Source organism: Schistocerca cancellata, chromosome 9, assembly GCF_023864275.1.
Source record: "Schistocerca cancellata isolate TAMUIC-IGC-003103 chromosome 9, iqSchCanc2.1, whole genome shotgun sequence".
Classification (NCBI taxonomy): domain Eukaryota; kingdom Metazoa; phylum Arthropoda; class Insecta; order Orthoptera; family Acrididae; genus Schistocerca; species Schistocerca cancellata.
This window is the reverse complement of record NC_064634.1, coordinates 396,662,381-396,806,559: the sequence shown is the minus strand read 5'-3', so window position 1 is coordinate 396,806,559 and position 144,179 is coordinate 396,662,381. Positions and strand designations below refer to the sequence as shown.

Here is a 144,179-nt window from a genome sequence, read left to right as displayed (position 1 = left end):
GAATGAATGCTGAATGCCACTTCCACTGTGATACGGACGTAGCACATCACAGTTATCAGCAAGATAGATCAGGACACTCAGCAGACGTGCAAGTATCGGAAACGAGTGACAACACCAGTGCGAGGATCGGACAGAATTTTGATCACAATCACTTCCTGTCGATACTAAAACTCCAGAAATTCAAAGATAATGGCGGGTCGATGCACCCGAAGAGCTGGGTGATGCAATTTACAAATTCATTACCGTCGTCATGGCCAACCCAGGCCAAATTAGAATACATGTGTGGACACATCGAAGGCCAAGCCGCGGAAAAGATGCGGGGCGTGGAAGCGACGTGTCGGACTTATCAGGAATTTGTTGGTGCATTCCTGCGGACCTACTGGTCAAAGGAAACGCATGACAGGATTAAAGAGGAAATAATATTTTGTCCTGAACTGGAAGTGTCCGGGCATTGGAGCGCAACCAAATTTTTTGATGATTTACTCAAGAAGAATCAGTTTTTAGATAGTCCATATAGCAACGGAGAAATCATTAAATTTTGCTTTTCCAAATTGCCTGTTAGGTATCAACAGACACTTGTCGGGAAGTGTGGATCTGACATAGATGCATTCAAGAGTCTACTGCGCGAACTCGAAGTAGTCTTCGATAAACAAGACGCAAAGGACAGGAAGAAGGCGCAAAATAACAAATACCACGGGCCAGCAAGGGAAGACGACAACAGGTCGCATAATCGCACTCGTCAGTTAGGAAACCAGGGTTACGGAAATCAAGGTTACGCTTGTCAAGGTTATAGAAACCAGAAACACGGAAACCAGAACGTCAGGGAACAGGGTCAATCTAGACAAGGAATCTGGGACAGGAGGAATGACGAACGGCAAAGCGACCGTAATTGGAGAGAGCGAAATGAAGGACAACAGGAGAACCAGGAGATTGAAATTAGACCTGCAAATCCTAATGCACGTCAGAGGAGGGGGAGTCTAAGAAGGGATTGACGCTAGTCCATAGGACGCCACCACTTCTCTCACACAAAGAAGTTCGTGGAATAATAGTAGTTTAAGTGGTGTACATAGTAGAATAGGCAAATACATGAACCTTTTTTCGGGGAACAATAATCGTTGCATTAATAGATTAAGATTGTTAAAGTATTAACACGCTGCGTTTTCTCGCATAAGAATTTACTGCTGTTAACTTTTTTTTGTCTATGTTCGCGATCTCCTCTGTCGTTGCGATAAGAGGCACTACCTTTCCATGAGCAATGTTTTGTCCTTTCCTATCTGGTGTCCATGTTAAGGGATAAAGATGAGTGACGAGATGTCGCACAAACGGGCGCATACAAGAACGTGCTCTTAGAAGCGTTCTGAGAAGTCGTGATACGCTCCATAGCGGCCACAACCAGTTCGTGAGACGTTCATACCAATGCTTGCAGGCACGCGTCAGTGCACTGCAAGATTTTGGTATATTGCGTGATTTAGAGGATGAATATGGGCAGTATAGTTTTTGCAGAGCTGCGCCAGCATCGTTGTCTTGCAAGTCGGGGTGAACCTGTGAGCGTTTGACTCCAATGGTGCCCTAGACGATAGAAATGGGGGCATAAAGCCTACCATGCCAATGTGCTGGTTGGGGATTTAGCGTGCTGCTCGTGACTGTCACAGATGAATAACCAGGGACTTATACTTAGATATTCGTGACATACTGTTTAGCTGGCGTGTGTTGGGCGACTGAATCCGCAACAGGAACCAGTCCTGGCGTGGTCATATTACATTGCTTCTGGAAAGGTGTGCTGTGATCGCGAAAACCGCATCACATAGAGAAGGAAGTTGCAATTATAAATTTATTGTCGTGTATAGCCATGGCTAACCCAGTCTCTGGAGTTTCAGTGAGGCGTAGTGAGAACTCGGAGGCCATGTCGTACGGCGCGCACATCACTGTCGTCAATAGCGGCGTGCAGCGAGACATCTAAGCGGAACAGGAATTATGTAAGAGTGTTGTATAAGGTAAAAAGAAAAAAATAATAATAATAAGAGAGAGTACCATATACTAGGATAAATTAAACTTTAGGATTTTACAATAACTAGATCCTTAATAGTGTGGCGGTTTTCTACCACAAGTCTTCAGCAGAGCGCGCCTGTTGAGATGCTATTTTTCAGGTCACCAAACCACAGACCCGAGATGGAGGGAAGACTGGTGAGCGAAAGTAGCATAGTTGCATGTTCTTTATAGCACAGTAAAACTTAGACCTGCGTAACAACATAATTTAATTAAAAGACATTGAATGTAGATCGTTGGCAAATGGTAGTTAATTCTTGAGCATTTCTACTGTCGATCTATATAATTAATATTAATATTAGTGCGGGCCCGCACATTTAGTTGTTCATCCATTACATAGCATCAGTTATCACACACCATGTACAATACTGAGATCGGTCTCTACACAAATATCAAAATAAATTAATTCCATGTCTAGATTAGATACACCAAGATAGCTACAGATAAATAACTATAAAATTAAAATTAGAGTGTCTGAAATGACAGACCATCAATGTATCGTTATGTAAATTTATTATAACATAGAAGGTCATGGGGATAAGTGAGGCATAAGATTTTTGTAAGAATTGTGCAGATGACGGGGATCGTGGCAATGCAGAGGCCAGCCGGAGCAAAAACAGGAGGTCTTCGGCCACCTGACGCGTAGGGCGCGAGAGCATCCGGTTCTACAAGCTGACAGTCACCGGGCCGTATACCTGAGGGATTAGGCGGCAGATAGCCCTCGCCGGGCCGCAAGCGAAAGTGAGGCTGGCCATTGACACTGACACGCGACCCACACGCGACAGCCAGCGAGCTCTCCGGACGCGGCAGCCGTTTGGAGGGATTCCCTGCGGCAGACCACGTTGTCGCGAGTACACGAAGAAGATCACATATGGTGTCATAATCGGCGTCTCATGTGCCTCAGGACAGAAAGGGACGCTATATTCTCACCTGTTTGGGTTTTTTTGCAACTCACTAGCATTGGCCGATCTGCATACACAAAGCAGTATTGTGCCACACTAACAAATGTATGGTCTCATTTCTAACTTCTCCTCTCTATTAGAGAGCAGTTTTAGCAATCGTCGCTCCTAGTTCGATCCTGTATGGATGACCTCACACACTTGTGGAGTCACTCCACGTGCCATCATCCCTCGTCGAACTGCAATATTGGGAAACGTAAAGTATTGTCCAGCAAGAGAAGAGACCTAGACTAGTGATGTATCCCAACAAGTAGACCTCAGGGACAATTAATCGACGTGAGGAGAGCCTATCACTGTGTCTTCCTACAGTACTGCCGTGATCATATGCGTGGGTCTGACTACAATCTCAACAGCGTACTGCAGACGCTCCAGCACTCCCTATTGCTGTTGCAACAACGTAGCAACAACACCCGACGTTTAGCCCTACGTGATGTCAGTACTGTGGCCCCATCCCAAAAGCCCCCCTCCAATGCTCAAGGCATGGAACCACGTGCATCAATGCATATGACTCAACATACCAACCCCCTCAGAGAAACTAATGAATTTGTGAAGAGCTTCAAACATTTCTAACAATGTGATTTAGTGCCTCATTCTCAGCACAGTCGTGAACAGTGTGCAATGTGCACGCACAACTTAATGTCCCATGAACCTTGTTTTTTTTAAATTTCTTTCTCTAGTGTTGTTTTTGTAATGTATGTGATACCTTGTATGTGTTTGTTTTACACTGTAATTCTTATTACAAATTACTGTATTGTTCTCCACACCATGTTATTTTTGTATCTTGTATTTATTGTTGTGTGTATGCAAACAGTGTGCCTGAAGTCCCCATAAACTGAAGCAGATACCACCACTGTCATTGTGAATGGACCATCAGTTCAGGGAACATTTTGTAAAGGTTATTCTTGCTGCAGGGAGACAGAATGAATCGGAGGTTATAATTAGATTCTGAAAGCTCACAAAGAGATTGTTAACTTAAATAGTATCATGTGTGAGTGAGTTCAGGTTAGTTTAATGATTAAAATTGTTGTAACATCTTGGGCATTTAATTGCGGAGCACTCCAACTCTGATTCTAAAGAATAAATTGCTCCATATTTGGCTCACATGTCCGGGCCATATTTAGAGAGTGAATGTCTGTGTGAATCGGTGTTTGGAAGGGGCTCCCTGGGTATGGATGTGTGATGTGAGTGTTAGTGTTCCATATTAAGAAGGTGAAGTTGGCTACATCATAAATAATCCTCCCTCTATGAGCTGCATTTTTCAGTTGCAGTGATTTTCTATATAGAGTGCGGCATGTGCAGCCAGTTTGCGAGATTGTTCTTGGGCGATTGACACACTACCTTGCTCCTAAGTGAGCCAACCACTCACCAATTACAATCTAAAATGGCGTAGGGGCTATGAGAGGTGGCATGTGCCCCCTCTCATATTTCTATCTTACGATTCTCCTCTCTAATTGCATGCGGTGGAAAGTTGCTATTCCTTCACACGCGGACTTTCCACGCAGCGTCTCTCGTCAACCGGGTGGTCCAGTGACAGGCGGGCTCTGTTTGACTGTGAAAGGGTAAGCCGACAGGTGTGAGGGAGTCGAGTGAATGCTTTCCAGGCGCCGACATTGTCAAGAGGCACGCCCGCAGGGCCTGAAGTAGCGGCTGGGCTAGAGGTTCCGTTACTTCGCAGAAACTTAGCGAAAACACTTTCTGGCGGGCTACCAGCGAGGCGTGGGAATGACTTGTGTACCCAGGCAGCTATGGCGGGAAAATTCCCGCGCTTTCTGCAAAATACACTCCTGGAAATGGAAAAAAGAACACATTGACACCGGTGTGTCAGACCCACCATACTTGCTCCGGACACTGCGAGAGGGCTGTACAAGCAATGATCACACGCACGGCACAGCGGACACACCAGGAACCGCGGTGTTGGCCGTCGAATGGCGCTAGCTGCGCAGCATTTGTGCACCGCTGCCGTCAGTGTCAGCCAGTTTGCCGTGGCATACGGAGCTCCATCGCAGTCTTTAACACTGGTAGCATGCCGCGACAGCGTGGACGTGAACCGTATGTGCAGTCGACGGACTTTGAGCGAGGGCGTATAGTGGGCATGCGGGAGGCCGGGTGGACGTACCGCCGAATTGCTCAACACGTGGGGCGTGAGGTCTCCACAGTACATCGATGTTGTCGCCAGTGGTCGGCGGAAGGTGCACGTGCCCGTCGACCTGGGACCGGACCGCAGCGACGCACGGATGCACGCCAAGACCGTAGGATCCTATGCAGTGCCGTAGGGGACCGCACCGCCACTTCCCAGCAAATTAGGGACACTGTTGCTCCTGGGGTATCGGCGAGGACCATTCGCAACCGTCTCCATGAAGCTGGGCTACGGTCCCGCACACCGTTAGGCCGTCTTCCGCTCACGCCCCAACATCATGCAGCCCGCCTCCAGTGGTGTCGCGACAGGCGTGAATGGAGGGACGAATGGAGACGTGTCGTCTTCAGCGATGAGAGTCGCTTCTGCCTTGGTGCCAATGATGGTCGTATGCGTGTTTGGCGCCGTGCAGGTGAGCGCCACAATCAGGACTGCATACGACCGAGGCACACAGGGCCAACACCCGGCATCATGGTGTGGGGAGCGATCTCCTACACTGGCCGTACACCACTGGTGATCGTCGAGGGGACACTGAATAGTGCACGGTACATCCAAACCGTCATCGAACCCATCGTTCTACCATTCCTAGACCGGCAAGGGAACTTGCTGTTCCAACAGGACAATGCACGTCCACATGTATCCCGTGCCACCCAACGTGCTCTAGAAGGTGTAAGTCAACTACCCTGGCCAGCAAGATCTCCGGATCTGTCCCCCATTGAGCATGTTTGGGACTGGATGAAGCGTCGTCTCACGCCGTCTGCACGTCCAGCACGAACGCTGGTCCAACTGAGGCGCCAGGTGGAAATGGCATGGCAAGCCGTTCCACAGGACTACATCCAGCATCTCTACGATCGTCTCCATGGGAGAATAGCAGCCTGCATTGCTGCGAAAGGTGGATATACACTGTACTAGTGCCGACATTGTGCATGCTCTGTTGCCTGTGTCTATGTGCCTGTGGTTCTGTCAGTGTGATCATGTGATGTATCTGACCCCAGGAATGTGTCAATAAAGTTTCCCCTTCCTGGGACAATGAATTCACGGTGTTCTTATTTCAATTTCCAGGAGTGTAGTAACTGTGATTGGCTTGCTCAGGGCATAGCTCCGTGACATAGCAAGATCGGCGCAGAAATTGGCGCCAAGAATCTCCATTGGTGGAATGGTAGCGTTCCGGCAATGGAGTGGAATTTTCCGCCGGTTTTCGAGTTGCTGATTGGAACATTTAACCACGGCCACTGTCGTGGGGGCGGGAATGTTCTGTGTTCAGTTTTGTACGGGTGCTCTTGTAGGTAGTCGGCTCTCGCCTTTCGGTCGAGGACGTCGAAGCAACCAGCCAACGGCTCCGGTACGCCAGATCGTGTCCTGGCAGTCAAGAAGACAGTTTGGTAATGTATGTCCGCAGCACCGGCAGATAGGGATTTTCCTAGGTGATAATCAGAGATCAGCAGAGCGCGCCTGTTCGTCTTTTTTCTAACTTTGTTCTGTCTTGGGTAGCAGCAATTAATGTTGGGTTGGCTATGTGTTTTCTCTAGGATTTGAGTTGCAAGGAATTGGCTGCACATACCACTTCATCATAATCCTCACAATCTAGTTTAGGGACAACTTCACATTCACAGCGTTTGTTTGAGTATCCAATTTGAGCCAATTTGATGTATTGTAAATATTTCATGTGTTTTTGTTTATTATTTTATGTTTAGTCTTAATAAATCATTTTGTTATTTTGGACAGAACTTTCATTCTGATAATCGGTAGAGCAACCCTATCATTCCTCACTATGTTAATGAAACCTTCGTTTATTTAACTTATTTATCAAATTAAATTATTGCAGGTGCCAAACTCTCTTCTACTCCACTGGCAGGGTTGATTAGAGTCAGTTCGCGTATTTTTTTTTATCCTTGTGCAACAGGAAAAGTTGGAGTTAGAATAGGGGGGGGGGCTTAGAGCATCATGTACACATGTAGATTCTAGAAGAATTGAGTGTTAAATACACTGCTAGCCCCGGCACCTCGCAACATTTCCCACTATCGTTTATATGTGCATATAGCTTCCAAAGGAATTGTGGTTTATCTACACTCATATTAGTGTGGTATCGCTTCGCACTGCCAAGAAGAAAAACCGTCCAGCCACATCGCCATTATCGTATATTTGTCGAGGCATAAAGAGTGTGATAACAACTGAAAAGCCCTCACATCTTTTATTTATGTCACGTATGTTCTTGCACGATAGCTGGTGTTTGCTACAACGGGAAGAACTGATACTTCCAGACAAGTCACAAACCCCTGCTAATTCCCTCGAAATCCCATCACATCCCAACAGCTAGGTTCCATAGTTAGAAGCCTGTCTAGCCCTCCGTTCGCCACTGACTAGGTAGAGAGCTATCACAACAAGAAAAATAACACGCCAGCTTACAGAAGGAACTTCTTAACCATGTAGAGTATACATGGACTGCACAAAGAAATTCAGGAACATAACACCTAAAATCCATTGATACTGAATGACAGTCAACAAATATCCTTTTGTGCATATCCTAATCTCCTTTATCGTACTCCTATGATTACAGCGCTAGAAATACGACAATGTAATGGTGTCAGAGTCTCCACTGACAGTACAGTGTTGCCCTCTCTCTTCGTTATTTCTGAAAATCCAACGGAGTAAAACTACGAATTATAAAAGCTTCAGTAATGTCACATGGTAGAGAACTCAATAAGATTTTTCCGCATCTCTCTCTTCCGATATATCGGAAACAAATATCATCTCCGTGTTGATATCGACCATATGTGCGAATCACATTAATTATACACATATATGCTCCCTGGAGCACGTAACAGTGATCGAAGTTGCTTCCACAGATCTTTGTAAAGTTTTATCGCCTGTTCTGGATCCTACAGTCACAATAGAGGGATCTTGTGTTGTTGTGCGTAAGCAGTTTGATACATAGTAGCTTACTGTAACACACCAAAGCACTGTAGGACTACAGCTGTGTGCACATCCATACATTTTGTTTTTCTACCGTTATTTTGAGATCTGTGTCTGGTAGTAAACCACTATTAACACGTTTCGATCCATCGACTCTCACAGAAAGCTGAACATCACATGGTGTAACCTAACTTGCTCTCACAACACACAGAATGGCTGAAATAAAAGACAGAGGCGGTGTTTCTTATTGACATAACTATGGAAGACATCGCAATATATAGAAACTGGCAGATTTTGTGGCGTTGTGGAGCGTGTCAAACAGCTATCCGAAGATAATGACCTCTACATTTAATCTCATCTTTTACAGTGACAGGGTAGTAGATGTCCCAGAATTCTGTTTTCGGTGAAAGTCAGAGCATTGATTCCTTATATTGGTGATGCATATGGCTTCCAGATATGTGGTCACTGTGTTGGTGTCCTAGGTGGACGTCACCCTGACACACAAATCTTTGAATACTGCATCTTTGATTTTTATGACCCATAATACATAACCACATGTGGAGCAAGGGGGCATTCTGCAGGACTTAAACCCACAGAGCGCAGATAATGGGCATCATCAATTTTCAATCCCACCAGTGGAGAAATGGAATGATTTTCATACTCCCAGCCAAGCATGTAAGTACACTCACCCCTTCATATTTTTGTTGTATTTTCATCAGTTTAACGTATTTTCCATGAAATTTCGTGCTTTCACCAGGTTTTCCATAATTTGAACACATTTTACTCAATTACTCGAGGCCAAAACCACCACTCTCAATGACTTGTCACGTCTCATCGCGTCAATCTCGTGATGCTATCAGCCAGTGACATGGCCATTCTATACAGGTCTTACTCACGTCACCCATCCAATTGTACATGACCTCTTTATGCTGAGGAGTTTGATAGTCCTTGTTGATGTATAGTAGATACGAACCTGATACATTTGGGAGTACTGTGGTGACATAACAGCCGCTTAAGAAGAAGAAGTAGAGGGAGAAGAAGAAGAAGAGATTTATGATTTATACATAATGGAGCTCCAGAAGCAAGGAGTTTGAAACATGTCCCATAAATTTCTTGTGCTATCCATCCTGTAGAATTGTTGTACTGTTTATATATCATATCAGGAAGGTACTGTGAAGAGAGAAATGATCATAGAACATAAACACACATTCCTAAGGCTACACAGTTCTGCACTTAATCATGCTATAATGTTGAAGCAGTGTGCTTTCTGATATATTAGTTGCATCGAATGAAATACTCTTAATACTCCAGTGCAGGAAACATGTGTCCAACACATGACATATATTCACTATGGAAGTTTTCTATCCCACTCACTATGTTGAGACATGTTAAGATGATAAAACTACTACCTTCTATACCAAAGAAAAAGAATCATATTCTTTGTGATTCACGCACTATATAGCTTTCTGGAGGTATATAGCATCCCCTGTTCACATCTGATTATGGTTTGGAAATTGTGTGATGCTCGCATCACTCCTATAAAATGGTCGTCAGCAACGGAAAATGCATGACATAAACGAGGAAATAAACAAATGCATGGCAGTGATGTTTGACATGTGAAATTACTGCTGATCTAACTCTGTGAACAGAACACAGTCTCTTCTATGCACGCCATCTGTCAAGCAAATGTATACAAAGGGATTGCAGTCCGTCACAAACCACTGTCACTAACTTAGAATCTTTGCAGTTATGAAAATGAAGACTAGATTTATGTCCAAGACGTGGAAGGGGAATGGAGAACTTTGCATACGTGCTCATTCGTCTAGAGAAAGTTGCTGCAATAGGTTTTCCATCAGTTTGGTTGACATGATTCATCACATATACGTCGGAAGCCCCTGATTACCACTACTGTAGTGGTCGAAACCGGTCACCGGAATAAATAAAATGTGATCAAGACTGTTTTTGATAGTAAATATTTGTAACAACATTGATCACTGTTCACTCCCACAATGTATTCAAAAGTAATTAATTTATTACCTCATCCCCCTCCCTTAGCAGTATGTCATTCTGGGTTTGTTTGCCTCTCCCCATTCCCTTATTTATAACATACCAGACTGCTTTTATTCTCTGCTTTATATATTATTTTGTCATTAAATGACATTTTTGCAGCAGTCAGCACCTTCCTGTACATCTATTTGTATCTATGATAGAAATTTGAGACTTCTGGATCATTGCGAATCTTTTCATGGAACTGAGGTGTTTAAGTGTTTGGGGGAACTTCTTAATACCTGCTGTTATCCATCTGTTTTTGTGAGATGTTAATACAGACATGCATACTTTTGAAAATGCCTTTCCAAAGTTCAATTTAAACAATGTGGAGAATTTAGAGAATTTCAAATTCACATTGATTTCATTATACACTTCATCCCTGCTTTGTTTTTCAAGTTATTTTGAAAAATCTTTTATTTTGATTTCTAGTAGATGTCGTATGTAGGCTTGTAGCTTAGGGAATGATTTGATGCCTGATTTTACTGTTGTTATTCGATAGAGATGGTCTGATAGTCCGAGATACTTCATAGCTACATCACGTTTTTCCCTGTCCATATTTGTGGCCACATGGTCAATTGCTGGTGTGTCACTGTAGGGACATGCCAAAATTTTGAAGGATGTTTATGAAGGTGCTGCTGGACTCATTTATGATATTACTGTTGATGTTAATGTCCCCACACAGAATTATGTTGACCTTTGTACTTGAGACTTTATCAATAACTTCTGTTAATTTATTGAAAAAAGTGTCCACACTACCACTGGGATATACATACACCCAAAAAATGATTAATTTCTTAGTGATATCAAGCCCTGTTCATTCAATAGCTGATATTTCAAAGTGTATGTCTTCACTTACTGTACCTTGGTCATGTCTTGATTTGAACTGTGTTCTATAAAGACAAATCAGTCAATCGATCCCATCAGAAATCTCGATACATCTAACATGGTTAAAATTTGACTTCACGTTTATTGAAAGAGGAACAAACGTCCTTTGCAGCAGTTAACGTCAACAAAACACTTAGGTTCCATTTGAAGAATAACAATGTATTTAATACAATCCGCAGAAAATATGTTGAATGTTATTACAGTTACAAAATGGGACAGTTCAAATCTGAGGGAAGAAAATGTATAGCAAGGCTCAACATGAAGGGTAATACTTATGAGCACTATGCTTTGAGAGTAGAGCAAGCGAATGGTTTTTGCTCCAGGTTCGGTTAGCTGTTAGTGCTCTGTCAGAACATCTGACATCATGGAATGATTGGTTCAACACTTTTATTACAACTCAATCTGATGACTCCTTTGTTCAAACTGGATACAATTGGATTTTTAAAGCAGAATGGATTAAATCCACTGAAGTACTGACGTTAGTTGAGGGAAACAGGCATGTTCACATTTTTGGAAAACTCATTGTATATTCCTAAGCTAAATAAAAATTTGTTAACAGTGGGAGTAGTCACAAAAAGTGGAATAAATGCTATTTTTGAGGACAAGACAATGGTAGTTTGCAGTTTGGGCCTAGTTACAGCAGGAATTGAGAATGCCAATCAGCATCATCAAGTGTTGTTTAAATGTCAGCTGTACTTCAGGCTACACCACTTCCTTGAATTCCACAATGATCTTTCTTGCGAATCATATCAGTGCGGCAGGATCAAGAGAAAATCGTTTAATTCAAATTTAATCAGGAGTGAAAGTTTCTTGTGAATTTATTCATGCAGATTTGAGAGAATGGGTGAGAAAAACATCTCTTAAAGTTGCACATTTGTGTATAATTTTAAAGGATGACTGCATTTTATATAGATTTGTGTATTTCCTTAAAAGCAAACATGATGATTTCCCCATGATATTGGAATTTCAGAGACTGATTAAAAGACAAACTGGAGACGGAGTAGAACCAAATTTATAAATAAGCAATTGGGAGATTATTTCAAGCAAAATAGAATAATACATGAGAAAACAATTGCCTATACCCCACTGCAGAATGACTGAACTAAGTGAGAAAACAGTTCCATTGTTGATTGTTGACCATTATTTCGCTGACTACAACCTTGTGTCACGAATTCTGGGCATAAGCAATAACATGTGCTGCATACATCTTACAGTGATGATCACATGAAACAAACAATAATGTTATGCCATATGAAAAATGGTTGGGAAAACCTGTTTCTTCAGGACACATGAGGAAGTTGGATCAGCTGCATATGTACACATTCCTAATCTGTTTGGATCAAAATGGAATAGTAAATTGAAGAAACTGTTCTTGGTTGGCTCTTATGAATGTAGTATCAATTATCGCCTCTACAATGTTGAATCATAGAAAATTACAATTTCCTGCATGTCTCTTTCAGTGTGGGAAAAACTAGTGGCTTAAACCTGGAACAAAGGTGTGCTAAATTTTATCTATGGATCATGCTGCAGAAGCAGTTCAAGAGGAATCTGCAGAGAACGATACTAGTGAAAAAGTCAAAGAAAATGAAAGAATGAATCTGAGAGATTTATGGAATTTATGAGTTCCTGATCCTTTTTAGAACCAAGATATAGCTTGTTCAGCCATTACCTTTCAACTTCAAGCTTTTGAAGAAGCAACTGAATCACAGGTAACTTGCACACTTTACAGAAACTTCACCATGCAAGACCTTCTTTTAATTTTGACAGAAAAACAGTCTCAACCATGAGTGTGACAAAATCTTTAGGTATACATATTCAAGGGAATGAATAATATAAATGAAAAGTTAAATACACTAACATATGCTGTAAGAATCCTCTCCAAAATGTGACTCATGCATCAGTGGTCACTATGTACCATGGCAGAATCCATTCACTATTGATGTGTGAGATTATCTTTTGGGGAACTTCATGAGTAGCAGAAAAACATTTAGGCTACAAAAAATGTTGTAGGTATAAAATCACATGCAAAATACAGAGACTCCTGTAAACCAATATTTAAAAGTCTCAATACACTTTCCTTTCCTTATTTGTATATCTACAAAATGCTAATATTCATAAAATTAAGCATCTTATAAGAAGATAATATCATCAAGAATAATAGTGATTTACACTCTCATGGTACTAGGCAGTGCATTACCTGCATGCCAATACAGTAGTTGCAAACATTTGTAGGGGAGGAGTGTTTAGTACTTGCATTATGCCTACTGAAAACAGACACAAAAGCTCCAAAAGTTTAAGGTGAAACTGAATGAATACTTGCTTGACCACTGCTTCTGTTCTGTTTCTGAGTTTTTGGAACATATAGTGTAATAAAGAACATGTAGTGTAATTGATTACATTTCTTAACCATACTATTTTTTCAGTCATCTTATTGTTTTATAATTGTTTCGATATTCAGTATCAAAATCACAGCATGTATAAACTTGTATGTACTATATCGAACTGGACTTTTCCTACAACATTTGTACAAACTATATACTAAATAACAATTTACAGGATGAATAAAGAAGAACAAATAAAAATACTAGAGTCATCAAAGTGGAAACAAGCAATGGAAGAGAAAATTGCATCTTTGAAAAAGAACAAAACTTAGAATCTGGTGCCATTGCCACACAGTTGCAAAGCAGTTGAATGAAAGTGGTCTATTGTGTGAAGCAGAATTCTGAGGGAAACACTGACCAATATAAAGATAGATTATGTGCAGAACGCTGCTCACAACGAGAAGGCATCAGTTATGAATAGGCTTTTTCTCCTGCAGTCTCATACAATTCAATCAGAGTTTTATTAGCCATAGCACTTTCATAAGATATGGAAAACAGGCCATTTGATGTTAAGACTGAATTCCTCAATGTGGATTTGAAAGAAGAAATTTACATGATGCAACTAAAATGTTTTGTTTTAGAAGAATCAAAAATAGTTTACAAACTGAAGTACAGTCTATATGGACTCAGATAATCACCATTCCACTGGAATAAAAATAAATTTTACAGTTGCTGACAAAGTTTGGAACTGAGCAACTGAATGCAGACAAATGTGTTTTCCATCCTTTAACAGATGACACTGATGTCTGCCTGGCATGGTAGCTTGCTTATCAGTAATCTTCAAAAAAAATTGCAAACATTTTCACAACAATGGTACCAACATTTGAAATGGATTGAAAATTCAACACACTCACTCTGCAAAAGAAATCTACATAGGGCAGCAAGGTACATCAATCATTTACTTCGGCAATTCCACTTACTATTCGAAACTGAACTTCATTGCTTTTGATGCAGGAACTGTGCTGCACAATTGACAATCTGCTGCAAACCAGGATATGGCAATGGAGATGGACAGCAACCTATTGGCAAGGACTCTGCAAGTTAATGTTTGCAACAACTGTCTCACAGCCAGACGTTATATTCAGCATGAGCATTGTGAGTAAGTTTTACATAATCCAAGTGTTGATTATGAACATGCTGTTAAAAGGATTATGAAATGTCTACAGCACAAAAGGACCTGACGTTAAGGTACAAAACCGGCTTTACTGGGCTGGTGGTGTGCTCTGTCGCCGATTTTGACGCCAACTGTCACACTCGTCAGTCAACAGTGGGCTCTGTGAGCGTGTTAGCACCTGGGCCTGTGACATGGTGTTCATGTCCGTATAAATATGTAACAAGATCATTAATGGAGGTTGAAAACATTTACAGCAGAGACAGATGCTCCTACTGAAGCTGTTTGATTGTGCGGTGTTCTCACTGAACTTGATTTTTAGTTAGAAAAACCAACCAAGCACTACATCAACAAGCAAGGTGCTATTCACTTCATTAAAAACAAAGAACATCACAAACGTACGAGACACATAGATATTGAATACCATTGCATATGTTGACCCATTGCAAGTAATGAGGTTGAAATTTGTTATGTTTGTTCTAAAAAACTGTTGGAAGATTTATTTATGAAACCTTTAATTTGGGACAACTGTATATTGCAGAGAAAAACTCTGTCAGTGATCTCAAAAACGAATGTAATGAACAAGAGTGAAAATGTTGACAAGAGTGAACTCGTTATAGTGAGTGTTCTTGATGGCCTTTCTTTTGAAATTCGTAATGTGAGAGCATCACAAATGAATGTTCATTCTGTGCATGCTATGTTTCGTGACATTATAACAAATATATCTTTGATTTTCTTTGTTGTGGTGCCTATAGTACCGCTTTTTGTTATAATAAAAATAGCAAACCGCAATTTCACTTTACTGCACTCCATGATTTTCAGGAAATTCTCCTGAGGAAAATCAAATTAAAGACATAGAAACCTTAATTAATAAGGCAGAAATGAAAATGTTTTAGTGCTTCAAATAGATCACTGAACTTAGTTTGCTGTTCCAAGGGCCCATAGGACATAGTTTCTACTTAAGGTGAGTAGAATAGTCAGAGGCTAAAGCAACACATAAAACATTTATGATAAATTTAGAGCACTAAGAGCTTTCTTCAGGCAACAGATTTTCTGCTTGCTCGTAATAATAATAATTTACTTGATGAACTTCAAATAATATTTATTGACTTCTGAATAATCGCATGGAACTGTAGCACTTAGCAACCTATCAACAACAAAACAAAAAAATTGCAATTGTCAGCAGGCCTATTCAATTTAAATATCTTTCAGCCTACTGTGATAATGCATAAAATGCATATTTGATCAATCTACTGTTATTATTTTAAACAGATGCTATCCAAAGATAAAAATAATTGTATATAAGATACAGGAAATGTTAACTGTTACTTACAAAGAAGCACAAAGTAAGATGAATACTTACAAAGTTAAAATGTTTTAAGCCACGATATTACATTAGTCATTACTTCAAAAGTGTAGTGCAAATATAAATATATGACACTGGTCTTTAAAAGATGACTTACTAATACTAAATGTATACAGAGCTGCACTGAAGAGAAGGTCAGGACTGTAAGTGTTACTTTATACAAAATATTGAGAAATTGGTCAAAGAACTTGAGAGGTGGCATGAGCCGCCTCTCATATTTCTATCTTACGATTGTCCTCTCTAATTGCATGCGGTGGAAAGTTGCTATTCCTTCACACGCGGACTTCCCACCAGCGTCTCTCGTCACCCGGGTGGTCCAGTGACAGGCGGGCTCTGTTTGACTTTGAAAGGGTAAGCCAACAGGTGTGAGGGAGTCGAGTGAATGCTTTCCAGACGCCGACATTGTCAAGAGGCACGCCCGCAGGGCCTGAAGTAGCGGCTGGGCTAGAGGTTCCGTTACTTCGCAGAAACTTAGCGAAAACACTTTCTGGCGGGCTACCAGCGAGGCGTGGGAGTGACTTGTGTACCCAGGCAGCTGTGGCGGGAAAATTCCCGCGCTTTCTGCAAAATAGTAACTGTGATTGGCTTGCTCAGGGCATAGCTCCGTGACGTAGCAAGATCGGCGCAGAAATTGGCGCCAAGAATCTCCATTGGTGGAATGGTAGTGTTCCGGCAATGGAGTGGAATTTTCCGCCGGTTTTCGAGTTGCTGATTGGAACGTTTAACCACGGCCACTGTCGTGGGGGCGGGAATGTTCTGTGTTCGGTTTTGTACGGGTGCTGTTGTAGGTAGTCGGCTCTCGCCTTTCGGTCGAGGACGTCGAAGCAACCAGCCAACGGCTCCGGTACGCCAGATCGTGTCCTGGCAGTCAAGAAGACAGTTTGGTAACGTATGTCCGCAGCACCGGCAGATAGGGATTTTCCTAGCTGATAATCAGAGATCAGCAGAGCGCGCCTGTTCGTCTTTTTTCTAACTTTGTTCTGTCTTGGGTAGCAGCAATTAATGTTGGGTTGGCTATGTGTTTTCTCTAGGATTTGAGTTGCAAGGAATTGGCTGCACATACCACTTCGTCATAATCCTCACAATCTAGTTTAGGGACAACTTCACATTCACAGCGTTTGTTTGAGTATCCAATTTGATGTATTGTAAATATTTCATGTGTTTTTGTTTATTATTTTATGTTTAGTCTTAATAAATCATATTGTTATTTTGGACAGAACTTTCATTCTGTTAATCGGTAGAGCAACCCTATCATTCCTCAATGTGTTAATGAGACCTTCGTTTATTTAACTTATTTATCAAATTAAATTATTGCAGGTGCCAAACTCTCTTCTACTCCACTGGCAGGGTTGATTATAGTCAGTTCGCGTATTTTTTTAATCCTTGTGCAACAGCAAAAGTCGGAGTTAGAATAGGGGGGGCTTAGCGCATCATGTACATATGTAGCTTCTAGAAGAATTTAGTGTTAAATACACTGCTTGCCCCGGCACCTCGCATAAAATGGCGACCCTTAGCCTCGGATCTTTCCTGAGAATCACTGATTAACAAACAGTATTCTTAGTACGAACATTCAAATTTTTTTTCTCCATTTTTTTTTATGATTAATACCCTAGTTCTTTTTCTTGTAGTTCCGTGATTAGTTTTAAGTAGCGACGCATGATTACTGTTTTTGTTTTCAACGTATATATTTGTTTGTTTGTTCATTGTTTTATGTGTTTCTTTGATGTGGTGTACGCACCACATCACATTTTGTCGTGTTTGTGTGCAGTTTCTGTACCACAACAAATCGTGCATGTAATTACAGCGTTGTTGAAATTTTATGTCTATGTGGAAAATTATATGGAGTAGATTATTTTTATTGTGCATCGTAGATAAATTAGTTTTTCATGAATGATCACGAGAAGTAAGGCACGACTATTATGCAGCGAAGCTAAAACAAAAGAGGATACATAATGGATAAGGGGCAATTTACTGACGGGGATAGGTTCGGAGATGAGATGGGTACATTTTTAGCAGGACAGGACGGCAGGTTCATTGATGAGGAAGGTGATTTGGACGCGATCTTAGAGCAACGTCGCGGCCGTGAAACAGAGACAAGCACTCAGATCGAGACGGTAGCAGAAGTTTATAGTCAAACGAACGAGAGCAGACAGAGGCCAACTTGGTCACGTCAGAGCTCTAGCGCCCAGGTGTCCAGAGTTACATCGCCCATGTGTGACGAGGATCAAAAAGATGACATTAACCCAATACTGAGCTTCCTACGATCAATGAAAGAAGAGGCTGACGAACAACGTAAGAAGGAGAAGGAAGAAGCGGACGAACAGCGTAAGAAGGACACTCAGACTATAACTTCGCATATAGGAGCAATTATATAGGAGCAATTCGTGGGGAATTACTAACAATAAAGAAAGAATGTAGAGAAGCAAAACAAATGTCAATGGTAGCACAAAAAGTAGCAGGCCTAGCCAAAACGGCAGCAACAGGGGCAATGAAAATCGCAAAAGTAACTTCTCAACCCGCACGACGCTTGCGACGTGCAACACAAGCTCACTCAAAATCCCTAGCGTTCTTAAAAACCCAAGGTAATATCGCGGTTACGAACATCGCAAAACGAATGAAAGAAGTAGAGAGTCGGATAGCAAAACTAGAGCGAAATAGGCACACGAGCACTGCGCGTTCGGATACCAATGATGGAGTACACAGGATTATGTCTCCGAGGAAACGCCCGCCGTGCTCTAGCCCAGTGACAGCGTGCGGAACGAAGAATGCACACGCAGAAACAGCGAGTAATAGCTCCAATAATTGCAGCCCACTTAGAAGAATGAATGCTGAATGCCACTTCCACTGTGATACGGACGTAGCACATCACAGTTATCAGCAAGATAGATCAGGACACTCAGCAGACGTGCAAGTATCGGAAACGAGTGACAACACCAGTGCGAGGATCAGACAGGATTTTGATCACAATCACTTCCTGTCGATACTAAAATTCCAGAAGATCATAGATAATGGAGGGTCGATGCATCCGAAGAGCTGGGTGATGCAATTTACAAATTCATTACCGTCGTCATGGCCAACCCAGGCCAAATTAGAATTCATGTGTGGACACATCGAAGGCCAAGCTGCGGAAAAGATGCAGGGCGTGGAAGCGACGTGTCGGACTTATCAGGAATTTGTTGGTGCATTCCTGCGGACCTACTGGTCAAAGGAAACGCATGACAGGATTAAAGAGGAAATAATATTTTGTCCTGAACTGGAAGTGTCCGGGCAGAGAAGCGCAACCAAATTTTTTGATGATTTACTCAAGAAGAATCAGTTTTTAGATAGTCCATATAGCAACGGAGAAATCATTAAATTTTGCTTTTCCAAATTGCCTGTTAGGTATCAACAGACACTTGTCGGGAAGTGTGGATCTGACATAGAAGCATTCAAGAGTCTATTGCGCGAACTCGAAGTAGTCTTCGATAAACAAGACGCAAAGGACAGGAAGAAGGCGCAAAATAACAAATACCACGGGCCAGCAAGGGAAGACGACAACAGATCGCATAATTGCACTCGTCAGTTAGGAAACCAGGGTTACGGAAATCAAGGTTACGCTTGTCAAGGTTATAGAAACCAGAGACACGGAAACCAGAACGTCAGGGAACAGGGTCAATCTAGACAAGGAATCTGGGACAGGAGGAATGACGAACGGCAAAGCGACCGTAATTGGAGAGAACGAAATCAAGGACAACAGGAGAACCAGGAGATTGAAATTAGACCTGCAAATCCTAATGCACGTCAGAGGAGGGGGAGTCTAACAAGGGATTGGCGCTAGTCCATAGGATTCCACCACATCTCTCACACAAAGAAGTTCATGGAATAATAGTAGTTTAAGTGGTGTACACAGTAGAATAGGCAAATATTGAACCTTTCTTCAGGGAACGATAATTGTTGCATTAATAGATTAAGATTGTTAAAGTATTAACACGCTGCGTTTTCTCGCATAAGAATTTACTGATGTTAACTTCTTTTTGTCTATGTTCGGGATCTCCTCTGTTGTTGCGATAAGAGGCACTACCTTTCCATGAGCAATGTTTTTGTCCTTTCCTATCTGGTGTCCATGTTAAGGGATAAAGGTGAGTGACGAGATGTCGCACAAACGGGCGCATACAAGAACGTGCTCTTAGAAGCGTTCTGAGAAGTCGTGATACGCGCCATAGCGGCCACAACCAGTTCGTGAGACGTTCATACCAATGCTTGCAGGCACGCGTCAGTGCACTGCAAGATTGTGGTATATTGCGTGATTTCGAGGATGAATATGGGCAGTATAGTTTTTTTTTGCAGAGCTGCGCCAGCATCGTTGTCTTGCAAGTCGGGGTGAATCTGTGAGCGTTTGACTCCAATGGTGCCCTAGACGAGAGATGCGGGCATAAAGCCTACCATGCCAATGTGCTGGTTGGGGATTTAGCGTGCTGCTCATGGCTGTCACAGATGAATAACCAGGGACTTATACCTGGATATTCGTGACAAACTGTGTAGCTGGCGCGTGTGTTGGGTGACTGAATCCTCAACAGGAACCAGTCCTGGCTTGGTCATATTACATTGCTTCTGGAAAGGTGTGCTTTGATCGCGAAAACCGCATCACATAGAGAAGGAAGTTGCAACTATAAATTTATTGTCGTGTATAGCCATGCCTAACCCAGTCTCTGGAGTTTCAGTGAGGTGTAGTGAGAACTCGGAGGCCATGTCGTACGGTGCGCACATCACTGTCGTCAATAGCGGCGTGCAGTGAGACATCTCAGCGGAACAGGAATTATGTAAGAGTGTTGTATAAGGTAAAAAGAAAAAAAATAATAATAATAGAGAGAGTACCATATACTAGGATAAATTAAACTTTAGGATTTTACAATAACTAGATCCTTAATAGTGTGGCGGTTTTCTACCACAAGTCTTCAGCAGAGCGCGCCTGTTGAGATGCTATTTTTCAGGTCACCAAACCACAGACCCGAGATGGAGGGAAGATTGGCGAGCGAAAGTAGCATAGTTGCATGTTCTTTATAGCACAGTAAAACTTAGACCTGCGTAACAACATAATTTAATTAAAAGACATTGAATGTAGATCGTTGGCAAATGGTAGTTAATTCTTGAGCATGTCTACTGTCGATCTATATAATTAATAGTAATATTAGTGCGGGCCCGCACGTTTAGCTGTTCATCCAGTGTAGCGTCACACACCATGTACAGTAGTGAGACCGGTCTCTATTTTGTTATAATGATAGCCATAGATTAATAGCTATAAAAGTAAAATAAGAGTGTCTGAAATGACAGACCATCAATGTGTCATTATGTAAATTTATTATAACATAGAAGGTCATGAAAAAAAAGTTAGGCATAAGATTTTTGTCAGAACTGTGCAGATGACGGGTACCGTGGCAATGCAGAGGCCAGCCAGCGCAAAAACAAGAGGTCTTCGGCCACCTGACGCGAAGGGCGCGAGAGCATCCGGTTGTATAAGTTGACAGTCACCGGGCCGTATACCTGAGGGATTAGGCGGCAGATAGCCCTCGCCGGGCCACAAGCGAAAGTGAGGCTGGCCGTTGACACTGACACGCGACCCACACGCGGCAGCCAGCGAGCTCTCCGGACGCGGCAGCCGTTTGGAGGGATTCCCTGCGGCAGACTACGTTGTCGTGAGTACACGAAGAAGATCACATATCGTGTCAGAACCTGCGCCTCATGTGCCTCAGGACAGAAAGGGACGCTATATTCTCACCTGTTTGGGTTTTTTTGCAACTCACTAGCATTGGCCGATCTGCATACACAAAGCAGTATCGTGCCACACTAACAAATATATGGTCTCATTTCTAACTTCTCCTCTCTATTAGAGAGCAGTTTTAGCAATCGTCGCTCCTAGTTCGATCCTGTATGGATGACCTCACACACTTGTGGAGTCACTCCACGTGCCATCATCCCTCGTCGAACTGCAATATTTGGAAACGTAAAGTACTGTCCAGCGAGAGAAGAGACCTAGACTAGTGATGTATCCCAACACGTAGACCTCAGAGACAATTAATCGACGTGAGGAGAGCCTATCACTGTGTCTTCCTACCGTACTGCCGTGATCATGTGCGTAGGTCTTGGTGCAATCTCAACAGAGTACTGCAGATGCTCCAGCACACCCTATTGCCGTTGCAGCAACGTAGCAACAACACCCGACGTTTAGCCCTATGTGATGTCAGTACTGTGGAATTTGTGAAGTGCTTCGAATATTTCTAACAATGTGATCTAGTGCCTCATTCTCAGCACAGTCGTGAACAGTGTGCAATGTGCACGCACAACTTAATGTCCCATGAACCTTGTTTTTTTTTTAATTTCTTTCTCTAGTGTTGTTTTTGTAATGTATGTGATACCTTGTATGTGTTTGTTTTACACTGTAATTCTTATTACAAATTACTGTATTGTTCTCCACACCATGTTATTTTTGTATCTTGTATTTATTGTTGTGTGTATGCAAACAGTGTGCCTGAAGTCCCCATAAACTGAAGCAGATACCACCACTGTCATTGTGAATGGACCATCAGTTCAGGGAACATTTTGTAAAGGTTATTCTTGCTGCAGGGAGACAGAATGAATCGGAGGTTATAATTAGATTCTGAAAGCTCACAAAGAGATTGTTAACTTAAATAGTATCATGTGTGAGTGAGTTCAGGTTAGTTTAATGATTAAAATTGTTGTAACATCTTGGGCATTTAATTGCGGAACACTCCAACTCTGATTGTAAAGAATAAATTGCTCCATATTTGGCTCACATGTCCGGGCCATATTTAGAGAGTGAATGTCTGTGTGAATCGGTGTTTGGAAGGGGCTCCCTGGGTATGGATGTGTGACGTGAGTGTTAGTGTTCCATATTAAGAAGGTGAAGTTGGCTACATCATAAATAATCCTCCCTCTATGAGCTGCATTTTTCAGTTGCAGTGATTTTCTTTATAGAGTGCGGCATGTGCAGCCAGTTTGCGAGATTGTTCTTGGGCGATTGACTCACTACCTTGCTCCTAAGTGAGCCAACCGCTCACCAATTACAATCTAAAATGGCGTAGGGGCTATGAGAGGTGGCATGAGCCCCCTCTCATATTTCTATCTTACGATTCTCCTCTCTAATTGCATGCGGTGGAAAGTTGCTATTCCTTCACACGCGGACTTTCCACACAGCGTCTCTCGTCACCCGGGTGGTCCAGTGACATGCGGGCAAATGATCAGAAAGTGAGTATTATAATCAAATGTTTTATGTTTGTATGATATACTTTCTGACATGTGCCACACCCACGAGAAACATCTCATTTTTGAGTCTATGGACGAAACTGCATCCAATCTATTCTAATCTTATCTGTTCTACTATTATAGACCAGTACACAGACAGCACCACATTAGTCTACATACAAATAATTTGAATTTGAAATAGAGCTGGCAATTGATAGACGCTATCAGTGTTTGGGAAAGGCTACTGGCATCACAAAGTTATAATTTTTGGTGGCAAAGCAGAAAGTGGCGCAACTCAATCTAGTAGTTTTCACATGTTATCGAACAGCATCACTTTAGTACATGTATTCCAGCTTGATCGTTCCCAAGCTATTAATATATGGGAAACTTTGACAGCGTGCACAAGCCAATGTACTCTGAAAACGAAGCAGGGAGCTCAATACTAAATCAGTACTGAGGTCACTGAAACCAAACTGTACTGTGTTTGGGTCTCTGTGTTGAGCAGAACAATGAGCAAACTGGAGCAGAACCACTGGGGAGTCTCTTCTCAATATATCTGCATAGCGACTCTTGGGATAATAACACAGTCTAACATAACAGTCGCGACTGTAAAAGTTGTTACCATTTGACAGATGGAGCGACACTGAAGAACTTCAGATGTGTCGTAAGCATAATGTTAGATGTGTCGTAAGCATAATGTTTGTTTTCATACGTGGTTTACGAAATACTTGAATTATTTTGTTGCCTCCAATACTTTGTGTAATATCAGAAGACATAGATGTTTCTAAAAATGATTCTAAAACAAGCGCAAGTATGAATAAAAATCATGAAAACAGTGGCAAGTTACAATACATTTGTGAAGAAACACTTGTGATGTTGGATAGAACTGCAGCTTAGCAAGTTGATATCAACGGAATATAAACATAGATTCACACATAAAAAGCACAGACATGTACCTCTACAGGGGAAAAGGGATCGACGCCGCATTTGTCGTTCTGTAGATATACTGTGTTTTAGTAAGTGTCGCCTGTTGCCACAAGTACGATGTTCATCTTTATATTATTCTAAGTGGGACAAGCAACTGCCAAAATAGTGGGAGAAACATACTGTTAGTGTAAATCTCAAGTATTCAAACCAATAACATTGTCAGAAGTGCTGTCATATGTTAAATTTGCCATTAGAGACTCTTCATCCAATGACATATGCACTAGTTTACCAATATCGGAGAAATGTTGTACCTTCTGCGTTGAAAGGTGGAACATATTGTCACTTATACTCTATTTTATTTGTGTACCTTCCACATACCTATGTAACGTATGCACTGATGGAAACATAAAACATTTTGGCAAAACCTGTATGTCTGAGTAATGTAATATAACAAAATTAGAGCAAACAGCTTATTTTTGTCTTTCCATCTTGCAGATGGCATGCTTATCTGGCTTAACAACAAGTCAAGGGCATATATTTTTTTAAATATAGGGATCCTATAGTCTTCAAAATTTGTCTATCCTTCTTCACTTGATACTTCTGATTTTTCCTTTGCTGTCTGTACATAAAATGATAGCACTTTCCTCGTCCTGTAACAGTTTAGCATAAAGTCTAGCGATTTGCACATTCTGGCATTCCACGCGCTTTTTCTAGACACGAATAATTGCACTTAATTTTACCACTTGATCGTCGAAGCAGGTCTGTGTTGACGATTCAGATGAATCTGGCACTGATATATGGAGAATTGAACTGGCTGCTTCAGTGCCATAGAAGTGTTTTACAGCTTTAGGCGGATTGTCGAACCTTTGTGGCATTTTTCTCTTCAGCGTCAGTTGAGGTGGCTTATCTGGAATGTCAAAAAAATGTGGTTAGCTGCATTCCACACGAATATATTATCGTCTGCATTCATGAAATGGTTTTGTTCTACGTGCATTGGACAAAGCTTAACATTATTATAAAGGTAAATAGGGTCTTTTTCATAATATGCTTTCATCTGCTATTCACTACCCATTTTCTGCTCAAAGAAGGAAACATTAATTATCAATATACATGTAGTTTGCAAGCGAATCCTGATGACACAATTTAGTAACATGCTGTTATATTCCTCTCAAGATGTGGTATCTTCTTCTTGTTGTTGCTGCAATTTATTTCGCTACGCTACGTTTCAATTTCTAAATACACAGTACAAACCAAAATAAACAACTACTATTCGCTTTCGCTTTCACTATCGCGCTGCACTCAACAGTTTAACTTACTGGCCGCTTGGTGCGCTGCTGGCGCAGAAGGCAACAACATTGAGGCGAAGTGTCGCGACTGTTATGTTATACCACAGTCTAACATAACAGTCGCGACACTCACTGCTGTAAAAGTTGTTACCATTTGACTGATGGAGCGACACTAGCGCTACAAGGTGAACATCACACGCGCCGTAAGCATAATGTTTGTTTTGCATCCATTTCCTACGTAATTTACTAAATATTTGAGTTATTTTCTTGCCTCTAAGGGTTTGTGTAGTATCAGAAGGCATATATGTTTCTAAAAATGATTCTAAAATAAGCGCAAGTATGGACAAAAACCATGAATCGAGTGGCAAGCTACAACACATTCGTGAAGAAACACTTGTGACGTTGGTTAGAATTGCAGCTTACCTCGGCGATATCAAAAGAATATAAAAACACAGATTCACACGTAAGAAGCACAGACATGGACCTCTACATGCAAAAGCGATCGACAGCTCATTTATCGTTCTGCAGGCCTACTGTGTTTGTCATTGGCGCCTGTGGCGCATTCTGTCATCGTCGCCGACACAGACGCAGCTGGGGGCCGCAGTTGACCCACCACCACGCACCTCAAGATACGGACGACATGTCAGTTTTCCAATACGCTATTTGGAATGACGCTCCGCTTCTACCATGGGGGCTGATGTGGCGTATTCTGTCATCGTCCAGCGCCGTGACATAATCGGGTGTTTGAAATTACAGTGCTGCGATACTTTCCCGCTTGACGCCAGAGACGCTATACACAAGCAACGTTTGTTCTGTGTTTTATTTCTGTGTTGATTTCTGTTCCATGTTCTACTCCCTGTCGAAAACGTGAATCCGAGTGTGTTAGATACAGATTAATTTACCGTACTGAACTTTTCTCACGCCTTCGCACGAGTTATCGGTTGCAGTGTATTATTGTGTGTTCCGACCGCAGGGTTTCGTTAATAAATTATTCCATCAAGTGAGACAAGCCTACTTCTCTTACTCAGCCTGCAAGCACACGCAGATGTTAAACCGTCGATCGCGGTTAATTCAAACCGGTACCGACATTGCGTGTTGCCACAAGTACGACCATCATCTTATATTATTCTAAGTGGAACAAGCGACTGCCAAATAGGGGGGTGAAAAATGTTGAAAATATTATAATGAATTGATTACATTACATTTCACGCAAAACCAAATATTTGAATAATTTTCAATCAATCTGTCAGTGAACAAGGTGCTAACAAAATAATGTAATCACACGAAGGAAGCAAGGAAAATTAAGTGACTAACGACAGAAGTGAATAAAATACATACCAAACATTACGCTTTTGTAAGACACGAATAACTGCACTTAATCTAACCACTTTTTCGTCAAAGCAGGTCCGTGTTGACGATTCACACGAATCTGGCAGATACATGGAGAGCTGAAGTGGCTGCTTCTGTGTCATAGGACCGTTTTACAGCTTTAGATGGTCGAATCTTTGTGGCAGTTTCCTCTTCATCGTCAGTTTAGGTGACTTATTTGGGATGCCAAACAGTGTGGGTACTACATTACACACGAGTTTATTATTGTCTGCGTTCATGAACTGCTTTTGTTCGAAATGTAGCGAAAAAAGCTAATATTATTATACAGGTAAAATGGGTCTTTTTTCATAAGGTCTTCTCGTATGCTATTAACTGCTATTTTCTGCTCCTAAAACGAAACATTAACACACAAGTAGTTTGCAAGTGAATCCTGACGATACAGTTTAGTAACATGATGGTATATCCCTCTCAGGATCCTTAGGAAACCTAAAAAAAGACAGCTGTGGTGTCTTCTTCCTATGTTGCTGCAATTTATTGCGCCACAATCGCTCCGCTTGTAAAACATATTGTAGAAATCAAAATAAACAACCACTATTCGCTTTCACGATCGCGCCGAACTCACAGCTTAAGTTACCGGCCGCTTGGGGCGCTGCTGGCGAAGTAGGCAACAAAATCGAGGCGAAGTGTCGCGACTGTTATGTTAGACTATGGTGATTGGTGATACTTCGTTGTGTTTGTACATCTTTGGAGTGTATAACAAGAATGGCGTTAGAAGCATGGAGGCAGAGGCCGATGCCCACGTGATCGTGTTGTTGTTGTTGTTTGTGAGTAGTGTCCGTGTTGACAGTAAGTAATGACACAGTAGTAACTAACGTGTGCTCCCTATATTTAGCTAGAAGACTTTTCTCGCTGTAATTCGAAATGGATACAGAACAATCGGCGTTGGATAAAAAAAAAGTACACCGAGAACGACATGCAGGTGAGAAACAAAATTCAGTTGCATACAATAACATAAAATTGTATTATCATGAGATATCTCTTGGGGGTGGTTATTGGTCACACACGCGTGAGTAACTATAGTAATGGGAGCACAATTGCGCTTAATGGAAGAACTACAGCAAAACTGGCCAAATGAGATCCAAGAGTAATGATGTGGGGTAATTGGTGTTTGTAATTATTCTAAAGACGTGTATTTTTGTATAGAGTAAAATAACACATGGCAAATTTTTTCGAATACTTAATTGCATCTCTAACAGGCATTGGATTGGAAAAATGATGACATCATTTAAAAAACCTGCAAATCCAAATAACACACCTGACGAAAGTGGTTTGATATCCTTCAGGCGTCTGTGTTTTTGCAATAAGATAGTAGGGGAAAAAAATCAAGATTTTAGAGGGGACCTAATCGTTAGTTTAACCAAAGCGAGTTCATCTACAGCAACTACCTGAGGAGATGAAAGAGAATGGGCATAACGCATACTAGGAACTGAATATCTGATTGATGCTTCTGCGTCTGCTGGTATAGGGACTATCTTCCCAGCTGTCAGAAAAGAGTCAGTGACACTATGATGATAATACTCAGTCACTTACCCCCTGATGTAAAATGTCGGCCAGGTGGCGAAGTTTACCATATTCTACAATAACACCCGTTGATAAAGCCATATATTTCCTAGATACATTTTCATTTATACTACATCTCATTTGTAGTGTACAAGATTAGCATATTTACTTTACTACTGGGTTCAGCTGAGCGAAGCTGCACAGTGGTTAGTACAATGGAGTCACACTTGGGAGGATGACAACATTTCAAATCCCTGTCCAGTCACCAGATTTAAGTTTTCCGTGATTGCCCTGATGTGCCCCAGGCAAATTCCAGGATGTTTCCTGTGAAAAGGGTACATTTATTTTCTTCCCCACCCTTTCATAATCCAAGCATGTTCACTGTCTCTAATGACCTCGTTTTTGATGATATGTTAAACTCTAATCTTCGTTTCTTATCGGCTGATTCCATATCAACTAGTCCATGAGTCCTCACCATTTCAGATTTTGTCGAAATTTAGTGTGAGTCTACAAGTTCGCTAAACAATCTAAGGAAGATTTACAAACTTGTTGTCAAATTTTAATACTCAATAAGTAGGAGCATCCTAAGTCAAGAGTGCTAAAATGTGGTGTTTTGCTGTGGCAAAATTTCTATGAAGCTGAAATTGCTTGTTCTCTTGTTGTAGGCCTAGTGGATTTAATACCTTGTTGCCTAATAGCCTGTGTAACTGTCAAATTTTATTGCTGTTGGGTTCATTGTTTTTTAGATAGATGGGAGTAATGCGAAGATACAGAGCTTTTAAACCCTTGTTTGTTAAAAGAAATCTCTCTCTCTCTCTCTAAGTTTGTGTGTAGTATATCAGTATGTCCGTGAGAAGCACCAAAATACTCTGAATTTACCTTGTAGTTAAGTTTTTATAGCAAGAAGTGCGTTGAATATGGCATGAATGTATACAATCAGGCAGCACTGCAGATAAATGTGTTACCATACCTTTTATTTCACATTCACATTTGTTGGATTCACCAAATTACTACCAGGTTATGAAATACCTTCTGACCTATGCTAGACTTTGGACAATGCTACATATCAGTTTTTCGTCACAACCAAGAATGCAAGGTAGGACCACTGTTAAACTCTAGCTCATAATTGCATTAACTGCCATTAGAAAGAACATTTGTTTCTTACTCTACAGAATATCAGTTTTCCATGCTTCCTTTCTTTTTTATCAAGAACTACAATTCTGTGTGTTAAAGAGAAATATATAAACCTATCGAAACTAGGTGTCTGCTTTGACCCATGATGACGTAAAATTGGTTTTGAACCACTCACCAAAGTTAAATGATAAATTAAGTTTATGTGCCATAGGAAGAGTTATAGTTGTTGTCAACACATCACTCCAAACTTTTTAATGGCCGAACATATCATTATGTTATAGGCTATTTACAACCAATGTAAATATTGTAGGTCAGTCATGAGTGGGTGGGTCGGGCGGTATGCACACGTGTACACATTCTTGCATGTGATTAGACATGTCATTTAATTTGCAACATATCAAATATCAAAGTGGATTGTGTCTGAAGGTGACTAGTCTCTCGTGCGCAAGCCTCTTCATCTCTGCATAACTATTGAAATCTTCATCCATGTGAGCCTCCTCACTGCATTCGAACCATGTCTCCCACAACAGTTTTAATGCCTCACAGTTTTCTCCATTACCAAATTGATGATTCCTGTATGCATAAAGATGTGTCCTATTGGTTGATCCCTTCTGTTAAGTCAAGCTGTGCCAGAAATTTTTTTCCCCCTGATTCGATTCAGCATCCCATCTTACCTATAGCATTCTTCTGTAGCACTGTATTTCAGAATTTACTATATATTCTCATCTTGTCTAAGCTGGTTATTGTCCACATCTCACTTCTGTGCACTCCTAACAAATACCTCCAGAAAGGACTTCCTGACACTCAATTTAATGTTTGGTGTTAACAATTTTCTCATTTGCAGAGCATCTTTTCTTTATATTGCTGGTCTGTATTTTTATGTCTTCTCTACTTCTGCCCTCATCACTTATTTTTCTTCCCAAGTAGCAAAACTCATTGCCTACTTTTAATGTCTCATTTCTTAATCTAATCCTCTCAACATTGCCTAATTTAATCCAAGTACATTTCATTATGCTGGTTTACTTTTGCAGCATATGTTCATTTTGTAACCTCTTTTGAAGACACTATCCATTCCATTTAGCTGCTCTTCCAGTTTCAGTGTCTACAATGAATGTCAATGCGTTTTTCTCCTCCCCCTTGAGCTTGAATCCTCTTACCAACTTTCCCCTTGGTTCCTATGCTTCTTGCTTAGTTGCAGTATTGAATAACATGAGGGATAGGTTACATCCATGCCTCACTTCATTTACAGCTATTGCTTCCCTTTCATGTCCTTTACATTAGATTCAATTTTTGTTCTATAGACCCAAAAATGAGATGATTTTCGTTAGTGTGGAACAAGTCAGAAAGTGTAACATAAAAAACGGAACATTTGAATATAAAACTCACTTCCTGATCATGGGTCGACAGATGCGTCCAATCCCACGCGTCGGCTTTGACCTGTGACGTAAGGGTGTTGTCGTATGTGACGTCATGACGGCGCGGAGTTTGGTTTGAGTGTGGCTGTGTCCAGTTCTGTTTTATCTTATTTTATTTACTTTTCTGATCTGTTTGTTCTATCTCGTGAGATTTTTTTTTAAATTTAAAAACGCTTATTACTTATTTTAATTATCTGTTTACTCCAATTTCTGTTTTAGTTTATTATATTTATCTTTCTGATCTGTTCGTTCTATCCCGTGAGATTATTATTATTTTTTTTTTTTAAGACAAAAAAATACTAATCATTTACTGAAGCATCTTTATCTTCTATGGGTTGCAGGGGTTACGACCCCTGGGGAGGTGGGTGGGTATTCATGCATGGCTGTCTTCACTTACACGTTGTAGCTACGCAAGGCGTCTAAATTTGTTTATATTTAGTTTGCCCCCCACCCAAAACACCCCATTTCCCGCACTTGTCCCGTTAGTGTCATTAGGCTTCTTGTGGAAAGTGTGTGTGTTTGTTTTTGTTTCCGCCATATTTGTGACGTCATGGGTCAAAGCAGACGGGCGGGATCGGACGCTTCCGTGTTTCCCTGATCATTTGTCGGGAGATTGTCAAAATATGTGAATACATTACAGTAAACTGGAGCTGCTGATATTTACAGGATTAATACGGTATCAGAATGAAACATAGTTATGCACTTTTAATAAATTTATCATACACATAAAGACCCATCTTGAGTGTTGTGACCAAATACTGTCAGAACTGAAATCTAATGAAAATTTTTACTTACGCTGATCTAACAGTCCCTGTTAAGATGTTTATCCTTAGAGTAGGAGGAGCTGGCTATCAAAAAGTTTTTCTGACTTTGTTTAAACTGTGCTCCATATGAAACGAAGTTTTTAAAGGTTGCTGGCAATTTATTGAAGATGTTTGACTCTTACAACTGCAGTCTGGTTTATGTATAAGTTGTGAATAACATTTCACTCAATGTACTTTATTCATACTATCTTCAGAACATCAAAGAGTGTAGTCTAGTCAACATTGTCAAAAGATTTCTCCAAATCTGCAAATGCTGTAAATGTCGGTTTGGCTTTTTTCGATGTGTCTTCTAAGGTAAGTCAAATGGTTGGTATTGCCTTGTTTGTTCCTACAAAATTCAAATTAATCTTCCCTGAGATAGGCTTCTTTCAGTTAATCCATTCTCCTATAAATAGTTCATGTTTGTATACTGCAGGCATGACATATAAATATTGCTGCACAGTGTGCTGTAACGGTTACCGGTAGTCACTGCCTGGCATGCTGCAGGTTGCCAGTTCAAACTCGGCCATTAGCTGTTTTTTGTTGTTTAGTATTTATCATTTCTAGAAGGCTCTCGAAATTTTTTGTTAGTATATTCTGGGTTATTTGATGTTAGTATAAAAAGCTGCAGTCTGCATCCAGGACACTTTTGTTTTGGCTGTATGTTGATGTTCATAGTAAATGTCTGTGTTGTAGGTTGTTTACAACACTGCTTGTGGCTATTGTGTTACATTGTTTTGTGGTGACACTAGCTACTTCAAAACATGTTTATAAACATGGCTCTAATAGACAATGTAAAAGCAGTCTCCTACACAGACAGGAATCAGAATACAAGCTGTACATTGTTCCCATGGTCTGTATATTCAGGAGACCAATTGATTCCAAAGCAGCAGTAAGTCAGCTGCACATCAGGCATTTATCAGAGTTTTCCTGAGGTGCTGGGCATGGCCCGATCTAATGGCTAAAAGGACTCAACCAAGCCATCAAATATAATAGGGGGGATGACATCAAGTATTTGGTGAATGTGTGTATTTACTTGGATGCCACAGCTCAGCAGTGATATGAGAACACCAGAGAAAAGCTCAACAACTGGGATATATTTCTAGGTGAACTGAAAAACTGTTTGCCGACAACCAGCAGCAAATCCACTGAGCAGGAGACCAAATGAATAACAGGACTCAGCCCCACAGTCTGACATTCAGAATGTTTTAGCTTTATTTGACATTGTGAATCATAAAATGACAGAAACTGACAAAATCTTGCACTTTGTGAAAGGAGTCGCAAAAGAAATGAACCGAGCTCTTCCTTTACAGCTGTGTCTAATCCTCAGCCTCCAGGCCACATGTGGCCCACAGCTACTATCAGTGCAGCCTAAATTTGAGCATCTATCACATAATTGTTAAAAAAAAGAAAGGAATACAAAATTCCATGTATGTAAAGTTAAGATAAATTGAATATTTTTGATTTGAAACTCCTCCCACATGATGCTACTCTCTCATTGCTCCATACCTTTTTTTCTTTTTTTTCTCAATGCTTATTATTATGTGTTACGCAGTATGGTCCAGGTAAGGTAAAATGTTGGACATCACTGTAGTAAAGGTTGTTACAGTTACAGATGAATTCATCACGTGGTGCCAGTGCATCAACGAAATACAACAGAAAACACAGATGAAAAGGGTATGATGGGCCCCTGAATAAGGGTCCCTATGGCAATTATGGAAGGCCACCATGATCTTCCTTTCTTATGTGCCAGGTTGTGGAAGAAGAGGTACAGCATTTTATACAACCACAACTGTCATATCAAGAAAGAAAGAGTCAGCAGCCATGAATGTTGACCTGATATGTCCGGTAGTAAAAAATAAATGTTGAAGAGGTGTATCAATCATCAGCACCTATCTCCAACACAAGACAAAGTGCCAGGAATAATGGATTTGGCTATGTCAGACTTCATGCCGCAACACAGCACCTGACAAATGCACCTACAGCTAACTCCATCACCAAGTATAATGCCCTTCAGATGAACAGACATTTGAAGGACAGCATGTCATTATGTTGTCACTGTGCATGCCCTGGACATGTGCCTTACTGTGTAGAAAGGAGACGAGTTTATGATGATTACCATTTGGCCAGTTGTCAAATACGACAACAGTTCCTTTTGCATCAGCCAATTGCAGCTGATTGTAGTCGACATGTTGGACAACACACATCACCATTTCCTGTTGCCACATAGAGATACAGGTGACTCAACTAGCTGCCAAATTCAGGAAAACTAAGTGAGGCTGCCACAGATGAAAATCCCCCAAAGATTACTGTCACATGGCTGTCAAGAAATCTCACTGGCTACATCATCAGTGACAAGTCTATCCAGGTGCTAGTTGACTTGGCAACTTCCTTTATTATATTGTCGAATGCTTATTATTGTTAGCTAGAGAAAACTATGTTCTGGGATACGAAAGCAGTGGTGTTGAAAGTCTTAAATGGAAAATATGTCCAATCGACAGGAACATGTTTGTGAGAATACTGACTGTCAATGATAGAACACAGCTCTTTGAATTTGGTGTTTTATCAGGATGTAGTTGTAATTTTATTCCTCACATAGGACCACTACCAGGTATCATATACACACATAGACTGTGGACGACCACCACTCCAGATTGAAGGAGCTGTTTCAACAAACGCGCTACAAACAAAGACTGCTCTGGGCACGTGTTTGCTGTTGAAGACGATGTTATTCCACAATCATCAGAAAGACAAATTCCAGTCACCAATCTAGATATTCAGATAACTTTTGAAGCTTTTATTGATTTCAGGAAGTTATTCAGGCTCATGAAAGAATTCTACATTCCAATAATGATGTTTCGTGTAATAGGTTTTCAAGGAGAACTTTGGATGATTAATTGTCGCAAGCAGCCACAATTCATCCATTGAGGTATGTGCATAGGGATAGCCAAACCAGTCCAGGAAGGGTTGCTTTAATGCCGTTGGTAAAGAATCGTGCTCTGTCACCACTACAGACAATGCTAGGAAGCAATCCACTATGCCCCTCCCCCTCCCCCACTGCTCAGGGGGCTCACAGTTATTTTGTGAGTTCGTGCATGGTGCTCATGGGGCCACGAGCTATTGCAGCCATTTCTTCCTTCCTTGGCTCCTTCAACTTACTCCCTTACTATTCTCGAACCCCACCCCACCCTCCCCGCCCAGACGTCCCTCATGCCAGAAACCACCACCACTCGACCACAAGATGCACCATCTGTGCACCTCAAGATTGTCTGCTCTCTTTCGTTTCCAGATCTTGCAGACTCCTGTACTCCCTCTGTACCCTGCCCTCATCCACCTCTGAAAGAGAAGAAGAAGAAATGTAAGTCCCAAGACAACCCCCTCCCCCCATCCCTGGTGCTATGAGAGGTGCCATCTCCCCCCTGGCAACCTGAGTCTGACATCTTATTTATGTATGCCGTCCCATCCTTGTTGGTGACGACCACTGATTGAGTGACACGACCTCCTCCTTGGCTTCTTAATGTCTAATCTGGACTCTCACCACATGACCATCCAGTGGACTGCAGCGGATACTATCATCACTTAACAGACATACAATCTCTTGTCTCTTCATATACTGTGTTCTCTCTTGTTTTTCAAGAAATGCACTTCCTTGATGTCCTCTCTCTCCAGCATTTCTTGGTTATCGGATGTTCTGTCGGAACCGTGCCGGCCCCGGTGTAGCATCTGGTGGGGTCAGCATTTGGTTCACTCCGATGTCATTATTGACTGGATCCCCCTACGTACCAACCTGGAAGCAGTAGTGGTTAGAGTGCAAATGACTCAGGCAATGTCTATCTCCCTCCAAGTAGGCCACTTCCTTACATTGAACTGTCTACCTTAATCCAGCAACTCCCACCTGTTTCTCCTGCGTGGGGACTTCAGTGCACACTATCCACAGTATGGGAGTGCTACTTCAACAGGTGGGGTCTCCCAATTGACCAACTTATTACGGACCTTGTTTTATGTCTTCTCAACTATGGTTTCCCTACCTACCTCAGTGCCGCTGATCGCACCTTTACTGCTATCAATCTCACAATCTCCTCCCTTGCTCTCGTGGCTTCCCCATGTTGGTCATCCCATGATGACCTTTGTGGCAGTGACCACTTTCTGATGATCCTATTGTTCCCCTGCTGCTGTTAGGCAGGCAGGCCTCCATGTTGGGCATTCTGCAGGGCCAATTAGCCTTTATATATGTCTGCTGTGCACTTCAACACCTGCCCCTCAAATTCCGTTGAGTGTGGTTGTGCAAGGTGTCTCTGCCACCATTTTTCTTGCTGTTGGCACTGCTGTCCCCCTATCGACAGGCCCCCCTCATCGTTGACTGGTATCACGGTGTAACAAGGATGTAGCAGTCGCTGTCCAGGACTGCCAACGGACACTGCAACAATTTAAACAACATCCTCCACAGACTAACCTTCTCGCTTTTAAGCATCTCCATGCTAAGGCTCATTACTTTACCAAGCAGAGTAAAAAGAAATGCTGGGAGCGCTGTTTCCTTCCTGGGGATCTATGCCTCTTCATCACAGGTTTGGTACAAGCTCCATAGCCTTCTGGTCTGCCAGTGACAGTCAACTGTCCAGGCTATTAACCTTCGAGGTACTCTGTGCACTGAGCCATTGGTCCTTGCAGAACACCTCGTGACGCACTGTGCAACTGTGTCGGCGTCCTCTTCCTATCCTGCTACCTGTCTCCGGAAGAAATACCGTGTTGAACAGTCTCCTCTCTGTTTCAACCCCCACCAAGCTGAACCCTATAATGAACTCTTCACTAAATGGGAATGCTTCTTCATGAGACATGGCCCCATGCCCAGATTCCATCCACAACCAGATGGTCTAACACTTTGACGTTGCCCACAGTCAACATCTACTCGTGGTCTTCAACTGCATTTGGCTCATGGGTGCTTTTCCGTCACAAAGGAGACAGTATAGTTATCCCTGCCCTTAAGTCCGGAAAGAATCCAACATCTCTCAACAGCTACCATCCGATTAGCCTGATGAATGAATTTTGTAAACTACTTGAGGGGATGGTCAGCTTCAGATTATTTTGGGTACTTGAATCTCTGGGCCTTTTGTCCCTGTATCAATGTGGCTTCCGGGCAGGACAATCTCCAACTGACCATTTACTGACATTGGAAGCCACCATCCAACAGACTTTAACTAGCCATCGGCACCTTGTCGTGGTCTTTTTTGACCTACATAATGCATTTGACATGGCACGGCGTCGTCACATTTTAGTTACCCTCAATGACTGGAGCTTCCGTGGCACCATTCCAATTTTTATCCACGTGTTTTTATCTCACTGACTCTTCCGAGTTCAAGTTGGCACTTCAATCAGCACCCTTCAGATTCAGGAGAACGGTATCCCACACGGTTCTGTGGTAAGTGTCACACACTTCCTCATTGCCGTCAATGGGCTTGGGCCTGTAGTTACCCCAGCATTGTATGTCAATGGGTTTTGCATCTGCTGCAGCTCCCACTCAGTAGCATCTGCTGAGCACTGGCTCCAAGGTGCCATCCGATGGCCCTCTGTGTGAGCTACCTTCCATGGCTTCCAGTTTTCTCCCTCCAAAATGCAGTTTGTGTATTTTTGTCATCGACCCACAGTACACCTCGATCCAGAGCTTTATTTAGTTGACCAGCTCCCTGGTGTTTGATGTTTGGTTTGTAGGGTGCTCCACTGTGCTGCCATCAGCGCCCATACAGAGTCCCAATTTTTACACAGTCCAATTTTTTTACCCAATTCAATCTAGCCACTGTCACAGCTCCATGCTGCTATAACACAATCACATTTCTTGGACCTTATTTTCAATAAAAAGCTGATATGGCTGCCCCATATTCACCACCTAAAGACTAGATGCATGCGGAAGCTTAATGCTTTCTACCTCCTAGCCCACACATCTTTGGGTGCAGACTTACACTCTTTCCATCTTTACCATGTTCTGGTCTTGTCCAGAATAGATTATGGTAATCAGGTTTATGGCTCAGTGGCTTATTCCACTTTGCTACTACTTGATCCTGCTCATCATTGTGGGTAGTGTTTGTCTATTGGTGCTTTTTGCACTAGACCCATTGACAATCTCCTCACAGAAGCAGGGATTCCCCCTCTACAAATACGACAGAGGCAACTCCTGGTTTCTTATGCAATCGCCAGTCGCCAAATCCCTGACAGTCCTATGTACTCTGTCGTCTTTGCAAATTAGGGTTGTCTTCCTCCTGACAACTGCCCATGGGTGGGATTGCCGGTTGGCATGTGTCTCACTTCTCCCTGTCGGGATCTCCATCTCCACTCACTGGAGTGTACCCCATGTATTTCCTCCCATGCCTCCCCCCTCCCCCCCTGAACCCTCCCTCCCTAGGATGGTGCTTAAACAAAGGATGTGGACTGACCTATTCCAGGGTACTAAGGTCTCTGTCGCCCGTATGGCTTTCTGGCGTCTTGTATGTGCCATCGTTGCAGAGTTCCAGGATGCCACCATGTTCTAACTGATGCTTCCATGTCTCCTACTGGCTTGGAATACCATTTATTGCTGGGGCTATTGACCGATGCTACTCTCATCACTCTTTGGTCACTGCTATCCCTGACCTCTCTGACCTTGGCTGTGTTGCTTGCTCAGTTGTCTTTCTCTGGGTCCCAAGTCATGTGGGCATCCCAGGGAATGAACTGGCTGACAGTTTGGCTAGAGGAGCGTATACTTACCTCCCCATTCCCTTTCGCGATTCCAGCTGCGTGTATGCGGATCTACGTCAAATCTCTCTTTACTCAAAAGTGGAATGACATCTGGTACGCTACTGCTGATAGTAATAAACTCTGCACAATCAAGGAGCCTACTGCAATTTGGCACTCTTGCTTCAGCTCTTCTTGGAAGAAGTCCACCATTTTATGCCGTCTGCGCATTGGTCATACCAGGCTCACCCATTGTTTCCTCCTGTGGCAACTCACTCCCACAATGTGGTTGTGGAGCCAAACTGATGGTATCCCACGTATTGGTGTAATGTCTCTGTCTTTTGGCCCTCCGCGCGAAGTATAGTCTTCCCGATTCCTTAATTTTAATATTAGCAGACGATTCACAGATGGTTGAACTAGTCCTCAGTTTCCTCTGTGAAAGTGGTTTTTATTTCCAGGTATAAGGTTTTGCTTTACTCCTGGAGCAGGGGAGGGGTGGTTGTGGTTGAGAGCTCTCTTCATGTCATCTATGTCAGGGACCCCATGACTACTCCCCATGGAAAGACTCACCCTTTTTTTCCAGTTTTTAGATTTGGTTCCATGTTTTATGCCTTTTGCTGTGTGTGTTTTAACTTCATTACTTTATGATTTGAGTCCCCTGACTCGATCCATTCACTTTTAGTGGACCCTTTTTCCTCTGCGAGTAACTTCGGAATCGTAAGACTGATGACCTCACTGTTTGGTCCCATAAAGGCTCTCAATTAATCAAACAAGTCTTACTATCAAACTGTGAATAAGATCTACCCCAACTGAAGAACCACATGAGTTAGCCATTCTATGCCAGTTTTTGGATGCTTTTAAATCTCAAATGGAGAAAAGACAGACAAAGTAGCTCTTAGTGAAACATCATATTAACACTTGGGATCATCCACCAGTTAGCTGGCGCTCATACAGGGGGTCGACAGCTGAACGATAGTCAATCCAGAAAGAAGTGAAGAAGAGTCTGCAAGATAACATCATTGAATCTTCAGAGAGTCTTTGGTCATTTCCTTTGATTCTTCTGAAGAATACGGTGACGCATTTTAAACTTGAGCCAGAGTTCCTCTACTTGCTCCTACCCTGTGCTGAAAGTTTCAAGTTCCTCATGGAGATATGACAGTACTGATTTTTTTATCTAGTTTACTGAACATGATGTATCTTTTTGCTTGTTTTAGTTGTCCTTTGTACTGTTGTAGTCATTGTTGCCACAATTGCATCATGTTCACTGATACCAGTTTCGATCTGGCTATCCTCAAAGAGGTCAGGTCTATTTGTTGCCATTAGATGCAAATATTTCCCTCATGATAAGTTTCCTAACTATCTGTTCTAGGTAATTTTCAGAGAAGACATTTAGTAAAGTTGCACAGGATGTCTTATCACGCCCACTGCCAACATAACTGTAATTTTCCCAATTAATTGTTCAATGATTAAGGTCTCTACTGATGATTACAGTATGATTGGAGATGTTATGTATGTGTGAACTGAGGTTTTCTCTTAAGTTTTCGGTTACATCAGCAGCAGATGAGTCTGGTGGGTGATAGAAGGATCCAATTATCATTTTATGCCCACCCCTCATAATGAGTCTTGCCCAAACAATCTCACATGCAGCTTCAATTTCTATCCTGGTGAATTTGAGTTTCTTGTACATTGTGACAAATACATCTCCTCCATTTTCCATTTGTCTACCCTTTTGATATACACTTTAATTTTACCCAAAAATATCACTGCTATCAATTTGAGATTCCAATTACCTTTCTGTACCTAGCATTATGTGAGCTTCACTGCATTTCATGAGTGCTTCAAACTTGGGCACTTCATTGCAAATACTTCATCAGTTTACCATTGTTGTTGTTGTTGTTGTGGTCTTCAGTCCTGAGACTGGTTTGATGCAGCTCTCCATGCTACTCTATCCTGTGCAAGCTTCTTCATCTCCCAGTACCTACTGCAACCTACATCCTTCTGAATCTGCTTAGTGTATTCATCTCTTGGTCTCCCCCTAAGATTTTTACCCTCCACGCTGCCCTCCAATACTAAATTCGTGATCCCTTGATGCCTCAGAACATGTCCTACCAACCGATCCCTTCTTCTGGTCAAGTTGTGCCACAAACCTCTCTTCTCCCCAATCCTATTCAATACTTCCTCATTAGTTATGTGATCTACCCATCTAATATTCAGCATTCTTCTGTAGCATTATTTCTGCTGATAACGACCATTATGATTTTAATACTCTCAAGAGTGGGATGCATCTCTTTTTATCTTACACTCACACTTCTGGGCTTCCTACAGCTGTCATTATTTGGATTGGTACGTGTGTCACCTAATCTAAGAAGCCTTGTATGCAGCTCATACACAGTCAGCATTTAAAGTGGAGCAACATTTTGGCTGGTGCAATGTACTACAAGGCAGTGAACAAATAACTTTAAATGAAGCCCACTGATTAAAAGATAACCTGTTGAGCTAAAAAGTTGCTTAGTTCCTATAACAGTTGAAGCAGATACACAAAATGAGATTTCTGTTAAGGTAACACAAAAACCTGTGGTAAAAGTTACTAATTTCCTGAAACATTTTGATGTTAATTCGAAGTTGATGTTAAGTTGAAAATAGAGTTAATTTACAATGAATCCAGATAATATATATCCTAGTCCTCTTTAAAGGAAAACTAGATGTAACACAATATGTTAAGTTAGAAAATCTGCTACAGTAACTAAATTACAAATGCTGATTTGCTACAAATTGCTCATACATTATGCAAAGGTCAATGGTAGCTTGTGAAAATTCTCAGAAATTCATGATGCAAAGGTCAATGGTAGCTTGTGAAAATTCTCAGAAATGCATGTTTATTTGTGTTGATATGCAATGAAATTCAGGGGTAATGTAGTCTTTGGCTGAACTGTGAAACACAAATACTGATTTTTGCATCTACATCTATGCTCTGCAAACTACTATGAGGTGCATGGTAGATGGTATGACCCATTGTACCAGTTATTATGATTTTTTCCTGTTCCATTCACGCATGGAACATGGGAAGAATGATTGTTTGAATGCCTCTGTGTGTGCAGTAATTAATCCAATCTTTTCCTCACGATCCCTATGTGAGCAATACTTAGCGGATTACTGTATAGGGCGATTATAATTTAACTTTCAAACCACAGTAGAAATAACACTACTGGTCAGAATGACATCAAATTGCAACAAAATATTATCGGAGGAGGAGGAAAACTTATGGCAGAAGAAAAATAAATAGTTACAAAACGTAGCAATAGATGGCACTGTACGCATCATAATTTAATGGTGGTCGACTTCAAATGACAAATGATTCATACAGCAATGCCTAAGTTGTACAGGTATGATTCTGTTAGTTATGTAAGCTTGTCCACCACGGCAAGGTCATATCACATTGGATGGAAAAAATCGGTTTTTAATTGTCCTGAGGCCAAAAACCACATAAAAGCATCAATCAAAATCAAATCAGATTATTAATTTCTGTGTGACTGTCGCAAAACATGTTCAGTGTGCTGTCCACCATTTTCAGCAATAAGTTGAAATCGAGAAACACAGTGTTCCGCAACTGATCGAATTGTTTTCAGGGTAACATTTAGAATGTATGGCGCAATGCGTGCCTTCAGTGCAGATAAGTTTGCAATCGGAACACTGAACACAACATCTGTCATATAACACCACAGCCAGAAGTCACAAGGATTAAGATCAGTTGATCGGGATGGCCTGGCTGTGGGGAAATTGCGGCTGATAATTCTAGCATTTCCAAAATAGCGCTTCAGCAGCTGCTTAACTGTATTTGCAATGTGTGGAGGTGCGCCATCTTGCATAAAAATGATTCCATCCACACATTCATGCTGTTGGAGAGCTGGACTGATGTGGTTACGCAAAAGACATGTGTAGCGCTTACCAGTGACAGTACAGGTAACAGGACTGGAAGCACCTGTCACTTCTAAAAAATGTGGCCCTATGATGAATGATGCCGTAACCCTGCACTGCACAATGACCTTTTCAGGATGAAGTGGTACTGGTTGATTTGCGCATGGATTTTCCGTTGCCCATATTCGACAGTTCTGTGTATTGACATTTCTTATCAGAGGGAAGTGGGCTTCGTCTGTCCACAAAATTTTCCACAGCCAATCACTGTCCACTTCCATGCAAGCAAGAAATTCTAAAGCAAAGGTCTCTCTTGCTGGCAGGTCAACAGGAAGCAACTCGTGCACATGGGTAGTTTTGAATGGATACAAAGAAGGGTGTTTACTAGGATTTTACACACCATGCTCACGGGTATGTCCAGTGTGTACTACGTGTTTGCACACCACCATTCGTCTCCTCCTACATTGCTGTGGCCACTACTTCCACTGACGTCAGATCAAATTGTTTCCTCCTTCTACCAGGTTACACACCAAAAGAACCCATCTTTTTGAATTTCTGAATCGTTTTTTCATCGGACCAACGCCTTTTTTTCAAACCCTTCAGTGTCCGGAACTTCTGCAGAGTGATGTGTGTACAGTCATCATTCTTGTAATACAGCTTTACAGGCAGACTGGGATCCTGCATTGAGGCAGTCATGGTGAACATTGCAGACGCGAAAGGAGGAAAAGCCATGTATCCAGAATGTTTATATCAACTTCATTGGGTCGTGTGTATGACGGGTGTTTTCATTTATATATTTTCTTCTGCCAAACGTTTTTCCCCTTCTCTGATATTCCAATGCAATTTGACATTATTCTGACCAGTGGTGTTATTTGTACAGCATCTTGAAAGTTTAACTTTAATTGTAACCACCCTGTATATCCATAGAGTGATGATTTAAAGGTGGTTCTCGAAACTTTGTTAATAGATTTTCTTGGGATAGTTAACGTCTGTCTTCAAGAGCCTGCCAGTTCAGATCCTTCAATATCTCTGTGACACTCTCCCATGGTTTAAACAAACCTGTGACCATTCATGCTGCCCTTCTGTGTATATACTGAATATCTCTGTCAGTCCTATGTCTTGTAGATCTGACATACTTGAGCAATATTCGAGAACTGGTCACATGGGTGATTTGTAAGCAATCTCTTTTGTAGACTGATAGCACTTCCCCAGTATTCTGAAGCAAACCAAGTTTATCATTTGCTTGACCCATTACTGAAATCTATGTGATCATTTCATTTCATATTTCTACAAAGTGTTACAACTAGATATTTGTATAAGTTGACTGATTCCAGCAGTGACTCATTGATATTATTGTCTTAGAATACTACATTTTTTTTTGTTTGTTTTTTTGTTTTGTAAAGTGCAAAATTTTACATTTTGGAACATTTATAGTGAGTTGCCAATCTCTGCACCATGTTGAAATCTCATCATGATATGTCTGAATATTTATGCAGCTTCACTCAGATAGTACCTCATTATAGGTAACTGCATCACCTGCAGAAAGCCTGATTTTACTGTTAATGTTGTCTGCAAGGTCATTAATATACAGCATGGCCAGCAAGGGTCCCATAACACTCCCCTGGGGTACTCCTGAAGTTACTTCTACATCTGATGATGACTCTCCATCTAAGATAACGTGCTGTGTCCTCCTTACCAGAAGGTCCTCAATCCAGTCACAAACTTCACTCAATATCCCATATGATCGTACTTTTGACAATAAGCATAGGTGCGGTATTGAGTCAAATGTGTTTCGGAAATTAAGGAACACTGCATTTACCTGGTTGCCTTGATCCACAACTTTCAGAATGTCATGTGAGAAAAATGTGATTATATATGAAGAACAGATACCATTGATGACGGCGCAGCTTCTCTAGAATGAAATGATAATTTAATCGACACCCTAACTGCAAACAGGCCTGTTTGCACTTAGGGTGTTGCTTTAATTATCATTTCAGAAAAGTGTGAGTTGAGTTTCACATGGTCGATATTTTCAAAATCTGTGCTGGTTGGCACTGAGGAGGCCATTCTGTTCAAGATACTTCATTATGTTTGAACTAATACGTTCTAAGATTCTATGACAGATCGATATCAAGGATATTGGACAATAGTTTTGTGGATCACTTCTGCTACCCTTCTTGTAGATAGATGATTTGCTATGAAATAAATTATACATCCAAAACACTCATACCGCTAGCTTATGAAAATATTGTTTTGTAAGTGTTCAAAAATTCTCAAACTAACCTGTTTCTCATGCAATTGTACAATGAAATTAGAGAATAGTGGTTTTGAAAGTTCTCAAAAATTTAAAAGAGCACAATTTAGTTTAAGCCTACAGTTGATGTTAACAGTACAAGTTCATCGCAGCACTCGCAAAGACTTGAAATTTCACAATATATCACAATACAAATGGGTATTGATACAATCAGTGAAAGATTATGCAGGGATGATGTGAACACTAAAATATGTGAATCTAGAACTTTGAATCGGTACACAATCTTAAACTCAAGTTCTCACTCAAGGGGAAATTCCTAAGCTGGCTTTTATACATAAAGCACAGATTTTAGACTTAGCAGAGGGGAGATCCAGCATAAAACCATAGAAGACCCGATTCCAATCAATAAACAGAGCATTGTATAAGAAGAACTGTAGTCTGATGGTGTGAAAATGGTTGTTCATCATTTCAGCTCATCTATGACCATATATCCTGAAGGTTTTCTTTGACACTACAGTATCTGATCGCCTGAGATTTGTGAAGGTTCCGGACAGCCACAGGCAGAGGTGTCACTAACCAAGTTTCTACACTGATCGATTAGGCACTAAATGAACCACTCGAAGAAATGCCAGAGACGGAAGTATGTGGAGTTGTACCAGTGGGGCATGTGGAACCAATCCCACCCATATTTTGTAGAAGTCCTTGATGGGAGCTAAAAAGTGGAAGAAATGAAGGTAACACCTCAGTGATTAACTGAGGCATTGAGATGTTGACAGGCACAGAGACAATGCTGAAAATGTTGCTAAGCTTTCAGACAGATCATCCATCAGAACAAACAGAATACACACAATCACGGTTGTAAAAATAATGTATTTTCTAGTGTCATTAATAGAATTCTTTCAAAGTTCGATAAAATATTGTCCAGGTCCTGTAAACTGTCACTGAGCATAGTGGTAGAGAAACTAAGACACTTGGTTCATATTCGGACTGGTCACAGTAGATTCCTTCCCCTGTACTTACCCACTGTGAGGCAGTGCTCTTGTTGAATGCTTTTGTGGGTGGTGACCTGCACAACTGACAGTCATTTGTCTGTCATGTTGACTGCTGTCAGCTTTCAGCATCACTGTGTGTTGAATGCTTCTGACAGTGCTAACTACAGTGTGTAAACTTTTAGATGGCAGACCTCTCCCTAGTCCTGAATCGTTAGAAGTCGGTAAACGTCGGGAGGCTTCGGTAGGCACGCAGTTTCAACTGCTGCCAACATTACGTAGCTGACTGTGTTGTACAAGGTAGCCATTGTCGTCTGCTTCATTATTTTTTTGCACTGTACTGTTCTGCGTGTTTTTATTGTGCAGTTATGCTAAACATTATCAAAATGAGTGAAGAGGCAGTTGCTGGCCCATCTCGGGAGTCGCCAACAACCCCTACCGGTAGGCCTACGGTTAGAAGGAAACCAGTATTACGTAGTGATGCTCGCAAAATTATATTTCGTGTGACTGAATGCTGCGAAAGGGAAAGGGAGCAGAAAAAATTGCTTCACACCATTTAAAAATCTTCAGTGAGAGCTGCTGCATACACAGGACAGAGCATGCGTAGCATTGGAAGATTCAAACAGTTTTCCAAGAATCATCCTGGCCTATCACCACAAATGCCTGGCAAGAAAAGGTGAGTTTCCATTTCAGATATTTTGGGAACGCACAGAGGGCAGACATACATACATTCATTTTTGTGTATAGGGATTGACAGTTATGTTATACTATATGACCTGTTTAAGTATATTTAAATTTTATAATTAATAGTTTAACATTGCGGGGAATGAAATAAAATGAAAAAAAAAATATTGCAAGCAGTGGGAATCGAACCCGGGTCCGCTGCATAACAAGCCTTTACCTAATCAATTTCGCTGCGCATGCTACAGTGATGTAACTGTTGAAACATTGTCCATTACTCTTTTTGGGCGTTCGGAGAACAACTCACCAAAGTTTCATTGCAATTGGATGAATGGTTTGTGAGCGCGTAGTAGACAAACATTCATTTTTATGTATATAGATTTTAATGTACATGACGATTTCAGTTTCGTTTACAAACAACATTTAAAGCGAGTTTTACTTCCAAGCCTTTCGTCTGCTTTCGTGTAAGCATGACGCGCAATTTGTAGTGCCAGCACTGCAACTGGTAGGCGTGCCTTGTCCCCCCCCTCCCCCCCCAACGGCTCCTCTCCCCTCGCCAGCCATTGCTTGCTTCCTCCCCTCCCCGCACTCCCCTCACAACTCTGCCGTCTTACAGTTAACACACTGTACAATGCTGGCCATTAAAATTGCAAGGTGAAATTCAACAAATGCCAAACTGACAGGAAGTGTACTACATGCCTGGATATGGAAATGATTAGCATTTCTGCACAACTACATAAAGTAGAATGGGGTAATGCCATTTTCATTCCATATGTAAGGGAAGATTATGCATCAATTTCTCATTTGGGAACTCTTTCAGTGATGTTTGTTTGTGATAAGATAATGTTACGTCTTGTGAAATAATGAGAACCATCTACTGGCAGGAGTTGGAATTCAAAAGCAACAGGATTGTAGCATGTTGAGACTATCATTTATCATTCAGTGTCACTGACAATCCCATAGCTGTACCCAAATATGGAATTAATGGGTGCAGAAGGGCCATACTCGCTGCCTCCATCTGTGGAGGCTCAGAGGAGAATGAACATTGCCAGATTGCATTTGTCGTCATTAAATGGATCCAGCACTTGTCGTGATAGTATGCGGTTCCACAGGATACAAAAAATGATCTTCTCTGGTTTGCATAGCCAGTAATTTGAACAGCAGTCATTTCAAGTATCTGACACATGATAAGATCAACTATGCCCTATCATTGAGGTCTAGTGACGTTCTCTTTCAGGAAGATAACACTGCAGGTTGCCTGTGCTGTTCCGACATGTCTCGATTCAGAGGTTGTGTGAATGTTGCCTGGCCAGCATATTCTCCAGATAACGTCTAGTCGGGGGTTGCCAAGAGACTGACATGCCACCACTTGCAAGTCACTATATTTAAAGCAGGATGGAATGATGTTCGCCAGGGCTGGCCATGGAATGCCAAACTGCACATGAGCCCCATGTGCAGGCTGAGGCTTGTCCTGCCTTGGCTTCGATCAGACCTTCTCAGAACTAACTGGCATGGCATGACATTTCTTTTAATATTGTGGTGCAGGGTTTTTCATTCGCATGCCTCTCTTCAGTTCATGGTGTGAAGATGTTCGTAGGTCCAGTGGCTGTTTGTGCAACAAAAGGCATTCTAGCTATCAACCGTCATGAACCTTTAAAAATGAGCGACAGAAGACAGCAGTGAGAATTGTCAAATATCTATTAAGCAGTAGTGTAATCAGTGGGTACTGCCAATTCTCTGTGGAACAGTGTTACACCACCACGTAGAAAGAATTTTAAGATATAGTTGACAATGAAAGAGAAAAAATTACAGGGATAATAGACAGAATTCATTGTTCTATACATCACGAAGCTCTTTGAGCTAAACTTGCAGGCATGGAGCACAGAAGGAATTGGTGATATGAATAGCAAAATTTCTGAAGTCACATGCACTATTCCACTGTCAGTCGCAACAGTTTTCAGTGGAATTGAACAAAGAGTACAGAGTGTGGAGGCTTTATATATTACTGCAGAGTTTGTTGGTTAACTAAAGGGGCATGTCTGGAATGAATTTTCGATTTAAAACCTGCTATTGTTGAATTTATGAAGAAAAAAGGAGTGCAGTAATGAAAATTAGAACATCTAGCATAAATTACAGACCTCTCATTTTAAATCTCATTGATAATAAAGAAAAAAAACAAGATTTGAGTTCTGGGCTGAACTGTCATTTGTGTTTACTTATGTTTGTTGTGTTTAACTTTGGACACTTTATTAAAATTGCAAAAAAGGAGAATGGCTGCCTAGTGTTGATCTCCAGGAGATAGTTTGGAAGTACTGTCGATAGAAGAAAAGTAAGTAATAGTAATCTTAAGTTTTCCCACCCACCTCAGTCCCACCTTTGGCCTTAATGACCTGCACTTTCCTTTCTTGGTGAAGGACCATGTATTTCTGAAGGTAGGATTACTTAAAGTAGATGACATCTCCTCCGCTTTTAGCTGTAGCTGTTTCCTTACTGAAAATGAACATATCATTTAAAAAAAATATAAGATCGTTGGAGTGGTATTACAAAAAGTTAATAAAATGTTTCTATTGGTAGTAATTGAAATTCCACTTCCTTAAGATAAATACTTGTCATGATGAACATCATTTCTTGGTCCTTGTAATTTCATGTTCAAGAAAATGTATGGAATCCAACCATTGTGATCTTGAAAGAGTATTGCCATCAATTTATCGTTTCATGTGGCAGGTTGCTTCTTTTGATGTGGTGATCCTGATTGCCCCAGTAGTGTTGACTGCGTTTTCCTCAGGATGAAAATGAAGCTGCCAGATTCTAGTACACTTGATGACTTCATTAAAGTGTTTCCGCATACCCACAAAAGCTCTGTATAAGATTACCAAATTAGCTTTTCTTCTGATTTTCATTACCTTCTTGTCAAGAGTGAGAAACCATTAAGCACTCTGTTTTCTGTGTCCTAATTATTCAGTTATCATTAATACAGATCTTTTTACCACACCTGAGTACTCTGTGATCTGACCCATTTGAGTTGCCTCTGTCATTATGGATTACTTCACAAATGATTGATACATTTTCATCAGTTGTAACTGTTGATTTATTTGAATGTGCATGTTACTGGATACTGTAATCTCTATGCTGAAACCTGTGAAGCTGAAAAAAGGGAGGAAAAAAATCTTTTTAAGGCTAGTAATAGAAATTACCCCCCTCCCCAATGAACCATAGACCTTGCCGTTGGTGGGGAGGCTTGCGTGCCTCAGCGATACAGATAGGCGTACCGTAGATGCAACCACAATGGATGGGTATCTGCTGAGAGCCCAGACAAACGTGTGGTTCCTGAAGAGGGGTAGCAGCCTTTTCAGTAGTTGCAGCGGCAACAGTCTGGATAATTGACCGATCTGGCATTGTAACACTAACCAAAACGGCCTTGCTGTGCTGGTACTGCGAACGGCTGAAAGCAAGGGGAAACCACATCTGTAATTTTTCTCAAGGGCATGCAGCTTTACTGTATGGTTACGTGATGATGACGTTCTCTTGGGTAAAATATTCCGGAAGCAAAATAGTCCCCCATTCAGATGTCAGGGCGGGGACTACTCAGGAGGATGTCATTATCATGAGAAAGAAAACTGGCATTCTGTGGATCAGAGCATAGAATGTCAGATCCATTAATCGGGCAGGTAGGTTAGAAAATTTAAAAAGGGAAATGGATAGGTTAAAGTTAGATATAGTGGGAATTAGCGAAGTTCGGTGACGGGACGAACAACACTTTTGGTCAGGTGAATACAGGGTTATAAATACAAAATCAAATAGGAGTAATGCAGGAGTAGGTTTAATAATGAATAAAAATATAGGAGTGCGGGTAAGCTACTACGAACAGCATAGTGAATGGCTTATTGTGGCCAAGACAGACACGAAGCCCACGCCTACTACAATAGTACAAGTTTGTATGCCAACTAGCTCAGCAGATGACGAAGAAATTGAAGAAATGTATGATGAGATAAAAGAAATTATTCAGATAGTGAAGGGAGATGAAAATTTTAATAGTCATGGGTGACTGGAATTCGATAGTAGAAAAAGGAAGAGAAGGAAACGTAGTAGGTGAATATGGATTGGGGGTAAGAAATGACAGAGGAAGCCACCTGGTAGAATTTTGCCCAGAGCATACATAACTTTCATAGCTAACATTTGGTTCAAGAAGCATAAAGGAAAGTTGTATACATTGAAGAAGCCTGGAGATACAGACAGGTTTCAGATAGATTATATAATGGTAAGACAGAGATTTAGGAACCAGGTATTAAATTGTAAGACATTTCCAGGGGCAGATGTGGACTCTGACCACAATCTATTGGTTATGAACTGTAGATTAAAACTGAAGAAACTGCTAAAAGGTGGGAATTTAAGGAGATGGGACCTGGATAAACTGACTAAACCGGAGGTTGTATAGAGTTTCAGGGAGAGCATAAGGGAACAATTGACAAGAATGGGGGAAAGAAATACAGTAGAAGAAGAATGGGTAGCTACGAGGGGTGAAGTAGTGAAGGCAGCAGAGGATCAAGTAGGCAGAAAGACGAGGGCTAGCAGAAATCCTTGGGTAACAGAAGAAATATTGAATTTAATTGATGAAAGGAGAAAATATAAAAATGCAGTAAATGAAGCAGGCAAAAAGGAATACAAACGTCTCAAAAATGAGATCGACAGGCAGTGAAAAATGGCTAAGCAGGGATGGCTAGAGGGCAAATGTAAGGATGTAGAGGCTTATCTCACTAGTGGTAAGGTGGATACTGCCTACAGGAAAATTAGAGAGACCTTTGGAGAAAAGAGAACCACTTGTATGAATATCAAGTGCTCAGATGGAAACCCAGTTCTAAGCAAAGAAGGGAAAGCAGAAAGGTGGGAGGAGTATATAGAGGGTCTATACTAGGAAGCTGTACTTGAGGACAATATTATGGAAATGGAAGCGGATGTAGATGAGGATGGAATGGAGATGATACTGCATGAAGAGTTTGACAGAGCACTGAAAGACCTGAGTCGAAACAAGGCCCCGGGAGTAGACAACATTCCATTGGAACTACTGACGGCCTTGGGAGAGCCAGTCCTTACAAAACTGGTGAGCAAAATGTATGAGACAGGTGAAATACCGTCAGACTTCAGGAAGAATATAATAATTCCAATCCCAAAGAAAGCAGGTGTTGAGAGATGTGAAAATCACTGAACTATCAGTTTAATAAGTAACAGCTGTAAAATACTAACGCAAATTCTTTTCAGACGAATGGAAAATCTGGTAGAAGCTAACATTTTGGGGATGATCAGTTTGGATTCCTTAGAAATGTTGGAACACAAGAGGCAATACTGACCCTACGACTTATCTTAGAAAATCTACGTCTCTAGCATTTGTAGACTTAGAGAAAGCTTTTGAAAATGTTGACTGAAATATTATCTTTCAAATTCTGAAGGTGGCAGGGGTAAAATATAGGGAGCGAAAGGCTGTTTACAATTTGTACAGAAACCAGGTGGCAGTTATAAGAGTTGAGGGGCATGAAAGGGAAGCAGTGGTTGGTAAGGGAGTGAGACAGGGTTGTAGCCTTTCCCTGATGTTATTCAATCTATATATTGAGCAAACAGTAAAGGAAACAAAAGAAAAATTTGGAGTAGGTATTAAAATCCATGGAGAAGAAATAAAAACTTTGAGGTTCGCCAATGACATTGTAATTCTGTCAGAGACATCAAAGCACTTGGAAGAGCAGTTGAACGGAATGGACAGTGTCTTGAAAGGAGGATATAAGATGAACATCAACAAAAGCAAAATGAGGATAATGGAATGTAGTTGAGTTAACTTGGGTGATGCTGAGGGAATTAGATTGAGACACTTAAAGTAGTAAGGGTGTTTTGCTATTTGGGAAGCAAAGTAACTGATGATGGTCGAAGTAGAGAGGATATAAAATGTAGACAGGCAATGGCAAGGAAAGTGTTTCTGAAGAAGAAAAATTTGGTAACATTGAGTATAGATTTAAGTGTCAGGAAGTCGTTTCTGAAAGTACTTGTATGGAGTGTAGCCATGTATGGAAGTGAAACATGGACGATAAATAGTTTGGACAAGAAGAGAATAGAAGCTTTCAAAATGTGGTGCTACAGAAGAATGCTGAAGATTAGATGGGTAGATCACATAAGTAATGAGGAGGTATTGAATAGAATTGGGGAGAAGAGGAGTTTGTGGCACAACTTGACTAGAAGAAGGGATCGGTTGGTAGGACATGTTCTGAGGCATCAAGGGATCACCAGTTTAGTATTGGAGGGCAGCATGGAGGGTAAAAATTGTAGAGGGAGACCAAGAGATGAATACACTAAGCAGATTCAGAAGGATGTGTGCTGCAGTACGTACTGGGAGATGAAGCAGCTTGCACAGGATAGAGTAGCATGGAGAGCTGCATCAAACCAGTCTCAGGACTGAAGACCACAACAACAATAACAACAACAACAACAACAATAGAAATTAATGCTTCTACCAATAAAATTTCCTTTTCCTTATGCTTATTACTGTACTAAAGTGAACCGTGCATTACACTTCGACTAGCCTTCACATTTTGAATCTTTCCGCATTTGTCTTTCTTTACTTTAGTAAAGATGCTGATAATGGCATCAACATCCAAAAACAAATCCATTATCTTATTAACATGTATTTATCATCATTCAGAACTGTTGCTTAATGAATAAATTATTCAGAGATTTAAACGTTTACTCTTAGAGAGAAATGATTTGTCTGCTACTTAATGACACTGTTCCTATTTTAGGTCGAAAGGCAGAGAAGAAGAAAGCAAAAAATAAACATGTTCAGGAACTTACTGACAAACAGAAGAATCCTAAGGCATTCACCTTCAACTCTGCTGTGCGTGCAGAAAGAAGGTTCAGAAGGTAAGTTGTTGCTTTTATTAAATAATAATTATTGATAATGAATTGTCAGATTGTTAGATACGGTCCAGTTTGTAGGAATACTGCGCCCCCCCCCCCCCTCCCTCAAATCATGAAATCATTCTGGTAGCGGCTTGCCCAGAAGTTTTGTATGCTCCTGTGTGTGTGTGTGTGTGTGTGTGTGTGTGTGTGTGTGTGTGTGTAAAAAAAGAAGTCAGTAGACTTAGTTGCTGAAAATGTCAAATATTTAATTACTCAAACTGCGGGGAAGGCAGATTTCAGACTGAAGTTCATGAAAGGGTCCTAAGGAAATCTGTTTCACCTATGAAGCAAGTTGCTTATAAAATTTTCATCCACTCAGTTATTGTTTGTAGGCTTGGCCAATACCATTTTAAATAGAAGAGATTCAGAATACTTGAAGGAGAGTTTCATGATCCAGCAGAGGCTTGTTGAGTCACAAAAATATTCAACTAACTCCAGTAGGGGGGAGCTCAAAATGTAAGTGGTGTATAACATAAGGGCTTACTTTGAATAATGTGTCAATTCATAAATAAAATGTGTGTAGGTTCCATGCTGAGTCAAGTAACGTATTTCTTCTTTGTACATCCACAGGGTTAGATATATCACTTACTCTTAATTGCTTTAGCAAAATCGAAGAAAACGTAATGAGTAATCTGGGTGGCTGGGTGAGGACATGAATTGTCATCTTCCCAAATATAAGTCTGATGTTTTACCACACCACTGCCTCAAGTGAACAAAGCCTCAGGAGATACTAGACAAGCTACCAATGAATTAAAAAAAAAGGGGGGGGGGGACAGTATATCCAAGAGAATAAGAGTTACTCTACCGCACTGATGAGTATGATATGCCAATATCAGATGTGTCAGTTCCCAGATTTCTAACCTCATTAATACACTGTCACTTTTCAATCCTCCCTTATTTATTAAATTTTGTCATATAACTCTTGAATTTCGCCTTTTCAACTATTGTGTACAACACTCTGCCTACTGTCTGATACGTATCAGTTTGTAGTAAAAACATTTCTAAAGCTTTACTCCATTATCTGTGTGTAAAAATTAGTAGAACTATTGGTTGAGGTGTTACAGGTCATGCATATTACTTGGTTGACTTGCCCACTTCAGGGATGAAAGTTGCAATTCTCTGCCACTAGAGTGCTCCAAATTGTAGTGTGTAACATAACCCTATGTAACATAACTATACATAATGTAACTACGTTTGGGGAACTGAAAGCACGAATTTGAAAAGTTTGTCCAAGATAGAGCACCTTCTCCTTCAGCATGACAATGTCAGACCACACAGTGCTGCAGCACCTGCACCAACCCAATGCCTTGATTTCGTTGTCATTGATCATTGTCCATACAGTCCCAACTTGGCTCCATCCAATTTTCATATGTTTCCAAAACTTAAAGAACACCTTCAAGGACTTCCTTGAAGTGATGTGAGAAGTGGTGTGAGAAGAATTGAGGTTGTAGCTCTGTCAACGAGTCAAACTTTTTACAGTGATAGTATCAACAAACTGACCTCTAATTGGGAGAAATGTGTTCGTCATCAGAATGACTGTGTCTAGATGTAAATTTCTAGTCACAAAGAATAAAGATGTAGAAAGTTAATAAAGTTTGTATTGTTTAAAAAGCTGTCTGAGTTTTCACATAAAAATTTGGAGGCATTACTTTTCAGCACGCCCTCATATTACATCAGAACATATTATACTGGCTCTGCAAAAGGTGCTCCAAGAACATCTGGATTGGTTGAGATAAGGAAGCTATGCAAGTTTATGAATTCAACTTCAATTATTTTGAGATTTCACTTTCTTATATTTTCAGTTGAGCACTTGTAATGTATTCACACATTTCTAAGTTAATGTTAGTGTCTAACACCTGAACGTCTTCACAGTTTTTCAGAATTACACCTGTGTTACCACTATTTCTCCAAACCAGAGCAAATATTTTTTTTGTCATTTATTGCTTGTTTTATATGAGTATGAAATGAATTCTTACAGAAAACAAGATATCCAGACAAAGAAACAACATATACCTCTGGTAGATCGAGCACCATTGGAACCTCCACCAGTAGTTGTTGCAATAGTGGGACCACGTAAAGTCGGGAAGACCACACTTATGCATTGTCTTATCAAGCATTTTACCAAGCAGCCAATGACTGTTATCAAGGGACCAGTGACAATAGTTTCAGGTTTGTAGCTCTCTTCCTTTTATTTTTATCAGAACTGTACCTTTTACACATTTGCTATAAACGTATCGTGACTATAATTGCATTTATAATGGGCATTCAAATGAAACTCGGTAACTATTTAAAGTAATGGTGACAATTTTATTAACTCAAAAATAGTTGCCAAAACTGTTGACACATTTATCCCATTGCAACACTAGCCAGTTGATACCATCCTTGAAGAAGCTAGTAGGCTGCTGCCGGATCCAGACCTGGACCCAGTCACACACTTCGTCATCCATTGCGAATCGATGTCTGCGAATAGCTTGTTTTAAAGGTCCAAACACATGAAAGTTACACAGTGAAAGGTCGGAACTGTACGGTGGATATTCCAGCATTTCCCACCGAAACTACTGCAATGTCATCTTCACGGCATTGGCCGTGTATGGGTGGGCATTATCATGCAGGGGGATAACGCAATTGGACAACATGCCTTGGCATTTCAACTTGATGGCTCCTCTAAGGTTCTGTGAAGTGGCGTGATAACGCTGGGCATTGACGGTGGTTCGCCGTTCCAGGAACTCTACAAGCAGTGGGTCCTTGTGGCCAAAAAAAAGGGTGTCGTGACCTTAACAGAACTGGTGTGCGTGGCCTTTGATTTCTTTGGAGGTGGTGAAGTTGCACGTTTCCACTGCTTGCTGTGACACTTGCTTTCCGGTTCAAAATGTTGACTCCATGTTTCGTCACCTGTGACAACACCCGATAGAAAGCCATATTCCTCCTCATGATAACATTGCAGATGTCTCAAAGACAACGCCATTAGAGTATTGCACTGTTTGGCGGTCAGTTGGTGGGGAACCCACTGCGCACATATTTTGGTGCATTATCATGTGGACAGTGCCCACGCTAATACCTGTAACAGATGGATCTCATCCATGATATTCTGCGGTTGTCCAAGACTAAAGCATTCACTTCCACAACCATTTCCAGTGTGATGACACGATGACCCTGCCCAGGACGAGCATTGTCGTCCAGTGACTTGCACCCCTCAAGGATTCATTTGCGCCATTCCACAGCACTTTAATAACTGCACTGTACTCACCATACACAGCTTTCATCCGTCGATACATTTTACGGCCGCCAATTCCCACCGCCACCAAAAATTGAACCACTCCTCGTTATTCCTGCTTACTTGCCTGCCCATTTGGTAGTGGACGATAACTTGTGTGACCACCTTCTCTTCAGCGTGCTACATCAAACGCTGCACATGCGTCAGTCTCTCTACCAATAGATGGCGCCACCATACAAGCTGTTATGTGGTGCCACCTTACGTGTAAGGCAAAGATAGGCGCACTGACCAGGTTTCATTTGAATGAACCTCGTAATAAACTAGGTTGTCCACATTGTGTGCGATTCATTAAATTTTATTGTTACCTAGTGATTATATGCCAAGTCAAAGTATAATACATTTTAAAATCAAACCTTGAGTTTGCTAACGAGATAAGCGACAGAAAAAGTTGAGAGACAGTTAGAAGGAATATTAAGGAAAAATGAAAAGCAGCAAAGCAACAGGTGTGTGTGAAATAATAAGCGGGACAAAAACAAGGTGGTGAGTGGGTAATTTATGGGATGTTAGTGCACTAAATTTTTGAACATGTACACACATTTTTATTGTGATAGTTGAAGAAATTAATGAATATGGACTCCACCAGTCCTGCTTACTATATTGATTAACTTTATTGTTTTTTCTCGTTATTTCTCTCCATCTTCATTATATGTGCACTTGATCACACTCTCTGTTGTTTCTATTTCAATTGTTATCTTCTTATTTCTTATTTCTGGCTCATCGACTGCTTTTCCTGCCATTTTGTTGCTTACTCAGAAATTGTATCATCCTCATTCATTATGTCTCTCTTGACCTTATGTTTTGTGCAGTATCGTGTCAACTTCTACATTCCTCTCTTCACCCTTTTCCCATGCTTCCCATGCAGTTCATAGAAAAGTGACTAACTTACACCAAAATATTGACTGTTTATAAAGTATATGTTTCTCTTGTACTACTAGTATGTTATCATGGTACCATTGTAGTAATACTGACTAGCCTACGCTTATAGGTGATGTATTGGTGTTTTATCTGATCCATCTTTATTTAGTTACATGACACTGATAAATGTAAATAATAACTTATAGTCGTTACATTTATGCATCTGGATTCATATACATAATTTTGAACTGGGAACACTCATATCGTTACATTTGTGTTTATAACTGAGTAATTGACTTTTCATTGTGTTCTGGTGGTACTGTGCTTGTAAAAATTCCCATGCACTAAAAAGTAATAGCATATAAATGTGTCTGGTAAGGTTGTGTCTGATTAATTTGAGAGACTAATAAATTTACACTTTCAATAGGTAAAAGAAGAAGACTGACTTTGATTGAGTGTAATAATGACATAAACAGTATGATAGATGTAGCCAAAGTTGCTGACTTAGTCCTTCTGTTAGTTGATGCATCCTTTGGATTTGAAATGGAAATATTTGAGTTCTTGAACATTTGCCAGGTGAGTGAAAGGATATTTTTTGTTAAAGTGTAGAGAAAAAAAGTTACATTTTGGTGAAACAGTATAATAGATGTAGCCAAAGTTGTCGATTTAGTCCTTCTGTTAGTTGACGCATCCTTTGGCTTTGAAATGGAAACATTTGAGTTCTTGAACATTTGCCAGGTGAGTGAAAGGATTTATTTTTTGCTGAATTGTAGAGGAAAAAATAGTTGTGTTTTGCTGTAGGCAGAAATATATTCTCTCCCTGATAAGCTGTAGATATAAGAACTGATGCATAGGTTGGAATTAAGACTACACTTTACTGTTGTGGATATGTGACAGGGGTAGAGTAACAGCTGACTTGATGATGGGTCTGAAATTAGAACATACATAATCATTTCAAGGCACATAATAACGACCAGTTACCAAGAACAAAACAATCATAAACACCAAACTTAATTTCCTCAAAGAACATCATATTCACTGTAGATTGTAGAAATAATTTGTTTCACGGTTGCAATTTCAGCCTGTTGGCCAGTTTCAAGTGATACTGCAAAAGATTTTTCCTCAGCACATGTATACATGTCACAGTATTTTAAAGTCTGACATGCACCGAAGCAAACTATTGTGAACCCCGACTATGAGACGTTAACCAAAATTAGTGTGCTGTGAAGGGCACATTCTTGAAAGAAGGCACATACAGGGGATAGGCAAAATAATGTATTTACTTGGGAATGGTTTATGAATAAGGGGTTGGACCTCTATTTGCCCTTAATACAGCTGTGATTCTTCTTGGAATGCTGGTATATAATGATTGTATAGTCTCCAGTGGAATGTTATGCCACTCTTCGATCAGAACCTGTTCTAACTCCTGTAGTGATGAGGGAGGCGGAAATTTGCTCGTGTCTGCGCTCCAATAACACCCAAAAGAGTTCGATAATGTTAAAAGTCCGGGGACTGTGCTGGCCAGGAAAGATGCTGCAGTTTAGTTGCATGCTCCTCATACCATGATTGTACTGTCCTTGCTGTGTGAACAGATGCATAATCATCCTGAACTATGCCATCATTGTTGAGGAACAACATTTTAATCACGGGGTGCACCTAATCATCTAAAATGTTCACATAATTGTTGGCTGTAACAAGGCCTTTGAGGGTAGTGATGGGACCAGCAGAATACCATGATATGGCTGCCCACATCATCACACTTCCACCTCCAGGCTTAACCGTTGGAATTAAGCAATCAGGATTTTAGGCTTCTTTTGGCATTCTCCAGATGTAAACCTGGCCCGATGTTGGAAATAACGAAAACATTGACTCGTCTGACCGTATGACGTGTTTCCACTGGTCAGCCGTCCAGGATTTATGCTACTGACACTGTCTTACGTTTCTTCGCATTGGTTGTCTTCACTAATGGATTCGGGATAGCAGCTCATCCACGAATATTTGCTTTATGGAGTTCTCGGCAAACAGTGTCGGTAGGTATGGGGTCTTGAAGATGGCTGTTGATCTCTGCAGTCACTTTAGCTGCCATAGTTTTGTGTTGTTTTTACACAATTTGTGTTAGTGTTCAATGACCTCTGTCATTTAGTTGTGATTTGCGCCCACTATTACGTTTACACAATGCTGTCTTTCCATGTTTTGTGTAGGTTTCATGACTGTTGAAACAGTTGCTCTTGAAAAATTCGAAAAATTGGCTGTCTTGGTTACTGATGCCCCAGCTAATCAGGCCCCCACAATCTGCTCTCTTTGGACCTCTGTTAGATCTTTCATTGCATGTCAGCCTTGGCCTCCGAATGCAAATACGAAGTGTGCAGTACTCGTAAACAACCTGGACTGATGCCTAATTCATACTGAATGTGCACAGTCCAGCACGACACATGCCACACCTATGTTGTTGAGCATCAAACACAACCATCCCATTACTACCACTGTTTACTTTATTTTGCCTATCCCGTGTATAACTAACTGGAGATAATGCTGTCTGTTGTCTGTCTTGATGTGTCATTTATATTAAGGATATATCTTTCATTTTGGAAGAAGACAGTGCCAGAAGTGCAGGAAGGAGATTGCAGTTACACTGGAAACTCAAACTTTGAAGAATTACAGGCAGAACCATACCTGCTACCTGAAGTTCACAAAGTCTGGAAGTATCCTCTTCTGCAATGACAGATGCCAATGATCATTCCATTTTGTACGTATGTTGTTCTGTAGCACCCCAAGCTCTTTACACTTTTCACCTCATTCATCTGTTCCTCTTTAATTCCTGTGCATGTTGTATCTAAAGGACTTCTTTAACAGGGATAATTGGAATCTCATCCATTAGGACTTTCTGACTGTACTTTAAACCAAATGTTGCATCCAGCGACTGGTCTAGTCGCTCAGTGACATTGGCTGCTGGAGTAGGTCCGTCCAGTCAGCTAACATGGAGATGGCTAACTGAAAGTTTGAAAGAGTTTTGGAACTCGATCGACTATACATGGTCACCGTCAGTGCAGTGTCGCACTTTGCAGCTCTCCACATGATACCTTGTGAGTCTATGTAACATTTCCAGACAATGCCCAAACCAACGCCTTTCCCTTGGCATCTCCTTTGTACTTTCTAGAAAACTTATTCATTCTGGCTTCTGTCCTGTTGGCTTTCAGACATTGCGTTTTTTAAATATGTGGCACAAATGTAAAACTTTGAAAATGCAGGAATGTGTAATGCACCTTTCTTGCTGTGGAACAATGATGTACTGAAATATTTAGTCTTACATGAAACAAACATAATGTGCCTGTGTGAAACAGTTATATGCACCATTACATGGAACCAAACCTAAGCCAGACAAAGGCACATATAATTATAGCAGTTTCAAAAGGTTTCTGATAAGTCATTTGTGAAAGGATGAATAAACAGTTCTTTTAATGAAACTGAACACCCAAAGACTACCAATGGTACCCTGAAATCTTTAGATCAGTTATGTGACTTTTCTACTAACATTACAATTAGATCTGCATTCATCGTCTCCTCTGTGGAATTAAGGGGGAGAATTAAAACAGTAGGGTCTGAATTATTTGTGCATGAAATAACAACAATATTTTATTGAAATATACCTGTTGTTATGAAGTGAACGAATCAGCAAGATGCTTAGCTGTTCTTCCATTTACCACAGGATGATGCAGTGTTGAACAGAGTTTGTGACAATGCTAAACTTCCAATATGCATTATATGTAAAGAACAGTGAGCCTATATTACTAATGCCCAGTTAATTAAACATTAAGTGTAAAACTAAACATATGAACCCAAAACTGTATGCTCATGATTTTCACTTCCATATCAGTGTGTCTTTCCTTGTACTTTTAATGTGGTGCTGAAATATGGGCTGAAATTGTATTCTCTTTGTTGTAGGTCCATGGAATGCCTCGTGTGATGGGTGTGTTAACTCACCTGGACATGCTTAAGAATGCAAAGCAGCTGAAAAGAACTAAAAAAACACTGAAACATCGCTTCTGGACTGAAGTTTATGCTGGTGCAAAATTATTTTATCTTTCTGGCTTGCTACATGGAGAATATCTTAGGAATGAAATACGTAATCTGGGCCGTTTCATTTCTGTCATGAAGTTTCGTCCACTGACCTGGCGTACTTCTCACCCTTACGTTCTCGGTAAGGAAACATTTTGATGCTGCAGTGATTTGTGATTTTTACATATAATTTGATTCTTGTTGCTTTGTGTCATGTTTTGTTAGTGCAGTATCATTATTGTATTTACCATCTAAATGCTATGAAAATGCTTGATAACAGTTGCAATCTTCATTCTTAAAAGTCCTCCATATTATCACAGCCAAAATTTTTAAGTTTTACAAATAAAATGTTTTCTGTGTTGTCATGGACAAAAGGTATGAGAATTTACAAACCTATTTGAGAAGTGAGGAATGAAATTTATATTGATAAAACAATAATTCTAATCTTAATTGTAATGCAAAAGTTCTTAAAGCTCACTTGTTTAAAATGTCCAAGAATATTTATTATCCCAAGGCCTGTATTCAGTCATATAGTTTCAAAAATTAAAGGTAACAGGCTTTTGCTTATACATTTTATCTTGTTTCCTCAAGATCAGTTTTAGATTTACCATTCATCATTCCATTCTACATTGGCTTTTCTGTTCACTTACTCCCATCAGACTAAGTGAGCACATCAATTACAACATAAATATTTTAGGTTATTTAATTTATCTATCCATATTTTCAAAAGCCACTTGGTGAACAGATTTTATTTATCTATCCATATTTTCAAAAATTGATTATTTTTGTTGATACATTAGGTTATCCAGTGTAAGATTATTAAGATTTACTGTGTCAGTGATGGTTGAAGTATTGTTAAATTCACAGTAAATAGGTTGTTGTTGTTGTTGTTGTTGTTGTTGTCTTCAGTCCAGAGACTGGTTTGATGCAGCTCACCATGCTACTCTATCCCTTGCAAGCTTCTTCATCTTCAAGTAACTACTTCACACTAAATCCTTCTGAATCTGCTTAGTGTATTCATCTTTTGGTCTCCGTCTTTAATTTTTAGCCTCCACGCTCCCCTCCAATACTAAATTAGTGATCCCCAGATGCCACAGAACATATCCTACCAACCGATACTTTCAAGTTGTGCCACAAATTCCTCTTTTCCCCAATTCTGTTCAGTACCTCCTCATTAGTTACATGATTTACCCATCTAATCTTCAGCATTCTTCTGTAGCACCACATTTCAAAAACTTCTATTCTCTTCTTGTCTAAACTGTTTATCGTCTATATTTCACATCCATACATGACTACACTCCCTACAAATACTTTTAGAAAAGAATTCCTGACACTTAAATCTATACTCGGTGCTAGCAGATTTCTCTTCTTCAGAAACACTTTCCTTTCCATAGTCTGTCTACATTTTATATCCTCTGTACTTCAACCATCATCAATTACGTTGCTCCCTAATAGCAAAACTCATCTACTTCTTTAAGTGTCCCATTTCCTAATCTAATTCCTTCAGCTTCACTTGATTTAATTTGGTTACATTTCCTTATCCTCATTATGCTTTTGTTCATTTTCATCTTATATTCTCCTTTGAAGACACTGTCCATTCCATTCAACTGCTCTTCCAGATCCTTTGCTGTCTCATAGAATTACAATGTTATTAGCAAACCTCAAAGTTTTTATTTCTTCTCCATGGATTTTAATTCCTACTCCAAATTTTTCTTTTGTTTCCTTTACTGCTTGCTCGATATACAGATTGAATAACATCGGGGATAGGCTACAACCCTGTCTCACTCCCTTCCCGACCACTGCTTCCCTTTCGTGCCCCTCGACTCTTACGACTGGTTTTTGTAGAAATTGTAAACAGGCTTTTGCTCCTTGTATTTCACCCCTGCCACCTTCAGAATTTGAGAGAGAGTATTCCAGTCAACATTGTCAAAAGCTTTCTCTGAATCTACAAATGCTATAAATTTAGATTTGTCTTTCCTTACTCTATCTTCTAAGATAAGTCGTAGGGTCGGTATTGCCTTAGGTGTTCAAACATTTCTACGGAATCCAAACTGATCTTCCCCAAGGTTGGCTTCTACCAGTTTTTCCATTTGTCTGTAAAGAATTTATGTCAGCCATAGTGGATTTTATTTGTAATTATTGCTGGCTCTCACATGATGTATTATTTCAATGAAAAACATGTAACAAGAAACTGACGTGACCAAACATTGTTACTTATTGAAATAATTTTGTGTTAGGCAGTGCAGTCAAAAATAAACTGTATTTATTTTCTGTCAAATTTTATTAAAGTAGATTTTAATTTCCTCCTAAAAATTACACTTGTAAATACAATTAATGTTTATACACAGTACATTATTATTTTTTGCAATGTCTTCTTTAGTATTAAATGTGCCAGAACGTTCATCATTTCAGTCATTTTGTCACTGAAATGAGCTTCTGGCTAGCTGCATGTACTTTTCATTATGTTTGCGTCTCTGTTGTAGTGGGAACAGGAAGTACAATGTTGATTTCATTGTTAAATTTTGTCATCATCATCAACATGATATTTTGAGCTCTAAACGATATCTGAAATGTCTTTTATGTCAAAATTTGCACTGTACTCACATCATTGTTGACTACAACAAATTCATCTAGTAAGATTGTAGGTCAATCTTTCCCTGTTTCTCTTCTATTGCACTATAAAAGAAAATGTTAATTTAAAAACATGAAAGATTTTTACACACAATTCAGATGTTTGACATGTCTGACACTGAATTCGAAAGCTGAGCTGATTGTTTTGGCCATAGCAGTACCCAGAGAGAAGTGCTAGCATAGGGACAGTAGCAACTACTATTTACTCTGTTTGGTCTAACAGAAAAAAACCACTAAATCTTGCTGGGGACACAGGAAGCAGGTATATTTGTTTGCCTGAAAAGCAAAATGTTTTCATTTTCGGGACTGTAGTATCATTTTGTGTTAACATATTTTTGTGGTAAGTATCTTAGTGTTAAATTTTTTTCCCCATGTATGCTTCTTGATAATTTTTCTCATGATCGATTGTCTACCATGTGTAAAACACTTTTTCAGTCTTCAGTCTTCTTTCTCATTGTGAATTTTTACACAATTCCGTAGTCTGTAAGGAATTTCACTTGCCATGATAGTGAAATTGAATGCCGACTATTTGTAGTAGATATATGTGGAACCTGTTTCTTGTTCATGATTTTCATATTCATTGAATCAGTATTTTATTAATCTTCAGCAACTGTAGTTGTATATATCAAAATAATCAGCAACTAGTTGCCCAAAATAAATTTAATTTTTTAACTGGTTTTAGGCACTTAGTGTTCTTCTTCAGACTGCTATACCTATTGCATTATTTGCAAGTGTCAACAATAAGATGCTTTCAGTATATTGCTGTGGTCACGTGATTTATAGTGTCTCTACCAAAACGGTATATAGAAGCTAAACAAAAAATGTAGCCATACGGTTGAGGTTGTCTGCACTTGTTGTTTGGCTTCTTTATACTATTTTTGTACATGCATTATGAACCACATAACCAAAGAATATGCTGCATGCATCTTATGTTGACACTCAAATAATCCATTAGATATAACCATATGAAGGAGGACACTAAGTGCCTGAAAGCAGTTAAGGAATTAAATTTCTTTTATGCAACTGGTTGCTGAATATTTTGAATCGACATGTTTCTGCATCATTCCCAAATTAATTTTATGTATTTTCTTAGTGATACTGATTGTAAACATTTATTTGGCAGGAAAGAATTGTGAACATTTAAGAATTGTTGTATTTAGTTTCACTCAAACTGTTCTGACTCAGTGGGTAAGCATCAGATTACAAATCCAAATGTTTGTGGTTTGAGCCTCAGACAGTCCAGATTTTTTGTGTCATTTATCACTTCTTTCACCTCTGGCAGTGATTTGTTGATGTGAAAAATGCCATTTTATACTGTAGTTTGGAGTCCACACTGAATCAAGTTCTCTATCATAACCTGCTGATAGCATAGTTTTGGAATTTCAGTCATAGTCTTTCTGATGTCATCCTGTTTTCCAGGATTTAACAGTGTTCACACATTCCAGGTGCAAACATTACATTATCTTTTCCTTCTTTTTCTGGTCTCTACATTCCTTCGCTGTGAGGATTTTGTGGAATGACGACCTGAGAAAGCTTGCTTCTTCTTCTGCCAGACCTCGGGATCCGAAACCCATGATCAGTGAAGATACGTTTGTTATGAGATACAGCCACAGTTGCTAAGAACAGGATATCGAAACCAATGTTTAATGTGGTAATTTCTCATCGCTTTTCTCATCTCCACGTCATGGGCTTTGGTGGCTCATCAACCTTCAAGGATAGTTTCTCATCCTAAGGACAAGGGTGAGCCCTCCGAGGAGACCACCAGCACTTTATAGAGATTGCATCCTTATTCTTGGAGACATTCATTTCCCACTTATGTTGAGTGCTTGAAGTGTTGCTCACTACCCACAGCCAGGGGCTGTAGGCCAGGTTTTTCCTTTAATTGATGATGAGGCAAGTAACGCATTACTCGTACCTGTCTACTACTTCTAGGGTGCACAAATTAATTATTAAAAGAAAATCCAGTGAAGAAACCTAATAAATTAGAGTGCTGGGCAGTACTTACTTTCAGGAGAGAATATGTTTAATACAGGTCACTCAGACTCAAGGATGAGATAGACGCGGCTGTAGTGAGGAGGAGGAGGAGGAGGAGAATAGACCATGTCCTAACTACACGTTTGTCTCTCTTGTTCTGGGATCTGAGTGACCTGCCATTCGGTCTCAGGCGCTGCAGTCATGGACTGTGCGGCTGATCCCGGCGGAGGTTCGAGTCCTCCCTCGGGCATGGGTGTGTGTGTTTGTCCTTAGGATAGTTTGTTTAGGTTAAGTAGTGTGTAAGCTTAGGGACTGATGACCTTAGCAGTTAAGTCCCATAGGTTTCACACACATTTGAACATTTTTTTTGACCTGCCATTCCTTTTTAACCATTCCCTGCCCCAAGGAATGAACTATAAGTTTTGAAAGCTACGGAATGTTTCTCTTTTGTGATTATACGTGTCTGTCGGCAGACTGAACATTTTTGTCTTGTGAAGGGATGTACTGAGCAGCAATTTCGTCTCATAATTTAGAAATATATTTAACTTTTATGTGTTATTTTTGAAAGATTTATTTCATATGGTTATGTAACTATTGCAGTATTCAACAACGGTATGGGAAGAATAGATTGCTACTCGTCGTTGTGTAGAGGAGGCATTGAGTCGCGGAGAGGCACGAGGAAAAAGACTTCTAGAAATACTTTCAGCTTTCAGAGAAAGGTGTTCTTCAGAAGCAGAACACTCACACATTCATGTGACGACAACTCTCATGAAAGTGGCCACTGTCTTTGGCCACTTTGTGAGTGTGTGAGCATTCTACTTTGAAGAAAGACTTTGCCTGAAAGCTGAAAATATTTCTAGTTTCCTTTTTATTGTGCCTGTCTGCAACCCAACACCTTCTCTGTGTGGTGAGTAGCAACCCACCCTTTCTATATTGTTGTTATTCCGTCCTGGATTTCCTATCATAGTATTCTCTATTTATATAGTGGACAGAATGGAAGATTTAACACCACCTGAAATGCTACGGCAGAATCCTAAAGTTGACAGGACAGTCTCTCTATATGGCTTTGTGCGAGGGATTCCTCTAAACAAGAAGAGTAGTGTCCATATACCAGGTAAACAGGTAGATTAAATATATTTGTGTAATATTGCTGGATTCCAAATTGTGTATTTTTTGTGCTACTAACAAGATAGATTATTTCATGTATAACTTGCAAAACCAATAGACTTTATCCAAATGTGAATTCATTTATTTCAGTTTTGTAAGTGTAATGTAAATGGACAGATTAAAAATCTTCTCACCAAGCAGCAGCAGGGGTGCACACACACACACACTAAAGGACTTAACGTTTACGGGCTTTCGGAACTGGTGGCTTCTTCTTCTGGCAGGAGAACTGAAGGGGAAGGAAGAGGGTTGAATGAAAAGGACTGGAGAGGTTTAAGGAAAGAGGTACAGTGCAGAAAAGCAGAACCCCAGGTCAGGGGAGACTTATCGGATGAGATGAGAAGGAAAGACTGATCGTTGGCGACTGCACCAGATGAGATTTGAAAACATGATAGCTTAAAGGTGGAAGACAGCTTAATATTATTATTACCCTGTCTTCCACCTTTAAACTCTCATCCGGTACAGTCCCCAACAGTCTTTCATTCTCATCCCATCCGATAAGTCTCCCTGATATGGGGTTCTGGGTGGCTTTCTCTAAACCTTTCTAGTCATTTCCCTTCACCCCTCTTCCCCTTCAACACTTCTGCCAGGAGGAGGAGCCACTGGCTCCAAAAGCTTGTAAACATTAAATTCTTTTGTGTGTGTGTTTTCCCCTACTGCTGCGGGATGAGTAGAGCTTTTATCTGTCCATTTACATTATATTATCAATAATCAATTAGTTTTGTAAGTCTGTTTCACTACACAGAATATTCTTCTTGTGAGATCTGTTTATAATTTCTTTTATATGTGATTTATTTGAAGCCGTGGGTTACACCACAGATTATCATTTTAAACTTACCGGGGGACAGAATGGCTGCCCTGTACTTACCTTCATGCAACGAAGTTCCTAGTACAATCAATATAAATACTTAAAGTAGCTTTTTGAGCATATCTGTTCCTTTTTCAAGAAGTGAAGAGAGATTGGATGGGGAATGTTGGAAGAGAGGAATCTGTCTCTTCATGCCCTAGGACGAGAGGAACTCATCTGTTGTGAGGACGAGAGAGAGCTAGTATTCCTACTTTAAGTGTTTCTAATGCTAGGAATAGCATCTCATGAACACAGTTACTGGCCAGCCCTTTTATCTCCCGATAATTGTAACAGTTTTCTCAGTTGGATTGTCCATTTGGTACAAATAGTAATGTTGGTATTGTACTGAATTTTGTTTTTGGAAAGGATCAAGTTCTCGTACTGATCATACGATAAAAAGTTGACTTTTTCATTATGCATGTGACTACTGTAGTGATTTCCTCAATGGTGCTGCAGGTTTTGTCTCCATTCTCCTTCCTACTGCAACTTCTATATCCAGCTTGTCAGAGCAGTTTGTTTGTGACTCCAAACACGTGGAATGTGAGGCCGTAGAAAAGAAAAGTGTCTATAATTGGGCTGCTTAACAGACCTTGCTGTTAATGGTGCAGAATTATCTTGTAAAAGAAAATAATAGTTTTCGTTTTGATGTAATTGACTTACTTAAGCCACTTGAAGTAATACTGTTCAGAAACATGGATTTTCAGACGTTTTAAATTTGGAAGGTCAACTTATCGCATTTAAGTAGCATTTACAAATGTGATGGAGTATTGCTTCCAGTGTACCCTTTTTGTGGTCTGGTGCTATCTTGCAATATTTCTCGGTTCTATTGCTTCGATGCTGCTTGCCAAGCACCTGTTGAAATAAACTGCTCACAAATGTTTTACACTACTTGGATGGTTATATGTAAATGCATGTTGGCTTAGATTTGAGAAGAGCAGGCAATGGAAGAATAATTCTTATGAACCTTTTTTTAAGAGAGAGACAGAGAAAAGATTTTTTTCTCACTCTTCTTGTGCTTTCGTCCTGCGTCTGTGCAGGGTCATCATGGTTAATAATGGTTGTGGCAAAGTTGATTTAAGGGTTGGCCAGATGCCGTTCCTGTCACCACCCTGTTATCCTCACCAAACAACCCCCTCCCCCGCCCAGGACAGAATATGTGTACCCCCAACTGCCAACTGTCTGCATGTAATATTACTCGTGTGGAAATATGTGAAAGGTTTCTAAATGTATCAAGTAGTATATCTGAGGCAGGACTGTAGTATCAGCCTGGTATTCAGATAGTGGGATGTGGGGAAACTGTCTAAAAATCACATCTATGCTGGCCGGAACACCGAATCTTGTCTTTAATCCACCGGACAGTTTCGATCCGGGGCTTGTACACCACCCAACCACATCTCCGCCCTACTCCCCATGTCCCAGAAGCAGTGCCTTAACGTGCCGGCTAGCTGTGTGAAAACAGAGATAGATAGAACAATAACAAAATAAACACGATCTATTTGAAAGTAATCTCCTTTGAAATCAATCTCTCCTGCTGGGTAACATTCAGGACAGAGCTGCTCCACCCCATGTAGTGTAAGTGTGGAGCCTCTTTGATATGCTGCGTGTAAGGTGGTCAATTTGTTACACCTTGGTCATGTCCCACTCTTTTATGGCAACCCTCCTGACCTCGTCCAGTGTGTGAGGAGGATTGTTGTGACTAAACATTGAAAGTGTGTCAGCTGGCCTCAGATGTGATCAGTTGGATCTGTCAACAGATACCATAGGCCATTGCGTACGACTCATCACTGCCTGCTGGAGGAAGGGTGTTCATGAAGTGGGCGTCAACTACTCTGGTATTTTCATCTCAAAACGTCTACCTGTTGCTGAAGTTTGGGCTTTAGAGTTGGACAATAGGACAGAGTATCTTGTCTTGTTCTGCACAGCCCTTAAATTACTCTCAATATTGGTAAGGCACGTCCGACATCTGTACTTCATACAGACCTAAAACTTGACTGATCCACAAACTTGCAGGACCCTTGCGACTGTGTGCCTCAAACACGCATTATTACTTAGCTGCCTCTACACTCTTCTGCTCCTATCATTATTCGTCAAAGAAATTCTGCACTTGTCTGTGAAGAGAACATGACATCATTCCATTGAGTCAGCTACCATTTTAAGTGTTCCCTTTTCCACTTTCTTAGTGCACCGATATCCTGTTGAGTTTGTTCCGTAGTTCATAATGGACACGTAGAGGTAAATTTGATTGTGTGGAGATGGTGGCATACTATTTGGGTCGTCATAGCCCTCCTGATTACCTCCGAAATGGTGTAGCACAATTTCTTGTTTATTTTCCTTTTAGTACCTGTGAAGCTTGATGTGTGAATTGTTCCCAAAGAATGCTTTCACTATATATAATTCAGGGAAGAAGCTTAGATGTGTCAGTGATGATGGAAGAGCAATTCAGTATTGCAGTGTCTTTTTCTTTTTATTGAAAGGAAAGGGGCTACAATTGTCCAGTAAGGTTTATGTCTGAGGTCACTGGCCAGTCAGGGGAGGGGGGTGGGGGAGGTTTCAATGTTCATGCTTATCTTCATCAAGTTATGATCAGGATTAACAGCTCGTATTGTGTCTTGCCTGCGAAGTTGTTAGGGACTTATATATGTATGATACGCTGGGTGTCTAAATCTCCTGTCGTGCAAGGCAGCCTACATGTCTGGCAAGAAACAGTGTTCTGGGCCTGATATGTAGGCTGCTCTGCATGATAGGTGTGTCACGTTGGATGGTGTTGGCCTGCTTTATTCAACTGTATTGCAGGGGCTACAAGTATCAATGAACATGGCCGTGGACAGGTAGAGATCAGTGGAGGTGCTGGAGAGGGGGGGATGCGCAGAGTGAGCGGGAGGAGAAAATGTTCGCAGAGAGGGGAGGAATGGGAGGTGCATGAGGCATGTGGGATGTGTAGAGGGATAGAAGACAGGTGGGAAACAGAAGGGAGAGAGGCAGGGACGGAAAGAGAGAGTGGTGTAAAATATGTTCAGAATTAGGGGGAGGAAGGTCCTAATGGTAAGTATACTTTAACACAATGTAATTAATGAACTTAATTGTAGTACAAATATAACTCTGTGTCTTTTTTTGCACTGCCATATATTTTTGTAAATTTTTCTTGTTGTATACCAGGTTGTGGTGATCTCAAGATCAAGGACGTATCATTCTTGCCTGATCCATGCCCTTTGCCTGATAAATTGAAGAAACGTAGTCTTGTGGAGAAGGAGAGGATTATATATGCTCCATTTTGTGGGATTGGTGGCATTGTGTATGACAAAGATGCTGTATACGTTGAACTGGGTGGCAGCCATTCGTATATGGAAAAGGTAAACTGTAAATGTGTGTAACACAGATATACAATTTAGAGATAAATTATACATGATAGAAAAGGAATAGCGGGCAGGTTGCACACAGGTCAGTTGAAGATGGAGGTATACAGGGGGAAGAGATGGACAAAAATTTGAAAATATAATTTGCCACATTTGCACGAACTAGTTTAATCATTGAATTCCCTATTTAAAATAAACAGTGACATGAGGATTGAAAATCAAATCATGGGGGGTAGGGGGCATCTGTGGTTGCACCCATATGTTGTGATAGGGTGTGCATGTGCACTTAAGTTGGGGAAGGAGCAGTCCTGGACAATAAGCGCACTGTCAAAAATCTGAATGCCAAGCTACAGTGTTCAGCAAGGTGTGGTTGTGCCTGTTAATTGCTTGCTGCTTCTCCTTTATGGTGGATGTTTTTCTATCCTCATACCATTATTTTCTCAATAATTTTCACAATGTGATACCTGTTGGTCCCATATTCTAATGAAGTATAATAGCAAGAACATAACCCGATTGTTTTGCCATTACTCAAATTACCAATGTCCAATTTACAACTGTTTCATACTTAGCACACAGTGGACATATTTAGTGAAGCATTGCATGACATTCGAATTTCAATATATTAAACTTTAAACCTATTTCATTCTGGCTCATTTTTGTTTACTGATTGTGTTATTTTGAGATACACTTGATATTGGCGTGTTATTACAACCTGTATAAGATTCAGACTTGTTTTTTTCTATGCTAGACAGTTATTTACCTCAAAGTTAGGTTGACATAAAATGCAGGCACAGATTGAAGGATATAAATGAGCAAATGACACTGTGTCATTCTCAGTAAGGAAGTAAGTAGTTTTGCAGCACTACCCACGTCACATTCAGGAAGCAAGCGCACAGTACTCATAAACAGGCATTTTGCTTCCCATAAGTCGCTTACTGTCATCTGGAGTTTATAGTGCAGATATCCTTCCAGTCTCCTGAAGTATGATGTAGATAAAACTAGCTACATACATCATAGAGCAAGAATTAAATGACATATCTCTTTCCATAGTCACTCCTCAATATAAATGGGTTTTCACTGTAGCAAGTTTCTTCCTTTCCTCACCACTTTGATGTGTTCTACCAGAAAGCGCCATTTTATTTTCCAGTAAATCAAGTTCAGTTACTCTAAAAAAAAATCTTGTATCTAATCAACTACTGAAGGAAATAGGTAGTTAAACACTGTTTATGAAATCTCAATAAGCAACAGTTTTCGGGAATGAAAACAGAAAAAGGTTAATCACATAAAATAATGTACAATGTTTTGTAGACTGGAAGATAGTTGAAATTATTCCTCCATATGAAACAGAAGAAGAAAAAAGAATAGCTCCATGCACATCCAACAAATCTGGAAGATAAAGATGAAATTTAACACAAGTAAAAAATATATTTTGGCAGTAGTCAAGATGGAAGTAATGTGATTATCAGTCATTTGCCACAACCACAGTGGACTAACTCATTCTGGTCGCTGTCTACAGAAATTTTTGGCGCATAGTAATTTCCCTAACACTCAGTGCTCAAGAAGCATCTTCAAGCACAGCTTTCCTGTTTGTTGCTTCACAGTGCATTATTTCCAAGCGGTGGTGGCTTGAAGTCAGTTGTTTGCTCTTTTAGTACTGTGGAGAGCCACTAGATGGATGTTCCTGCTTCCACAAAGTGCTAAGCAACTTGAAAAAAATACACTTATGGAAAAAGAAAGTCTGAACACCAAAAGCAACTTGTATGAGATAAACAAAAGTTGGTAGGCCTGTTTCTACATCTGAAACATGATATCTATTGAAATTTCTTACCAGTCCCATCAGAGGGGTGCCACTAGCAGAATACAAATCAGGTGTACTTTAAATATTCTCTGTAACGGTCACGAGCATTAGTTACCTTCGAGACTGAATGTATTGTGTAGATATTAGTCAGGAAGTCCTTTAAGATGACGATAGTGCCATTATCGACAGCTCACCGAGTTTGAATGAGAATGTGTCATTGGACTACGAGAAACCAGATGTTCCTTTTGTGATAATACCGAAAGACTTCACAGTAATGCAGCCACTGTACACGATTACTGGTGACCGTGCTTACAGGAAGGTACAGTTGCAAGAAGGCTGGGTTCCGGACAGCCTCATGGCCCTACTGATAGGGAAGGTTGTTGTGTTCTGCATACAGCTGTGGTGTATCACACTCTCTCTCAAATAGCAGCAATTCGAGCAGCAGTTGGAATCACAGAGATTTAGTGAACTGTTACAAATCAGTTACATCAAGGACAATGGGCTTGTGTATAAATATCTTTTCTGCTACAGTTATGATTTTCTTTTATTCATATTCACACTGTGCGTTTCAGAATATGATTCCTATTTTCAAGTGTGTTTTCTCTTTGCACAATGTCATTTTTATGTAAAGTGTTTGATGTTTGGGAGTCTGCTTTTTTTAATGCAATATATAAAGAATGGGCAATTTTTAGTAAGTTATCAATTTTTATGTGTAATTAGTGGTGAAATTTGGAAGAACACCACATGCAACCTTTCGTGTACAGCATACATTGAGATTTTGTATGATAGCTGGAGAGCACTCTCTAAATGCTCAATTACCAAGACTCACCATTGCCAGAAGCACCTCCAAAGATGTCAAGAACTGAAAAGTTTCTTTGGCCAGAAGACTCATCAGCAACATCTGGCTGTGAAAGCCTTCATTATGTATTCCAGTGTATATTTTTCAGCAGGATAATGCTCACACGCATACCACTGTTGTAACCCAGCATGCTCTACCGTGTGTTGATATGTTATCTTCACCTGCTCGAACACCAGATATGTTTCCAATCAAACACATATGAGACATCATCAGACAGCAGCTTCAGTGTCATCCACAACCAACATTAACCACGCCTCTATTGACCGACAAGTGCAACATGCATGGAACTCCATCCCACAACTGACATCCGTCACCTGTACACCATAATGCACGCATATTTACATGCTTTCATTCAAAATTCTGGTCGTTACATCAGTTATTAATGTACCAGCATTTCACACATTTTCTTGTGCTTACATTAACTTGTGAGCTCGCAATGTTAATCACTTAAATATGTAACCTAGACAAATGTATTCCTGAAACTTCATTACTCTACATTGATTATTTTTTTAGAGTTGGAATTTTTTTCCGTCAGTGTATTGCAGATATGATCACTTCCCACACATTCATTGTTGCAGTGTGGTTCTGTACTATTAAAAATGAGTCAAAGGTGAGAACTAACTCAGAGTAAATAAAGGAGTTGTAGTGAAAGAGTACTGGCCTAAACACATAGTTAAAAGAGCTAGCTGCTGATTTGGGTGCTGTTTGATTCTAGGTTACCAGATGAGAATTTTTGTAAGGAAATGGTCAGAGATTGTGTCCACCCAGCCTAATTAAGAAGTTGCGTGAATAAATAAGCATAAATATTCAAATGCAAATTGTCAAAGCATCTTTAAGCCAAATACCTTACTTCCACCGTGCTATATGCCACATAACCATTTTTATCCTTTTTTATTTATTATTTAAAATAATGACAGGAGTAAGGATAATGACTCACTGTGTAGTTGAGACTTTGAGTGGTTGAGAGAGACATTAACATGACTGAAACTGTTGCTAAGTGCTTAGATGATGTCCTTCCTAATAACTGACTAGTACGTACACACACACACACACACACACACACACACACACACACACACACATTCCGTTATCTCCTACACATCCACTGCTCCACTATTTGCCAGAGTCAATTCCCTCTGTACAGTAAGGCACTACTTCTTCCTCCGAGCTGTCAATTAGCTTTCCCTCTGACCTATCTTGTCTGTCCTTGGCAATATATTGCTCCTCCTCTCTTTATTTTAACCTGTTGAAGAAAATGAGTCATTACATTAAAGTACGTCTATAAGTGGGATCAGTTTTCTGTCCCAGCAGCTAAAGCACATGTCTCAAAGTGCTCATTAATTTGTTCACCATTGTATCAGCTGATATACCTTTTTAAGGATTTACATGTTGTTCATTTTTCATTAAACATTATATGTTAACTATCTGATAGGTGGAAGATGGTACCAAGAACCTAGTGAGCAGCTTATTGGACACACAGGAGACTCTGGATAGCAAGATAGCTCGTAGTGAAGTTCAGCTCTTTTCAGATGCTGCACCTCTTAAGTCATCTGATGTCCCAGAGTAAGTTTTCTGTTTGGTTCTTATGATAAATTTTTGTTTTAAAAATTAATTTAAGTTTTAATGAACATAACAGTTCATTTTTTTTAAATGCCAAATTGGTTTTAATCTCTTTCTGTGTCAATGTAGTGTGAAATGGAAAACAAATAGTATCAGTAGTATCAAATGAAAACTTTGCTAAAATCCAGAGCGAGGCAGGTGAGGATTACATTCTGTGCAGAGGGGAGGGGGGGGGGGGGGGGGAGAGAGAGAGAGAGAGAGATTACGATGTGACATTAGCTGTTAGCTTCTGTCGGTTTACGCATTCTGACAGCTGATTTATATTGGCATATATATTGTTCCACTGAAGCATTCTCAGTAGCACACACATACAGCGTTGTTTGTAATCATATCGATGGTGTAACTCATTTCTTTTAAATACTTTCCAAGTTTAGTGTTTTGTCTTTGAACAACAACAACCCATTTTATTAATCAAACAACTTTTTGCATTGCGTGCATTATTTATCCATGTAGGTAGAATAACTTTAAAGCATTATCAAGCTGTAAAAATGTTTGACCTTAAAGATGTCAGATGCAAATCATTTACCGTATTTACTCGAATCTAAGCCGCACTCGAATCTAAGCCGCACCTGAAAAATGAGACTCGAAATAAAGGAAAAAAAAATTCCCGAATCTAAGCCGCACCGGAAATTTGAGACTCGAAATTCAAGGGGAGAGTAAAGTTTTAGGCCGCACCTTCAAATCGAAACAAAGTTGGTCCATTGTAATATGAGACACAATTTAGGTTGAATGAATGACGATACAGCTACAGTAGTTTAGTTCGAGTCGTAAGCTTAGCAGGTAAGCTTTACCAGGTAGCCATTGCTACGCGTCAGGCGCTCCGTCCGTATTTATACGGGTACCCTTCCTTTTTCACGTGCTTCGTCTGGTTTGAATCGATTGCTTATTTTGCTTTGATCTGATAAGTGCTGTTTTCTTTGTTATAGGTGTTTGCGTCACTCTAAGCAAAAAATGCATTACTGTACTGTGTCACGCATTGTTTGTCACATTCTGATAGTGCGTGTTTACGGCCTGTCGCCACTCGCGGCATGGCTTGCTTTTGTGCACGCTACCGCTGCTTACAACTCAAAAAAAAAAAAAAAAAAAAAAAAGAGAGAGAGTAATCGTCTCATTAGCGAAACAATGGCAAGAGACTGCTATTTGTTGCCGGCTGCGGTGGTCTAGCGGTTCTAGGCGCTCAGTCCGGAACCGCGCGACTGCTACGGTCGCAGGTTCGAATCCTGCCTCGGGCATGGATGTGTGTGATGTCCTTAGGTTAGGTAGGTTTAAGTAGTTCTAAGTTCTAGGGGACTGATGACCACAGATGTTAAGTCCCATAATGCTCAGAGCCATTTGAACCATTTTTTTGCTATTTGTTGTTACTTACACTGCTGCTTTCTTTGATAATGATCAACAAGAACCAAATAATAGACTGCGTATGATAGAACATGTTCTGAATGAGAGTTAGGCAAAAATGTTTCTCCGTTTGAAAATCTTTGCGGCCGCTTCTTTAGTACATCAAATTCTGCACAGAAATTAGAGTCATCTTAGAATTAAAAATCTAGTCAGTTGCCGTGCTTCATTTCTGACTGTATCACTATTAGGCATAAGAATAATATGAATATAAACATGACACGATACGTATATTCTTCCGCGTTTGCTGTTGTCTCACTCTAGTTTCGTAGTTTATTACGCAGGCAGGATTTAAATGAGATAGCAGCAAACATGAAAGAATACATGACAAAATGTTGATATTCGTATTATTCTTATGGTGAAGAGAATACTGCATGTGATTCACATTTCATCAGGTTCCTATTAGCAACCATCTCTTCTCACAGGTAGGAAAAAACTCAGAAAGTAGAGTTGGCCATATTGACAAACATCCCAAACAGTCTTGCATGTCGGATTTTCGTAGTACATTGAAATTCTGCTACATTCGAAGATGAACAATACAGAATTTGTATTTACTTCGTTGGATAATGTATGAAAATGCAGTGGTCGAAACTCGGGGCGGAGAAAAAAAGTTCGTCTTCCACCTTTTTTTTTAATTTATTTACTGACGCAGAGGTTTTGGTGCCAGTATTTATCTTTGTGCCTACAAAGCATGCCTGTGTAGCGTTACATATATTCGACGGCAGAAGCTAGTTGTGGTGGCACCTACCAACATTTTTCAGAACTTCCACTTGCTTTGCACTCGATTCTAAGCCGGAGGCGGCTTTTTGGATGACAAAAACCGGAAAAAAAGTGCGGCTTAGATTCGAGTAAATACGGTAATGAGCTACTGAAGGCTAATTTTGTTTTGTTGTTCCACCTGCTTGTGATGTATACTGTCTTACATTCAATGTATTTGTATTATGTATTTACATAGAATTAAGTGTCTTATGAAGAAAACTGTTAAATTATATGTCCATAGAGGAATAATTGGCTAGTAATAATTTATAATCCAGCTGCAGACATGATCACCAAGGTAACTCCATAAGTAGATGTAAGAAATAGATGCTGTTGTTTTCACTGCCTGACACAGATGACTTACACCATGAAGTTTTGTAGCAAAAGGTTCCATAATTGTGTCCCCGCCAATTTATAGTAATCTCTGTTCTGCAGTTTTTCCATGGTCTTATGCATTTTGATGATGCAGTTGCTGGATGCTTCAGGTGTAACTCTCTCACCATCTTCACTTCTGGATGTATTGTCCTCCTCCACAATATAAGACTGCTCCTAAGTCCATACCAACTATTTTTGGGTTATAGTGACAATGCTATGGAGGTTGACTAACATGTCCATGCTGCTTTACAATTGTATCCCTCTTGTAAATTCAGTACACAGACATATGGTCATTGACAGGATCCAGCAACTCTAATAGGGGACAGCCATGCATTAATGACTGCCATTTTGGTATCCATAGTTGGGGCTTTGATCAGTTCCACAGAGGGTATGCTCACATTGTCCATGACAGTCACTGAATACTCAGCAAGATACGGCATCAATTGTTCTCTACACCATCTTTTAGAGTCACTGTACATCATTTCAGGAAGATAATTCTCAGAATTCTTAACTCTCGACATCTTGAAAATCAGCCTAGCTCTGGGGAATAAACCCAATTTTTACCAATCTGATGCGGACCACTATAAGTCGACCACCTACGTCAATTGGAACTTGTAGTCCACCGTACCCATTGCCCATTTTCCAGCATATATCCTGGCATGGCCTTTTTTATACGAGTTGCATTTATGTAATAAATTTGAAGTATGCTAGCTTGTTTGACCGCTTACATTGTACTAAAAAATGCAGTCCTCAGATCGGTACAGTATTTTATGGACTAAAAGACACTACGAACTATAAGATTCACCTTAATTTTCAAGTAATTATGATTAGGCTGCAAAGCCAGACTAAAAAAAAATTCTTAGTTTATAAAACCAAACTGACCTTTAAAATCCCTGAAAATCATCATCTGAACTTCCTTCTTCTTCTTCTTCTTCCTCATTGTCTTCTTCATATGTAGGATGGTCTTCCCTGCCATCAAGAATGTTACTTGTGCCACAATTCTTGAAAGATTTAACAATGTTTTCTCTCACTCTAGAGCATGACTGTTTTATCCATTGACACACTTGTTTGTAGGTCATTTTAAAGCTCCCTCTGTTCATGTTGGGTTTCATCCATCATCCATTTGTTAAATTCTTCTGTCATATATGTTAGAACTTCAAGTTTAACACATATATTTCGGAACGACACAACATCACATATAAGTCACAGAGTAAGTTGATACGTGTATTTGTTAGCATTCGAATAAGCACCGAGTCCCAGTCTAGCGGTCACTGCTCGGCTGGCCGCTTAGGTGGCGCAGCTGCTGCACGGCTGGCAGACAGACAGCGCCACACGTAGAGGACGCGCGTAATTGCGCGACGGCACTTTGAATGATCGGCGAGTCATAACAATATACACTTTAAATGGTTTATTATATCAAAAACAAAGATTCCATGACTTACCAAACGGGAAAGAGCTGGTAGATAGGCACAATAAAAAAACACACAAACACACACACAATTTTTCGAGCTTTCGCAACCCCCGGTTGCTTCGTCAGGAAAGAGGGAAGGAGAGGGAAAGATGAAAGGATGTGGGTTTTAAGGGAGAGGGTAAGGAGTCATTCCAATCCCGGGAGCGGAAAGACTTACCTTAGGGGGAAAAAAGGACAGGTATACACTCGCACACACAATGTGTGGATGGATATGTGTGTGTGTGTGCGCGAGTGTATACCTGTCCTTTTTTCCCCCTAAGGTAAGTCTTTCCGCTCCCGGGATTGGAATGACTCCTTACCCTATCCCTTAAAACCCACATCCTTTCATCTTTCCCTCTCCTTCCCTCTTTCCTGACGAAGCAACCGGGGGTTGCGAAAGCTCAAAATTTTGTGTTTGTGTGTGTGTGTTTTTTTTTTTTTTTTTTTATTGTGCCTATCTACCAGCGCTTTCCCGTTTGGTAAGTCATGGAATCTTTGTTTTTAATATATTTTTCCCATGTGGAATGTTTCTTTCTATTTTATTTAAATGGTTTATTTATTGAGATGTCAAGAGGTTGTAATCCTGATTTAGTCAACCTGGAATAATAGCAAGTTTTGCATTTCCCTGTCTTAGTTTCTCTTTCACAGAATTTTTCAAATCATTACTGAACTGATCTAGCACAAGAAGAGAAATCTTCTTCAATAAAGCTCCTTTTCTTCTCTCCCACACTCTTGTTAATCCATAACTTCATATCAGCCTCGTCCGTCCAACCCTTGTTTGTGAACATCACCACCTGGTGGTATTTCAGAAAGTTTTGATATTGTTTTGTGCTTGAAAATGGTCATTGGACTACCGTATTTAATCGAATCTAAGCCGCACTCGAATCTAAGCCGCACCTGAGAAATGAAACTCGAAATCAAGGAAAAAAATTTTCCCGATTCTAAGCCGCACCTGAAATTTGAGACTCGAAATTCAAGGGGAGAGAAAAGTTTTAGGCCGCACCTCCAAATCGAAACAAAGTTGGTCCATTGTAAATTGAAACACAATTTAGGTCGAATGAATGACGATACAGCTACAGTTGTTTGGTTCGAGTCGTAAGCTTAGCAGTTAGCTTTACCAGGTAGCCATTGCTATGCGTCAGGCGCTCCGTCTGTATTTATACGGGTACCCTTCCTTTTTCGCATGCTTCGTCTGGTTTGAATTGATTGCTTATTTTTCTTTGATCTGATAAGTGCCGTTCTCTTTGTTATAGGTGTTTACGTCACTCTAAGCTGAAAATGCATTACTGTGCTGTGTCATGCATTGTTTGTCGCATTCTGATAATGAGTGTTTACGACCTGTCGCCGCTCGCGGCATGGCTTGCTCTTGTGCACGCTACCACCGCTTTTTTTTAAAGGAATCGTCTTATTGGCGAAACAATGGCAAGAGACTGCTATTTGCTGTTGCTTACAATACTGCTTTCTTTGATAATGATCAAAAAGAACCAAATAATGGACTGCATATAATAGAAGATGTTCTGAACGAGAGTTTAGCGGAAATTTTTCTCCATTTGAAAATCTTTGCAGACGCCTCTTTGGTACATTAAATTCTGCACAGAACTTAGAGTCATCTTAGATTTAAAAATCTAGTCAATTGCCGTGCTTTATTTCTGACTGTATCACTATTAGACATAAGAATAATACGAATATAAACATGACATGATATGTATATTCTTCCGCCTTTGCTGTTGTCTCACTCTAGTATCGTAGTTTATTAGGCAGACAGGATTTAAATGAGATGGCAGCAAACACGAAAGAATACATGGCAAAATGTTTATATCCGTATTATTCTTATGGTAAAGAGAATATTGCATGTGATTCACAATTCATAATAGTTCCTATTAGCAACCATCTCTTCTCACAGGTAGGAAAAAAATTCAGAAATCAGAAAGTAGAGTTGGCCATATTGACAAACATCCCAAACAGTCTTGCCAGTTAGATTTTCGTAGTACATTGAAATGCTGCTGCATTCGAAGATGAACAAAACGGAATTTGTATTTACTTCGTTGGATAATGTATGAAAATGCAGTGGTCAAAACTCGTGGCGGAGAAAAAAAGCTCGTCTTCCAACCTTTTTTTTTTTAATTTATTTACTGACACAGAGGTTTTGGCGCCAGTATTTATCTTTGTGCCTGCAAAGCATGCTTGCGTAGCGCTACATATATTCGACGGCAGAAGTTAGTTGTGGCGGCACCTACCAACATTTTTCAGAACTTCCGCTTACTTTGCACTCGATTGTAAGCCGCAGGCGGTTTTTTGGATTACAAAAACTGGAAAAAAGTGCGGCTTAGATTCGAGTAAATACGGTAAGTTGAGCACTGTCAACGAAACATGAAAGGACAACAGTGTAGTGCATTTTTTTCATGTCCACTTGTTTTTATACTTACAGTTTCAGCACCTTTCATGGCAACAGTTCTGTTACTTGGCACATCAGATGTCGTTCATATTTCCTATTTGGCTTAGTTCCACACTGGTTTTCTTTCGATATTGAATAATAAAGTGATTGAAAGATAATATTTTCTTGTCATACTCTTGTGGCGTTTTTGAGCTATTTTGGGTTTGTATTGCATTCTAAATACATGATGCTTTATGAACCTGTAGCACCAGCCAACTCCACCCTTAACATCTGTTAAGATCTACTGTAAGGCTAGATTACGAGTGTGTCTTTGAATCATTTTTGTATTAATGCCAGTGCCATTTTGATGGTGTTCTGGAATCCATTTCAGTACATCATCTTCTAGTTTTAGCCATTTTACATTCAGTCCTCTATGTGCACATTTACTCAATGGCGGGGCGGTAGGGAGATTGTGTTAGTAAGCTTGTGATTCCCTGAAACTCATTTTTGTTACTTTGATGCACAGCTGGTGCCAGTTGAATCCAGTGTTGCCAGATAGAGATAGGTTTTGTGCAGCATTGGATATACTGCCATTTTTAAGACTGGCGGGAATTTGAAATGAAGCACTGGATATTTTTATATTAATTTAGAGTATAAGAAGCACCTGAATTTTGGAGGCAATTTTTTGAAGATAAAAGTGAGTCTTATAGTCCGTAAAATACGGAATCATTACATTCTATAAGTAGTTTCTTACCATTGCCGATTTTCTAATATCTGAAACATATATCATTCACTAACCTTAACATAGTCTGTTTGCTCTCAGTCCTGAATTGTATAATTGCTGAGTACTTTCACAAAATACTGTTTGCAAAATTCTGTAGGTCAGCCAATACATTCTTTCTTTTTTTAATATTTTTTTAATTTTTTGTGCATATATTTGATTATCTGGTTACAGTCTTTAAACAAAACCCATAGGCTTCTACCATCTGCTCCCTCCATTTGACAATGGTTCGACAAGTGCCGTGGGCCAACTGGGGTTTGGCACAAGATTGTCTTTTAAAGTTCTCACACATGACACACTATCCTTGCTTGTTTGTGCAACTCTTGACATAACTGCTTTCTGTCATTCATGAACACTGCGAGGGAAATATTGTCACTCAGTCCTGAATTCTATAATTGAAAGAAACCGTAAGTGCTAAGATTACAGCACAATCCACATGGAACGAAGACAAGAAAGTTGACTAGTTTGGCAGTGGCTATAAATCACACTTTATACTTCAGTTTTCTGCTGTTCAGCTGACCTCGACCTCCCATTGTTCATGTTCTGAACTCTTATCAGTGTGATAGGGTACACAGGAAAGGGGTAAAAGATGGTCGACATTTGTACAATTACATATGGAGTGACCGCAGAGACAGTGCTGATGTATCACAGCAGTTCTTTCTCTTTAAATGTCGTGCAGTGTTCAGTGAGCGGTGTAGCTACTGCCAACAGTGACTCCAGTTATCTGTTTCCTTTAAGATGTAACTTAGCTAGCATTGTGTGGGAGGAAGTGAAATTCCATGTGCCAAGGAAATCCTCCTGCTTCTACCTACACGAGTCAGGAATATTCTCGCTCACCTGTGCTGTAATGACACAGCATTCACAGTAACGATGATCTCAGTGGGACTGGCAGAATGCAAATCAAACAATGAGTACCCCTGCACTCCTGTCCTGTTCATGACAAATATTCAAGCAGTTGTAGTAGAAGTTCATATTGTGTTCAACGTAACACTGTGCAATATTTATTTGCCATCCTCATTAAGCTGGTAACAGATAAATTTTCCCTGTTCTTATGTCACAGCCACTCCCACTTGTGTAGAAGATTTTTAGTGCAAACTGTGTGCTGAAATGTTGATGTCTGTCTGCCCCATGGTTTGACGTATTGATGAGCACAGTATTATGAAAGGAGTCATGTGTTCCGAGTAAGAGAATGGGCGTATTCACCTTCCACGGAGTTCCCCTTCCTCACAAACTCTGCTCAGTGGCAAGTGATTGATATTTGCATTCCAGGACCCACTTCTCTATCTGAATCCAATCAGACACAACAGTTTCCGTAACCAAGCCACAGAGATGTGTTCTCAGCAGAGCAGGTGCATGCTGTTCAACCAATTAGCAGGTTGTTTTAACACTGTAAAGTGTCCAACATCGAATTAACTACATTATAAGCATGTTTACCAGGTCACCAAATTTCTGCAAACAACATACAACACCTCTATGAGCATAAACACATTCCTCTTAAATCATGTCACTGAAAGTGAGGATTCAGTGCTACTTCACCAGTGAGAATTTATAGAGGGAAGAAGTCAGCATTTTCATTCCATTATCACCAAGGAGAACAACACTTCCATCTCCATATTGGCTTTGGCTTCTGTACTGTTGAAGACCCAAGAGATTGCATCTACAAACACCCAAACCAGAATAGCTTTATGACTTAAAAAAAGGAAATTCTGCTACATGTCTTTATGTAAAAGTGACTGATGGACTGTACATTTCTCAGAAGTTGTCATACTGGTGTCTTCACTTGCTGTATAAGACCAATCTATTATTGTCTGACAAGGGTTCTAGAATCCAAAAAACTAGTTATTTCCAGTCAGTCCTGCTAGAGGAGACAGCATGAAAGGCATTTGTTGGGATTCAAAACCCATGTACCCAGCACAGAAGGAGATGCGAACCATACAGTACATAACATTCTGTATCTTTGTAGTCAGGGATAAGAGATGTCTTTCTGCTGACTGCCAGGGCACATGTAAAACTAATGTTATAAGCTTAATTACAAAATGGTTAAGGGAAGTAAAGAACAAAGCTGCATTATATTGTCCATTGGGAATTCCCGTGTGGTAAGCCAGCTGCATGATCAGAAAGTACTTTCTTCCTCTAACCACAATGGCCTTTTTCCTTTGTGGTGTAAGTTTGGGTGACTCTAATTATCAAGAGTGTGGTGGTATCATTCCTCCTCCCCTTGCCAGCTAAATACTGATGGTGAAAATTTCTTCCATCACCAGCTTTTGAACTGAATACTTTTGAGTCAAGCATCACTGCACGAGCGTGTGTTAGCAAACTTTGATACTAGGAAGGTGTCATTAGGAAAGTGTTTGTGAGATAGACTGTGGTATAAAATGTTGTCCTCCTGTATATTGTTTTGTTAAAGTGGAGCTAAAGCTTCATTTGTCAGAAAAAGAAAGAACTGCCAATGTTGCTGGGTAATGTTCTGTGATCAGTGAAGCTACAGCGTGGCAAGTTCTATTCCTCCTCCTAGTCATGTAGTCACTGACACTGGACAAAATAATATTAGAGGTACCATGTGTTGCAACTTTAGCAAAAGAATGCACCAGTGCACATTGTGTGCATTGGACAAATTTTAGTATGCTATATTTTAACAGCAGCACCTAGTGTACTGGTAGCAGCAATATGAAGATCTCTTCACAGGTTTCTAGTTCTCTATGATTGTTTTGGATTTTGGACTCTTCCTGAACAGTATGTTCTGAAACTTCCTGGCAGATTAAAACTGTATGCCGGACCGAGACTCGAACTCGGAACCTGTGCCTTATCTACATCTACATCTACATTTATACTCCGCAAGCCACCCAACGGTGTGTGGCGGAGGGCACTTTACGTGCCACTGTCATTATCTCCCTTTCCTGTTCCAGTCGCGTATGGTTCGCGGGAAGAACGACTGTCTGAAAGCCTCTGTGCGCGCTCTAATCTCTCTAATTTTACATTCGTGATCTCCTCGGGAGGTATAAGTAGGGGGAAGCAATATATTCGATACCTCATCCAGAAACGCACCCTCTCGAAACCTGGCGAGCAAGCTACACCGCGATGCAGAGCGCCTCTCTTGCAGAGTCTGCCACTTGAGTTTGTTAAACATCTCCGTAACGCTATCACGGTTACCAAATAACCCTGTGACGAAACGCGCCGCTCTTCTTTGGATCTTCTCTATCTCCTCCGTCAACCCGATCTGGTACGGATCCCACACTGATGAGCAATACTCAAGTATAGGTCGAACGAGTGTTTTGTAAGCCACCTCCTTTGTTGATGGACTACATTTTCTAAGGACTCTCCCAATGAATCTCAACCTGGTACCCGCCTTACCAACAATTAATTTTATATGATCATTCCACTTCAAATCGTTCCGCACGCATACTCCCAGATATTTTACAGAAGTAACTGCTACCAGTGTTTGTTCCGCTATCATATAATCATACAATAAAGGATCCTTCTTTCTATGTATTCGCAATACATTACATTTGTCTATGTTAAGGGTCAGTTGCCACTCCCTGCACCAAGTGCCTATCCGCTGCAGATCTTCCTGCATTTCGCTACAATTTTCTAATGCTGCAACTTCTCTGTATACTACAGCATCATCCGCGAAAAGCCGCATGGAACTTCCGACACTATCTACTAGGTCATTTATATATATTGTGAAAAGCAATGGTCCCATAACACTCCCCTGTGGCACGCCAGAGGTTACTTTAACGTCTGTAGATGTCTCTCCATTGAGAACAACATGCTGTGTTCTGTTTGCTAAAAACTCTTCAATCCAGCCACACAGCTGGTCTGATATTCCGTAGGCTCTTACTTTGTTTATCAGACGACAGTGCGGAACTGTATCGAACGCCTTCCGGAAGTCAAGGAAAATGGCATCTACCTGGGAGCCTGTATCTAATATTTTCTGGGTTTCATGAACAAATAATGCGAGTTGGGTTTCACACGATCGCTGTTTCCGGAATCCATGTTGATTCCTACATAGTAGATTCTGAGTTTCCAAAAACGACATGATACTCGAGCAAAAGACATGTTCTAAAATTCTACAACAGATCGACGTCAGAGAGATAGGTCTATAGTTTTGCGCATCTGCTCGACGACCCTTCTTGAAGACTGGGACTACCTGTGCTCTTTTCCAATCATTTGGAACCTTCTGTTCCTCTAGAGACTTGCGGTACACGGCTGTTAGAAGGGGGGCAAGTTCTTTCGCGTACTCTGTGTAGAATCGAATTGGTATCCCGTCAGGTCCAGTGGACTTTCCTCTGTTGAGTGATTCCAGTTGCTTTTCTATTCCTTGGACACTTATTTCAATGTCAGCCATTTTTTCGTTGGTGCGAGGATTTAGAGAAGGAACTGCAGTGCGGTCTTCCTCTGTGAAACAGCTTTGGAAAAAGGTGTTTAGTATTTCAGCTTTACGCTTGTCATCCTCTGTTTCAATGCCATCATCATCCCAGAGTGTCTGGACATGATGTTTCGAGCCACTTACTGATTTAACGTAAGACCAGAACTTCCTAGGATTTTCTGTCAAGTCGGTACCTAGTATTTTACTTTCGAATTCACTGAACGCTTCACGCATAGCCCTCCTTACGCTAACTTTGACATCGTTTAGCTTCTGTTTGTCTGAGAGGTTTTGGCTGCGTTTAAACTTGGAGTGAAGCTCTCTTTGCTTTCGCAGTAGTTTCCTAACTTTGTTGTTGTACCACGGTGGGTTTTTCCCGTCCCTCACAGTTTTGCTCGGCACGTACCTGTCTAAAACGCATTTAACGATTGCCTTGAACTTTTTCCATAAACACTCAACATTGTCAGTGTCGGAACAGAAATTTTCGTTTTGATCTGTTAGGTAGTCTGAAATCTGCCTTCTATTACTCTTGCTAAACAGATAAACCTTCCTCCCTTTTTTTATATTCCTATTAACTTCCATATTCAGGGATGCTGCAACGGCCTTATGATCACTGATTCCCTGTTCTGCACTTACAGAGTCGAAAAGTTCGGGTCTGTTTGTTATCAGTAGGTCCAAGATGTTATCTCCACGAGTCGGTTCTCTGTTTAATTGCTCGAGGTAATTTTCGGATAGTGCACTCAGTATAATGTCACTCGATGCTCTGTCCCTACCACCCGTCCTAAACATCTGAGTGTCCCAGTCTATATCTGGTAAATTGAAATCTCCACCTAAGACCATAACATGCTGAGAAAATTTATGTGAAATGTATTCCAAATTTTCTCTCAGTTGTTCTGCCACTAATGCTGCTGAGTCGGGGGGTCGGTAAAAGGAGCCAATTATTAACCTTGCTCGGTTGTTGAGTGTAACCTCCACCCATAATAATTCACAGGAACTATCCACTTCTACTTCACTACAGGATAAACTACTACTAACAGCGACGAACACTCCGCCACCGGTTGCATGCAATCTATCCTTTCTAAACACCGTCTGTGCCTTTGTAAAAATTTCGGCAGAATTTATCTCTGGCTTCAGCCAGCTTTCTGTACCTATAACGATTTCAGCTTCGGTGCTTTCTATCAGCGCTTGAAGTTCCGGTACTTTACCAACGCAGCTTCGACAGTTTACAATTACAATACCGATTGCTGCTTGGTCCCCGCATGTCCTGACTTTGCCCCGCACCCGTTGAGGCTGTTGCCCTTTCTGCACTTGCCCGAGGCCATCTAACCTAAAAAACCGCCCAGCCCACGCCACACAACCCCTGCTACCCGTGTAGCCGCTTGTTGCGTGTAGTGGACTCCTGACCTATCCAGCGGAACCCGAAACCCCACCACCCTATGGCGCAAGTCGAGGAATCTGCAGCCCACATGGTCGCAGAACCGTCTCAACCTCTGATTCAGACCCTCCACTCGGCTCTGTACCAAAGGTCCGCAGTCAGTCCTGTCGACGATGCTGCAGATGGTGAGCTCCGCTTTCATCCCGCTAGCGAGACTGGCAGTCTTCACCAAATCAGATAGCCGCCGGAAGCCAGAGAGGATTTCCTCCGATCCATAGCGACACACATCATTGGTGCCGACATGAGCGACCACCTGCAGATGGGTGCACCCTGTACCCTTCATGGCATCCGGAAGGACCCTTTCCACATCTGGAATGACTCCCCCCGGTATGCACACGGAGTGCACATTGGTTTTCTTCCCCTCCCTTGCTGCCATATCCCTAAGGGGCCCCATTACACGCCTGACGTTGGAGCTCCCAACTACCAGTAAGCCCACCCTCTGCGACTGCCCGGATCTTGCAGACTGAGGGGCAACCTCTGGAACAGGACAAGCAGCCATGTCAGGCTGAAGATCAGTATCAGCCTGAGACAGAGCCTGAAACCGGTTCGTCAGACAAACCGGAGAGGCCTTCCGTTCAGCCCTCCGGAATGTCTTTCGCCCCCTGCCACACCTTGAGACGACCTCCCACTCTACCACAGGTGAGGGATCAGCCTCAATGCGGGCAGTATCCCGGGCAACCACAGTCGTAGTCCGATCGGGGGATGCGTGGGACGAGCTGGCCGTCCCCGACAAACCCCCATCCGGACCCCCACAGTGATGCCCATTGGCAACAGCCTCAAGCTGTGTGACCGAAGCCAACACTGCCTGAAGCTGGGAGCGAAGGGATGCCAACTCAGCCTGCATCCGAACACAGCAGTTGCAGTCCCTATCCATGCTAAAAACTGTGCAAAGAACGTCTGAACTAATCTACAGAGAGCGCAAACAAAACGACACAAAATTGAAGCGGTTATTAAAATACAAGATTGCCTAGTAAATGCAGTAATGCTGCCACTTGTGCACTGCTGACACACTGCTCGGCGGCGGAAGGAGACTACGCGATTTAACACTATTCGAGTACTAAAACGTGATGCTACAACTCTCAAATACTATAATACGCCCGAAATTTATGAATTAAACAATGCAAGTACCAAAAACACTCAAAGAAATTAAGAATTAAACTATGTAACAAATGAGTGAGCTAGGAGTATACGACTTGCTGCTGCAGCTGCTTATCCAACGGCGGCAGGGAGCACACTGACTGTGACCAACCGACACTGGCCGTTCAAAACAAAAACAGTTGACAGACGACTACGCGAATTTACACTATTCAGGTACTAAAACGCGATGCTACAACTCTCAAATACTATAATACGCCCGAAATTTATGAATTAAACAATGCAAGTACCAAAAACACGCAAAGAAATTAAGAATTAAACTATGTAACAAATGAGTGAGCTAGGAGTATACGACTTGCTGCTGCAGCTGCTTATCCAACGGCGGCAGGGAGCACACTTATGCGGGCAAGTGCTCTACCAACTGAGCTACCCACACCCCGTCCTCACAGCTATTACTTCTACCAGTACCTCGTCTCCTGCCTTCCAAACTTAACAGAAGCTCTCCTGCGAAACTTGCAGAACTAGCACTCCTCAAGAAAGGATATTGTGGAGACATGGCTTAGCCACAGCCAGGGGGATGTTTCCAGAATGATATTTTCACTCTGCAGCAGAGTGTGCGCTGATATGAAACTTCCTGGCAGATTAAAACTGTGTGCTGGACCGAGACTCGAACTCGGGACCTTTGCCTTTCGCGGGCAAGTGCTCTACCAACTCCGCAATATCCTTTCTTTCAGAAGTGCTAGTTCTGCAAGCTTCGCAGGAGAGCTTCTGTTAAGTATGGAGGGTAGGAGACGTACTGGCAGAAGTAAAGCTGTGAGGATGGGGCGTGAGTCGTGCTTGGGTAGCTCGGTTGGTAGAGCACTTGCCTGCGAAAGGCAAAGGTCCTGAGTTCGAGTCTCAGTCCGGCACACAGTTTGATCTGCCAGGAAGTTTCATATTAGTGCACACTCCGCTGCAGAGTGAAAATATCATTCAGTATGTTCTGTTACACATAGGTGCAGTTGTTGGTTGTGTTCAACACTACTTTATGTTATTTGCATATGCTTCTCTTGCCATAGCTTTAAAATTAAACTGGGAAATTTACTTCTGTGTGTGCTTGGTCAGAAGTTGATTTCTGTGAAGTGTCATTAATGTCAACTAATTTACATTTAATTAATTAATGAATTTCTAACACAGCTACACAATACAGCAGCCTCAATTGTAATTTTTGTGCCAAATGTCAGCTTTTTCCTAATAAACAAGATTTTTTGCAGAATTCGCTGTTTTTTCATTTAGCAATCAAACCACTTCACATGTACTATAGAAGACAGTTCCATAAAAATGAGACTATCATAATTATCTTATAGCACAGTGAGCAATTGCATGTAGGTGTATTCTTCTTGCAAGAACAAAATGTTTGAAAGTAATTTATATTTGATACGCAACCACTTAACTGAAGGTGGCTTTGCAATTCACTGTCAGGGGACACAAGAGCACATGGGAAGTTAAAATGATATTTAATTCCAGCCAGAAGTGACTGAAAAACATTTTCCCTTATTCACCTTTCATTTACATCAGATATTAATACTACACACGTAAAAAAAACGTTCTGCATCATCTCGGTTCCAAGAGTTCTGGAACCTGTACAGAAAATTGGAATAGGGACCAACATAAACATCATTTCCGCCCCTTTTTATTGTTCATGAAAACCACACATTGCATGTTGTACCCCATACAGCGAGACCTTCAGAGGTGGTGGTCCAGATTGCTGTACACCGGTACCTCTAATACCCTGCAGCACGTCCTCTTGCATGCCTGTATTTGTGATGCATGCTTGTATTCATCATGGCATACTATCCACAAGTTCATCAAGGCACTGTTGGTCCAGATTGCCCGACTCTTCAATGGCAATTCGATGTAGATCCCTCAGAGTGATTGGAGGGTCATGTTGTCCATAAACAGCCCTTTTCAATCTATCCCAGTCATGTTCAATAGGGTTCATGTCTGGAGAACATGCTGGCCACTCTAGTCGAGCAACGTTGTTATCCTGAAGGAAGTCATTCACAAGATGTGCACAATGAGGGCGTGAATTGTCGTCCATGAAGACGAATGCCTCACCAGCATGCTGCTTATATGGTTACACTATCGGTCAGAGGATTGCATTACGTATCGTACAGCTGTTACAGCGCCTTCCATGACCACCAGTGGCGTATGTCAGCCCCACATAATGCCACCCCAAAACAGAAGGGAACCTCCACCTTGCTGCACTCGCTGGACTGTGTGTCTAAGGCATTCAGCCTGACCAGATTGCCTCCAACTATATCTCTGACAGTTGTCCGGTTGAAGGCATATGCAACACTCATAGCTGAAGAGAGTGTGATGCCAATCCCGAATGGTCCATTTGGCATGTTGTTGGGGTCCATATGTACTGTTCTGCATGGTGTCATGGTTGCTAAGATGGACCTTGCCATGGACGTTGGGAGTGAAGCTGCACATCATGCAGCCTATGTGCACACAGTTTGAGTCGTAACATGGTGTCCTGTGCTGCACAAAAAGCATTATTCAACATGATGGCATTGCTATCAGGGTTCCTCCGAGCCATAATCCGTAGGTAGCGGTCATCCACGGCAGTAGTGGCCCCTTGAGTGGCCTGAGCGAGGTATGTCATCGACAGTTCCTGTCCTCTGTATCTCATCCATATCCGAACAACATCTCTTTGGTTTTCTCCAAGACACCTGGACACTTCCCTTGTTGAGAGCCCTTGCTGGCACAAAGTAACAATGTGGACATGATCAAACTGCAGTATTGACTGTATAGGACTGGTTGAACTACAGACAACTTGAGACATGTACCTCCTTTCTGGTGGAATGACTGGAACTGATTGGCTGTCAGACCCTCCTCAGTCTAATAGGTGCTGCTCATGCATTGTTGTTTACGTCTTTGGACAGGTTTAGTGACAGCTCTGAATAGTCAAAGGGACTGTGTCTGTGATGCAATATCCACACTCAATGTCTATCTTCCCAAGTTCTGGGAACCAGGGTGATGCAAAACTTTTTTTGATGTGTTTATTTTGGGTGCCTAATGTTGTTCTAGTACTGACACAGATAAAAGCAGACTTTGAATCTCCAATTTTTGGACTGAGTGAGGTGGCACAGTGGTTAGCACATGGGACTTGCTTTCGGGAGGACGACAGTTAAAATTCCTAACCAGCCATCCAGATTTTGGTTTTCAGTAATTTCCTTAAATTGTTCCAGGCATATGCCAGGAAGCTAAAGGACACATCTGATCCCGTATCCCATCCTCTTGTAACCTGAAGTTGTGCTCCATCTCTAAAGACGATGTTGTCTATGGGCATTGAACTCAAATTTTCTTTCTTTTTTCTGATTTTTGGAACAGTTCTTTCTTTATAAAGGAGAGCTTGTAGGAAACTGCAAAAATAAAAGGGAAGAACTGCAGCTGTTAAGCAGATGGTAACAGTACAGACACTAGACAAAGATAGAGGAGATAACAATCTGTCTGCCAACCATGCTCATTTTTCTTAGTTTTCTGTTATGTGTTGTGTTGTAAGATATTTCTTGTGTGTATAATATTAATTTGTTCAGTTTATGTCTGTTTTAAATCACATCTTAAGAAATATACCTTCCATTAAAAATTTTCATTAATTTTACTTATTTTTCCTTGTAATTATTATCTTCAGAAAATCAAAAGGAAATAAGAATAACGGCAAAGATGACACTTCAGGCAAGTGTGTCACCAATGGTGTTAATGTCAATGAAGAAGAAGAAAAAGAGGAAGAGGAGGAGGAAGAAGATGAAGATGAAGAAGAAGAGGAGGAGGAGGAGGAGGAGGAGCATGCTATTGATGGTGACAGTGATGTAGATAGTCATAACAGAATGTCATCTGATGATGATGATGATGATGATGAACAAGTAATTAATCAAAAGAAAAAACGTAGAAAGGTAACTGATAAGAGTATACCCAAGAAGAAACTGAGGATAGAGGACAGACACAAGGGTGCTAAAACTGTTGTAGAGGCTGGTTGCAAAAATTTGGACTTGAGCTCAAACTCGGTGGCTAGAGTGAAGAAGAAGTTATTGGCAACCATGGGTGACTCCACTTCAGATAGTGACACTGAAGAGAGTGATATTGAAAATAATGCAGTGATTGATGACACAAAGGAAGGTTGCAAGACAGGGCTTGAAAGGACAAAAAATAATGATGTGAGGTATGCAATATACGCTATGGATTTATTTGGTTTTGTAATATATTTATGTACAATCCTTTAATTTACTTTATATGTTTGTATCATTTTCTTCATTGCAGCTATCATGAAACAAGTACAGTAAAAGATAAGGAAATTAAAAGTAGAATATCTGAGGCACTGTTAAAATTAGAAAATTCCGAGAAAAAGAAAGCCTGGGATGAAGATGTGGAAAGTTCTGTTTCAGAGTATGATAGTTCAGATTTATCAGATTTAGAGGATGAATGCAGTGATTCAAAGAAAGATTCAGGTGTTACATCTGATGGACAGAGTACAGAGGAGAACAGTGATAATGATAGTGGGTCTGATGAAGAAGCTGGTGAAAGTACTGCCGAGCTGTCAGCCGCACGCTGGAAAGAGAACCTTGCTCAGAAAGCTGCAGATGCCTTTCTGGATAGACAGGCTAATACTCGGAGTCTTTGGAAGCTTGTTTATGGTATGAAACTAGATAAACAACAGATGCATTAGCAGTATAATTCTTAGTGCCATTTGTATCCTTTGTTGCAGTTACTTGCCTATCCACACTGTCTTTTAAGAATTAATACTAAAATATGTTGGTAAGCTTTTGTAGTAATAGCCCTTGTTTACAACTTTGCTCATTTACGTGAAGCTCTCTGTGTCCTTGACCAAAAACATTCAGACAAAGGAAAATTCAGGATGGAATGATGACTATATTATATTGACTGGAGCAACTGCATTACATTCTCTGCCAGGGTTTCGATTACCTCTCGTTGTGCCCTGAAATGACAAATGTCCTGCCCACTATCCTTCCCACCCCTCCTACCGTGGTATTCTGCCGTCCACCGAACCTACCGTATTTACTTGAATCTAAGCCGCACTCGAATCTAAGCCGCACCTGAAAAATGAGACTCGAAACAAAGGAAAAAAAGATTTCCCAAATCTAAGCCGCACCTGAAATTTGAGACTCGAAATTCAAGGGGAGATAAAAGTTTTAGGCCGCACCTCCAAATCGAAACAAAGTTGGTCCATTGTAATATGAGACACAATTTAGGTCGAATGAATGACGATACAGCTACAGTAGTTTGGTTCGAGTCGTAAGCTTTACCAGGTAGCCATTGCTATGCGTCAGGCGCTCCGTCCGTATTTATACGGTTACCCTTCCTTTTTCACGTGCTCCATCTGGTTTGAATCGATTGCTTATTTTGTTTGATCTTATAAGTGCCGTTTTCTCTGTTATAGGTGTTTACGTCACTCTAAGCTGAAAATGCATCACTGTACTGTGTCATGCATTGTTTGTCGCATTCTGATAGTGCGTGTTTACGGCCTGTCGCCGTTCGCGACATGGCTTGCTTTTGTGCGCGCTACCGCCGCTTACAACTAAAAAGAGGCGAATCGTCTCATTAGCGAAGCAATGTCAAGAGACTGCTATTTGTTGTTACTTACACTGCTGCTTTCTTTGAGAATGATCAACAAGAACCAAATAATAGGCTGCGTATGATAGAACATGTTCTGAACGAGAGTTAGACGAAAATTTTTCTCCGTTTGAAAATCTTTGCGGCCGCTTCTATAGTACATCAAATTCTGCACAGAAATTAGAGTCATCTTAGATTTAAAAATCTAGTCAGTTGCCGTGGTTCATTTCTGACTGTATCACTATTAGGCTAAGAATAATACGAATATAAACAGACATGATAAGTGTATTCTTCCGCGTTTGCTGTTGTCTCACTCTAGTTTCATAGTTTATTAGGCAGACAGGATTTAAATGAGATAGCAACAAACACGGAAGAACACATGGCAAAATGTTTATATTCGTATTATTCTTATGGTGAATAGTGAAGAGAATACTGCTTGTGATTCACATTTCATCAGGTTACTTTTAGCAACCATATCTTCTCACAGGTAGGAAAAAATTCAGAACGTAGAGTTGGCCGTATTGAAAAACATCCCAAACAGTCTTGCCAGTCGGATTTTCGTAGTACATTGAAATTCTAATACATTCGAAGATGAACAATACGGAATTTGTATTTACTTCGTTGGATAATGTATGAAAATGCAGTGGTCGAAACTCGGGGCGGAGAAAAAAAAGCTCGTCTTCCACCTTTTTTTTATTTATTTACTGACGCAGAGGTTTTGGCGCCAGTATTTATATTTGTGCCTACGAAGCATGTCTGTGTAGCGCTACATATATTCGACGGCAGAAGTTAGTTGTGGCAGCACCTACCAACATTTTTCAGAACTTCCGCTTGCTTTGCACTCGATTCTAAGCCGCAGGCGGTTTTTTGGATTACAAAAACTGGAAAAAAAGTGCGGCTTAGATTCGAGTAAATACGGTACACAATATACTCGTCCACCCTTACACAACCCCTGCTCCCAATCCCTTACCTCATGGCTCATACCCCTGTAAGAGACCTAGATGCAAGACCTGTCACATACATCCTCCTACCACCACCTACTCCAGTCCAGTCACTAACATTGCCTACCCCATCAAAGGGAGGGCTACCTGTGAAACCAGTCATGTGATTTACAAGCTAAGCTGCAACCACTGTGCTGCATTTTACGTAGGCATGACAACCAATAAGCTGCCTGTCCACATGAATGACCACCAACTAACTGTGGCCAAAAAACAAGTGGACCACCCTGTTGCTGAACACGCTGCCAAACATGATATCCCTCATCGCAATGACTGCTTCACAGCCTTTGCCATAAGGGTCCTTCCCAACAGCACCAACTTTTCTGAATTGCGCAGGTGGGAAATTTCCCTGCAATACATCCTGTTACCGTAACCCTCCTGGCCCTTAACCTTTGTTAGTCGCTGTCCTCACCCATCCAACCCCCCACCCCTCTGTTCCCATTCCAGCACTACACAGCTGTCATTTCACCGCCACACCCAGTCTTTGAATTTATTTTTAGTTTTATTTCTCTCCTCTCCATTGCCTACCCCATCCCCCCTCTGCACCTTCTCTCCTGCCCTCCATCTAAACTGCAACACTTCACTGTACGCCACTCCCACCATACTATCCCTACCCGTTCCCGCCCCAGCCTCCTCCTTAGCCCCACCCAATTGCCACTGGTGCTGCTGCTCGCAGTGTGATTTCAGCTCCCTGAGACTGCAGACGTGTATGCAAGTTGCATTTGCGCGCGTGCGCGCCTCTGTGTGTGTGTGTGTGTGTGTGTGTGTGTGTGTGTCTGTCTACTGTTGACAAAGGCCTCAATGGCCAAAAACTTTAACTGTTTGAATCTTTTTGTTGTGCCTATCGTGACTCAGCATCTCCGCTATAAGGTGAATAGCGATTTTCCTTCTCTGGTTTTGTTACATTCCATCCTGGATTTTCCATTGTTTAATATATTATAAAAAGAATAGATTGCTACTTGCCATGTAGCGGAGATGTTGAGTCGCAGACACTCACAACAAAAAAGACTACTAAACACATAACTTGGGTAGAAGGCCATCTTCTCAGAAGCCAGAGACAGTGGTCATGTGTGAGAGATGTGTTTGGGTGAATGTGTGTGTATTGCCTATTTCAGGAGGAGGTCTTATGCCCAAAAGGTTGTATGTTTAGTAGTCTTTTTGTTGTGCCTGTCTGTGACTCAACATCTCTGGCAGTCTATCCTTTTCATAATAGTAACCAAACACATTTCTTCACTCCTAGCTGTTGTGTAATGTAATAAATTTCAGTATTTAATGATGTGCTTAACTGTGAAATATTTGTCAGAATAGTGAAAATTAATCTTCTAAAACTGAAACATAATGCTACTGCTAATAATAATATTTTCTGACACAGGTATTCTGGTACTGAAAATTAAGCCTGTGAAACCAAATTTTTCACTTTCAGATGAGATATCAGACATGAGAATGAAGAGAATATTGTCAGAATATTGCAGATTAGCACTGATTGTGCATAAATTTTACTAGTTTTTATTGTGACTTGTGAACAGTATTGTTTATACAAGAAGTGTAGGCAGAACAATTAGGAGAATTTTCAGTGTATACCTTAATTGCAAGTGCACACTTCTTATCATTATATTGATAACAGTTGTTCATTTCATAACTGACCAATATTTGCATATATTAAATAAACCAAGTGTGACAACATACATTATAGCAATTTGGACAGTTTCAGTAATAAAGGATATTACAATCACTTTTGCTAAAAAAGACCATATGTCTAAAATTATGGTTTTATAAATAGGTACCAGTAAACTCAGAAAATTCTTTTGTATTAAAACTGAGATTAGGAAATCCTATAAATCCAAAGAGAAAATAAATGTGTTAACTGCATTTTACAATGGAGTGCTTTTGTGTTACTAGAACAGCAGTACATAAATATGAGTGTTATTAATGTTTTTATTAAAAGTGGACAGCTACAGGTGAGCTGACGTTAGAATCAAGGAATTGTTAAAAATACATAAATACAGTGCATAAAATATACCATTATAGACCTATTTTTAAGAAAAAGGGGTGTGTTATAAGTGCAAGAAATTAGGCATTGTGAGGGCATTCACGGGGACTTGTGAATCATTAATTATTTGAGTTGATAAAATAGGGCTGCCAGTTATTCATTTGGAAAACTATAAAGTTCTATCTTGTCTATATCCCTCCACTTCCATAGCAGCTAGATATTTGCCTATTGTGCCATATAATAACTGCAAGTCTCTGAGTCATTTACATTGTCATCTTACATTTTAGGGAATTACAACAAGGAAAATGAGCAGAATATGGAAACAAATGCTGAGGAAGGTGTGGAGGAGGTTGGAGGGTTGTTCAGAGTTGTGAGGCAGCGACAACAGCAGCAGCAGGAAGCTAAAGAACTCTGTGATGCTGAGGACTGTGCCAGGTTCCCCATCACACAACTGCATGACTGGTCTCTGTCGGAGGTACATTAGTTAACAAAAATAAGTCACGCTGTAGCATAGAATTACAGTATGAAAGAGGAGGAGGGGGAAAACTTTTAGTTGTAGGGAATGTTGGCCAAACCATTTCAGTTACAATAAGAAGCAATTTTTTCATGATACAAGATTTCATGTAGAATAGTGAGGAAATAGCAATGTGTGAAAAATAGCAGTGAATCCTAAATTTCTGAAGACAGGGCTTTTTCTTCAGAAGAAAGAAAGATTCTTTTTCCCCAACTCATACCTGAATAATTCTTACAATTTAATCTTTTCTTTGTAATATCTGCTGCATTTTAACATGTTTTTTTCTGCCTTTGTTTACTTACACTATGTGATCAAAAGTATCCGGACACCACCAAAAACATACATTTAGAAATGTGTAGGGACATGTACAGCACAAAAGCTTACAGGCCGACCTCGTCTGTTGATTGACGGATACCGCCGACAGTTGAAGAGGGTCATAATGTGTAATAGGCAGTCATCTATCCAGACCGTTATGCAGAAATTCCAAACTGCACCAGGATCCATTGCAGTTACTATGAAAGTTAGATGGGAGGTGAGAAAACTTGGATTTCATGGTCGAGCAGCTGCTCATAAGCCACACATCATGCCAGTAAATGCTAAACGATGCCTTGCTTAGTTTAAGGAGCCTAAACATTGGACGATTGAACAGTGGAAAAATGTTGTGTAGAGTAATGAATTGTGGTACACGATGTGGCGATCCGATGGCAGGGTGTGGGTGTGGTGAATGCCCGGTGAACGTCATCTGCAGCATGTGTAGTGCAAACAGCAAAATTCGGAGGTGGTGATGTTATGGCTGTGGCTGTGTTTCTCATGGATGGGGCTTGCACCCCTTGTTGTTTTGCATGGCACTATCACAAATAGGCCTACATTGATGTTTTAAGCACCTTCTTGCTTCCCACTGTTGAAGAGCAATGCAGGGTTGACGATTGCATCTTTCAACACGATCGAGTACCTGGTCATAATGCACAGCCTGTGGTGGAGTAGTTACACTACAACAACATCCCTGTAATAGACTGGCCTGCACGGAGTCCTGACCTGAATCCTATAGAGCACCTGTGGGATGTTTTGGAACGCTGACTTCGTGCTAGGCCTCACTGAAGAAGGGGCTGCCATTCCCTAAGAAACCTTCCAGCACCTGATTGAACGTATGCCTGCGAGAGTGGAAGCTTCACCAAGGCTAAGGTTGGGGCAACACCCTATTGAATTCCAGCATTACCGATGGAGGATGCCACGAATTTGTAAGTCATTTTCTGCCAGATGACTGGATACTTTTGATCACATAGTGTAGCTGTGTAAAGGAGAAGCACTACTTTCCATTTCTTAATATTCACTGTGAGGTTTAGTTTGTTATTGTTGTCGAAGCAAAATATTCCAAATTTACTTAGACACACATTAATTTGCACATTGAATGTAGTTGCTGATTTTTTTAATTGTTCTTCTTCTTACGCATTTAGGTGTGGATATTTAATATTTCAATCCGTCTTCTAGGTACAGGAGCTTATAAGAGATTGCTTTGTCACTGGGAAGTGGAAACAGTCAGAAGATGCTGAAGAACTTTTAAAACTGGATGATGTGTTAAGTGATGATGAAATGTTTGGTGATTTTGAAGACTTGGAAACTGGTGAAAAGCATGGAAGCAGTGATGTAGGTGAACATGACAAGAAGTCTGATCAAACAAGTGAGTTTAGAAATAAGACAATTCTATATTAGGAAATTAACCTGTCAAATATCAGAATATGAATAAATGAAATTTTTTTACAGAAAACTGTATAGTTTCTAAATTAGGCACTTCTTTAGTTTCAGCTACATATTTTAAGCATTTTGTATTCAATTTGTACTAATTTACTTGCAGGTGGTGCATTAGACTAATTATAGAAGTTAGTATGTAGACTAATTATATAAGTTAGTATGAAAGAAATGTCACTTCTCTTTATTCATCTCGAGTAAAAGTTGTAAAGTTTAAGGAGGGTCATGGGGTGGTTACCTCAAAATGTCCTTGAACCCTGTTCTCAAGGTGAAACAGAGGCCAAGTTCATTTTTTCAAATGACAACACCTATTTTTATTCCATATTCGCATTCTTCATGAAAAAATGCGCATTGTTTGTTGGAACATTTTTTTCGAAAAACCAATGGTTTGTCGCCTGGGGGTTCTTCCCAGGTTACCAGTATCTCGAGAACAAGGCGAATCGGGAAAATTTTCAGTGAAAATCTTACGTGGTTTCTGAACTCTGTCCATTGGTGAAATTTTCATGAACTTGAAATGGCCTAGAAATTCTTCAGTGGGGATTAACCTGAAAGCAAATATTGTCTGCATTAGTGGAACTCAGCATGCACCACATGGAGGTTGCCCAGCAGACTTTGCACATTGTTAGCCCTGAAAAGTGCTGATTAACATGGTTCTCACTGGAAATTTAGGGTCTCAGCTGCTTGATCAACTGTCCACCTTGCCTAATGTACATTTGCACTCTCTGTCGGAAACTGGTCTCGACATCATTCAATGTCTGATGGGTGATTGCCTGGAAAGCCGCCACAATCCTTTCTCTCATATCCTCTGGCATTGTCAGGGGAGTGGAGTACACCTTTTGCTTCACAGCTCCCCATAAGTAGTAGTCCAGTGGTGTTAAGTATGGCAATGTTGGCGGGAATTCACGAATTGCACTATTGATACGAACCCATCGATGCGTGTAAGTTGCATCAAGGCACCTTCTGACAGGTAAGGCCTGATGTGTAGGGCCACCATCATGTTGAAACCACATATATCCCCGTATGTCTAAGGGGATATTTTCTTGTAATGGAAGCACCAGATTCTAGAGAATATGAAGATAGTGCAAGCCTTTCAACGTTTTGCCATAAAAAGCAGGAGCTGTTATGTAATCTGCAACTAAGCCCGTCCAGATATTGGTTGACCACCATCTCTGTGTTTGGTGATCTTGTTGCCAGCGAGGATTTGCTTCCGCCCAGTAGTGTGTGTTATGGGCATTAACTCCTCATCTTGTCAAAGTTTACCTTGTCTGTAAAGAGAGTACATGCGAAGAAAAAGAGATCACGATGTATTTGCGTATTGGCCTATCGACAAAATGCCAGGTGTGTCTCAGGATCCTCAGGCTCAATTGCTTGGGTAATATGTAAGTAATTGGGGTAGAATTTAAAGACCTAATTGTAACCTTTGTATAATGATGAGCATCAGGATGCCTTTCGGCATACAATCTGTCCACAGGTGCATAATTATCGCGACACTCACCAACAGTTTTTATCATTCTCATTATTTCTAATGACATGTAATCAGCCATTTTGGACAGATTAGAGTCAAAAAATAAATTGTACTGATCACTTTTACTATTATTTGTTTTCTTAGGTTTTTCCTTCAACAAAACATCCGTAAGCATGTTTGCAGGACAACTGACTTATTTCAGTGTACATGACCTGTTTGTTTACACATGCTCGCTGTTTTTTTACGCCACCACGTAAAGCCAAAACATACAGTATTCAAGTGCGCTCTTGTAGAAAATTACTTACGTGTCTAACAGATGTGTATGTTTCAAGAGGGCACCTTTACATATCTCGATATTGACGTAACTACATAATAAAGTAGTGAAATACGCCATGGTAACCTGCCCTTTATAAATATGGAGAGAAGGCAGAAATGAAAGATGGGCCCGAGAAAGTCAATTGTGAGAACAGGTGACTCGGATAAATCTTTCTCTTATGGGCTCCAAACATTCATGTTGAGAATAATTTTGCTTGTATGGTTGTGGAAAAATTTCACTTCACAGGAACTCATTACAGTCTCGCAAGACGAGATTGTTCTGAATCCCACGAGGCAAAATTCATCACAGTTCGACGAGGTGGAATTTTTCTAAATCCCTTAACCTACATTTTTTCTAAGTCCAATCAAGAATCATTCTAAGTGAGTACAGCCAAGAAATTTTCAGAATCTCCAAAGATAAAATTTCTCTGAACCCCCAGTCATGATTTCAAATTTCCTGACGATGACCCTTATTAGTTAGCCTCAAAGATCCACCTTTCTCTTCTCTGATTGTGCTGGCACACGGACAGTGCTGGTCTCTGATTCGGCACCCTCCAAGTGGTGCACGTTGGATGTCACTAATGCTGACAGTATTTGCTTTCAGTTTAATCCCTACTGAAGAATTTCAAGGCCATTTCAAGTTCATGAAAATTACACCGGTGGACAGACTTCAGAAACAATACAAGATTTTGATTGAAAATTTTTCCTAATCTCGCTTTCTCTCAAGATACTGGTAACCTGGGAAAGTCACGATGAAGTGTCCCCTGGTGACAACCTATTGGCTTTTCCTAAAAAATGTTCTCTACGAACAATGCGTCCCCCCCCCCCCCCCTCCCTCCGCGAATACAAATATGGAATTAAAAAAATAGGGGTTACCATTTGCAGAAATTCAGCTGGTATAGATTAAAATAGGACGCTGTGTATATGTGTGTGTGTGTGTGTGTGTGTGTGTGTGTGAGAGAGAGAGAGAGAGAGAGAGAGAGAGAGAGAGAGAGAGAGAGATGGAATTGCACATGACCCTCAACAACTATAAAATAAGAATGCTTTGCAGATGGGTTGTTTAGCTTAATGGTTAAGGTATAGTCCTCACATGAATTGGGTTGTGTGTTCAGATCTCGCCAGGTACTTTGAAATTTTTTATTTTTAAGTCTTAATTGAAATGACTTTGCTCATTATTTTTATTTAATTAATTGGCTTAAAAGTATTTTTTATTTGTATTCCTTTGTCACATCATTTTAATAATCTATTAACTGTATCATTTGCTCTCATATTTTCCTTCTAATCATTCTTTTTCCACTTGGAATCTTTGTTTGTGTGAATTTATGTATCTTTATTTGATTATCATAATATTGAATCATTTGGAATGCCATTGCATTGGTTAAAAACCAAAAGAGGAAATAATCTATTTATATTGACTGTGCAGTTGTGTCAAGAATGTATTACAGGATCAGATAAAATAGATGAAGATTTAAATGAAAGAAGGGGTTTTAAGTAAAATTAAATTCAAGTAAACTGAGGAACAGAAATAGTGAATACAATACCCTAGACAAAAATATAGGATGATAAAATAGAAGAAATTAAATCAAACTGAATACATAAAAATAATTAAAATTACTTGAACAAGGATTCCAAGTGGGAAATGAGTGTAGGAAGAAAAATGAGAGCAAATGAAAAAATTAATACAGTGTTTAAAATGATGTGACAGAGGAACAGAAATAAAAAAAGATACATTTAAGCCAATTAATTGAATAAAAATAATGATCAAAGTCATTTTGATAAATATTTTAAAATAAAAAAAATCAAAACATCTGACGAGATTCAAACCCACAACTTCTTGTTTGTGGGAGCTGTACTTTAACTATTACACTATGCATCCAGTCTGTGAAGCATCCATTTTTTAAAGCTGTAGAGCATCATGTGAAATTCTGAATAATTTCTTCATCAATCATTAACAAGTGAGGGTCCACTAAGATGAATGGCCGAAGGATATGGTACCTTGGCCTTAACCTACATCACCATATAGATGGTTTAAAAAAGTCAATCCCATGTTAAGTACTTTTTATGGGTGTTGTGCTGTACTGAGACAGGAACAATGTTACTGAATAGACTGTATTGCAAATGTGCATGCAGGTCACCTGCATTGTAAGCCACTGTTTGTTGCTTTTGGCCTAAGATTTAGTTGATACTTGCTTTTCTGTTCTAAGAAACAAACGGTAAGATCCTGGAACATAAAATGTGCTTGCATAATTTTGTTCTGTGCTGTTCTTATTTCATAACTTCCTTGTATAGTGTAGGTGCATAAGTTCGTAGCATTTTTCCATTAGTCTAATAAACACTGCAGTCTGCCAATGCTGTGGTAACTTTTCGATTCTACGACTGTAGAAATCGTGTAGTTTTGAGGCGATGAACTCGTCGAGGCACGTTCAAAGTCCATTTTCATCTGGAAAGGAAATTTGTTCCGTAGTGAGTGGAAAACGAGAAAATCTGAGGACACAAGATCAGGCGAATAATGTGGGTGCAGGATGGCTTCCCAACCCACCTCCTGTATAGTATTCTTTGTCAGTGTAGCAGAATGCAGGTGGGCATCATTGTGGAGTAGCATCACTTCACACAGTCTTCCTGGTCATTGTTCTTGGATTGCATCTGCAAGATGTCTCAGTTGCTGATAGTAAATGTCAGCAGTGATGGTTGCATCTCGGGAAAGCAATTTGTGATACACCACACTGTCTCTGTTCCACCAGATGCATAACATTATCTTTTGTGGATGCGAGAGGTTTTCATATGGGGAGTTACTGCTTTGTTTAGACTCAAACGTTTCTTTCTTTTCCTTATGTCAGCATAAAGACATCATTTCTCTCCACCAGTAATGATACAGGGAAGGAATGGCTGGTGTTGTTAATGAGCCAATTGATGATGAGCAAGCAGAGATGCACACTGATTTTTGTGATTTTGCCTTAGAGCATGGGTTACTCATGTGCCTGATTTTTGAACTTTCCCCATTGCATGCAAATCTCGCATGATGGTGGAATATCACAGTTCATCAAATTTGCCAGTTCTTGAGTACACTGACATGGATCATAGTGGATTAATGTGTTTCAATGGTCTTCATCAAACCCCAAATGTCTTTCTGAACACGGAGAGTCACTGATGTCAAAACAGTCCTTAAAACGAGAAAAGTATTTTTTTGCTGTGCTCTGTTCAGTGGCATTATCCCCATACACTGCACAAATGTTACTGGCTGCCTACACTTCTGTCACCCTTCTATTGAACTCAAACAGAAGAATATGTTGAAAATGTTCCAATTTCTCTGTTTGCCACTCCATTTTTTAGTGTCCACAGCTCCACTAGCTACCGCCAAATGACAAAATGACAGTATGTAAACTCAAATAGCAACAGTGAATTACAAATAAAAATGACAACCCAAGTAACTGGAATACCAACATGCAAAACAAAACTCTACACAAACTTATGCACCAACCTAATACTATAACATTTTTATATCTTTATTATGTGTAGGCAGAAAAATATATTAACTGCAGTGTATAAAAAGAAACTCATGTATTGAATTTTTATTTTATTTGTTGTTGAAATGATTACAGCATCACATGAACAAGAAGACGAAACAAGTAGAGAAAAATTGTTGGAAAAGAAACGCAAGTTGAAAGAAAAATTTGACAATGAATATGATGAGCAAGAAGGTGGGAAGACTTACTATGATGAGCTGAAGCAGGAAGCAGACATGCAGGCTCAGGTATTTAATCTCTCATTAAATAATTTGATTTGGTGGATGCTGATTAACAAAATAACTTTGTTTAGTTTATCCAGTAGTAAAGATATAATTTTAATGCCTTGGTATATACTCAATGTTTGAACAATAAATTACAGTTTGTGAAAATTACAACATCCAGAAGGAATGCTCTGAATCACTCCAAAATGGAAGATGTGTAGAATAGTGGAACAACTAAGTGATTAAAATTGCAGAGATATGCCATGCTCGCAGGCCCATAAACACCTTTTTTTGTGCGACTGGACAGGTCACTGTTCTTTTTCATTGCGGAGCTGTCAAACGGAGTAGATATTTGTAATCAAGTGCAAGTTTGCTGCATCAATGTCGTATCAGCATTTTACTAGAGAATTTTAATAGGGCACAATGATCAGTCTCTGGAAAACAGGTAGACTCGCACAGGGCATGCTGCTATCACAGTGGTGTGTGGAGGGAAGCATTGGATAGAAGAGAGCTGTAGACAGCTATGAAAAGGTTCTAGACCACAAAGTGTGACCACTACTTTGGATGGCCACCATCTGGTCTGCACAGCCGTAACTGTCAGAACAGCTTCATCAACAGTGTTGGCTTGACGTCAGAACACTGCAATGGTTGCTGATATTTCTGCATTGATAGCTCATGCAGTCCACTGAGCGTTGAACTGATGGCACACATGTCATTGCTTTGGCTTCATCAACCGGGAACCACTAATGACTCAGACTGCGGTGGGCACACGAACGATGTCACTAGTGTCCCGTGTGGCAAAATGTGCTGGTTTGAGACGAATCCTGCTTCAATTTGCCCCATGTTGATGGCTGCATATGTGTTAGGTGCTACAGTGGTGAACAAAGTTAAGCAGGTTGCTTTGTTGAGCAGTACAGCTGACACATGCCAAGTGTAACAGATTGGGACACCATCGGCTATCGTGCGCGATCTCACCTCGTACATGCTGGGTGTGATCTGAACAGGAGCCAGGACATCACAGAGGTTTCAGAGCCTGACACATTGTCCATCTTGCAGGCAGCTCCACATGTGGTACTTGTGCAGTAAATGTCATGTGACTAGTGCCTCCCGTCGGGGGCAAGTCTTTCGATTTGATGCCACTTAGGTGATTTGTGCGTCAAAGGGGATGGAATGATGACGACTTGGACACCACAACACCCAGTCCCTGAGTGGAGAAAATCTCCGACCCAGCCAGAAATCGAACCCGGACTCTTAGGATTGACATTCTGTCGTGCTGACCACTCAGCTACCGGGGGCGGACACCTGTGCAGTACAACCCCTGGCCATACACGGTGAGGAATGTTCTAGCCTTCTTCAAAGTATGAGTAGTACCCCTACTTCCCCAGCCAACATGTTGGCATTGGATGTGTCCGAAATACGGTCAGTCAGTGACTTGTTCATTCAGAGCCTCTTGCAACCACTGTCTGTGCTTTATCAATGTGCCTCAAACTACGTGGAACTGTATTCCCCGCTACATATCCAGGCCCTCTTTGGTTTCTTGCCACATCATCTAGAGGCTCTGATTGTGTCCCCTTGGTGTTCCAGTTTTTACAAACAGTAAGAAGGGGGGGTGGGGTGGAAAGTGAGAGTGAGAGAGAGAGAGAGACAGAGACAGAGAGAGAGAGATATAGAGGGGGGGGGGTTGATTTTATATATAAAACAAGGGATGGAGTGACTGGCCAGGATCTACTTTCAGGTGACAAAATTCCAAGTACTGCTGACACACACCTTTAGAAGTAGAAACAAACTATATGTAGTTTTTGGAATTTTTATTTTCTCCCAGAAGGAGGAAAGGAGGGTCAGGTAACTCAGGCCTGTGGTTGATAGGGCCCATCTGTTGGGAGAATGAGGAAGGCAAAGAGTTTATTAAACTGAATAAAAGAGTGTTTTGTTGAACTCTTGAGACTTACATCTCTTGTTTGAAGGGGAAAAACATTGGGAAGAGGCTCATTGGATGTCACTGGGTAGTTTATCAATAGTTGTGGAGCATCTCTAAGTGTCATATTTGGAGAAAAAGGTGCTTAGAATCTACTGTATTCAGTAAAATGTGTTCCTATTGAAATGTGGTCAGTATGTTTGTTGTATGAACCACATGCACTGAAGTCTTGCTTTTCATTAGAACACTTCAACTCTATCCATCCAAAGACAAAATTTATTATGTAACATGGAGAACAGGGCCAGCACACCCCTGTTTGTGCTCTAGTTAAGAGAGACCAGATGAATATTTGCAACAAAGTGTATAGAAAATTTACACATCAGTCTGTGTCTACACATTTCAAGCCATCACCATCCTTAACAAAGATAAGCATTTTTGAAGCCGCGCGGTTTGGCCAAATCTGTAGGGGGGAGGATGGGGTGGAGATAGAGACCTATGAAAATGTAGTGTGTATTGTTATTAGTTCCTACTAACAAAGATTGAAAAACTACTCCATAATGTTAAAGACTATACACATTCCCAGAAATCAAGTTTATGTCACATTTTGTGACTGTAGCATATTGTGTGTGAAATGATAGCTACCAGTGGCATTCTGCTTGTGATAAGAGTAAAATGCCTTCTCTTTCTGCCATACCTACAGTGTCATTGGTTATACGGTGTTCAGTTCGAATCTTTCCATTTTCTGAGGAGATTCTGGATGATGCAGATATTCATAAAATAGAAACTGTTAAGTTAATGTCCAGCAATCAATTTTATGCAGGGATAAACATACAAAACATGTTTATCACTCGAAAAGAATTGGTTTGTTAGTAGTGTTGTGCAGCTTATTCTAGTAAAAAGTGCCCCCTTTCATCATACTAATAGGGAGCAATACAAATAACTTTAGATATCATTGTAAGCCTTGTCTTTGTATCAATTTCTTCTTTGTGTATTATCATGTCAGAGTAATTGGAAGTGATAATACGGTATTTACTCAAATCTAAGCCGCACTTTTTTTCCGGTTTTTGTAATCCAAAAAACCGCCTGCGGCTTAGAATCGAGTGCAAAGTAACTGGAAGTTCTGTAAAATGTTGCTAGGTGCCGCCACAATTAACTTCTGCCGTCGAATAAATGTAGCGCTACGGAGGCATGCTTTGCAGGCACAAAGATAAATACTGGTGCCAAAACCTCTGTGTCAGTACATAAATTAAGGTGGAAGACGAGATTTTTTTCTCCACCCCGAGTTTCGACCACTTCATTTTCATACATTATCCAACGAAGTAAATACAAATCCGTATTGTTCATCTTCGAATGTAGCAGCCTTTCAATGTACTACGAAAATCCGACTGGCAAGACTGTTTGGGATGCTTGTCAATATGGCCAACTCTACGTTCTGAATTTTTTCCTACTTGTGACAAGAGATGGTTGCTAATAGGAACTTTTATGAATTGAGAATCACATGCAGTATTCTCTTCACCATCAGAATAATACGAATATAAACATTTTGCCATGTATTCTTTCGTGTTTGCTGCTATCTCATTTAAATCCTGCCTGCCTAATAAACTACGAAACTAGAGTGAGACAACAGCAAACGCAGAAGAATATACATATCATGCCATGTTTATATTTGTATTATTCTTACGCCAAATAGTGATACAGTCACAAATGAAGCACGACAACTGACTAGATTTTTAAATCTAAGATGACTCAAATTTCTGTGCAGAATGTAATGTACGAAAGAGGCACCTGCAAAGATTTTCAAATGAAGAAAAATTTTCGCTAAACTCCCCTTCACATCATCTTGTATCACATGCAGTCTATTATTTGGCTCTTGTTGATTATTTATCAAAGAAAGCAGCAGTGTAAGTAACAACAAATAGCAGTCTCTTGCCATTGTTTTGCTGATGAGACGATTCCTCTCTCTCTCTCTCTCTCTTCTTCTTCTTCTTCTTTTTTTTTTAAATATCGGAAACGGCGGTAGCACCACAAAAGCAAGACATGCCACGAGCGGCGACAGGTCATAAACACTCATTATCAAAATGCGACAAACAATGCATGACACAGTACAATAATGCATTTTCAGCTTAGAGTAACGTAAACACCTATAACAAAGAGAACGGCACTTATCAGATCAAAGAAAAATAAGCAATAAATTCAAACCAGACGAAGCACGTGAAAAAGGAAGGGTACCCGTATAAATACAGCCTGACGCATAGCAATGGCTACCTGGTAAAGCTTAACTGCTAAGCTTACAACTCGAACTGAACTACTGTAGCTGTATTGTCATGCATTCGACCTAAATTGTGTCTCATATTACAATGGACCAACTTTGTTTCGATTCGGAGGTGCGGCCTAAAGCTTGTCTCACTCCTTGAATTTCAAGTCTCAAATTTCAGATGCGGCTTAGATTCGGGAAATTTTTTTTTCCTTGATTTCGAGCCTCATTTTTCAGGTGCGGCTTAGATTCGAGTAAATACGGTACACGTATCCATGTTTTTTTTTATATATTTGCTACTGTTTTTCTTTCACAGCTGAATAAAAGTCAATTTGAAGGGCTCGATGATGACATAAGAGTTGAACTAGAAGGTTATAGACCTGGAATGTATGTGAGAGTAGAGCTTGCTTCTGTACCTTGTGAACTCGTTACTCATTTTGATCCGGAGTATCCTCTAATAATGGGAGGTCTGCAGCCTGGTGAGGAGAATGTTGGGTATGTCCAGGTATGTATCCAGCTCAGGTTACATTTTTTTCCCCCAAGCAATTTGTTTCCGTAGATACATGTTCAAGATGACTCATTTTGAACACATTAAACTTCCATGTCAGATATTAAGATGGCTCTTTAAAATCTAAGGCACCAGAAATTAATGTCATGTCAACTGCTGTGAAGTTCTGGGAGTTTACATCTAGCAATGGTTTTATTTTTTTGGCGATGGTATTAGATACAGTCATTAACCTTGTCTCTAAAAAATGTTTCTGATGACTAACAATGTAGGAAAGGATAGATTTTACCATGAAGGAGACATGTCAGGTTGCAGACAGGCACGGTTAAAAGACACTCACATATAGCTTTCGGCCACAACCTTCATCAGTAAAGACACTCTCCCTCCGTCCCTCCCTTCCTGCCCCCTCCCCCCCTCCGCTCCTCTCCCCCTCTTCCTCTCCAGCATCTCGGGCAAGAAGGGGCTCGATGATGGCATAAGAGTTGACCCAGAGAAGTTGGCAGTGTGTGTGTGTGTGTGTGTGTGTGTGTGTGTGTGTGTGTATGTGTGTTTACTGACAAAGGCTGTGACCAACAGCTATATGCGAGTGTCTTTTAATCGTGCATGTCTGCTACTTGATGTGTCTTCTTTACAATAAGTAGCAATCTGAAACTTCCTGGCAGATTAAAACGGTGTGCCGGGCCGAGACTCGAACTTGGGACCTTTGCCTTTCGCGGGCAAGTGCTCTACCAACTGAGCTACCCTAGCACGACTCACGCCCCATCCTCAAAGCTTTACTTCTGCCAGTACCTCGTCTCGTACCTTCCAAACTTTACAGAAGCTCTCCTGCGAACCTTGCAGTACTAGCACTCCTGAAAGAAAGGATATTGCGGAGACATGGCTTAGCCACAGCCTGGGGGATGTTTCCAGAATGAGATTTTCACTCTGCAGCAGAGTGTGCGCTGATATGAAACTTCCTGGCAGATTAAAAGGTGTGCCGGACCGAGACTCGAACTCGGGACCTTTGCCTTTCGCGAGCAAGTGCTCTTATTCTTGTACATCGACCAAATGGGAGAAACAGCATTGGGAGACAAGCAAAATGAAGTCTGATTGAGCAAAACAGGCAACAGTACCTAATCTGTGGGAGACATGGTGAGCACCATTTTCTTTAGTGTATCACATATTTGCTTGTTTACTATAAAGTGTGTTTTGGCAATATTTTGTAACCAGAAACTATTTTTGAGAGAAGACACCAATGGCAGTGTGTGATATAGCATTGTATCATTGACACAGGTGTCCAGTTGAATAAAAGATAAATTAATACAAAAAATCCTGGAGTTCCTTTGGTAAGCCAAGGCCAATTTCTTCTTTCTCTCCAACCAGTCCTAGTTTGTAACATGTTTCAAATAAACTCATAATTGTTAAACTCTGATCTTCCTTCCTCCTGTAAACAAACAAATCCAAGACGTTGTATGAAGTTGAGGGTAGGAGAATGAAATGGATTCTAACTGCCATTCAAAATGTCTTATCTGACGGATGATTATCTATGCTTGTACCATTTTTCAGACTCCTTCTAAGATTGTCCTTTGTTGTAACGGTCTTCAGTGCTGTCATTTGTAAGTAAAGGGAAGGGGCTAAACTGGAGAATACATGTGAAAGTTCTGTCTAATAGCAATGTTACTGAGTTGTTTGCAATAATAAAGTTAACATTTTTATAAGATTTAGTAAAGCTTTAACCAGTTGTCCAAACAATTCCATGACTATTTTATGCAAGCATCATTTTTCAGGTCCGTGGCAAGAAACACAGATGGTTTCCAAAAATATTAAAAACGAGGGATCCCCTCATTGTTTCTCTTGGATGGAGGCGTTTCCAAACATTGCCCATATATGCAAAACTGGAGGATAATTTGCGACATAGGTAAGAACATTGTGGAAAGCTGCACAAATATAATTTCACGGTAATTAATTTACACTTGGGTGTTGTGTAGTTCAGTGAATTTGCGATTTGAGTAAGCTGCCCTCCAGTGTAGAAGACAGATTGTATGATGACATTACACCTAAATGTATTAGCTCACACAGAATGTATAGATTTTACTCAAACTGTCTGTATTTTAAAGTTATACCTGTAATCTTATACATGAACAATTAATAATGTGCTTCTAAGTACCACTGTATGCTTGCCACTTTGATCGTCTGCCACAGACAAAATTTTATAACTGTTTGTTCATTTCAGGTATCTCAAATACACTCCACAGCATGTTGCCTGCATGGTACATTTCTGGGGTCCAATTACACCCCAAGGTACAGGTTTCCTAGCGGTCCAGAATGCCGACAACATGGTAAGTTGAAATATAAAGTTCTTTGCTGCATTAATAGGCCATTTTAATTTCCAGTGTCTATACTTTGACCAACAAAAGTCATAAAACTTTGTCAGCATCACCTGGAGGGATTCAGGATTCACACCCATTGCAGTGGACGTTCGAAAACATAACAAAATAAATTTTTTTTACGTGCAAAATTTCATCATTTTTTTCACTTACTAATGGCTGCATTTTTTGCTATAGGTACACTTTTCTTCATAAGTTAGAGAGATTCTTCGATGAATTTTACACAGCATACATATCATACTCACAGGTGTATGAAACTCTAGAATTTATTTAATTTATGAAAAAACGAATGAACTGTTATATTTTAAACTTCATGTTTGTTTGTTATTTTTTTTTTTTTTGTAAACACACACAAATTTTATAGTTAATTACCTCAATTTTACCACAGTTTTTAATATATTTGGAAAATTCTAGAGTTTCATACACCTTTAAGTATGGTTTGTATGCTGTGCAAAATTCATCGAAGAATCTCTCTTACTTATGAAGAAAAGTGTACCTATAGCAACAAATGCTGCCATTAGTAAGTGAAAAAAATGATGAAATTTCACACGTAAAAAAAATTACTTCATTATGTTTTAGAACTTCCACTGCTATGAGTGTGAATTCTGAATCCTTCCTGGTGTTCCTGACAAACTTTTATGAATTTATTTCTAAAAGTATAGACAGTGGAAATTAAAATGTTCAGTGGTGCCTCTCCTGCTCCAAGTCAGCCCGTTTGACGTCCTGCCCCTCTTAAAGAAGTTGGTGATTATTTAAATCCTTTTCCTACTTATAATGCTCAGATGCTACAGAAAGTTGTTTCGGTCATTCATTTGCATTGCTGTGCCATATTTATTTATTTTGTCTTAAAAAAATTGTGATTATTTAAATCCTTTTGCTACTTATTATGCTCAGATGCTACAAAAAGTTGTTTTGGTTATTCATTTGCATTGCTGTGCCATATTTATTTATTTATTTAATTTTTTATGTGTTTTCTCTCCTATTGATATAGCAACAGACATTTCGAATTGCACTAACAGGCTCTGTGGTGGAACTGGACAAGTCCGCACAGATTCTCAAGAAATTGAAGTTGACTGGCACCCCTCTAAAAATTTATAAGAAGACTGCTTTTATTAAGGGCATGTTCTCTTCAGCTCTTGAAGTTGCGAAGTTTGAAGGTGCGAAAATCAAGACTGTGTCAGGAATAAGAGGCCAGATAAAGAAAGCTGCTTCAAAACCGGAAGGTGCTTTCAGGGCAACATTTGAAGACAAGGTACAACTTAGTGGTAAGTGACAGTTTTTATGGAATAAGTTTTGTACTAATATAACTTCTTGAAAATAGACACTGGCAACTTGTTTTAAATTGAACATAAACTAAATTGCTTCATACGATGAACACAGTCAGTCAAAATTCTATCAGAAAACATTTGGGAGTTTATGCTTTTGGCTAGAGCCTTCTTCAGAACAGGACACACACACACACACACACACACACACACACACACACACACACACACACACACACACACATTCACATTCACATAAGCTAGCACACCTCATGCTTACATGACTGCAATTTCTGGCAGCTCGGCCGGAATGCAATTGTCATGTGGAACGAAAGCAGCAACCTGGAGAGGGCAGGGAAGGGAAAAAGATAGTTGAGTAATGGTGAGCAGATTGCGGGGACAAGAACGCTGTCTTGCAGAGCGAGCAGAGACTAGATGAAGGCACAAAAAAGACTGCCACCAGGTACAGTTTCGGGGGGGTGGGGTGGGGGGGGGGGGGGGAGAAGAGGAGCAGGTGAGGTGTATTTTTCCTTCTTTTCCTACTGTTGTTTGTTGTGTAAGATTTGTGGTGGGTCGTATACCAGCACTAGCAGGAAGTTGCATCCCTGGCCAATATAACAGGGCAATATTTTGCCGACCCCAATACACTGCCAGATGAAGGTTGTCCAGATCCTTCCATGCCACCTCCCTGTCGATCCACCTGCTGTGAAGATCCCTGGAATGCTTCCCCAGGTTCTCTCTGTTGCGCTACTTCTATCTCACAGGGGTATATTTTGCCCAACATTTTCATTATTACTTTTCACAACACAACTAACAGTTGCTACGGTAATATCACTCTCTTGAGTACATTCAAACTTCCATACATGAATACTGTAGGGCCTGAGAGAAAAAACCAGAAAAACAACTACCACTCTTCAATTGCTCATTATGCTCTTGTTGGTGTGTCATTTACGTTATGGCTCTCAGATTCAGGCATTTGCTGCACCATTCCACAAATGACTCCCGGACAACCAGTGGTTGTAATACCATTTTTACTGGTCCCCTTCTCCCTGGCTCCACCACTGTTCCACATTCACTGCGTACAAGAAAGAAAAATACAGTTTCCCTTTTCCACTACATTTATCCTGATTCAGTTTACTCCATGAGCATCTCTTGTCGACGGCTTTCCAGTAGTGTGTTGGGATGTTTACAAATATCTCAGACAAGAGATTTCATGCTTAAGTCTCTAGTTACATACACATTTTTACTAACGATTCTATTATGATTATCCTACTCGTACATCTTTAAGCTGCCTTTACCTAATCTCTCCAACATAACTTTTAATAATTGTTAATGATAGCTCGTGACTTCATTCACTTAGTAACTTAACTACTTTGTTCCTGTTTGGCAGGATTCATTCCTTTTCTTCATACTTGTAATATTATTTCTCATATCTTGTTACTTTCTTCAATAGTATGGCTATCTTTTCTAGATCAGCCGAAGTATCTGAGGAACATGCATGGCAATACAAACATATTACTTGTCATTAATGTTATTCTTAAGTTCCTTTTATTTGTGACCTCTTGACCTCATAACCAATTAACCATTTTCGTTTTTGCTTTAAGACAATTTTACTATCTATCTACTGGATACTTGTGAGACATTTACTCTGATATACTTGGACATCATAATATTATTCCTCTTTAAATAGGTAACACAATATTAACCTTCTTTACATAGGTAGCTCAGCTTTCGTTATTATAATGATTATAAACTTTCTGAATTTCCATTATATTGACATCTAGTTCTTCTCTTTTTAGAGAACTTAACTTCCTTAATATCCCAACTTCCAAGAGTAAAGACTTTTATACCAAAGCTTGTTAATTATAACCAATTTTAAGAATAATCTATGGATTACCCATTTAACAAAACTTATCCACACTTCCACGAAAGACCACTTCTATGGCTCAGTACTGTAAAATATTTCTATTTCATTCAGTGAGGCAGTGCCCCATATTAATTCCTATTCTAGTATGGTACAAAGCAATTCCTTTCTTGGTACCCCACCCGCACAGTATAGGTCAGCCATTCTTAGGTCTGCCTATCTGCCTTTTATTCATCATTCCTAATTAGGTAGTACACTCCACATTTCAGATATATTTATATCTTCCATCACTTTTCCTTCTACTTTCTCCCATGTTACTTTGAGGTTCCCTTTTGACTTCCATGTCTGTACTCTTTCAAGTACCTTCTTCATATTTCGACTCACCTACTGATGGCACTACATGTCTTAAGTATTTTTAATTGCACTCTATTCTTTCTTTTGTTCTCTCTTTTCTTAAAACCCAAGCTCCAGCTAGATTATCGATTCATAACATTACTGTTTTACTGCCCTCCTCTGTTAATCCATTTTCTGTACCTGTACCCTGTCTTTCTATTTGTCTTCCTATGATTATAGTCATATTGTCACGTAGAAGAAGGTGTAATTAGATGAATGATGAACACTAACTTCACTTAACGAAGGTTTATTCAGCACTTGCACATACAAGAGCACGGAGCAAATTGCCTCCGGCCAGAATACATACACTATATATACAGCTACAGAATACAGCCAATGATTCTTCACATTTGTGGATACTTCTAGAATGTAGTCGAACCGAATATAGAAATTAAAATTGTACAGTCCAGGTGAGTTTTGACCTCGCGACCCTCCATGCAACAGTTTAGTATTATAATCACTACACCACGGTGCTACTCAGCTTCTTATGCAACACTGCTCCTTCCTTAAGAGAATTGCATCTCAGTGTTGCGTCCTCCTAGTCCGGGAATGAGCCATCGGTCCTGCATACCCTAAATCCTGATGACTGATGTTCGCACTGGCGGTGATCTTCTTTGAACTTCTTTTGCTGCTATGCTCTTTGTCATCTTTCCGCTTGTTACCTCTCTCTGGAGCTTGTTACCCTGGGTTGGAGGATACTTATAGGGCTTCATTCGAAGGATGTGGACCCAGTCTCTGATCTTTCGTCGTCTTGTGTTGAGGTTGAAATCTTCAACTTCACAAGTAACATCAGACAATTGTCTTACCACCTTATAAGGTCCAAAGTAGCACCTGAGGAGCTTCTCAGAGAGACCAGCCTTCCAAATAGGAGTGAAGATCCAGACGAGGTCACCAGGCTGGTAGACAACAGGGTGGTGGCTCGTGTCATCCTTTGGTGATCATTTTCTTGGGCTTGCAGTGTGTGGAGTCGAGCTGGTAAATATGTGGTCGATGTAGTTGTTGTCCACGTCATCAGGATGTAATGGAAACAGTGTCCATCGGCGTAGTCGCCTCATGCCCATGCACCAGGAAAAATGGTGTATATCACGTGGTGTCTTGTTTGGCAGTCATGAAAAGTAGCACCTCATCCCAGTTGCTCTGCTCAACATTGATGAACATTAATAGCATGTTGATCAAGGTCTTATTAAGGCGTTCAGCAAGTCCGTTAGTTTGCAGATGGTGGCATTCGTCGTGTGGTGAGTAATGTTGCACCGACGGTTTATCTCTATAACAAGATTCGATTGAAAGACTTTCCCTCGATCCGTAATTAACAACCTTGGGACACCGTGTTTTAACACAATGTCTTCCACGATTAATTTGGCTACCTCGGATGCTTTGGCTGTTTTCACAGCTTTTGTAATGGTATAACATGACAGATAATCAGTGCAAACAATAATCCATCTATTGCCACTAGCAGATGTTGAAAATCGTCCGAGGAGGTCCATCCCAACACGCTGGAAAGGCGTTTAGGTTGGTGGAATTGGTATGAGTTGGGCAGGTGGGTTCTGAGGAACTGCCTTTCTCCTCTGGCACTGTCGACAGTGTGACACTTAGTGACGGACTGACGGACACTCCTAAATAAACCTGGCCAGAAAAATCTCTTGCTAATTCTATCGTATGTCTTAATAAATCCTAAAGGTCTGGCCTCAGGCATGTCATGGAATTTCTGTAGAACATCTAAGCACTGGTAGCCTCCTCTTTCCAAATGGATCAAAGTTTTCCTTGCAAAGTAATCCTTTAACTACCTTAAATTGTCCTTTCATATCCTCTGACTGATTTAAGGCAAGCATAATTTGAGATATCTTGGCATTCTTCTGCTCAGCAGAGAGATCCTGGAGTGCAGTGAGACAGTCACTAACTTCACCAAATTCTTGATGGTCTTGCACTGGGTTTCTTGAGAGACAATCAGCATCTTGGTGTTATCTTCCACTTTTGTACACTATGGTAATGTCATACTCTTGAAGACGTAGTGCCCACGTGGCGAGTCGTCCTGTTGGATCCTTAAGACCTGTCAACCAGCAAAGTGAATGATGGTCTTTAACAACTGTGAATGGCCTTCCATAGAGATACTGTCGAAATTTGCACATGGCCCAGATCACAGCAAGACATTCTCTTTCTGTAGTTGAGTAGTTTCTCTCGGCTTTTGTAAGTGTCCTAGAAGCATAGGCTATAACCTTCTCTTTTCCATCCGAAATATGCACCAGAACAGCACAGATCCCATACCTACTGGCATCTGTGTGTAGTTCTGTAGGTGCTCTCTCACCCTACAGACCAAGTACAGGGTCAGTCATCAGAGCTTTTCGCAGCACATTGAAAGAATCTTGTTGAGCATCACCCCACATAAATTTAGCATCAGCTTTTAACAACTCTTGGAGTGGCCTGGCTTTGATAAAACAACAGCAATAAGAACATAATCCAAGGAAGCTTCTCACATCTCTAATACTTTTAGGAATAGGAAATTCCGTTACAGATCTCACCTTTTCTGAGCTTGGCCGCGCACCTCCGTGTGACCAAGGTGTCCAAGTATTTTGATTTCGTTTGCTCCAAAGAGACACTTTCTTGGATTAAGTTTCAGTCCGCCTTGTTGGAGACACTTAAGAATGGCCCTCAGTCTTTTTATATGTTCATCAGATGTCTCTGAGAACACTTTAATGTCATCTAAATGACAAAGATACATCGTCCACTTCAGGTGACGTGGAAGATTATCCATCATCTGTTCAAAAATTGCTGGTGCATTACACAAACCAAACAGCATTACCTTAAACGCATAAAGGCCCTCAGGGGTGATGAATGCAGTTTTCTCACGATCAGCCTCATCTACTTAGATTTGCCAGTATCCCGAGTATATGTCCATGGTTGAGAAAAGCTTACCCCCCTTTAGACAATCTAGTGTATCGTTAATTTGTGGAAGAGGGTAACCATCCTTTTTAAGCTTCCTGTTATCAACAAAGAAGCTCCTCCTGCTATCCTTCTTCCTGATGAGGACCACTAGTGACGACCATGGGCTCTGCGAAGGCTGAATGATGTTATTCTTCATCATTTTCTGTACCTCGTCATGAATTATTCGATGTTCCGTTGCTATTCCTATTCCCCATATTTCGGTCATTCACTGAATAATTTTCATTTCTTTCAGTATTCCGTGTGTCTGAACCGTCAATAAACTTTAATAACTCGTTCACGGTTTTCCACCCTCTATACAATATTCGGAATTCGAGTGTAGGAAAAGGGAGAGAAGGAAACGTAGTAGGTGAATATGGATTGGGGCTAAGAAATGAAAGAGGAAGCCGCCTGGTAGAATTTTGCACAGAGCACAATCTAATCATAGCTAACACTTGGTTTAAGAATCATGATAGAAGGTTGTATACATGGAAGAACCCTGGAGATACTAAAAGGTATCAGATAGTTTATATAATGGTAAGACAGAGATTTAGGAACCAGGTTTTAAATTGGAAGACATTTCCAGGGGCAGATGTGGACGCTGACCACAATCTATTGGTTATGACCTGTAGATTAAAACTGAAGAAACTGCAAAAAGGTGGGAGTTTAAGGAGATGGGACCTGGATAAACTGAAAGAACCAGAGGTTGTACAGAGTTTCAGGGAGAGCATAAGGGAACAATTGACAGGAATGGGGGAAAGAAATACAGTAGAAGAAGAATGGGTAGCTTTGAGGGATGAAGTAGTGAAGGCAGCAGAGGATCAAGCAGGTAAAAAGACGAGGGCTAGTAGAAATCCTTGGGTAACAGAAGAAATATTGAATTTAATTGATGAAAGGAGAAAATATAAAATAGCAGTAAATGAAGCAGGCAAAAAGGAATACAAACGTCTCAAAAATGAGATCGACAGGAAGTGCAAAATGGCTAAGCAGGGATGGCTAGAGGACAAATGTAAGGATGTAGAGGCTTATCTCACTAGGGGTAAGATAGATACTGCCTACAGGAAAATTAAAGAGACCTTTGGAGATAAGAAGACCACTTGTATGAACATCAAGAGCTCAGATGGAAACCCAGTTCTAAGCAAAGAAGGGAAAGCAAAAAGGTGGAAGGAGTATATAGAGGGTCTATACAAGGGTGATGTACTTGAGGACAATATTATGGAAATGGAAGAGGATGTAGATGAAGATGAAATGGGAGATACGATACTGCGTGAAAAGTTTGACAGAGCACTGAAGGACCTGAGCCGAAACAAGGCCCCGGAGTAGACAACATTCCATTGGAACTACTGACGGCCTTGGGAGAGCCAGTCCTGACAAAACTCTACCATCTGGTGAGCAAGATGTATGAAACAGGCGAAATACCCTCAGACTTCAAGAAGAATATAATAATTCCAATCCCAAAGAAACCAGGTGTTGACAGATGTGAAAATTACCGAACAATCAGTTTAATACGCCACAGCTGCAAAATACTAACACGAATTCTTTACAGACGAATGGAAAAACTAGTAGAAGCCGACCTCGGGGAAGATCAGTTTGGATTCCGTAGAAATACTGGAACACGTGAGTTAATACTGACCTTACGACTTATCTTAGAAGAAAGATTAAGGAAAGGCAAACCTACATTTCTAGCATTTGTAGACTTAGAGAAAGCTTTTGACAATGTTGACTGGAATACTCTCTTTCAAATTCTGAAGGTGGCAGGGGTAAAATATAGGGAGCGAAAGGCTATTTACAATTTGTATAGAAACCAAATGGCAGTTATAAGAGTCGAGGGACATGAAACGGAAGCAGTGGTTGGGAAGGGAGTAAGACAGGGTTGTAGTCTCTCCCCGATGTTATTCAATCTGTATATTGAGCAAGCAGTAAAGGAAACAAAAGAAAAATTCGGAGTAGGTATTAAAATCCATGGAGAAGAAATAAAAACTTTGAGGTTCGCCGATGACATTGTAATTCTGTCAGAGACAGCAAAGGACTTGGAAGAGCAGTTGAAAGCAATGGATGGTGTCTTGAAGGGAGGATATAAGATGAACATCAACAAAAGCAAAACGAGGATAATGGAATGTAGTCGAATTAAGTCGGGTGATGCTGAGGGAATTAGATTAGGAAATGAGACACTTAAAGTAGTAAAGGAGTTTTGCTATTTGGGGAGCAAAATAACTGATGATGGCCGAAGTAGAGGGGATATAAAATGTAGACTGTCAATGGCAAGGAAAGCGTTTCTGAAGAAGAGAAATTTGTTAACATCGATTATAGATTTAAGTGTCAGGAAGTCATTTCTGAAAGTATTTGTATGGAGTGTAGCCCTGTATGGAAGTGAAACATGGACGGTAAATAGTTTGGACAAGAAGAGAATAGAAGCTTTCGAAATGTGGTGCTACAGAAGAATGCTGAAGATGAGATGGGTAGATCACATAACTAATGAGGAAGTATTGAATAGGATTGGGGAGAAGAGAAGTTTGTGGCACAACTTGACCAGAAGAAGGGATCGGTTGGTAGGACATGTTCTGAGGCATCAAGGGATCACCAATTTAGTATTGGAGGGCAGCGTGGAGGGTAAAAATCGTAGTGGGAGACCAAGAGATGGATACACTAAGCAGATTCAGAAGGATGTAGGTTGCAGTAGGTACTGGGAGATGAAGAACCTTGCACAGGATAGAGTAGCATGGAGAGCTGCATCAAACCAGTCTCAGGACTGAAGATCACAACAACAACAACATACAATATTCCTTGTTGAACATGGTATGGTAAACTTTTACTAACTGCATTTTCTGTAAATCATCCCACTTTTTAGGTAAAGATGTGGCACACACTTGTAAAAAATAAATTGGGTGTACATCACTGTCTGGTTTATACTTTGGAAATTGGTTTGCTAAATTATACCAAGTTCCTATTTATAAATCCTCTATTACATCTTTAGTTACTCCTGTCATAGTTTCAGGGTTACTATTGTCTAATTTCTTTTTATTATCATCTATTGCTTCCCTTATACTATCAAGTTCTTGTTTATTGTACCTTTGTCATTATTTATTGATGTTTTGTCTTTTACTTCTTATTCTGCAACTAACTGTAAAATTTTTCCAAATATTTTATAGCATCAGGTGTCCCTGTTACAGCATTTTTCTGTATGGGTGTGATACACTTATTTGCATCTGAAATACTAGCTCGTACTACTTGGAACCGGGAATTCATATTATCTACATAGCCCGTCCACTGTTGGGTTGTTATTCTGTGTACACTTTCTTGTAAATTATCTGTTAACACTTGTTAACTACTTTTCTAGACAAGTACAGCCTGTCAACATCACTGTGAGAGTGGAGTGCATGTTGAATTGTCATAAGTTTCCTTGCTTTCATGTCCAGATTGTCCAGCTCTAACTTGGGTCCAGTTCACAGTGACTCTTTATATGTGATGACTGGTATAGCCAAGGTATTGAATGCCTTGATGCTATTGCCATTTTTCAGTTTGATTTTTAATCATTTTCTGTTATGTTATGTCTGTGCTTGCTGACCTTATTCTTTACATGCCCATACTTTATGTTGCTGAGCTGCAAAATACAGGCTTCTGGCTACCGGTACTAGATGGTTTGTCCATTTGGCAGTTCAGTCCATCACTGCTGAAGATTCTCCTTTCTTTAGTGCCGTTGTCTAAACCAAATTCTGTCTTGCTCTGAAGTTCGTTTTCAGTAAGGTGGCTGTGGCAAAAGCCTCTCTTGATATCGACTATTCCTTTACTTTATTTTCCAGTGAATTACCATCAGTATTAAGAGGCAAAGTTAATACATTTAGCTCAGAATGTGCTTTATTGAATAGACATAACATTTGTGGATCGCAGTCTTGGTACAAGGGCAGTATATGATCAAAAGCATTTACGATTGAAAGTTTTATTGTGATTGAGAAGGCACTGGAATATGTTGTTTTACAGCAAACGACAGTACCAACTAAAAATTGATCAGCCACACATAGAAGATATGCCCATGATGACAGCCATATTGGTCAGTTAGACATAACATTGAATTATTGGAGCATGGCGCATCTTATGTTGTCATCCCTGTCTTGTCTTATTTCTTGTGCTATGAGCCATGGTATAAGAAATGTGATGTGGCAGAGATGATGATGTTACAGGTTTGATGTCCTGTTGTATTAAGACTACAGTAGTTCTCCATGTAGAGGTTACTGTTATGATGGATATCCCTGTTCCAAGAAGTATTCCTCAATTGTATTGGGTATCCAGTCTTCCATTGATTTTAGGGATTCTCTCTGACTTTCTCTTTCAGTTGGAAATCCCTTATGGCATCCTTCCTTGTAGTGTGTGAACTGGAGGGAATGGTTGTCAGTTTACCAATATTTAAATAATCCGTTGATGTCTCAGACAATAGGTCTCAAATTTATGGCAGCTTTTGTTCTCTGGACATGACCACATAACTTTCAAGAGCAACCCTTTGTGGAGCCTATCATATACTCCCTTCTCACAAAAATGACATGCCCATATGAATTCTTATGTACAGTACCATTTTACTTCAGTTTGTTAACTTGTCTGGAAAGATCTGACAACTCTGCACTTTCTGAATGAAAGGTAGTTTTAGATATCAAAAGAGATGGTAAGTGGACAGCTTTTGTGTGCTGTCAAACACTGCTTGATTGTCAAGAACATGTCGGTGTGCAAGTGCGAAATGAATTTGAGTTGAATGGCTCATGTTGTGGCACATGTTAATAGAATCATATATGATCATTTGATTAAAATGCTGATTTCACGTTATATTAGTCCTGCAGAGTCAGAACCTGTAGCTCTGAATGGTCACATGTGATGACCTTTGTCAGGTGATAGTGGAAATTATGAATTATCTTCCATCTCAGACACAAATGGAGGACTTCGCTGGTGTGAATGGTTGATTTTGAACACACTGAATTCAATAAGGTTTTGTAGTTCCAAGATGACCCTACTACTGTTCTGTTGTTTTGGAAGTGACTGACTTATTACATGTCAGCACGAGTTGAATTTTGTAATTTCAAGTAAGGGTTTGGAGGTGCTTACCAGCATTACATTTGTTTTTGTTTTAGATTATGGCATTGTTGTACATGGGATGCAGAATTTCAAAGGTCAGAATTGTTCATCTTATCTACAGCTTAGGACTTGGTTAAAAATTTAATCTCACTCTACAGTGGAGAAAGTGCTGTTTTTCTCTGAAATATCATTTCTTTTGGTAGTGCTAGTGAAGAAAGTTATGCAGGAGAACTTCTGTGAAGTTTGGAGGGCAGGAATGAGGTAATGGCAGAGCTGAAGCTTTGAGAGTAGGTCGTGAGATGCCTGGAAAGCTCAGTCAGTTACAGGGTTGCCAAGTTCAAGTCCTGGTTCAACACATAATTTTAATCTGTTTGGAAGTTGTGAAATAGCATACAGCCTTTGCAGAGTGAAAGATTCAGCAGGATGGTTTATTTTTATAACATTAAGCAAACAACTTGCTTATATTTGATAATGTGATAAATGTTTGGTTAGAGAATTCGTTTTTATTCTTCCACTAGATATTGTATTCTGTCGGACATGGTACAAAGTTGATGTACCCAAGTTCTACAATCCGGTCACATCGCTTTTACTGCCACCAGACCAAAAGAACCTGTGGAGAGGAATGCGCACTGTTGGTGAACTGAAACGAGCTAAGGGTATACGACGGGAACCTGATTTTGATAGTTTGTACAAGGTGAGTGAAATCCAAAAGTTTTTGTGACTAATAGTGCTGATTCATGATGTCACCAGCATTGGGAATTGTCAACAGATACTCTAAAATGGGTGATGTCAATGATTTTGAAACTGGTAGTCTAATTTATCCTGACTGTGACATATAATTAATCACAAGGTTCTAGCTGTTAATACAGTTAAGTTACTGACTAGATTTTTCAAATGAAGGAGTAAAAGGAGAAAGATAACCATTTAATACATTGCGATACATTGAGCTGGAGCCACACACGTAAGTAAGATTTGGAGTTCATACCATAACGTTCTTTCATTGTCCTTATTCAGAGATAGCAAACACACACATATGTATACAAAACTACAGTGTTCCAGTACTGCATCTCAATTAGGATGAGGGACTGGGTAGGGTAGAATGGGAGATAGGGCCAAAGAAAAAGGGAAGGGTGAAGGGGAGGGAGGGGCAGCAGGCAATGAGGAGGATAGGAAAAGGGCACCTGCAAGCTCATCCTGCTGCAGACATGGGAAATAATGTGTAGTACATGATGAACTAGTAAGGGGAGAGGGGGATGTGTGTACAGCAGCAGATGTGTGGACAATCAGGCAGCCAGACCATAGCATTTACGATCGTATTACCCCATCCGACTGTCCACAAGCAAGACAACAATGTGACTTGCACATACCATACAACTGAGAGAAGCTGGTGTTGGTGAAGAGGACTTGAATGGCATGTGATGTGAGCCAAGGCCTTCCCTCCCCCCCCCCCCCCTCTCCCCACCCATATATCCATAGTTCTAAGAACAACCATATTGAAATGTGAACTTTTCATTTCAAGAATAAAGTAAAATTCTCTTTATAATTAAAATATGTATTTTACAGCCAATAGAGCGCACACCCAAAGTATTTCCAGAGCTGGTCATTCCACGTAGTTTGCAGAAACAGTTGCCGTACAAGGACAAACCAAAATTAGGACCTGTGCGTGGCAAGGACAGTCTGGAGTCGAAACGTATTGCAGTTGTACGAGAGCCTCATGAACAGCAGGTAATGTGTAGAGCCTTATTCTGCTCAATTGTATCATGTCATTAATTACGATAATGTGGTGCATGGTATTACAAAATGTTTTATCCTCTGACAGTACTTTTCTGATGTTTTATCGTGAGAAAAAATGTTTAGTATGGGCAGATTGATGATTTTAACGCAAGTGTCTGTGATGTGTAATGTGTTACTTCATTGCACTAAAATATGTTGGGCAAAACAATATGAACATCTTGATGTTAACACCTCATTTCTGCAGTTATTAAGATTGATCTATAATGTGCCAACATCTCCTCTTGCTTTGCCTTTGTACCATAATACCTCTGGAAATGTTCTCAGTTGTCATTACAGAGGATATCATTGTGGTGGTGTGTTGCTACACCTTTAGTAGTCAGTCCTTAAAAACGAGGAGGAATCGTTGGCGCCAACCTAGCTGGTTCATGCTTGACAACAGTTGTAAAACCATCTAGAGCTGCTTAACTAGTGTCATGACAGCTGTAGAGCGTGTGTGAAAATGTCAGGCTGCTCAGCATAATATTGAAGGAAAAGTAAACATTGGTAAATGTGAAGGCTTTAAAGGGGATTGTTGTTTGTAATAAGACAACGTCCACAAAAGTGATTGCTAATATTAATGATATACATGTAGAAAAATCAGTGTAGTGAAAACTGCATATAAATGGAACATTCCCTCTAGAGCTGCTATTGACAACTCGATTGTAAATCTGGTGAATGCATGGAGGATCTTCAGTAGTGCAAAGAGTAAAAAATCTCATTGCCAACCAATGGAAATATGTAATATAGTCTGAAAAATCTGCTGTTACACTGTTTAGTTCCTGTTTCCAAGCCTTAACCATCTCCTTTCAACTGTAAAGCACGATGCAGGTACTGTATTGATTTAGTGATCATTTGATGGGTTGCAATAATGGAAATTCGTGGATGGAGCAGTATGTAAAATAAGGGAAAGGCAACCTCTCACCTATCAAGGATTGATCCAAGGAGCACAGTAACACATAACAGAAAACAGCATTTACATTAGCTTAGAGCACAGGATGTGTGTACTACTGTTGGAAAAAGAGCGAATGCTTGAAAGCTAGTGTGAATGCTGGTTTCTGTTATTTTATGTGCTCCACGCATCAATCCGCTATAGGTGAGCTGATTGCCCTCCATCTTATTTTAAATATGGTGGGTTTCAGTGAACACGTGGTCAACCTGAAAATAAAATAACTCAGAATGTCTTATTCAGTAATGCAGGTATTGGTGCAGTTGGGTATTGTATCTTAATTCCTTCACTATAAACATGGAAGAATGTTTTGATGAACGAACAGATGAAATGGCGTGTCTTCAGTGACACCCACAATTGTCTGATATGTTAGTTATTTAAAATATTTGTGTTATGTATTGAAATAACAATTGATGATCTGTTACCATCTTCCAGGCATTCTCATTGTTGAAATTAGCATACAACATATTAAATGGATGTTCATATTATCATGTCTGATGCTTGTACAAACTTTCATTTTTCAAATGCAGCCATGTCACATTGACATACAAAAGTTAACATTGAAATGAGGAATATAATATTATAAGAATAGTATGTATGTAACAACCATTGAAACTTCGTTGACTATGGCAAGATTGATATAAATTCATTATCAAGAACATTTCAAAGGTAGAACTGTAGAAGCAGTTCCCTCTGGGAACAAAGATAAGATAAAGGCAAAAAATTAATGGGAGAAAAAAATTAGGTATAATAGAAACTAGTTTTGCCACAAATTTTGCCAATGTTTTCCCATTTCAACTTCTCTCTGGGACTAATAACATGACCTATTCCTCACATATGGTATTGTCTTGATAGTTGCCAGCTCTAATAACACTGATATGTGAACAGGTTGCTGCCATGATGAAGATGCTGAAGGCTTCCTACAGAATCAAGCAGGAGAAGCTGAAACAAGCCATTAAAGAGAAAAGAAAAGAGCATAAGAAAGAACTGGAAAAAGAACAAGAGAAATTGCTACGTAAGCAGAGAGAGCTGAAGAAACAATTTTGTCGGACAGTCAGCAAAAAGAAAGGAGAATATAAACCAAAGAAAAGGACAAGTTAACTATCAAAGAAGTTAACTACTGTGTACAGTGTATGTCCTTACATGTGTACAGTGTATCATAAAATAAAAATGATTGTTTTCCACTTTGTAATTATCACTCTTTTATTGCCTGGCTCTGTTATTCTTGTCTTTTTAATTTTACTGAAGAAGTCCTGAAACAAGCATTTTTAATTGTGAAATATATATTTCAAAATGCGAGGAGGGATATATAGTGAAAGAAGTACAGTGACATGTAAGTCAGCATATAATTCCCAGGTTCAGTATTTAAGCAAACCAAATATTTAATTTCTAGAGACAGCTGATGTATGTTTGGTGATTTGGAATGAATTAGCTAACAACCAGTTTAAATTTCATGGAACTTCCAATAACATATGGTAAGTAATTGACAGATCAAAAATTAAAACTAAATTAAAGAAAAAAAGTTACAGGCTGGATACAAAATAGTGATTAAGGGAGGCCAATGGTTACAGAAAAGATGATGATCTGAAACATAAATAGAAAAGCTGGAGGAGGAAATCTGTGGAAATTAATGGAGGAAACAAGTCACCAGTCTTGTGGCTGCTTTGTCACAGTCCTCAGTCTCTTCTTATCTTGTATTAATTTTTTATCTGTACATAATTATGACACCAATCATTCTCCATAATTTGTTTTATATACACTAGTCCAGGGCTTAACACCACACTGATTTTGAGCATGCTCATGCTCTTACTTACAAGAAGAGTTGTGGTATGGTGAGGAGTGAATAAAATGCATACGTTCCATGTTGTTATGACAACAATCATAAAGGAAAGCCTCAGTTCTGACAGCAGTGCCATCTTAACAAAAGCAGTGACATGTCAGCACTGTGTGTGACAGGCAGTGTCTTTGCATTTCAAACTACAATGCAAGGAATCTCATCTTCTCAAACAATGGAAACTGCAGATTGGAATATCAACATTGTATGGGAAGACAATCCCAAAGAAAGCAGGTGTTGACAGATGTGAAAATTACTGAACAATCAGTTTAATAAGCCACAGCTGCAAAATACTAACACGAGTTCTTTACAGACGAATGGAAAAACTAGTAGAAGCCGACCTCGGGGAAGATCAGTTTGGATTCCGTAGAAATACTGGAACATGTGAGGCAATACTGACCTTACGACTTATCTTAGAAGAAAGATTAAGGAAAGGCAAACCTACGTTTCTAGCATTTGTAGACTTAGATAAAGCTTTTGACAAAGCTGACTGGAATACTCTCTTTCAAATTCTAAAGGTGGCAGGGGTAAAATACAGGGAGCGAAAGGCTATAATTTGTACAGAAACCAGATGGCAGTTATAAGAGTCGAGGGACATGAAAGGGAAGCAGTTGTTGGGAAGGGAGTAAGACAGGGTTGTAGCCTCTCCCCGATGTTATTCAATCTGTATATTGAGCAAGCAGTTAAGGAAACAAAAGAAAAATTCGGAGTAGGTATTAAAATCCATGGAGAAGAAATAAAAACTTTGAGGTTCGCCGATGACATTGTAATTCTGTCAGAGACAGCAAAGGACTTGGAAGAGCAGTTGAATGGAATGGATAGCGTCTTGAAAGGAGGATATAAGATGAACATCAACAAAAGCAAAATGAGGATAATGGAATGTAGTCGAATTAAGTCAGGTGATGCTGAGGGAATTAGAATAGGAAATAGACACTTAATGTAGTAAAGGAGTTTTGGTATTTGGGGAGCAAAATAACTTATGATGGTCGAAGTAGAGAGGATATAAAATGTAGACTGGCAATGGCAAGGAAGGGGTTTCTGAAGAAGATAAATTTGTTAACATCGAGTATAGATTTAAGTGTCAGGAAGTCATTTCTGGAAGTATTTGTATGGAGTGTAGCCATGTATGGAAGTGAAACATTGGACGATAACTAGTTTGGACAAGAAGAGAATAGAAGCTTTCGAAATGTGGTGCTACAGAAGAATGCTGAAGATTAGAGGGGCAGATCACATAACTAATGAGGAAGTATTGAATAGGATTGGGGAGAAGAGAAGTTCGTGGCACAACTTGACCAGAAGAAGGGATTGGTTGGTAGGACATGTTCTGAGGCATCAAGGGATCACCAATTTAGTATTGGAGGGCAGTGTGGAGGGTAAAAATCGTAGAGGGAGACCAAGAGATGAATACACTAAGCAGATTCAGAAGGATGTAGGTTGCAGTAGGTACTGGGAGATGAAGAAGCTTGAACAGGATAGAGTAGCATGGAGAGCTGCATCAAACCAGTCTCAGGACTGAAGACCACAACAACAATAATGGGAAGACAGATTGCTAGTCACTGTAAATATGACACACTAGGTCGCAGACAGTCACAAAAAAAAAGACAATTACACGTGTAGCTTTCGGCCAAAGCCTTCTTCAGAAAAGGAAACACACACACACGACTGCCACCTCTGGCGGCTTAGAGCAGAAATGCAACTGTCATGTAGAACAGAAACAGCAATCTGGAGAGGGTGGGGAAGAGGAAATGATAGCATGGTACGACTGGGGAGAGAAGGGCACTGTCTGGAGGAGTGTACAGGGACTAGATTGCCAACAGGCACAGTGTTGGGAGGTTGTGAGGCAGGGAGATATGGGGCGAGAGGAGTGAAAAGGTAGCAGAGCAGGGAAGGGGAAAGATATGTGGCTGCTTTGCCAGAGGGTGGCAACAAATTGTTGGCTGGAGGATGTGGAGGCAGTAGGTTACTGTAGGTTGAGGCCGGGATAATTTCGAGAGAAGAGAATGAGTAGTAAAGTTAACTCCCATCTGCGCAGTCCAGAGGAGGGGAGGATCCAGATGGCCTTAGGGACTGGAAAAATCTACCGGTTAAAAATGATAATGATATTTTAGTTATGGGTATTTTATGGTGTTTGTTTGGTCTCAATTATAACGTATTTTATTTTTGTACTAATAACTGAGTAAAAACAAATAAAAATATTAATTACCCATAGCAGAGGTGCTAAAATATTTCATATTTAAATAAACCTTTTTGAAAAAAAGAGTAATTTTTATTCATAAAATTTGTATTGGTTTGAAATATTGCATTGTTATGAAAAATGGGAAAAGCAATCAGTGCTACATTTTTAACAAATGTCAACAAACAGTAAACAGGTGGTCTAAAAATTGGTACAGCATTCTGGAGACATAATAGCTGTGTGTCACGTGTTGTGGCTTAAAGTACGCATGTACTTGCAGCGTGCAAGACTTGCCTTCACCTGGTCTATACTGTAGTTTATTTCTGTCGTTGCCAGACCTCTATTGTACTGCAGAATGGCACCATCTCAAACCAGGAAATATTTTTATGAAGTGATTTAGCATTGGGGTACAATGCTTCATTTGTTAAGATTTTTTTCCATTCCTGTGAAGTAATAAAAGAATAAGAAAATTATAGTTACACTGATAAACTCTGTGGGTCGCAGCTATAGGACACTGTGTCACATTTACTAAATTTTTGAAGGTGTTGTACTGTGTTCTCCCTCAAATATCTTTCCTATTAATGGAATCATCGTAATGAAATTTGGTCAGTTTACACTTTTAACATTAAGTATTGTGTTGCTTCACATGTAATAGCCTTTTTTCATTTTGTAGATATATAATGGACATGGTGTTGTATACCTCTCATAAACATGTTGCATTGTGTGGCATAGTGCTCTTGGTATTTAATGAATAATATTACTCATTCACATTAATTTCATTGTAAGAATATTGTACATGAACAGTATATTACTCACATTGTGGTACAACTTGCTGTATGAATGTAAATGTCACATTTGGTTCTAAATCTCATCTGTGTCGCCTTCTGGATAGTCTGTTGTTTGTATTCCGTGTATGTTCTAGGTTCTTATAAAATGCATGACAAACTGAAGGGATATATAACAACGGTGCCATTAAATCGTTATATTTCTGTAGTGAAATAGGTCCTGGGACATCTGAGAGTTGGTTCAAATCTGCTGGAAATGTAAGTCCATGTCTGCATAACCTAACGAAGTCGGGCTGTTTGTTGTCACCGTCAAAAGATATTTTGAAGTACAGAATTCCCATGTTTTCCTGTTACTTGTAATTGCACACACTTTGATAACAAAAATGACCGTTTCTCCATATCCATTTTCCTCTGAACAAGGGGAGGCCTTCCAGAGTGGCATAACTTTTGAAATCTTGAATCTGCATATTATGAACAATGTATTTGCTGGAAGTGTGTCTTACCAATTGTTGCCAGTCCCAAGGTGTTAAAATGCTCATATTATTCAATTTCTTCCACTTCATCTCTATCAATGTATGAACACTGTCAGCCTCCATGTGGGTATGGCCTTTTAGTAGAAATTTCTGAGTTATGGTCTTAAAAGAAGATTGTGTACATGGAAGAAGCCTGGAGATACTGACAGATTCCAGATAGATTATATAATGGTAAGACAGAGATTTAGGAACCAGGTTTTAAATTGTAAGACATTTCCAGGGGCAGATGTGGACTCTGACCACAATCTATTGGTTATGAACCGTAGATTAAAACTGAAGAAACTGCAAAAAGGTGGGAATTTAAGGAGATGGGACCTGGATAAACTAACTAAACCAGAGGTTGTACAGAGTTTCAGGGAGAGCGTAAGGGAACAAATGGCAGGAATGGGGAAAAGAAATACAGTAGAAGAAGAATGGGTAGCTTTGAGGGATGAAGTAGTTAAGGCAGCAGAGGATCAAGTAGGTAAAAAGACGAGGGCTAGTAGAAATCCTTGGGTAACAGAAGAAATATTGAATTTAATTGATGAAAGGAGAAATGCAGTAAATGAAGCAGGCAAAAAGGAATACAAACATCTCAAAAATGAGATCGACAGGAAGTGCAAAATGGCTAAGCAGGGATGGCTATTGGGCAAATGTAAGGATGTAGAGGCTTATCTCACTAGGGGTAAGATAGATACTGCCTACAGGAAAATTAAAGAGACCTTTGGAGAAAAGAGAACCACTTGTATGAATATCAAGAGCTCAGATGGAAACCCAGTTCTAAGCAAAGAAGGGAAAGCAGAAAGGTGGAAGGAGTAGAAAGCATGTGTTGACAGATGTGAAAATTACCTAACTATCAGTCTAATAATTCACAGGTGCAAAATACTAATGCGAATTCTTCACAGACGAATGGAAAAACTGGTAGAAGGCGACCTTGGGGAAGATCAGTTTGGATTCCGTAGAAATATTGGAACACGTGAGGCAATACTGACCCTACGACTTATCTTAGAAGCTAGATTAAGGAAAGGCAAACCTACATTTCTAGCATTTGTAGACTTAGAGAAAGCTTTTGACAATGTTGACTGGAATACTCTCTTTCAAATTCTGAAGGTGGCAGGGGTAAAATATAGGGAGCGAAAGGCTATTTACAATTTGTATAGAAACCAAATGGCAGTTATAAGAGTTGAGGGGCATGAAAGGGAAGCAGTGGTTGGTAAGGGAGTGAGACAGGGTTGTAGCCTCTCCCCGACGTTATTCAATCTGTATATTGAGCAAGCAGTGAAGGAAACAAAAGAAAAATTCGGAGTAGGTATTAAAATCCATGGAGAAGAAATAAAAACTTTGAGGTTCGCCGATGACATTGTAATTCTGTCAGAGACAGCAAAGGACTTGGAAGAGCAGTTGAATGGAATGGATAGTGTCTTGAAAGGAGGCTATAAGATCAACATCAACAAAAGCAAAACGAGAATAATGGAATGTAGTCGAATTAAGTCGGGTGATGCTGAGGGTATTAGATTAGGAAATGAGACACTTAAAGTAGTAAAGGAATTTTGCTATTTGGGGAGCAAAATAACTTATGATGGTCGAAGTAGAGAGGGTATAAAATGTAGACTGGCAATGGCAAGGAAGGTGTTTCTGAAGAAGAGAAATTTGTTAACATCAAGTATAGATTTAAGTGTCAGGAAGTCATTTCTGAAAGTATTTGTATGGAGTGTAGCCACGTATGGAAGTGAAACATGGACGATAACTAGTTTGGACAAGAAGAGAATAAAAGCTTTCGAAATGTGGTGCTTCAGAAGAATGCTGAAGATTAGATGGGTAGGTCATATTACTAATGAAGAGGTATTGAATAGGATTGGGGAGAAGAGAAGTTTGTGGCACAACTTGACTAGAAGAAGGGATCAGTTGGTAGGACATGTTCTGAGGCATCAAGGGATCACCAATTTAGTATTGGAGGGCAGCGTGGAGGGTAAAAATCGTAGAGGGAGACCAAGAGATGAATACACTAAGCAGATTCAGAAGGATGTAGGTTGCAGTAGGTGCTGGAAGATGAAGAAGCTTGCACAGGATAGAGTAGTGTGGAGAGCTGCATCAAAGCAGTCTCAGGACTGAAGACAACAACAACGGTCTTAATTTGTGGATACTTATGCAGTAACCAGAAAAACACATAATAATATTCACATTCTTATTTTGTCCATAGCAGTTGTCTGTCTAAAGTGTGATTTCTTCCACCTCACTGTCATGCATGACACTATCTGCCCACTTCAAAATTGCTGATACAATTTCGTTTCCGCCCGCCCTCCTTTTGACTCATCCCACATCACACAGTGAACTGAGGAATCTGATGCATCATACAATGCAAAATTTATGGCCCAAAGTTTCCTTTTATAGAAATTATACTATTTGATATGAGTGGGGATGGCAATCATTTCTGAAGGTCTCCGGTTGTGTGGTGTTGTTCGTCTTGCCTTGTTAATGTCATTACTTTTTAGAAGATACCTGTTTTTTGATTCATTCAGATGAGCAGTATGCTCAGCTTCAGAGATTCTTTTTCTTCTGGAGTCAGATTACTTTTCAGCTTTGCCTGAAACATATCACATTTGTTGTTTTCAGGTGGTTTGAATGACAAATTGAACTGTTTATTAAAGATGTCTGCGTAAAACCATTTTTCACCCCTTATTTCTGGGTCAATTTTGTTTTGAATACAGTCATCTGTGTATAGGTCATACATTTTTTGTATATTCAGTTCTGGTTCTAAATATTTCCTGACACACACTGTTCTCTAATGTAGTGACTTTCATAATGTGGGAAAGAAGAAATATGTCTTTTGATATGTTCAACAGTTTTATCAGGTGTTTTTCTGCTTGGAGTATGCCTACCCCTTTGATCTTTTCTTACTACTCCACCTGGCTCTAAGTTTTTTTAAATGTTTACTACAACTGTATTTGAGATAGAAAGTGTGTTCAAAAACATAATCTTGCACACCTTTACTCATCCACCATTTACAGCAAGTTAGTAGCTTAGATTGTTTCCGTTACACTTATTTAAGGTTAAGTTTCTTACTCTTGAATGAGTCGTGCTACGTTGCTCAACACACGTGCCAACAAATTGCCTTTTCATATCTGTAGCCATTTCCTCATGCCAATATGAATGAAAAATCTTTTGTCTTTCAGTTTCAGGCAGTTTTTCTGAGCATTTCATCCTACAGATGCACAGATACTGTAGCAGGAACAGTCCTACATCTTTTATTGACATATTCCCTCCCACCAGCTACTTTGCGTTTACAGACGTTACGTTTCCATTCGTCGTCATGAACTCTATTCTTTTTACCATGCTGTGGAATATTAGTTTTATTGTTTACTTTTCTTCCCACATGTTCATTCATTTCTAAAACTGTACAAGTTTTACAGCAATTTCACTATTACTGCTTAAGTATAAATCTGCCTCTAGTGTATTTGGTATCTGTTGTTCGTTTGTGACAGTTTGAACATTACTGTTGTTTTTTATCCTATTCTTTAATTGATTCTGTGTACTGTTGTTATCTTCCGAATCAGAACTTGCCCCACTTCAAGGTTCATAGGTTTTGTCACAATTGGAGTCATCCTATTCATCATTACTCGAATGCTCCCCTACATTTTCTCTGCTGCCAATAGTATGATAGTTAGTTGGAGTAGTATTTGATTCTGAAACAAAACAGATCACACAATGGTTCCGTATCTGGTGAAATACAAATGCCTCATAAGTTAGGTTATGTTTACAATCACATTATTCATTAATATAACAATTGTAGAAAACATTATAGCTTACCTATTGAGGCAGCACTATTACTGCCTTTAAATAATGTCATAATTTTGTACCCATGAGAGTTTGGATTCAATATTATTAACTTGTACGAAACACAAACCGGAGATAATGCTGTCAAATCCCATGTAAAACTGACTGGACTGACCTTAGTCCATGCTAGTGCCACCAGAGTGTGCAGAAGTATGCAGCACTATCTCCAGATGGTTTTGTATACCTCTAGGGTAAATTGGACTCTGTGTTATTTCATTGCACCGTAACTCCACCAATATTCAATGTAGGACATAGTGTGATGTGCCTCTGGGTAGAGGACAAGAAACTCATAGGATTGTGCCAATCATCTCATTTTGGCCTAAAATGGACAATGTATCCCGTACCTCCAACCCACAGAACTGAAAAATAACAATTCATTCATAGTCTACAGTAAAAACAGAAAGAAGCTGATCTGCTGCCTGCATCCATGTAATATACATTATCTGCCTGTAGCCACTAAAAACAGATAAATTAATATGAGAAACAGTGTCCTTGGACCTCAGTTGTAACCCTTTAGAACTGACCTTTCATAATCCCCACATAGTGGTGTGATCCCTGATTACAACATGCTTTTTGAGCAGTTTCAAAAATTTAGAGTTAATAGGAGAATACTGGTGTTTCTTTCTGGTATTCAACCACTTAACATTTTTAGAGAAAGGCAGCAAATGGTAGGTGGACTAAGTTTTCTTTTCTTTGCCTATATTAATGTAACATTTTGATTCACTTGAACACTTGAAGGGTCAAAATTTTTCAGTCTTCCTTTAATTTCTACATTTGTTGGCCCAAACTCTTTGCCTTTACAAATGTCTGCTTGTGTCTGTGTATATGCGGATGGATATGTGTGTGTGTGTGTGTGTGTGTGTGTGTGTGTGCGCGAGTGTATACCTGTCCTTTTTTCCCCATAAGGTAAGTCTTTCCGCTCCCGGGATTGGAATGACTCCTTACCCTCTCCCTTAAAACCCAAATCCTTTCGTCTTCCCTCTCCTTCCCTCTTTCCTGATGAGGCAACCGTTGGTTGCGAAAGCTTGAATTTTGTGTGTATGTTTGTGTGTCTATCGACCTGCCAGCGCTTTTGTTTGGTAAGTCTCATCATCTTTCTTTTTGGATATATTTTTCCCACGTGGAATGTTTCCCTCTATATATAAAAAATAAAAAAAAGTCTTGTTAGTTGCTCGTGTATCTATTGTGTCCACACCACACAGTCTAAGGTTTGCATCACTGCCTCTAGATTCTTGTGTCCCACATTTGATTCCCAGTTGGGTCTCAGATTTTATTCATTTGGGGACTGGGTGTTTGTGTTGTCCAAATCATTTCTTCTCATTTTCTTTGACAAGCAAGTTGCTTAAGTGGCACCAAAAAGAAAGACTTGCCCCAGATGGCCAAACAACCCCAGGTGGGATTTCCTGGCCCATTATGCCCTATGATCATTTTTTGTATGTATTATTTTCTAACACCAGCCATTTTGTGTCTTTTTAGTGTGTCCTATTAGTTGAGTTTGTTTTACAGCCAAATAATAAATAAAAGCTGATACTTATACTTTCAAAAAGTTGCATTCCAAAGGCTTTTGTAAGGTCCTGTTTGTGGTCAACCAGAAGGCACATTGATAAGTACTGACCAGCTTCATAGCAGACTAGATTGCCACAATAGTAACTGTTCAGTCACAAACATCCCAGAGATAGCAAGCTATTCCTACAAGTGGCATCTACTGGAATGTGAATGGAGTTTATGATCAAATTCTTTCACAGGATAAGGTAAAGTGCCAAGAGGCTACTGTTACATATACGTAAAATAGGTTTGAGTTATTGTCTGCCAATGAGTCGCGAGTGAATGAGAAGGTATTCTGTACATCAGCAAGCAGTGTATCCCTTTTCAAATACTGGGTGGCCGCAGAGGAAAAAGAATGGGCTGCTAGCTGAAGAAGTTTGATACATAATGAAACAATGCAGGTTGGAATATCACCAATATTCAGAAAATGGGATATTGCTTCTCACCATAAAAATGATTTGCTAAGTTGCAGACCGGCACAACAGAAAGACTGTTGCACATTTAGCTATTGGCCGAAGCTTTCCTCACACTCACTCACACACACACACACACACACACACACACACACACAAAGACTGTTGCACATTTAGCTATTGACTGAAGCTTTCCTCACACACACACACACACACACACCTCACCCGCGTACTATGCCCACCTTTTCCACCGTGCTTGTTTTTCTTTTCTAAAGAAGACTTTATGTTTCTCACATTGGACCCCAGAGTGTTTTTTACCAAGGATGTGAGACTATCACTGATAGCCTCCTTTACTTGTGGAAACAAATAGCTCCAACTCGTGGGATACTTGCACAGGTGCTATATTCATCCTTAGTTGTTGGTTGGTTGGTTGGTTGCTTTGGAGAGAAAGGGACCAGCATCCCTAGTTGTCTCAAACAGAAATTTCACTAGTTCTGTGCATGTCTCGTGCACTCTAGAGCGAAAATGTGTAGAGTAAGGTAAGGTGAGGTAACCAGACGCTTACATTTCCCAGAAGGGAGTATGACATCAGATCCCAAACAGATAATGGAGAACAAGAATTAAAATTCTAGAGATTGACTGGTAAAGGATCAAGTGAAGTAAGGGAATTCACTTTCACAAGGGAAACAGTCATACTAATGTGGTGGATGAAATACACTCCTGGAAATTGAAATAAGAACACCGTGAATTCATTGTCCCAGGAAGGGGAAACTTTATTGACACATTCCTGGGGTCAGATACATCACATGATCACACTGACAGAACCACAGGCACATAGACACAGGCAACAGAGCATGCACAATGTCGGCACTAGTACAGTGTATATCCACCTTTCGCAGCAATGCAGGCTGCTATTCTCCCATGGAGACGATCGTAGAGATGCTGGATGTAGTCCTGTGGAACAGCTTGCCATGCCATTTCCACCTGGCGCCTCAGTTGGACCAGCGTTCGTGCTGGACGTGCAGACTGCGTGAGACGACGCTTCATCCAGTCCCAAACATGCTCAATGGGGGACAGATCCGGTGATCTTGCTGGCCAGGGTAGTTGACTTACACCTTCTGGAGCACGTTGGGTGGCACGGAATACATGCGGACGTGCATTGTCCTGTTGGAACAGCAAGTTCCCTTGCCGATCTAGGAATGGTAGAACGATGGGTTCGATGACGGTTTGGATGTACCGTGCACTATTCAGTGTCCCCTCGACGATCACCAGTGGTGTACAGCCAGTGTAGGAGATCGCTCCCCACACCATGATGCCGGGTGTTGGCCCTGTGTGCCTCGGTCGTATGCAGTCCTGATTGTGGCGCTCACCTGCACGGCGCCAAACACGCATACGACCATCATTGGCACCAAGGCAGAAGCGACTCTCATCGCTGAGGACGACACGTCTCCATTCGTCCCTCCATTCACGCCTGTCGCGACACCACTGGAGGCGGGCTGCACGATGTTGGGGCGTGAGCGGAAGACGGCCTAACGGTGTGCGGGAGCGTAGCCCAGCTTCATGGAGACGGTTGCGAATGGTCCTCGCCGATACCCCAGGAGCAACAGTGTCCCTAATTTGCAGGGAAGTGGCGGTGCGGTCCCCTACGGCACTGCGTAGGATCCTACGGTCTTGGCGTGCATCCGTGCGTCGCTGCGGTCCGGTCCCAGGTTGACGGGCACGTGTACCTTCCGCTGACCACTGGCGACAACATCGATGTACTGTGGAGACCTCACGCCCCACGTGTTGAGCAATTCGGCGGTACGTCCACCCGGCCTCCCGCATGCCCACTATACGCCCTCGCTCAAAGTCCATCAACTGCACATACGGTTCACGTCCACGCTGTCGCGGCATGCTACCAGTGTTAAAGACTGCGATGGAGCTCCGTATGCCACGGCAAACTGGCTGACATTGACGGCGGCGGTGCACAAATGCTGCGGCCAACACCGCGGTTCCTGGTGTGTCCGCTGTGCCGTGCGTGTGATCATTGCTTGTACAGCCCTCTCGCAGTGTCCGGAGCAAGTATGGTGGGTCTGACACACCGGTGTCAATGTGTTCTTTTTTCCATTTCCAGGAGTGTACAATGTACAGATTATGAAGTCATCAAAAAGACACAGAGCAGTCAGAAAAAATAGGTAAGTTTTCAAGGAGAAGGAATTTTTATTGCTAAAATACATCAAATAAGAAGTCAAAGAAGTCAAGTAAACACAGCAAAATTAGTTTCTTTGTTATAGTCTTCTTACATAATCAAATAGCTAAGTGCAAACATTCCTGGAGGATTGTTTGAACTCACAGAACACCACATGTTAAACTTTAGTGATGTAATTGGCATATTTACTAACAAATTAGACTGACTGGTATCCAGTAGTAAACACTGGAGCCTGATACGCTGTTGCATTTTATGAGTCTGTTGATCTATTAGGTATGTATATAGCTCTTCTACATTCATTTATAACTCTGAACTGTAGGATGCCATGGTGCACAATATATGAGAAACTGTAAATCACAAAATCATGCTATGGCATGTAATGGAGGTCCTACATCTCACATGCATTTCCAATACGCGAGTTGTATACTGCGTACATATAGTCATATTGATATTTTGTGTAATAAAAATGAGCTGCTTTTACCAAAATCATTGTTTCGTAGCACTGTGAGGGAAGGCTGAAGGAATTTAGAGGTGTACTACAAATGACTTTCTATCATGCTCGAGAAATATGCAAAGTAAATTTCCAGAGAGGAGCAATGTTGATACGCATCTCATGTAAGCTGTTGAGTAAGTTAATTGCAGAGTACCAGTATATAATACATAAGAGATGTGATTACAAGGTAAGAGATGTTAGTGCTAATTTGGGAACTTAAACAGCAATATTTGCTTCACTAATTGAATAAGAAATAATGACATGCTACGTCATTTACTATACCCTACACATTCCTTTGCAGAGTAGTATAAAAGGTAAATTTGAACTTTCCAAGATTCATCAGGATTGTTTGCCAAGTATTTGTTCATCTTGGACCCCCCCCCCCCCCCTCTTTCCCTCCTCCTCCTCCCCAGTTATCTTTGTGATTGTACTGCACTGAGAAGTACACACAGTAGTGCAGATGCATGTAACTAGGAAAGGGTGCCATTTGTCAATAATAATGTTCCCATGTATTTGTCGTACTTGCTGCTGACATGTTAAATACTTTCTTGTCTGCCCTCTGACTTCAATTGATTACTGCTCAGTCCAGCTCAAGCTTTGTGTCTGGCAGTTTTAGTTATATCCAAGCAGTGATATATTATTGCTTGGTTAACCTGTGTAGATTTAGTCACTGTGCACATCATGTATTGGATGATACAGCAAAACATCACACACACACACACACACACACACACACACACACACACACGTGCGTGCGTTGAGTTTATCAATAATAATGCTCAATGAATGAGCTTTACATACTTCCCACTGGAGTGAGTGGAGTTGTCAACAAAATGTCCCCTCACATTCATCTAAGAATATTATCACAAGATATGCCATTGATGATTAATCTGCTTAGCACTTGGGTACACTCATTTCACATCTAGGTGGCTGTGACAGTTTGTTCTCAGAAGCTGAGAGCAAATGCGCTGGGTGGATTTCTCCTGTTCCAGATGACTGTATTCTCCCATGAGGTGGAATACAACGTCTGTTCAAAAAATTTTGGAAGATTTGTACTTTTGTGCCAAAGGTGTGCTGAAGCAAAATGCGGTTGGCATCCCTGCACATGCCTGTGTTTAATGTGTAACAGCTGGAAGTTCCATTGTTGTTATGTCCACTGCTGTACTGAGTAGAATGTGTTGCACAGTTTGCGAATTTCGAGATGGCAGTCAGAGGAGCAACGAATCTGTGTTAAATTTTGTTTGAAACTCAAGAAAACCTTTACAGAGACACAACAAAAGATGCAGGAAGCCTATGGTGATAAGTGCTTAAGCCATACTCCATGTTATGAATGGTTCACATGATTTAAAAATAGCTGGACGGAAGTTAAAGACTATCCTCGTTAAGAACACTCTTCGATGTCTACTGAAGACGCTCGTGCCAGGAACGTCAATTGAACACTGACTGTCCAAGAGACTGCAGGAGAACATAACATTTCAGTTGGATCATGTCATGAAATCCTGACACAGCATCTTGGAATACATTGTGTTGCCACTAAGTTCGTCCCACAGCTCACGAGTTAAGACCAGAAAGACTTTTGCCTCACAATCTCTGAAGAGCTTTTGGATTGTGCAGGTGAGAACAAGATGTTCCTTAAGAGAATTATAACTGGTGATGAGATGTGGGCCTATGATTATGATGTTGAGACCAAGGTTCAGTCTTCACAATGGCTCAGGAAAGGTTCTCCAAGACCAAAAAAAAGGTCGTTGCAGGTCATGTCAAATGTCAAAGACATGCTGATAGTTTTCTTTCACTTTGAGGGATTAGTTCATGATGAATTCATGCCACAGGGACAAACTGTTAATCGATGGTACTACCAGGACGTGTTGTGACGTCTATGAGAAAATGTGACAAGGAAGCAGCCTTAAATGTGGTGATACAATTCTTGTTTCTTGCATCATGATAACGCACCCACACATTCATCCCTGTTGGTGTGTGACTATTGCACAAAAAACGAAATCACTGTGCTGCCTCATCCTCCATACTCTCGAGACCTCACCCCTTTCTCTTATTTCCGAAGTCGAAAACCCTGTTGAAAGGGTGAAGATTTGCAACAATAGACAAGATAAAAGAAAATTCACTGATGGCACTTTATGCAATCCAGCAAGGGCCATATCAAGACTGCTTCTGGAAATGGAAACAGTGGTGTATCAATTGTGAAAATTTAGTGGACAAAGTCCTGGAATTTTTTGAACAGACCTCGTACAACATTGTTGTTATATTTGCAGAGAGGGTGGGATTATTGGTAGTTGGGAGCTCCAATGTTAGGCACGATATGGGGCCCCTTAGGGACTTGGCTGACAAGGAGGGTAAGGAAACCAATGTGCACTCCATGTGCATACCGGGTGGAGTCATTCCAGACGTGGAAAGGGTCCTCCCGGATACCATGAAGAGTACAGGGTGCAGCCAACTGTAGGAGGTGCATCACATCGGTGCCAGTGATGTGTATCACTTTGGATCAGAAGAGAGTCTCTCTGCTTTTGAGTGGCTAACAGAAGTGGTAAAGGCTGCCAGTCCTGCTTGCAAGATGAAAGCAGAGCTGACCATTTGCAGCATAGTTGTTAGGACCAACTGCGGACCTCTGGTACAGAGCTGAGTGGAGGGTCTGAATCAGAGGCTCAGATGGTTCTGCGACCGTGTAGGCTGCAGATTACTCGACTTGCGCCAAAGGGTGGTTGGGTTTCAGGTTCCGCTGAACAGGTCACGTGTCCACTGTATGCAGAAGGCGGCTACGCGGGTAGCAGGGACTGTGTGGTGTGGACTGGGTGGATTTTTAGGTTAGATGGTCTTGGGAAAACACAAGAAGGGAAAGCCGGATATAAGCTCAGCCGAAATTTTTGTGAAGAACCTAACAGTGTTCCAAATAGATAGGCTAAATACGGTTGGCGGTGGTGTGTTTGTTGCTGTCAGAAGTAGTTTAACTTGACGCAAAATTGATTTAGATACTTCCTGTGAGTTAGTATGGGCAGAGGTCATTGTTGGCAACCAGAATAAAATAGTAATTGGGTCCTTTTACCCACCTCCCAATTCAGATGATAAATTGCTGAAAGGTTCAAAGAAAACTTGAGTTTGATTTCAAACACATACCCGACTCATACGATGACAGTTGGCGAAAATACATGTTTAATTCCGGAGGTACGCATAAAATATCATCCGAAATTGTGCTAAACGCATTCTCTGAAAATTATTTCGAGCAGTCAGTTCATGAGCCCAAGCGAGTAGTAAACGTTTGTGAAAACACACTGGACCTCTTAGCAACTGATAATCCTGAGTT

General features: G+C 40.4%; 1 protein-coding gene across 1 annotated transcript; it reads left to right on the top strand.

The window, feature by feature from the left end:
• Window positions 1-27,377: 27,377 nt before the first annotated feature.
• LOC126101078 (ribosome biogenesis protein BMS1 homolog) lies at window positions 27,378-128,203 on the top strand. Its single transcript, XM_049911757.1, has 20 exons — window positions 27,378-27,604; window positions 52,855-52,975; window positions 54,993-55,183; window positions 57,571-57,719; window positions 61,086-61,341; window positions 66,790-66,918; window positions 70,972-71,165; window positions 75,258-75,388; window positions 93,143-93,670; window positions 93,769-94,142; window positions 98,355-98,542; window positions 100,070-100,259; window positions 105,707-105,858; window positions 110,320-110,508; window positions 112,275-112,405; window positions 112,721-112,826; window positions 113,866-114,139; window positions 124,889-125,064; window positions 125,934-126,095; window positions 127,978-128,203. The coding sequence occupies exons 1-20, from the start codon at window positions 27,547-27,549 to the stop codon at window positions 128,188-128,190; spliced, it is 3,912 nt and encodes a 1,303-aa protein (XP_049767714.1). The 5' UTR covers window positions 27,378-27,546; the 3' UTR covers window positions 128,191-128,203.
• The last annotated feature ends 15,976 nt before the right edge of the window (window positions 128,204-144,179 follow it).

What these genes read in the sequence shown, in the direction of transcription:
- LOC126101078 (XM_049911757.1), top strand. Translation starts at nt 27,547, where the DNA reads ATGGATACAGAACAATCGGCGTTGGATAAAAAAAAAGTACACCGAGAA. An exon ending in CAAGAAGTCTGATCAAACAA is followed by an intron (nt 100,260 to 105,706) that starts GTGAGTTTAGAA and finishes AAATGATTACAG; the next exon opens with CATCACATGAACAAGAAGAC. An exon ending in AAGCAGACATGCAGGCTCAG is followed by an intron (nt 105,859 to 110,319) that starts GTATTTAATCTC and finishes TTTCTTTCACAG; the next exon opens with CTGAATAAAAGTCAATTTGA.